This window comes from Colius striatus, chromosome 2 (assembly GCF_028858725.1).
Source record: "Colius striatus isolate bColStr4 chromosome 2, bColStr4.1.hap1, whole genome shotgun sequence".
Lineage (NCBI taxonomy): Eukaryota > Metazoa > Chordata > Aves > Coliiformes > Coliidae > Colius > Colius striatus.
In genome coordinates, this window is record NC_084760.1 from 70,817,729 (window position 1) to 70,961,907 (window position 144,179).

The following is a 144,179-nucleotide window of genomic DNA, read 5'->3' on the forward strand; positions in this document are numbered from 1 at the left end:
ATCTCCAAATCTCACATATTCCTCCTTAGGTACCAAGGATTGCTTTGATTCACCATACAAAAAGTGAAACATGATCTTTTACAGAACTTTCCACTTACATTCCAATTTGGAGAAGAGACAGACTTAATAGTTTGGCACCGTTGTCAGACCAGAACTCACTAATCAGGACAGACTGATGTTGTTTAGCACCATTTTACACAGAGCTTTCAGATCAATCTGATTGAGACTAACAGTGACAACAAATTTTTAGTTTAGACAAATATTGTGCTTGCAGTGTGTTTTCAGCAAAGCTGGATTTGATAGAGTTTGGTAGTCACCTGTATGCAGCATGCTTCTGTGTAAACTTCTGACAGCAACACAGGCCATGCTAATAACAGTTAAATCTCACTCAGGAATCTGAGAAAATCAAACTAAACTGATGATTTGAGACTTTTTTAACCCTCTCTCACATATTCAGTCAGGTGCCTTAACAAACATCACTTTATTGGGCAAAAAAAGGAGAGTACAACCACAGACTATTTTGACACCTCTTATAAATTCTGGGTAAAGGAGATGCTATGTTTGCTCCTTCCTGTAGTTTTCCACCTGCACTTTAAAGTAAAGGCTGGAGTGTTCCCTGCTGGGCCACAGGGCTGCATCCAAACCACCCCAGCCCCAGCAGCATTACAAGCTGCTCTGTTGTTCCTGAGTCACTCCAGCAGTGCTCTGGCTCTGGTAGCTGCTGTAGCTATCTGCTGCCATTTGCCTCTCTGCTCCTACTCTCCAGTTTCTGCCACTTTCCAGTGAAGTGCTACAAAGTACATGGTTACATGCCATCCTGCATACTCAAAGGAGAATTCTCAAGAAGACACCTTGTCCTTGCTTCCCAGCCTATAACTTGTACCTCTCAGGGCTGCAAGTCATTGCCCAAGGTTAGGGTAACAATATACACAGTTATACTTACCTGGCGCAATGTTTTATACACAGTTCCAATTTTAAAGTTTCTACCAATTAAAGGTGAGCTATTTTAAAAAGAGAATAAATTCACTTCAAATCTAATACACAAACACAATTAAAAACCTTTCATGGATCCCTTTTTATTCAACTCTCCACAATTCAAAACATCAGTTTTCCCTTTATGTAAGAGGCTGCTTTTCCTTTTTAGGCCTATCCAGCACTTTCTGTAACAGTTTACTTGCAATTTCTCCATGTTCAGATATAATTATTCACTTTTCTTCCTAGCCTATTGTACTAAAGCCCGAAGTTATGCTGACTTTAGTCTAGGGGTAGAGTTGTCTGCCCGCTGTGTACAAGACACCTATGGTCTGGTGGAGGCGAAACTGGCTGTACCATATCAAGTCAAAGGGTCACATACCCACGACCATTACCGACCATAGCTATCATGAGTTGCCCGAAGACGCAGAATCAGAACTGAAGCAAATGCACAATAAAAGACTCAGCTTCTGACCACTGGCCACTTAGGACTTTCTGGTTACCACTTTACTGAATAAGCAGACCCCTAGGATTACATCTCAATGCCTTAGAATCATATAATCATAGAATGGTAGGAGATGGAAGGGACCTTTAGAGATCATGTAGTCCAACCTCCCTGCAGAAGCAGGTCAACCTAGATCAGGTCGCATAGCAACATGTCCAGGTGGGTCTTGAAGACCTCCAAGGAAGGAGATTCCACAACCCCTCTGGGCAGCCTGTGGCACTGCTCAGTCACACTAACAGTGAAATAGTTTTTTCTTATATTTAAATGGAACTTTTTGTGTTCCAGCTTCGTCCCATTACCTCTTGTCCTGTTGCTAGACACAATAGAAAAAAAGAGATGTCCCAAACTCCTGACACCCATCATTTAAATGTTTGGAAATATTAATAAGATGCCCCCTCAGTCTTCTCTTTTCTAGACTAAACAGCCCCAGCTCCTGCAGCCTTTCCTCATAAGATGCTCCAGTCCCCTGATCATCTTGGTGGCCCTGTGCTGGACTCTCTCCAAAAGTTCTCTGTCCCTCTTGAGCTGAGGAGCCCAGAACTGAACACAGGACTCCAGATGAGGCCTCAGCAGGGCAGAGTAGAGGAGGAGAAGAACCTCCCTTGACCCTCTGGCCACACTCTTCTTGATGCATCCCAGGATGCCATTGGTCTTCTTGGCCATGAGGGCACATTGCTGGCTCATACTTAGTTTATTATCAACCAGGACTTCCAGGTCTCTCTCTGCAGAGCTGCTCTCCAGTAGGTCAATCCCCAGCCTGTACTGGTGTATGGGGTTGTTCCTCTCCAGGTGCAGGACTCATGAGGTTCTTACCTACACTGAGGTCTTACCTACACTGTCACCTCCATTGCAGTTTGGATCTCCTTGTTGGACCTCTGCAGTTACAAATGGGATCACTTGCTATCAGTGTTGCTGCATTTTCAAGGGAGAAATAAAAAAAGCTGTAATATTACCTCTCACCACGAGATGGTATGTGTTTTCTGATTGTTAGAGGGGAATAGGCTTTTAACAAATTGAGTTGAACTCCTCACCTCGGGAGAAAGTAGAGACAGAAGTACATTAACAAAAACAAAACCCAATAAACTATTTATGAGATTGTAAATTAAATGAAGCTTGAGAAAAACACGGGAAACTCACATAATGTCGGGCACAAACGTCCTCAGCCTAGACTCAGTACTGCTAGTGTAAAGATTTGGGTGCCCTTCTTATTCTTGCTTATTTCTTATTCTGGTTCTTCCAGTTAAGAAACTTTTTTTGTTGGGTAAATACGCTTTATCTCATGAACAAAATGACACTTTGGTTATATTTGGAGACAAAAAGCATTCCCAAACTAAATATTGGGTAATTTTGAAGCAAACTCATAATTAAAAAATGTACCTTCATGTGGATTCATAAAGGTGCATATCTGTCTCATGCTGTACACAGATACACAGAAGACATTTATTATCCGAGTTACTAACAGGCTTGTCTTTGGATTTGGTTTTTTTTTTTTCCAAAAAATGTTGAAAGATGCAGCTGTAAATCACAAGACCAAGATTTTCAGCCAAGGAAGCTATTTCTGTATATACATCAGAGGAAAGAGAAAGCTAACATCATAGACACTACTTCTCAACATTATTTCTGACAGATGTCACTTCTTTCTCATCTCTTCTCCAGTTTTAACCCTCATCTTCATAGCACCATGAAGGCCAGTAAACAAATCCTGAACAAACCCGAAACACCAATACTCTTTCCTGTTGGAATTCAAAAAGGCCAAAACCAACCTTGCTGCTTTCATCCTAACAAGACTGTGCTGCTCCATCTTTTTCACCTTTAATACTCTCATGTGACTCCCATCACAACTGAAACAAATATACATTTACCCCAATGACCTGACCTTGAGACTGAGAATCACCATTTTACCAAGTCAAACAGAGAGATCAAACCAACTAGTAATTCTGCCTGGCTGTTTAACTGGTCCCCATCCCCCAGTAGGAGGTACAGGCAAGCCTTTTCCAAGTTTTACAATACCATTTGGCCATCATTAGATGAAGTTAGTGCCAGTACTTGGACAAGGTATAGGCAAAGAAATACTAGATAAATTCTTAGTGCTGCACATATTCAGCCTGTCTGACCAATAGATCCGTACCTTCCCTACCTAGCTAAGGCCAAAAACTGACCATAGCCATACAGTCGGGTCTATCTGAGCCCAGGAGGTAGGAAAAGAACTTTTCTGTCAAAACAGGCAACAAGCTCAAGTCCCCATTTAACAGTGCTCTGCCCTGTTGTCCAAAACTGACTAGAACCCTGGTAAGACTTGAACAGTATATAGAAATTAGTTACAAGTAACTAATTGCTTTGCCTTCATGGACAGAAGGATATGCTGCAAAAATTACAGAAGTAGGCTGTTCTTTAAATTATTATAAATGCCATGCATTTTCTTTGACCTTGTTTAAACAATTCTGATCCCTGACAAATACTTTCCAACTATGTCTGGCCACAAGTGTTACGCTACCTTAAACCACCATAAGGCACAATTTACATTTTTTTCCACTTGCTAACAGCTTGAGCTGGAACTGTAGAAGGCAGTCAATTTTAGAGTGAAAAATATGGAGTCTCTTGCACACAGTGCAGCCCAGACTCAGCTGCAGCTCTCCATTACTCAGCAGTGATTCAGGAAGTATGATTTAGTTCCTGTACAGCTTCCAAGGAAATAGCTGGGGCCATGCTGACCACCCTATCCTTTATGGCAGGCTTCTGAAGGACAGTCCCAAACCTATCTTGCATTCCTCTCCACATATCAAAGGGAAGTGTATGCAGCGAGGAAGGCATGGGATACTGTCACTGTTTCGTTGAGGATGCCCCAGCAGTGACCTCACAGCAAAAGCGAGGGCTCCTGGAGCATAAGACTGTACTTTTGCTGTTGAAAAACAGTTACGAGGCTCAGCATGTCTTAGATTAAGCGGCAGGAATGAAAGAACATAGTGGTTTGGACAATTTCATAGAAGCTGAAGTGGGTGGAAAGGGCCAGCGATTATAGTGCAGGTACAGAAGTGGCTGCCATCCCCAAAGGGAGAGTGAGTCTTGCATGGGAATAGGAAAAAGACAGAATGAAACAAAACTGAGCCTAGTAGAGCCTTTTCAGTGTCCATATGATTTTCTAACCTTCACTATCAGATTGGTAATTAATTCAGGAAGAGTTCACCCAGTGTAGCTTTCTTTCATACCTCTCTATAGTTAGCATCTCCACTACAAGTTTCTACATATACATTTTTTTCCTCCATCAAAACTAGCTTATTTTTCAAATGGAAAAGACTAAAAAAGTGCACCTTCCTTTCTCAAACAGTAGTATCTGTTGCAAAACACAGGTGCTTTAACATGCCATGAATCTTGTATGTGTTTTTTTCACACAGCAAAACTAGTTCCAAGGTGACTGGTGGGAAAGAAAACAGCTCTTTGCCTAGCTGTAATAAAAACAAATACAATAAAGTAAAACATTAAGAATCTATATTTCTTCTAAAAATAGTATACATTATGACAGAAGATATAAGAATAAACAGAACACTCAGATCCATTATCTTGTAAACAGATATAAAACTAAAAAAAAGTGTGTACAACTCAATTTATGCTATACAAAGAGGAAAAAATATTTCAAGTACACTAATGAGTAATCCAGTGTATGATAAAGCTTAAGGCTAACATTTTCAACCATCAGTGCTGAATTTATACAGAAGTTATGTATGAACTCTCAGAAGCAGCTTTATTTCCCTCAGACATGTATCCCTGCAGCTGAAACTAATTTTTCAAGAGCTTTAAGTGATCGGAAATAATTTCCACAAGACAAATTTTAACCAGAAAACAGGAAAAAGTGTAGCTTGCAGTTGAACATCTTGATTCAGAAATGCTGCTGCATCATTTAATATTCCCATTTTGAGTCTTAGGTGAGATTGGATCTATGAAAGCAGAGTATTCTATAATAGCGCGCACATACAACTGCAGTATGTTATAGGAGAGAAAAGCTGTTGGCATCACAAGCCAGCATTCGTCACTCAGAAGTATCAACACATGGTTCTAAATTATGAATATCGCAGGCCCAGGGCATGAGGATTATGTTGGACAAGCTGCACTATGAGCTCTTTGCATGTATGCAGTGGATGCCTCTGTAGAAACTAAAAATAGCAGACAGACCAGCCACAGCAGTAGTCCTCAAAGCTGATTCTAGAGCTCCTAATTAAAGACAGAAGATTATTTACAAAAGGTAGAGCTGACAGACATCTATCAGGAAACCTCTGTTCCTAGAAAAGGAACATAAAATAGTTCAACTGCAGCCCCTACAAGACACAGCAGTACAATTTCTTCTTTAAAATATGTCTAGAAAACTTACTGTTCTAAAGACTAGCAGCTTTTATGAGAAATGGTTAAAAATAGTCATTAAAAATTCCAGTCTTCCAAACGCTTTTAAACAACAAAAAAAAATTCAAGCTGCAAATTTAGGTCAGTCTTTTCACCTTGAAACTAGATCTTCAGCTTCCTGAAGTCACTAAAATAAAGTCCATTTATGTTACTCCACAACAAGTGCCTGACATTGAAAATGTTAAGTCTTTACTTCTTCCTCCTCTGTAACTCAGTATCTATAGAATACTAAAGGTGTCTTTTCATTCTCTTACAGTAAGAAACTCTGAATACAGCTTTAGACTTCCCTTGCCTTTGCTACTCATTCTTAGTCCTTTCTACTTGAGAAAAGGAAACAATGATTCAACCTGCACCCTATTCTAATTTTGCACCACATCTTGACATACTGCTCACCAGTGATTTGGTATATATATATATATATATGTATGTACATATTAGAATTATCTCAGATGCTTTTAATAACGGTAACAACTAGAAATACTTTTAAGATGAACATTTTTGGGTGTGGTATTATAGCTGCAAGTACTTTTTACATTGTAATGTATAACTGATTTTTCACGAGTTTTTTTAAGCACTAGAATACAGAGGAATATTAGGAAAAACATTAATTTTTAAGATATTTTCACTGTAAACACTGTAATTCAGAGTATCAAAATTCTTTGAGAAACATTAGCCTAAACCACCATAAGTGCTTTAATAATCATCCACCTGGATTGTAGATAATGAATTCACCTGTTAATTTCCCATTAGGGTGGCTTTAATCAATATAGAAACTTGAGCCAGTTTCTCTACTTTGATGGGGGACAGAAAGTAGGTCAACCCACAGGACTGTGAAGAAAAAAACAGCTTGTGAAATGGGAAGTTATACTCAATACTAAGGATATACTGTGGGAGAGGCATTCACTGTCACTTCAAGCTGCAAAGTAAGAGTCATTTGAGACAAGTGGGTTAGTGCACTCAGAATGTATATTGTCTTCAAAACTTTGGAAAGTAATTTTAAGTATAAAGCCTTTTAATTGGGGTTTTTTTGGTCCATAGCAATTGGAAAGGTGCTTTGAATTGCATGAATTCTTCTATATCAAATACATGTCCTATGATGTAGTAGTATGAAAATTTTAACATCTGTTGTTTATATGAGATTTAAAGCTTAACTTGCCTGAATGTGATGTTGAAACATTTAATTAAGCGTAACACGTAAATCCAAACTGCTGCTTGGAACACTGAGGTGTTTCTGTGCCAAAAACAGTGTCATAACTTTTTTTTTTTGTAAAAAAAGGAGGAGAAAGAATGACCCCTCATTTTTCACTAGGTAGAATATACAAAATTGTGGAAAGGTTGCCAGGAAGGCCAAGAGCTTTGCCTTCTAATTGTGCCTTTCCCAATAGGAACAACACAGCTGACAAGGTTCACTATGGCTGCACTAAAACTATTGATCTGACGTTTTCATTCGTCTTCTGCCTAGGAAGCCTATGAACAGCAGCAAAGAAACTGAAGGCATTTGTAGACTCAAGAACACAACCTGTGTGATTCTGTCCACTTTTGGAAGGTTACCTTTGCAACTGTGAGGGCACAGAACATGCGTATACAGTACATAAAGTTTACACAGTACACAAACCATCAGTATAGGGTTTGCTCTCTCTTGCACGGGAAACTTCCCATGTACTAGTGGCAGCTAGTCTCAGCTTTTAATACGTACGGACTACCAACTGTCTTTGACCTAGAAGTCATTCTGGTAACTTCTGCTCCCTCTCTTGGGCCACTCCTCCTCCACCCATTTCAGCAGCACTTTCACAACATCAATTCTCTTATAAAATTTACAGAGATCAATCAGCTGCTCCACAGTTCGATCACTATTCCGTAACAAGAACTCCAAAGTGGGACTTTGGGGCTTCTGTTCAAGGAAACACAATTCATCATAAGTCATCCCCCACTTGCTTGCTAAATTTCTCCAGTTCTTCACTGTTGGGTGGCAGGGATCCAGCTTTAGCCTCACTGTGTACAACAAGTCCTCATCATTGAGCATGTCACTGATGGTTGGTGCGCGGAATAAGCACAAGGAGCAGGTGCCATTTTCCTTGCAGGTTTTCTTGAGATCTGCAGTGAAAACCAGCACATGGGGAGAAGTTAGGATCTATTGTTGTATCACCAGGAACAACAACAAGTTGAAAGGACAAAGGGTTGAAAAGCATTATGTTCTTGCAAGTTTTTTTCTGAAAAGTCAGAAGAGTGACGTGTAATGCCTTTCCTAATGAAGTACTCATGAAATTCACTTTCTAAGATTTCTCTCTTCACTGTGCTCAGTGGCTCTAATCAAAGGTAAGTAATTTTGAAAGTATCATATTTCTACTTTTACAGAAATGCCGTGCAATTCAATCCAACGTGTGAGTTGGGACAGTCCTTTTTGTTTTGTGGGGAACCATGTCACTTCCTTAAATCTTTCCCAACCCCTGCTTACATCACCAACAGGATTATGTACACATTGCGTGAATCTTGTATACTTGTGCTGTAGAATGAAGGAAAAGGTTTTGCTCTTCCGAGCTGCTGTGTCATAGCATGAAATATTTGCACCAGGACAATCTCTGCTGACAATTGCAAACACAAATAACATCTAGTACTTCAACACAATGAAAAACTGAAAATGTTCGTTTGTTTTTTAACAGTTCTTACAATAAAAACCGTCTCTGTTCTACCAAGCTTATTTTAAAAGTACATTACAGAAAATAATAAAGTACCTACTCCTCTATATGTGAGTAAAAGAAAAATATCAAGTTGCTGGACATAGGTGGTGATATGTTCTAAAATCTGCATCAAATGCTGAAAATTGCCATTTAGAGTCCCACATTCATTAGTTAATAGCACCACATTGTTCATGATGCTGGGAAGGTATCAGGTTATATTAATAACCTGTAAAAGCATGTAGAAACCATCTCTGGTCATACTCCTACTTAAACACTAATACCAAAATGTTTAACACTGCAGAGGTGTAGGGTGTTATTTGAGCATTTTGGCTGCAGATAAAACCTTGACTGTCCTTGATCTTTTTTGAAGGCAGGGAGCATTTGGTATCTCCAAAGAGTAACAGATAATGGACACAGTCTAGAAGCACTTTCTATTGCTTCTGCCCTCCAGCCTCAATGTACAGCTTGAAATAGGGAAGTCCTACTTGGGATTAAACTCTTTGAAAAAGGAACACTGCAATAAGAAAACTGATATTAATCAAAAGATTGATTAAAAACTGCCAGTCTCAGAGATGTGAACTGTATCTCTGGCAGAGGGCAAATCTGGTACTTAGTGCAGTCTATTCATACAGACAATAGCATTTAAGGTTGGGTTTTTTTTGTTTCAGTTGTTTTGGGTTTTGAGGTTTTTTTGTTTACAGCAATTATTATCAGATGGTGTGAAAATTCCAGAAAGACTGTCAAATTGTGAGCTGAATGTAGATTCTGCATGCACTTTGTTTTTTGTTTTTAAGGGACAAAAGGCTATTGTTATTTTTGTAACACTGCTCATCAGCTTGCTTTTTTAGCAGGCCAAAGACAACTTCTGAAGTTTTTAACAAGTTAGGACGTGCAGCAACAACACTGCTGCAAACACAACACTTTGTACAAATGCTTAGACTCCCTGTTAAGGGAAAGTATGTTCTAGTGACATCTTTGCTCACAGGTATTCCACAGGCCTTGCAGCTATTCTCTACAGAAATATGTATATTAACTAGTCTGTTCTCCTTATGCACACTAAACTCTTGCTTAAGTGAAACAAAATATCTTTGCTTCACTCATACAAAGATTTAGTTACACAAACAAAGCAAAACGAATATAATCCAATCAAAGTTCTGGCTGAGCTCAAAGGGCAGGAGAGCACTTTATCTGAATTTCATCTTATTTTGCTTTGAAAGGATGCCAGAGTAAGTTTTATCCTCCAATAGAAGCAGGGAAGGGGTAAAGAAAACACAGGGCGCAGTTACAGGTAAACAAAACTAAACCAACCTGCTTCTTGTGCTATACTGTGTGCAAACTATCAAAAGCATTAAAAAGAAACCTGCCTTTTCTAAGATTCCCTGTGTTAGATAATGACAAACAAATGATGACCTACCCACCTAATTACATGATACTAATGGTACGTGACAGGACAAGCTTTCTTACTAACAGGAAATTCTCAGTTGTTCACTGTTAATCTAACAGCTCTGTACATTATCCACACATTCCCCATCCCCAGTAGAGCTTGTACAAGTATGGGATAACCCCCACAGCTTCTGCTCTCTCCCAATAGCTGTTAAGAGATTTCTTCCAAAGGTGGATACACTACATATATTTTGAAAGCCCAACTTATGCATTTGGTAGGGTCTACATTATTGATCACCACTCCCCTAGAACAAAAGGGACGCTGTAAATGACACTGGTAATAGTTCCACCAACACTGATTAACCAGGCAGTTCTTCGTTACAACAAATAGCACTCTTTAGATTTTCTTTGAAAGTACTTTACTAGAAATAAAATATGTAGAACAGTAAAGCTGACATATTACCTGAAAATGATTCACCAGTATGGTTATGTGTGTCTTTGTCTTCTGGCTACAAAGCAGAAAACAAATACAAATCAAAACAAAACAATGTATTTGAACACCAGAATAACTATTTGGCTAAATTACAAAAAGCATAAGATTACAAGAACCTCAGATATCTGAGGTACAGACAGAGAATTTCTGAGGTACAGATTCAGATAGAGAATATATCTCATTTTGAGGAATTATTGACAACTTGCAGTCTTTTCAGGCAGCATTCTCATGCTTTGGCTCATGAAATTGCCCTGTTGGTTATATCCACTGAGCACTGTCATCTTTATTAATGATATGCTATGTATGGGGGACATAAGCCTGTTGGGACATCACCCTGTTGGACCTGGAGTGGAAGCACCAGGCCTTTTGAGAGATGGCTGTCAGGCAGTTCTGCTTGGTGAAGAAGATGGCGGGGAGGAGTTCCACAGTGCTACCCAGAAGCAGCTTGAAGTGGAAATGGACAGGATCTATGCAAACTCTGTGAAGCACAATGATGGCAAAAACATCTTCTATGCTGCTTGTGCCCCTATTTGCAGTCATGTTTGACATGTACATAATTTCAGGGCTGACTGGGTTCTTAGGTATCAACTCCATAGCTACTCTGTGTAATCTGGTGCTGTGGATGGCCCTTATCTCATTTTGTACTTGGGCATACATTAAGTACTCTGGGGAATTCAGAGAAGTTGGAACAGCCATCAATCAGATCGCTGAAGCTATATGGGAACAGGCTGGTATCTGGTTTTTAATGCAACGTCTTCCTGTCTTGAGCAGATCTGTCAAATGGTTTCTATTTGGTGCCATGGGTGAAAAGCCAGGCTAAACCTAATGGAGAATGCTGCTGCTGCCACAGGGAAAACTGGCTCAGAGGTGTGGCTGCCCTCGTCAGTAGGAGATGCCATAAACAAAGACGTTGAACAAGCTTAGGGTACTGTCAAAAAAGTGTTACTTAAAGGCTGTACTAGGTGCTTGGACAGTAAAGAGTGGAAAGACTCATTAAAAATCACGTTCCTTTTTCAGAGCAAGGAATTCTGCCTTTAAAGGTATGTTTAAAGTGATAAACTTGCCCTGTGGATGTGGCGGATAAAATGGCTCAGGTGGTGCAAAAAAATGGGGAAGGTAAGACACTGCTGCCCTCCTTTACCTACCCTGAGTGACAGTGGAGAGGTAGTTAGGCCCTGGAGAAAACTGTCTGCTACATGAGGGTGTACAGCAGGCTTCTTCCTTCAGGAAGACTTATGCTCTTGGTGCAACTGCTGTTGCAAGAAATATTCAACAGAGCAATTCCTGGAGGAAAAGATGATGAGTGTAAGAGTATCAAAGCTGGAACACAGCTTTCTGTACAAAGGCTTGTGCTGCCTGAATCCAGGAACACAACTGTGCCAGTAAAGCCAATGGAGGGCATTCCCTTATGATGAAAAGCTGAAGGATGATGAAAAGCTGAGGGAGCTGGGGCTCTTTAGCTTGGAGGAGACTGAGGGGTGATCTCATTCACATTTATAACTACACAAAGGGCAGGTGACAGGAGGAGGGAGTCAGGCTCTTCTCAGTGATGTCCAATGACAGGACAAGGGGCAACAGGTACAATAAGAGGTTCCAAAGAAATACAAGGAAAAACTTCTTCACTGTGAGGGTGACAGAGTACTGGAATAGGTTGCCCAGATTGGTTGTGGAATCTTCTTCCCTGGTGACATTTAAAACCCACTTGGATGAGTTGCTGTGTGACCCACTCTAGGTGGCCCTGCTCTGGCAGAGGAATTGGACTAGATGATCTTTCAAGGTCCCTTCCAGCTCTTAAGATTCTGTGGTTGTGTGATCTTTTGAATATTTTTTTCTTAAACCCTCAACAGCTGTTCAACAATTCATATGGTTTGATTAAAAAAATTTTTTTTCAACACTTTGTAATGAAAAAAACCAAGAATTTTGCCTCTAACGTGCAGCAGCAAGGGATTGTTTCACTGATCTAGGAGAACTGCAGAAGCTTTTTTTACAAACTTCTTTACATCCCTAGGAAGGTTTTTTAGACCACAGGTGGACTTGAACATTTCTGCTGGCTCATGTCAAACCCTCTCGTTTCAAATAAATACTCTTCAGTGGCTTTTTGCCTGCTAAGTAAAGATAATGAAATTACTTAGCAGCTGCAGACTGCAACACATGTTCTAACATTTCAATTTTACTATTTAGAGAGCAATATTTAAAAACTAGAAGGACAGCACCTTGATCCTAGGACTGCAGGAAACTGCAGCTGCCCTTCCTTCAACTATGCGGGTGTGGAGCCAGATGAACTAGCTTTCTTCTGCTGAGGATTTAAAGATGAAAGTAGAAGGGGATTTTCCCCTTAGATAGCTGCAATAAAGTATTGATGATTTTTTTGTACTGTGTCACTCTTCCAAAACTATCACAGAAGGCTTCTGAACATTTTGCAGGCTATGCATGCAAACACAAGTCAACTGGGTAACGACATAGTGTAATAAGATACTCTGTTCCTACCTGCTACACCTTCTAAGAAATCCACTAAAAATAGAACATAGGCAGTTTCAGTTGATGTGGTGAACACGCATACATTCACAGTGCAATTATAAAGAAGGTAAACTATCTCCAAAACATTCAAAGACTTTGTTAGGAATGGAAAAATTTGCATGCTGTTTCCGGCACTTTTTTATTCCCTGAAAACTGCAAGATCACACGTGCAACATCAATTCACCCCACAAAATGTCTATTCTCTGCTCAAGAGAGACCTAGCACTGCCCATGCCACTTGCAACAGAATAATCCTTGCCATTATCTTCTAGTAGTTTACTTTTCCACAAGCACCGCATAAGCTTTATCTGGACAGAGTTTTTTTTTAAACATGAACTTGGCCTTCTTAACAACATGTGATCACTCAAAGTTTAAGAAAAATTAAATCTGGAAATTCTGAATATAGCCATTGTCTCCATTCCCACAAATTCATTAAAAAGATGGAACAGCTTTTAAAGATGAAAGACAGAACTGAGGCCTGAGGAGCAAATCCCCAGCAGAGTGACTTATTGGGAGAAAGAGGGGCTGCTCATCACAGCTCAGCCTCCCCAGAGATCTGTTTCAAAAGAAACAAACAAGCAAATAACAACAAAAGGGAAAAAGAAAAAACAAAAACAACAAAAAAACCCCAAACCAAAACTGGATACTGTTCACTTAGATTGCAATAGCTAAGTTGCTGTCCTGACCTTCGGTATCATTTCCCAGACTTCACGAATTCAAGTTAGTTAAAACTGCATTGTGAATGCTAATACTCTAAATGCCTTTAGAAGATGTCATTCTACTCACATCTTCTGGTAAAAATTAACAAGAATAGCTAGTACTGCAAAAAGTACAATGAAAACCAGGGATACTTACCTGTGACATACATCTCTTTTCAAAATGTGTACTTTTACTGATATCCACTTTTGTGAAGTCAGATGCACTCGGGTTTACTCAAGATCTTTTTTTTGCAATGTCGTTGCAATAAGACAATGCAGTATTACTGCCCATGAAATGAAGGCATTATGCAAGAATATTTTTTTCCACAACTAAAATCCTATCAACCTCTCCAGGTCTAATCAAAGCCATAAACCTATGCAGTCTGAAGACAAGCAGAAAGTTTTCCAGCTCCATAGAACCATTAATACCCTATTACACTGAAAGATCTTTATAGTGATTCTAAGCTGGCAATAAATGCTTTCCTCTTCTAGATGATGGGAATGAGACCATTACCTCCATCATCTGTGAAACGCATACCAATCCCATGTTTGTTTCTGATGAAATTCAGCTGGGACTCTGGCATAAGGAACTCCTTTTAATTCTTCGTCTCGCTGGAAAATGCTCATTCATTTCTCTTCTTCAAGTTTTCTGCTCAACCCAAAGAGATTCAATTTGAAATTCAGCAAATAACATTCACTTGAAAGATGGCAACCATGGAGCATGGGGGTCCCTCAACATTGTCCATCCTAGGGCAATGCAAGATCTCACAAACAGCGGGGAGTGCTTCCACTACAGTAAGTGCAGGGTCATGGCAGAACAGTCAAATGCCTCTCTAAAAGTAAAACACAAGGAATCCAAAACCTAGGATTCTTTACTTCTTCACTTATTCTCTGTCTTTGCTCTATCTTCATCAGGAAAGAGCGACAGCATGCATGACAAAGCCTTAATTCTTTGAGGGCTCTTCTTCAGAGCATGTACACACTAAGCAAAACCTATTTAAACTACAATGTACATGTTAATGATCAAATAATTTTTCTTTTGTTCTTCTCCACAAAAGACCATTTCACTGAACTCTTGAAAAAAGAGCCTATTTCTGGTCTGTTTTACTGAGAAATTCCATGTTCTCCAGATACAGTCTGAAAATATACTTGTTAACATATTTAATCATTTGTTAACTGTTAATCAACAGCAATAACTTAGTTGATATTCAGGTATCATTTTTCTTACCTGTTGGATTAGGCCAGAATCTGATGTAAGGGTCTTGATGTTCACAGATGCAATTTCCAGTGTAACTTGATCTGTTAGGTACTCCTCATCTAAGACAAAGACTGTGAAACACTAGTCTTCCACTCAAATACAAATTTAATTTAAACAATAAGACTATAATAAATATAAATTATAGGTGTCTAGAATAAAAAATGTAACTCCATGGCATGATCAGTCACTGGGAAATGCTGGATTAAAACCTCAAATATTAAATTGTCAGAGACTGCAACCATCATGCACAGCATGACTGTGTGAAGAAAAATTATCCCTGCAGAGATATTAGTGTAGCAGTTGTTTATTAAATAAACACCACACTATTTTTGAAGCAAAAGTCATATTCTTCTTTCAGAAATCTGACTAGAGAATATTAACTGAACCAATACATCAATACTCTTGCAAGTCACTAAAATTTTTGTGTTGCTTTTCTCATCACATTTACAATGATAATTGTTGAAACATGTACTACACAAATAATTACCTTTTATTCTGCCCCTCTCTGAATTATGCTCATCCTACCTATCTCTGCTACACAGGAGTTTTCTCAAGCACTGAAATAATCCATTTCAAAGGGTGTTTGTCAACCGCTGTGGGACTCCACTGAAAATTGCAACATTCTCCAATACAGAACAAACTCTATTTGTCTTTTAAGCTTGACTTCAACCCTCAAATCAGGGTACAAGGGATATATAAGCCCTTTGTGAACCCTGGGCAAACAGATAAATTTTACTCTGCATGATTAATAAGGTCCTCATCCTCAAATCACTTGCATAATTCTCCATGGTCAGGTGCTGCCCAACAATTAACAAAAATCATCAAAATTCCCCTTCATTTGTGTGGAAACATGATGTGTGGAATTTTTCCTACATTTGAGTTGAAGTAGAATTATAATCAAAACATTAGGTGAACAAACATTAAGCCTAGTCCTGCAAGATGAAACCTTCCCTCAATTTACCTTTAACTCATAATCAGTAGAGGGTGTTAAGAACTTTCATAAGGTATGGCCTCAAAATGGTCCATTAATTATTTGACTGACAGAGCAGCACCCTCATCATGTACTGTCTATTCAAATATTAAATCTGAAGCAACGCAATTTTGTGTTACACAGAATGAGACCCGCACATCTCTAACAGTTTTTATGTCACAGATTGAATTTTCATAATTATTTCTATAAAAACACAGTCATAGAAATATTATTCTCAGAAAAAATCATGAAAATGAAGAGAATATTAAGAGATATTTGTATCACTGAACTCTGAAGAACAGATGTCAAGCTATATTAGTAATTGCATCTTTTTACATTAAGAAAGAGGAAGCAGAAATTAAAATTTAAAAGAAATAGATTTTCTACAGTTGTTTCTATGGAAAGTTCTTGAGTTCCTATATCTTCTGAGGTTTCCTTTTTAAATTAATAACACGCAATCTCAGATTTCAAACAACTTCGACAAATTTGAAATTTAAGAATTTATTGACTTAATTTTGATGTGGACCTAATGTCACAGATGAAATAAAAAACAGGACATGGAAAAGAATTTTACAAATTTTGCTTTGGTTTAATTAACATTTTTAAATGAACTAACCACCTGTCTGCAAATAAATGGAAAATAGCTCATGATTTCAAATAGTTTTCATCCTTCATTCTCCTTCTCTACTGAGCTGCACTTCTGAGAAGATGCTCATTTCCTCTGGCTGGCTCCCTCAAGCCCCAAAATAGTATCTAACCTTTCTTTAACCCCAGTGGCATATTGTTCATGCTTCTCTGCAAAAGTTTTCATTGCCACTAGGTTCTGTATAGTTTCCTGTGTCTACCCCTGCTGCACATCTGCTGTTCAACAGTCGATGAAGAATCTGCAGAGAGCTCCTCAACTGAGTCCCTGCCAGAGCATTCACCAGACAAAAGCCAACAATGAAGCCTGGGATGACAAAAAAGCTGCACCTCAAATGTCAAGCAAACCATAAACCAAACAATTCCCACTATGTAATCCAAGAGTTTTACTTCTGTGAAATACAGAATTTGCATTCCCTCAGGCCATTTTTCAGCGAGGAGAGGCAGAAACTTATGCAGAGTGCACTTCTATCAGGTTCCCAAGTAGATGAAAGTAAAAGATGGCATGAAGAGTTAATTGGTTATAGAGTTGAGAAAACAATCAGAAGCAAGAGATCTGGAAGGTATTTCTGGATTATAATTCTGATAACCTGAAGGCACTAGTACTTTCTTCAAAGCTACCTTCTAACATTACATGTCTAGTATCTGTTCTATGAACACTGTTTTTTGATGACACCACTGTGTTTTCCTTCTAGACTGAGAACCAGGCTCTTCCGATTAGAGTTTTAGACTGACTTTTAGATCAAAACTAGACTTTGGAAAGATATATCAAAAGCTATATATACACACCAAACTGACATTAAAAAAACATGCAGAAGATTACATTACATTTAAAACATAAAATTATAGGAAAAAGTAAGAGTATTTCAATCTGATGGATAACATCAATGGTGCTATTGCATGTAACAACACAGATCTGACACCTGAATAGACAGAATACACAAAACTTACCTTTAGGTACTCCTGTATCTTGGACAGGATACTTTTCTGTCTGTCATAAGAAGACAAGACACACAGATGTTTGTTATTTTGAGTATAATTGTGAAAATTAGAGAAAAGAGTACATAAAACTGCTTAACTATAGTTTAATCTCTCAAATTGCTACTAGTTGATCTGGCTACAATCAGATATATTAACAGTCTTCTATGTGGGAATTGAGATGCTACTAACACTACTGATGTGTTTTTTCAGCACATAGAGATTGGTGCAGTACTTTTAAAGATACTACTTTTTAATGAAAAAACAAGAGATTAGGAAAGAAATTTGGATTTAAGTAGCAAAATAATTCAGGAAAGGTAATGTATGCCAGGAGGAATAGAGATGACTTCAAAAGCAGATACAAGCTTCAGCTAAAATGCTACTGTACTGAAAAAAAAAATTATTTTCTCTTTTGCTCTAAAATTAAAAAGCAGATTATGATGCAATAGAAAATTACCATTATGACTGAGTTTAAGGAGACAGCTGCTGATTTCCAGGTGCTGATACCTGAAAACTACCTCCTTCCCTATGAGCCCCTCCCTTGTGTAAAAGTAGATATAGCTTTTATAGAAGCTTGTAACCAAGACAACAAAGACATCTTAATTTAAGAGAGTAGGTGGGAATAAACAAACTTCCATTTGTCTCAGACACAGCAATTTTACCAGATCTTTTAAAAAAAACTCCCTCTAGTAAAACAAAGTATCTAATTCAGTCAGTCCACAAAGTCTACCTCTTTTATTAAAACCTGCTAACACAAGTGCATGTACACAAACAGCAATAACGGATCCCAGTGAAGGATCAGCATTCAAAGTACCAGTGATACTTTCAGTTTCCAGGTGACCTCCTATTATAAAACTTCAAAATGGGAAGCAAACACCAAGGTAAAGCAATAGCTTGCTCTCCTGCCATCCATAAATTAAATCAATGCATTTTAATCTGTTTATCTAACCACATTAGACCACAGCCTTCTATGGGCTACATGGCACTGTAACTTTTCCCTGGAGTAAACAATCCATAGCAACATTAAAAAGTATTAAAAGACTTAGCAAAATTTCATTTTACTTTTACCCGATATACCCCTGTCTGACCAAAAGACTGGAATGTTTAACACCGTAAGACCCAAAAACTTGTCATAAACAGTGTTACTCTGTTTAACAGCACTAGAGTGTGCTGTGTGGTCTCTCTCTGGGTTCACCCATGCCTGCTGTCAGGCACTGATGTTTGCTCCTACCTCTCCAGTCACTTTAACACAACAGAAAAAATAGGTACAGCAAGGAATAACAAGTTGGTACAATTGAAATGTTACGCCTTAGGTGTGTTTTCTTATCCCTCCTACCCATACAGACAGAAGTATGTCACCATCAATTTTTTTAGTTGTTTTATTGGGTTTTTTAAATGAAAAAATATGGTACTACCGTAGCCTCTGAAGGATATCCCGTGGGCAGCTGTGCTGATAACATCCAATCCAGCTTAAGTACTTTGGTATTTTTATTTACATTTTAATTGCACAGGGTTAGTAAATTAAAATTTATTTATACAATCATATGGATAAGCAAACCTCAACACGTATGCATGGTTTGAATTAACATTCTTGACCATTTTACCTCACTTCTGTGATACATAACTGTAGACATCCATAATGATTTTAACAGTGTTAGACCAGAAACACATACCATTGTCAAGGAAAGAGTGCTTGGATCTGTATCCTCCACCGGCTCTTTTCCTGCATGATCTGCTGCAGATAAGAAAGTTTTATTACAGCATAATCCTCAAAATATTTCTGTATGGCAATTCATATTGTGCTTCTTTGTCTGAACAAGATAAAGCATAACTATGCAGCCAATACATGTATTATGTCAAAATACATTTCCACAAGAAAACATGACAAACTAGAAAATGTCAGAGCTACTTGCACATAGATGAGAAACTACATGCAACAAGGAAACTAAGCTAACAAAAGATAGACTTAAATGAAAAGTCTAAATTATTTTTAGTTAAAAAAATAAATCAGAAAGCAATTCTGCAATAAAGAATAATACCCAGTAAATCTGCTAAAAGATAAGTTTTGTTCTCCTCAAAGCAATAATTCAAACAGTAAACATACCCACTACAACAAAAATTAATACTATCATAAACAGCAGATTGTAGTACAAAACCTAATAAAGAAACATATTTAAGGTAAATATTCCTTGTATACAAAAGAATAACAAACTTCAATTATATTAACATCAAAAGAATACAAAAATAAAACTTTGAAGTACTTGAAGGTGAATCATTAAGTGTCAATCTCCCTGCATCAATGGTTAAACTGACAAATAATAGTGGGGTACTGACTCAAAGTGCACAGAGAATATGAAACAAATCAGGATTCACAAAACCACTCCTGCAATTTAACACTGTCCCGCCATTTCCTTGAGGAATCTCTTTTGCTATTAAATATTATGTTTTCAAAAACTGAAAGGCATTTTAAATGATGGACTAAGATTTTTCACTCCACTTCACTTTCATTGTCCAAGTCTTTATACTTACTGTACACATTAAATGTTTTCAGCCATGACCAATAAGTAGTGACTGGAATTAGTATTTGGGTATTACAGCCTCCTAAATATAGAAGTCTGTGCATTTAGAACACAGTTCCAGAAATTAACTACAAAATGCACAGTATAAACATTGAGTCCCAAAATAGCACAGAAGTTACAGTGATACTATTTTAATCAACTCAAATTTAGCATAATTGTTTATTTTGGGATCCACTCCTACAGATCTACTCAATACAATGCAACAAGCTAACAGGTCATCACATTTAGTCAGCACGGCTTTATGAAAGGCAGGTCTTGCTTAATTAATCCGATCTACTTCTATGACAAGGTGACTTTCCTAGTGAATAAGAGAAAGGCTGTGGACGTCGTCTACCTGAACTTCGATAATGCTTTTGACACCATTTCCTACAGCATTCTCCTAGAGAAAGTGGCTGCTTGTGGCTTGGATGGGTTTACTCTTTGCTGAGTAGAAAAACCTGTCTGTATGGCCTGTCCCAGCGAGTGATGGTGAATAGAGTTAGATCCTGTTGGCAGCTGGTCACTAGTGGTGTTCCCCAGGGCTGAGTGTTGGGGACTACTCTGTTTAACATCTTTATCAGTGATCTGGATGCAGAGATCAAGTGCACTCTCAATAAGTTTGCAGATGAACTAGAGTTGGGTGGGACTGTTCATCTGCTTGAGGACAGGAATGTTCTTCAGAGGGACCTGGACAGACAGGACAGATGGGCCGAGGCTCAACAAGGCCAAGTGCCGGGTCCGGCACTTGGGCCACAACTGAATGCAGTGCTACAGGGTGGCTGGAAAAGGACCTGAGTGTTAATTGACAGTTGTCTGAACGTGAGCCAGCTGTGTGCCCAGATGGCCAAGAACATCTTGGCTTGTATCAGAAATAGTGTGGCCATTGGGACCAGGGAAGTGATTGTCCCCATGTCCTCAGCACTGGTAAGACCACACCACGAATACTGTGTTCAGTTCTGGGCCCCTCACTAAAAGAGGAACACTGAGGTGCTGTATGGACAGTGTCCAGAGACAGGCAAGGAAGCTGGTGAGGGGTCTGAAGCACAAGTCTTGGGAGGAGTGGCTGAGTGAGCTGGGAGTGTTTAGCCTGGAGATGAGGAGGCTGAGAGGATACCTCATTGCTCTTTACAACTACTTGAAAGGTTGTAGCGGGGTGGGTGTTGGTTTCTCCTACAACGTAAGAAATGACAAGAGGAAACAGCCTGAAGTTGTGCCAGGGGAAGTTTAGATTTGAAAAATTTCTTCACCAAAAGGGTTTTCAGGCATTGGAAGAGGCTGCCCAGGGAAGTGGTTGAGTTGTCACCCCTGGAGGAATTCAAAAGACATGTAGATGTGGCACTTAGACACATGGTTTAGTGGTGGATGTGACAGTGCAGGGTTAATGGTTGGACTGTGCTCTTAAAAGTCTTTTCCAATTCCATGTTCTACATTCTAAAGCAAAAGACAACACAAGCCAGTATAATAAACAGGACTGAAAACAAAACAGGTGGCAGCAGGGACAGATGCAGCCCCAGGGCTTTGAGACAAAGTTGTTCTCCCTCCTGCTTCTGTGTGGCAGCCCCATAAGCAGCAATTTCTGGGTGTGACCCTGATAATTTTACTTTCCATAATCCAAAGGGAAGCACTGAAAAACCAGGAGAAGCTCCAAGAATTTGAAATAAGGACTTGACAGACCCTGAGGTGATTCTGCACGAGGTGATGGGGTTCAGGGTGGTACCTTTAACTGACTCCTGATTTCTCAGTCTCACACAGAAACATGAATATGTATTGCTATATGTTGCTTTATAGCCAACCTGAAGAATATTTTAAAACTTCTCTTCCCATATCTCAGTTTCTTCCCTTCTGTTTTTCTAGTTCTTTATGAAGAACAGGAATTTCCATGGTTTTTAGGTTGTATAACACTAACAAGTCCCAACATTTTTTGTGCCACGTATGTATATGAATATTTCTAACCAAGAATAAAGGCTCCACATATTGGCTGTAGATGATTCACTGTGGTCTTGTTGACCACTGGTAGCAGGCTGATAATTTGGAAACCACAGACTTAATATTTAATTACGAACAAGGCAATTATAATGTCAAGTCCCTTCTCTCTTTCCCACACCTATCTCCCACAGCATTCTACAGGTCATGCCATGCAGCTGGACACAGGTGCACAGAACAGCAGGGAGGAAAGCTCTTCATTTACCTCAAATGTAAAATATCCACAGTTTTGCATGCTGAAAGGCCGACAGGAAATACAGATATCATCTGACTATCTGTTGGGTACAGACAGTATGATTTTGTACTTACTTCAACAGACAGCTTGATAACAACATTAGCTGGGATCCCTCAAAAAATCACTGTCACCATACTCCCCACTGACAGCATACAGCCACCAGCCTACATTTATTTGCACACACCTCTGCCAGGAACTACACAAGTTAACTCAGAAGAATATAGTCTACATAAGTCCACATTAGTCTACATAAGAGGAGACTGTGGAAGGATCTCACTAATATTTACAAATATCTAAATGGTGGATGTCAGGAGGTTGGGGCATCCCTTTTTTCTGTTGTATCCAGTGACAGGACAAGGGGTACTGGGAAGAAGCTGGAACACAAAATGTTCCACTTAAACATAAGAAAAATCTATTTTACTGTGAAGGTGATGGAGTCCTGGCACAGGCTGCACAGGGAGCGTGTGGAGACTCCTGCTCCTGAGGTCTTCAAAACCTGCCTGGATGCATTCCTGTGTGACCTGATCTAGGTGGACCTGCTATGGCAGGAAGGCTGGACTAGATGATCTCTAAAGGTCCCTTCCAACCCCTACCATTCTGTGATTCTATGATAAATCAGCATGTGCAAATTGACTCAAACATATTTAAGTCTGGTTTGATGGTTGCTCCCAAGGTTCCTTTCTGACACCCAGCACCTGCACACCACCCAGCAGCTGCCATGGCTCTTCTGCCTGAGCCTGTCCAGTAGAACCAGTCTGCATCAGGAAGAGCAGAATTGTACCCACCATCATTTCTCTCTGTTCAATACCACAACTCTACCAGGAATGCATTGCTATACACTTACCAGTGTGAACAGTTTGTCATTTTTATATATAGGCAGGTGTATGTAAGTGTATAAACACACACATTCAAACTTCTAATCCTCAATCTGCTCTTTGTCCTTTCATTGGAAGGAAGGCTGAAGGTGAGTTTTGGAGACCTCTGTATTTTGACCTTTAAGCAGGAGAGGGTTCACAAAGTAGAGACAGTATTCTCTTCTCTTACAATTTTTTCCCTACAACACAGTGTGGACAGACATCACCAGTAGGGAGTGAAGCATCTGCAGTCTACCATAGTTCTGCAGTTCAATCATACATAGAGTAAGACCTCTTTCACACCATGGTACACATCAACAGCACACCTTAGTAAAATTCAAAGGGATCAGTCATCCTAATACTAATGTTTTTCAGAGATGAACACTTTGATTAAACTGAAATCAACAATGGTGCTTTGACCAGCGACATCTCAATTTCAGATTTTAGTAACGGCATGAAATACAGCGAATTTTATTATGTTATACTCAGAAGATCTTTGAAAAGTTTAAGTCCATGAGCACTTGTGCATTTTTGCTTACTATTAACGACACAAAACTCTGTCCGCCTGAGAAGACAGGTAAGGAAAAACTGTGACCCTGACATGAGACACTCTAAAGTCCATGTAACATAAAGAGTGCAGACTTCCTAACCACCCGCAGTCCTTGATTTTATGAAAACGGCCTGTTAATGTGCTGTCAGCGAGTACAAACTAATTTACACGCTAAATACTGGAGCCGGCTTGACAAGACAAGTTGCACTAAATCACATCAGCAAAGCACTTGATTAACGTCCATTACTATTAGCGTGTATAGAGGGGGAAGGGACCACCTAACGAATCCTGTAATCTCGGCCGGGGATAGGCTCCTCACCTGGCTCCCCGGAACCACGGCCGCGGGTCACCCCGGCCCGGGGTGAGAACGACTCTGCCTCGCGGGGGAGGCTGGGAACAGCCGCTGCTGCCCTTCCCGCCCACCCGGCTCCCCGCGGCGGCAGCGGCGTCCTCACCTGAGGGCAATGGGTCCTGCGGAGCGGCCATAGGGCGGTCGACAGCAGCGGCGTCCCACTGCGAAGAACGAGCAGCGCCCGCCGACGTGCCCGGAACCGCCGCCCCGCCGCGCCGCCCCCTTCCTGCCGCAGCCCCGCCGCAGGTAGGGCCGGGCGCTGGGCCTCGCCTCGGCCTCCGCGGCAGCAAGGGAAAACCGATCTCCGGCGCGACTCCCATCAGGGGCCTTCATTTCCCGGCGGGAAGTATTGCTCTCGCACGGAGACATGGCATTAACTCCGCCGGGCAGGAGGTGCGCCGCGCCATGAAAACTCCCGTGTTTCACTAACAGACATAGGGAGACTATTATGGGTCATCAAGTAACACTAGTTTGGTCGTGAAGTTACTTCAGCAATGTAAAATCAAGTGCTCGGTCTCCTGCTCTTGAAAGTACATAGGCGCTTCTGTAACTGCACAAAGAGAAAGAGGTGGTCTCAGTTGGGATTTAAGGTGCACCTGCAGATGGCTGACACTACAGGGATGGAATTTAAGAACATAAGTATTGCAGAGCAACAATCATAAACTGCACTGTTCTTTTCCACAAATGTTTAAAATTCATTCTCTTATGCTACAGATGCTTTCAATTATGTCAGATCTTTGTATTTAGTTGCTTTGTGTCTCCATTGTCATCTCTGGCAAATTCTCTCACTTAAGGTTTCAATATACTTCAAGTAATAACAAATTTCATAAATGAGTTCTGTGCATGAAATCGCTTTCTAAATAGGAAATACCATGTATTGTTACTTATCTTGCAATGCATACCAAAGAAACCATCATGACTGAATTTGCCATTGTAAAGGCAACATTTGTGTGTTAGCCACCTTACTCGTTTATTAACATAACTACCTGTTAGGCAAGCTTAACACTTATAAATCTACGGGACCTTGTGGGATGCACCCATGAATGCTGAGCGAGCCTGCTGATGTTATTGCTAAGCTACTATCCATCCTTTTTTCAACAACTGTGGAGGACAGGTGAGGTGCCTGAGGACAGAGTGTACACCTTTGGTGTCATCTGCAAACCTCAGCAGGTTTGCAGATGACACCAAACTGGGAGGACTGTCTGATTCCCCAGAAGGCTGTGCTGCCATTCAGCAGGATCTCAACTAGCTTGAGAGTTGGGCAGAGAGGAACCTCAAGAGGTTCAACAAGGACAAGTGCAGAGTCCTGCATCTGGGAAGGAACAACCCCATGCACCAGTACAGGCTGGGGATTGACCTGCTGGAGAGCAGCTCTGCAGAGAGAGACCTGGGAGTCCTGGCTGACAGCAAACTAAATATGAACCAGCAATGTGCCCTCGTGGCCAAGAAGGCCAATGGCATTCTGGGATGCATCAAGAAGAGTGTGGCCAGCAGGTCGAGGGAGGTTCTTCTCCCCCTCTACTCTGCCCTGGTAAAGCCTCATCTGTATTAAGTCCTGTGTCCAGTTCTGGGCTCCCCAGCTCAAAAGGGACAGGGAACTTCTGGAGAGGGTCCAGCAGACGGCTACCTACGGTTATGAGGGGACTGGAGCATGAGGAAAGGCTGCGAGACCTGGGGCTTTTCAACCTAGAAAAGACTGAGGGGAGATCCCATTAACACAAGTATTTAAAAGGTATATGTCAAGAGGGTGAGGCGGCACTTTTTTCTATAGTCTCCAGTGACAGGACAAGGGGTAATGGACAAAAGCTGGACCACAAAAAGTTCCACTTAAATATAAGGAAAAATTTCTTTATTGTGAGGGTGATGGAGAACCAGAATACGCTGCTCAGGGAGGTTATGGAATGTCCAGAGGAAGTCAGGTTAAAGGAGGGTTTTTGTTTGGTTGATGAGGACTGGATTAAGGGTCATTTGAACAATCTGGATGTACATAAATCCATGGGCCCCGATGAGGTGCACCCTCAGATGCTGAGGGAGCTGGTGGAAATCATTGCTAGACCAGTTGCCATCATCTTCAGTAAGTCATGGAGAGCAGCAGAGGTGCCTGAGGACTAGAGGAAAGCAAATGTCACTCCAGTCTTCAAAAAGGGCAAGAAGGAGGAGCTGAGAAACTGCAGACCAGTCAGCCTCACCTCCACCCTGGAAAGGTGATAGAACAATGTATCCTCGGTGGTGTCTCCAAGCATTTAAAGGACAAAGGGTCATTGGGAGCAGTCAACATGGTTTTACCAAAGGGAAGTCATATTTGACCAACCTGATAGCCTTTTATGAGGATGTAACCAGGTGGACAGATCGTGGTAGTGCAGTTGATGTGGTTTTTCTTGATTTCAGTACAGCATTTGACACTGTCTCCAACAGCATCCTCACAGCAAAACTGAGAAAGTGTGGGCTGGATGATCAGGAAAGAAGGCAGAGAACTGTGTCAATGGAGTAGGGTCTAGTTGGACGCCTGCGTCTAATGGAGCCTCTCAGAGGTCGATGCTGGGACCAGCACTGTTCAGTATATTAATGATCTTGATGAGGTAACAGAGGGCACTGTCAGCAAGTGTGCTGATGATACTAAACTAGGTGGAGTGGCTGACACACCAGAAGGCTGTGCTGCCATTGAACAAGACCTGGACAGGCTGGAGAGTTGGGCAGGGAGAAACCTAATGAAATTAAACAGGGGCAAATATAGAGTCTTAGATCTGGGAAAGAATAACCCCACATAGCAATACAGGTTGGGGAATGACCTGCTAGAGAGATGTATAGGGGAAAGAGACCTGGAGGTCCTGGTGGACAGCAGGATGGCCATGAGCCAGCAATGTGCCCGCGTGGCAAAGAAGGCCAATAGCATCCTGGGCTGTATTAGAAGGGCTGTGTTTGGTAGGTCGAGAGAGGTTCCCCTCCCCCTCTAATCTGCCCTTGTGAGACCACATCTGGAATATTGTGTCCAGTTCTGGGCCCCTCAGTTCAAGAAGGACAGGGAGCTGCTGGAGAGAGTTCAGCACAGGGCCACCAAGATGATGGAGTGGAGCATCTCCCTTATGATGAAAGGCAGAGGGAGCTGGGGCTCTTTAGCTTGGAGGAGACTGAGGGGTGACCTCATTAATGTTTACAAATATGTAAAGGGCAGGTGTCAGGAGGATGGAGCCAGGCTCTTCTCAGTGATAGGACAAGGGGCAATGGGTCAAGCTACAACATAAGAGGTTCCAAAGAAACATAAGGAAAAACTTCTTCCCCGTGAGGGTGATGGAGCACTAGAACAGGCTGCCCAGGTGAGTTGTTGAGACTCCTTCTCTGGAGATATTCAGAACCCACCTGGACTAGTTCCTGTGTGATCCAGTGTAGGTGGTCCTGCACTGGCAGGGGGGGTGGACTAGATGATTTTCAAGGTACCTTCCAACCCTTAAGATTCTGTGAATCTGTGATTCGGACCATGCTGTCATACACTGAAAAATCAAGTTTTAACATTCAACCATAACACATGCACACAAAACACAGGAATGAGAATATGGGTGCCTAGCTAAGATTTGTAGTTAATTTCTCACCACCTAAAAAGCTTTTAAAGAAAAGTACTCCCCCTTGTACTTTACTGCTCTCTCTTTTCTGCATTTTTTCTTTTTCTCCTATTTTCCCCTCATATTCATTGTGAAGATATTGCTGTTGTCAATTTTCCTATTAGAAGTTTTCCTTTCATAGAATCATAGAATGATAGGGGTTGGAAGGGACCTTTAGAGACCATCTAGTCCAACCCCCCTGCAGAAGCAGGGTCACCTAGATCAGGTCGCATAGGAACATGTCCAGGCGGGTCTTGAAGACCTCCAAGGAAGGAGACTCCACAACCCCTGGGCAGCCTGTTCCACTGCTCCCTCACCCTCACAGTGAAATAGTTTTTTCTTATAATAAGTGGAACTTTTAGTGTTCCAGCTTCATCTCATTTCCCTTTGTCCTGTTGCCTGAACTCCACTGGCCACACGCCTCCAACTCAATTCTGTGCCCTCTGGGATCTGTCATTCAGCCAGCTCTCGATCCACCTCACTGTCCACTTATCCAAGCCACACTGCCTGAGTTTTCTGATGAGGATGTTATAGGAGACAGTGTCAAAAGCCTTGCTGAATTCAAGGCAGATGACATCCGCTGCTCTCCCCTCATCTAGCCAGCGGTCATGCACTCAAAGAAGGCTATCAGGCTGGTCAAACAGGATTTTGCTTTTGTGAATCCATGTTGACTCCCCCAATAACCATCTTCTTCATTTGTTTAGTGACAAAATTCAGGATAAGTTGTTCCATCACCTTTCCAGGGATGGAGGTGAGGCTGATCGGCCTGTAGTTTCCTGGGTCATCCTTCCTGCCCTTTTTGAAGACTGGAGTGACATTGGTCTTTCTCTGGTCCTCGGGCACGTTGCCTGTCCTCCATGAATGCTCAAAAGTGATGGAGAGAGGCTTAGCAATCACATCAGCCAGCTCCCTCAGCACTCTAGGATGCATCTCATCGGGACCCATTGACTTATGAGCCTTAAGCTTGGCCAAAGAACCTTTGATTTAGAAAACTGTATTAAGCTAAGTTCAGCTCTGGTATATCAGATAATACTTATACAAGGATTTTTTTCCCCTCTTAAAATTATTCATTATATATTTCTACAGCCAATTCCTTGTGCTTATTATGTGGCAGTCAAAAAACTAAACTGCTCCTGACTTTTTATGCAAGCAGGATAAGACTCTCTCAGAGGTGAAATAAAGTCCTTTCTGTAACTAACAAAATATTCTGAACTGACAACGGAGCAAATACTATGACTTAGAAAATGTGATAGTTTACATCTAATTTGCATGGTGCTTTTATGAAGTGCAAATATGTGACACCGCAAGTGCTTTATTCTTTCAAGGTTTGTGAGCTTTTGTAAAAAACAGTCATGATAGAAACTTTCATCCAGAATCAAAGCTACAAAAGAAAGGAAGAATTACATCATCTCTCTGGGGCCAAACTATAAAATTACTACCTACTCCATTTCATGGTCACTGTACTTCATAGCTATAAATCCTTTATCTTTTCAAACCGTTTTCAGTAATGCAAAAATCGGTGACAAAAAATCTGGCACTTGAGGACAAATATAAACTATATAAAACATATATATATATAAAACTATAGAAACAAATATAAACCTTAACTGAGTGATGAAGCAGACATACAGAAAGACAGTTCAGCTTGCTGCTCTGGCAGAAAATTATCCCTAGAGGAAAATAAAACCTAAACAACATTGGTTAAGTAGCTGAATTGATTTAACATGCAGCTTCAGGACTGCTGCCTCAGGTACATAGGATGAAGAGCCTTGAGATGGAGAGAGGAGAGAGAAATCAGCCCTTTAAGATGTCCTTTCCCCCACCCCTTTTCTCTTCCCAGGCTCAGAGCCCTGAGCCCGGTGTTATTACCTTTTCCTCCCTATAAGTGGCGTGAGGGGCAGGAATTGGAGGGTGCAGTCAGTCCTTTCCTGATGTCTCTTGCTGCTTATTGCACTCCTGAAGAGAAGTGCTCCTCGCCAGCCCTCTCTTGCTCCAGCTCAGGGTCTTCCACACACCAGGCAGCCCTGCACAGGCTGCTCTGACAGGGCGCTGCAGCTCCAGTTCATTTCCTCTGGGTTTGGGTCCAAACAGCTCTCCCCCTCTGACCGGGAGTCCCTAACTCACACCCCCTGTCACGGGGTCGCTATCTCTCACAGCTGGAAGGATGTCTCTGGTCAGGGATCATTTTTCCAGACTGCAGAGTCCCGTTCCCACTTTCATCTCCTTCCACCTCCTTCTATGCATTTCAAATTCCCGTCCTTAAATAGTGATGGCAGAGGTACCAGATTGGCCCAGCCAGGCTGGAGGTTGGTCTGAACCCCAGAGCCAGGGGAAAGTTCGAGAACTCTTTACAGCACTGTTATCAACCCTGTTATCAACCAAAAAAGGCCCCTCACAAACCCCTGACAACCTCCCCTGGCACAACTTGAGGCCACTTCTTGTACTTTCACTTGTTACTTGGGAGAAAAGATGAACTCCCACCTCACTACAACCTCCTTTCAGATAGTTTTAGAGAGTGATGATGTCTGCCCTCAGCCTCCTCCAGGCTAAACATCCCCAGCTCCCTCAGCAGCTTTTCATCAGACTTGTTTGCTAGACCCTTCACCAGCAGGAGCCTGGAACATCTCTTATACGAGGAAAAGCTGCAGGAACTGGGGCTGTTTAGTCTAGAAAAGAGGAGACAGAGGGAAAATCTTAACATTTACAAATATCTAATTGGTGGGTGTCAGGAGGTTGGGACATCCCTTTTTTCTATAGCAGCTAGCAACAGGACAAGGAGTAATGGGATGAAGCTGGAAACACTAAAAAGTTCCATTTAAATATAAGAAAAAACTACTTCACTGTTCAGGTGATGGAGCCCTGGCACAGGCTGCCCAGAGGGGTTGTGGAGGCTCCTTCCTTGGAGGTCTTCAAGACCCACCTGGACATGTTCCTATGCGACCTGATCTAGGTGACCCTGCTTCTGCAGGGGGGTTGGACTAGATGATCTCTAAAGGTCCCTTCCAACCCCTACAATTCTATGATTCTATGATCTCTGGACACCTTGCAACACCTCTATGTCCTTCTTGTAGTGAGGGACCCAACACTAATCACAGTATTCGAGGTGCAGCCTCAAAAGTACAGAACAGGGGGACAATCACTTCCTTGGTTCTGCTGGTCACACTACTTCTGATATAGCTAGGATGCCATTGGCCTTCTTGGCCACCAGAGCACACTGCTGGATCACGTTCAGCCAGCTGCCGATTAACACTCCCAGGTCCTTTTCTGCTGAACAGCTTTCCAGCCACCTGCCCCAAGCCCGTAGCATTGCCTGGGGTTGTTGTGGCCCAAGTGCAGGAGCCAGCACGGGCCCTTGTTAAAGTTCATATAATTGGCCTCAGCTTACCAAAAGGGCAGTTTAACGTGAAAGAAAAGAAGCCACTTCTGAACGCCCAATACCACTTACACCTAGCGCCGCGCAGCGCAGCCGCTGCCCTCCTCACGGCTCCCCTCACGTGGCTCATGCCTCCCCTGACGCCTCGGCGCGCGAGTGTAACCCCTCCCTCCGCGCGCACGCGCCCAGCAGCTCCACCCCCAACTTGTTTTGGAGGCGCGCGTGGTCTTCTCCGATTGGGCGTCGCGTCTTGCCCCGTTTGAGCCCTGCCGCGGCGTGGAGTGCGCTCGCGCCGCGACTACAGTTCCCAGGATGCCGTTCAGCCCCAGGAGAAGCAGGCCGCTGGGCAGGCAGCAGCAGCTGTGGCTGCGTGAGGGGATCGTGTGCGCGCGCGTCGGTGCTGTGGCGGTGGCAGCAGCGGCGGCAGCAGCGCGCGGGCAAGTTGAGGGCGGCGCGGTGCCCTCGTCCGACGGCTCCCGCCGCAGGTAGGAGCGGCCGCATCGATAGAAGACGCTGCCACCTCCGTCGACTCTTGTTTCGTCTGTGTGCTTCCTGTGGCGGCGGCGGCGGCGGCTGCTGCGCGGTGAGGCGAGGGCCGCCCTCCCCCGTCAGCCGCGGCGGGCGGAGCGGCGGCAGCAGCAGTATGAGCGGCGGCGGTGCCGTCCGGGGAACAGCGGCGACCGCACGGTTGGCAGTGCGGCTGCTGGCAGTCCTTAGCTGCGTCCTGACAGCAGAGGCCCAGGTAGGAACCAGCGACAGGGTTCCTTTATGGCGAGGCTGAGGGGGAGGCATGAGGTGGGAAGGAGGAAGGAGAGCGTGGCCCGTCTGGGCTCACCCACTGGCTTTCGACTAGGTTACAGATCCCTGCCTGAAGGCAAGGAGAGCAGGGGTCCTCCCTGTGGACTAGAGAGGCGGTGAGGGCGCTTCAGAGGGGCGTGAGAGAGGGCAGTTTCGGGCCATGGTTTATGCAGCTTTTCTGGCAGCGAAATCGGGATCGTCTGTAGCCCACGTCCTTCCTTTTCGATACCCTGGTGCTTGCAGAGATTCCGGACCGGGCAGTCGGGAGCCTTCGGTCTGTGAGGCCCCGCTGTTGCCGTGAAGGGAGAGGTGGTTGACCAGGGAATCACTGTTAGTACCCTTATATAACGGTCCAGATACACTGAGTTGTTTAATCCAGCTAACTGGTTGTTGTCCGTGTGGTGTTTTGAGGAGCTCCGAGTTGGATAACTCACTTGGCTTTAGGCAGAAACTTCGGTGAGAAGCCATATGTTTGAAAGGTGATGTCGGTGCCCGGGCTTGGCTTGTGTTTTGGCCGTGTGTGTTTACCCACGTTGCAGAGAAGGGTGAGAACACTCCTTCTTTCTGTAAACTGCCTTCACAACTTCAGAAGAAGTGTCTCATCAGCAGTATAACTGTTAGTGTCAAGTAGGGAAGGATTTCAGCTGGCCAAAGACATTAGAGTGAATTTATGTGGAAATACAGTGTCCATGTGGAGGAAAATCTGTCTTCTGGATCTGATGATTATTTTTTTCTTATATTTTCTAAGTTTCTGCTGTCTATAACATGCTATAAGTGATCCTCCAAGACAGTAACTATAGTAGTATAGCAGCTCTTATTACTTTTTTTTTTTTCTGCTGTACACTGGAGGTTTTCTCAGGTTTAAAAATCCATTATTTCAGCATAACTAAATGCAAATTAATTTGGGACTGTTAAAGAAGCCATTAACAAACTGGCATAATTTTTTTATAATGCTTGGCAGAGAGATTGGACATTGCAATTTCATAGAATTGTTAACACTTTAATCAGTGTTTAAATATCTCAAGTTTGGCTACAGGAGGGAAAAGATAAGCTAGCCATTAGTTCTTGGAGACTTTTTACCTCTAGTTTTTCTCTCATTCTGCAGCTATGGCAAAGTAGAATGTTAAAGAACAAAACAAGGCATCCCCTATGGTCTTCTAATTGTTGAAGCAATTAAAGTACAACAACCTGATAACACTAACAAGGTTGTTTGTATGAATAGACTGCTTGTTACTATATGCATTTATTCAGATTTTTCTTAATGTTGAAGTGCTGAATACATTTCCGAGATGTTATAAGTAGAAATGATTCCAGGTTGGACGTTGACCTTTTCTTCTGAAAGGCTGATTTATCTTGGAGAAGATAAGTTTATAATCTCCAGTTCAGCTCTGATATCTGTAAAAGAACTAAGCTAGGCTTTACAATACGTGGAAATACTTTGATAGGCGTATTTGAATAGCTACTGTTTATATTTCCATGTTGGATGACTTCTTGAACACAAATTATAGTATACTAATGCTCTTAGAGTTTTTCATGATGTTCAAAGTAATTAACAGATGGAGAGAAAGCTTGGATACTTTGCAACTGTAATAAAAGTTGTGATAACTTACAGTACAGTTTGGCTCTATATTTGTGGACTAAGTTAACTACCCAAAAAAAGAAGCAGCAAAATATCAATATGTGAGTGGCAAAGTAGATTTTGCAATATGTAATCTTAACTGTGTAATTCATAGGAATACAGGTGTCAACATAAATAATTTTCTCCATGCTTTTTTCTGTTGCAGCTAGCAACAGGACATTCTATGATTCTTAGGTCGTTCCACCATTACACAAGTGAGAGCATTGAAGACTACATCTGTACTAATGAAAAAAACACTATCTGGAGTACTTGAAGCCTGTGTTGCTATTATATTAGTGTACTGTGAATTGGTTCCACTGATTTGCAGCATTGGTATTTCATATATGTGCTGTCAAACCATTTTATAAATGGTGGTTTAGTACGGATATAGCATAGTTTAATTTTAGAGCATGCTTTCCAAAGAAATGTTGTTTTTCTGTTTTATATATACAAAACTGTTTCAGTTTTGAAAAATTTGAGAGATAGAAGTGGAGAATTTAATTTACTTTTTATTGTTACAGAATCACAGATTAGTTTACTCTAAATTAATTTTTCTCTTAATAATTCCTTACACCAGTTCTAGTATTTGGGGAAAGTTTATTTCTGAACTTCGTAATGTTCTGAGTAAACTGTACTGCTTTTTGAAAAAGGTGAGTAGAACTGAGATTTTGAGAGACATGGCAAACGTGACCTATTAGTTTGCCGTCTTAGTTGAATAAAAAGACGACAACTGGAGATTTGAACTGCACCTACTGCATGTTTGTTTGGAACCTTTTCCCTGGAAAAAGCATTTTCAGTTTAAGTTTATGGTAAAAATATTTTTGTAAGCAGTGGATAGCTTCACGAGGTGATCATCAAAATACTTTCCTACTCTTCGGAGTCCAAATAAAATTTCTCAGTCATTTTCAGATTAATAGATTACTGCTTTTCACTTCATCATTTTTCTTGTTTATACAGTTTGATAATATTTGAGCTAAATGTTCACCTAAATGTTATCTTTCTGCCTTATTATATTACAATGAAATGTACTGTTGTTTGTTTTGTGGTAAGGTGCTACCTGTAAAGACTCCAAAATTAATTTCTACCTCTTTGTGACCAGTAAGAAAGTTTGAGATTTTTTATGAAATCATTATAGATCAAAATGAAGGAGGGGTTTATTTCTGTGTCAGTAATAAGTTTTGTCTTCTGGCATTGAAGTTGTCAGTCGTGTGGGCTGTGAGCTTTCTTGGCTTTGTGAACAAACTGTAATTGTACATAGGCTCTTTTGTAGCCATTTGCTGAGGTTGAAGTTGGATAACATTAACGAGGCAATCATAAGAGCATGGAAGGCTTTGGGTAAAGTAACTTCCCTTAAATGAGTTTTACTTTGTTGCTGTATCAGCTCTGCAGAATTGTGACAGCCTATTTAATGCCCCAGGAAAAGCAGGATTTACATAAGGTTAATTTTCTACTTAAATCGTTTATTGTCTTACCCTCACCTCTTTATTCGCCCAGGAGGTTGGGGGAAATCCAATTTCCAGGCCTCCTTTATGCTTCATAAAAGAGCAGAAGCCTACAGTTTGGTTTCTAGTGACTCTTTTACGTCAAACTTGGTTATGTAAGGGTATCTGTTCTGTAAAAGTAGTGATTTCTCATGCATAAAACAGATTAGATGATTTCATAATCTCATCTATGTGAAATTTGTGGAGAACAAAAAACCACAAAATATTTTTTATCTCCTTTTACACATAACCTTTTAATAGTTAGATGTTCTTCTAAGCCCATGCAAAATATAAGATGTATGGGATTTTGTATTTTATATTCTTTCTAGACCATTATGTATGTCAAAGAATTTTGTGTCTGACTGAGGAATAATACTGATTAACAGCATTGTTTGGTTCCATTCCCTTAGATATTATCTAAAGCCTTCAAACTTATGTTTGAAAGGCCTTTCGAACATGTTTGTATTTAAGAAGCTATGCTTAGGAGCAGTTAGTTTAGATTTAATGACATCATACAAATGTTCACACTTTAAATATTTTCCACCTTTCACCAAGACACTGTCAGGGTCTCAGCAGAAGTGTTGCCATAGCTTAGTCACTACATGTTATTAGCTAGTTGCACATTTCTGCCTTCCTCTTCTGTTCTGGAGGTAGCAGTTCTGCACTTGTGTGCACACCTTGCTGTAGAGATGGACTTAGTCTAGTGCAGTAGCTTGAACAATTGGCTGTCTTGGCACAAGAAGAGGGATGGGACCTGGAAAGTTCAGACTTTGTTTCACAACAGATTTACAGCCTAAACCTATACCTGGTTTTCCTATAATTTATTTCTAGAAATTAAGTGTGAAGTTACCAACTTCTTGGGCACAAAAGTAGCTATTCCCTTTTCTCCCATGCCTGTAAAGAAACTAGTTTGAGAGTTCTTATACTTGGAGATAAATCATAAAAATAAGATGACAATGCATGACTGTAGGGGTGTTTTTAGGCAAATCAACTAAAGAATGTTTGGTAGAAGAGTACAACTCTGATGTACCGACATACTATGGGTTCATAGTTTGGAAAAATCTTGCTGCTGATTCTGCAGAAAGTTCTATATGCTGAATCTGTCAACAAATTTCAGGACTCAAAGTGTTAATTTGATTAGCATGGCATTTAGAGGGGGACTTAAGCTTAAAAATAGTGCTAAGGTCTGTTATTTTCTAATTCTGACTAAGGTATATTGTATTTTAATGATGACATTATTTGCTATGGAACTGCTTTTAACTAGTATTTCTTTTGACTGCCATCTTTTTGTCTCTAGATGACTTTTCTGTAATTAATATTACCTATCTTGATTAAAAATATTTTTAATGTATTCTTTTAATAGCTCACAGGAGTCCTAGATGATTGTTTATGTGACATAGAAAGCATCGATGACTTCAATACTTTCAAGATCTTCCCCAAAATACAGAAACTACAAGAACGGGATTACTTCAGGTATTACAAGGTATAGTTAGAACAGTATTTTCCTGAATAATTTAAAAAAATTCCCGCAACTGTAGTGAGGATTACCTATCAAACCAACTTGTCTATATTAAGTTGTCTCTTGGAAGCCCACAGTTCTTTAATTTGGTTGTAAACAGTTTTCACCCCCGACACAGTTAATTGGTATATGTCATGTTTGCTGTGTTAATCCTGGAGTTGGTGACAGTAAATCATGACTGATTTCATTCAGTTGGTAAGCGGTATTTTTAAAGGTAATACCATTGCACTGCTGCATTGAGAAAAGAATTGTGCATTATCAATTTTCTGACAATGTGCGGTACTTATCTTCTCAGAAATGTGCATAATCTGAAGTGGAAATACTGCAATGGTTTCTTTCTCTTACAAGTTGTTTTAGCAAGTGCCAAAATCAGAACTATCTAGAGAACCATTTTTCTTTTGAAAAATAACTTAAAATATTCAGTTTTTGAGTAGGATGTAATATCACTTTTTGACTTCAAATATTTATTTTCTCTGTATTAGAATCTGATGGGCAAAATAAGACTTTGAAGCCTGATACTTCTGTCTTCAGATATGCTTATCTTGAAAATGAGGTTGCATTTTGACTGAATTAATCAAATAGTTGCCTGTCCCTGGTAACAGGAGGTTATGTTCTTTTAGAGCTGACTGTCCTGTTTCTTCCCTGCTTGTAGCTCTTAGGCTTGTGTGACTGTTCATTAGGCTAATGCATCTCTTTAACCTGATAGACTTTTAGTTTGAATGTTTGGATTTAGTGATTGGTTTGGTTTGTAACAAGTTTTGTCAGGAATCAGACAAGTATTAAACTCATGCAAGATAGGGTTATGAATGTGAGAAAGGAGTAAAGTACGAGAATCTTTTCTTTTTAGTCTGAGCAAGCAGTGATGTGTAATTTCATCTCAAATCTCTTCCTGCTACATGTTTCAGTTCTAACTTCCCTTTTCAGGAGAAACAAGGTATGTGCAGCTTCAGTGGCCATACCTCACACGCTAGTTATAATTAAATTCTTCAGAAGCAATAGAAAGATACAAATGAGAGTATTTGAAGAAGAGGAGCAACAGACATATGGAGTTTCATACAGTCATAATTTCATCTTGCAAATGTAGAGCTAATCTTCATTTCAACAGCAGTTCTGCGGATCATACCCTAATGGCATGTTGCAGTCCTACCCCATCTTTCATACTGGTCTTTCTAAGAGATGGGCAGTTACAAGGGCCAGGGTGCAGTCCACTCGTCACGACATGTTATTTAGTACTTCCAGTTGTGACCTGGAATGAGTAAGTAACGTAATTACTTAAAAAGTATAAGTATAAAAATAAGTAATAAAGAATATTTTTCACCCTTTCCCCTCTGAATAAGCAAGTGATGTGTTTTGATATTCCTGCAAAGAATCATGGAGGTTCATAGATGGATGTGGAGATTGTGAGGGTAGGCAATGAGGTCAACTACGGCTAAATACTGAATAAACATTGAGCGAGTATACGTGTTCTGGGAGTGAAAACACTCCTCCTGGAGTAATGTAATTTGTAGTAGGAACTTGAATCATGCACTTTTGTAGCTACAGCCACAGTATTCCTATTGTGTTACTAGTTCAACAGCAATATCTCAAACTTCAGTATATGATACTGAATGGACTAGCTAGTTTTCATTAAAAGCTGAAAGAAGATTTTCTTTTTAAAGTCTTGCTGAAATTGCACTAAGTTGTTTCTAGATAGTTGATGGAACATTTCTCAATGAAAGAAATAAAGGGATAATAGTGAAAATGCCTCTATATGGTTTCATACCTCCTTCAGAGATAGCTGGACTCTATCTAGAAGTTCCCTAAGGGCTACCAACATGATTATGGCCCTTACAAGGAAAGGCTGAGGGAGCTGGAGCTGTTTAGCCTGGAGAAGAGAAGACTGAGAGGGGACTTTATCAATACTTAGGGTTGATGTCAAGAAGATGGTGTGAGTCTTTTTTTCTATACTGCCTAGTGACAAGACAAGGGGTGGTGGAAACAAGCTCAAACACAGGAAGTTTCTCTTGAACATGGGGAAATCTTCTTTCTTGTGAGAGTGAGGGAGTCCTGGTACAGGCTGCCCAGGCAGGGTGTGGAGTCTCCTTCTCTGGAGGTTTTCAAACCCACCTGGACATGTAACTGTGCAACTTGATCAAGATGAAACTGCTTTAGCAGGGAGTTGGACTAGATGATCTTTAGAGGTCCTTTCCAACCCCTACCATTCTGTGATACATCGAAACACAGAAACTATGGAAGACTCATGATAATCTAACTTTTAACATGTGACAAGTATTGAGTAATACGGTAAGCAATAATAATGAATTCTAATACTTTAGACCTTGAAGAAAGTAGGAGGATGTTCTGTGTCATTCATGACTGATATTGTTTGAAGTATAAATGCTTATACAATCTCAGTTTATCTTAGAAGTGTGCATGTGCTTGCTTGGTTTTAGTGCTCTTGAATCATTCTGGGATAGTATATGTTGATTTGCAAGTGTTCTTTCTGAATTAGTCTACACTTTGGACAGCAACATTCTTCTGTTTGCAGTGTTTCTCTGTCTAAGAACAATGACTGCCTAGTTATTTCTATCATTTTAAGTGTGTTAGCATTTTTTTTATTGTTAAGTTTACTTTGAAGAAGTTTGTAGTCTGTTGGGTGATTTTTTCTTTTGGGTAGAAAGTGGTGGGAGAGGCGTGTTTTAATAGGTCCTATTGTGAATGTGATATAGGATGTACCACTTTTTAGTTCTTTATTTAAAAACAACATGAGTGAATAAATACAATAAACTTATAAAAAATTGGGGTTTTTTTCCTAGGGATGGTATTTGTGGATTGAATAGAGGAAATGGGGAGGGCAACCTAAAATCTCTGCTTTTAATGTGTCTGTGCTAGTATGGTTTTAATAACTAACTAACATATAGTTGTCAACACTCCTAAGAAGTCATACCATCTGCTTAATGTTGTTAGATGTTTTCTTGACTGAGGAATATCTTTAACATTTTAAAGCTGAATTTTTAGTTCCCAGTCATACTGTATAAGTACATCTAAATGGAAACCTGGAAAACAGTCTTTCCTTTAGATGTTATATAGCAGTTAACTTCAAAAATGTGTTTTGAAAATACAGAAAGAAACTACTTGCTGAAAGATTTGGTAGAGGAATGTAGTGTAATAAAGGGAAATTTAGCAAGTGAAATACTAAGTTTTGCTCTTAGAGGATATTTTGTGGTGTTGACAGAACATTTGAAGAGGGAACTCTTAGTGTTTCAGTTTAATTTGGGTATGTAGTGCCACAGAACAATTTAGCCTTCAAGCATTAAAGGTTGCTCCTTTATTTCTACTGCATAGTATTGCTTTTTCTTAGCTCTCAAAATTAAGAGAATAGTCTGGAGAGAGAGCCAATTCTGTCTATGATTCATCTCAGATTCTTCATATCGTACCTGATTTGTATCAGAGAGATATTAATCTAGTTTTCCTTATTGTTAATGTATTGTGTGTAATGCTGGCGGGGGGAAAAAACAATCTGATTTTTTTTTTTTTTTTTCATTACTGTGGCTGTGGTTTGACAATTCAGTCGACATAGCCACTGGCCTTCTATTACTGCATTCCCCCTCCCAAAACAGGCCTCTTAAAACAAATCACTGATCCAGTATAAGTATACTCTGCCAGTTAAATGTGTTCAAAGCCTAAAGGTTTGTTTGTTTGGGTTTTTTTTTAGCAGAATAAGTTCAAGACAGCTCAGTGGTTTTAGTCTTTCTCCAAATTAAAAGTAGGAGAACTGTGTTTCTTTTATCATAGCAGGAATCCCTCAGGTACCACAGCAGACTCCCAAGTTCATCAGAGTCTGGGATTTAAGACTTCAGTTGCTAATTTCTTGCCTGAGGGACTGCTGTGTCACTACTGTGCTAGATATTTTAGCATTGTTTCTTGTCTGTTTTCTTAGGTAAAGTGAAAACATAGGATAGAAATTAAATTAATTAGAAATATGTTCCTACACATAAGGGAAAAGGTTTTTCTGAAGGCTAAATTGATGAAGTATTTATTCGCAATCTTTTAACCTACTAGGTACGACAAGAATAGTGTTCTTTACAGTGTGTAACTGTACAGCTTGTATGTGTATATTTCCATTAATTAGCATAAGAATTAGTTTTCTGTGTTAAGATTTATAGAGTAAATAATTTTTAAAGCACATTTATAGTTCTTAAATGTTTGTGTTGAAACTGCTCTAGGTCCTTATGCCATCCTTGGGGTATTAGGCTTAATTTTACAGTACGTTTTATAGAATTCTTGCTGCATGTGACTACAGAATTAAATTCAATATTTTCAACAGTTTCCAATAAGAAGTGATACATTAAATAATTAAAAATGTAGTTTATAGGATATAATAGTGACTTCAGACTTGTATTTTAATAAATAGCAGTTTTCTTTGGTTCATAAATACTACAGGCTGTGTTAAAGGAAAACAAAGTAAAAGAAGTAATTTATGGTCTGTATGTTTTGGGTTTTTTTTATTCAAAAGTTTTAAATTTGACTTTTTATGTAGAAAATAGCGGTTGCTACTGAGTAAAAATGCTTTTGTATTGTATTTCAAAGATGTTATACTTCTACAGTGTTTCTGGTTCATTACGCAGGAAAACTTTTAGTCTAACCTTCACTTTAGGAGTGTAGTAAAGCATTTTAATTTCCTGCCATGTAGAATATAGTAATATATGTGATAGTCCCTGCCTTTACTGTACCATTTGACAACAAAATGGAGTACTAATCATCACAGGGTTTGCTGATAATGTTTTTGAAGTAGTTTCTGTTTGTTATTTCTATTGTAGCATATCAGCTCTCTAATTTGAGGTCATAAGGATACTCCTTCTTCTTTGACTAGCTATGATGTGTAGTAATGATTGCTGAGTTCTGTTTCTTGAGATCTGAAATCATCCAAGCACTTATTTGAATCAGTAGACTTGTGCACTAGCCTGTCCTCCATCAAATATATTTTCTTAATCAGTATAGTACAACACTGCAAGTACAGCAGTTTTAGAGCTGCAGGTGTCTGATTCACCTTCATTTAAGTAGTTTATTTACAGCTTTGAATTTATATTAGTGGTGAGAGATTGAATTTTTCTTTAATATACTATGTGTTTGTGTCCACTGAAGACCATTATCACTAGCAACCCTACTGCAGCAAGCTTCAGTTCATTTACTCAGAAGAGTTGCAGCTAAAAGAAACTGACCAACCAACCAAACCATACCAAATTTACCCGTTTTTCCTTGTATCCTCTCCTTTAATTTGAGTGTGGATTTACTGATATTGAGAGCTCTTTCTTTTAAAGTTGCTTTATGTAAGTATTAATTGTAAACTTTTGTTTTTGTACGTTCAGGTCAACCTGAAGAGACCATGCCCATTTTGGGCTGATGATGGCCATTGTTCTATCAAAGATTGTCATGTAGAGCCTTGTCCTGAGGTATGGATCAAATAATATGAAGTAGAAAAAGGTTATTTGGTTAAAATGTTTGCTAATTTGCAGTGGCTAATACTGTACTATCAATATTTACTAATGAGGACTTAAATAAAAGAGTAACAATAAAGTTATTTTCCATTTCAAAAGCAGAAATACAACCAAAGTATTTTAAGGTCTTAGTCATCTTACCAATAAACCAGATAACTCTCTTCTGAGTTCTAGCACTGTTTTAGATATAAAATGTTGATGAGGTAAAGCAGCAAGTTAATTGTTTAAAAATTTTTTTGATCTCTACAAGAATGATATTTAATTTGGAGATTTTAATCCAGCATAATCACTTCTATTAAAAAAAATTAAACCTAAGATTCTTTTTTTTGTTTTAGAGCAAAATACCTGTTGGAATTAAAGCTGGGAGCTCTAATAAAGTAAGTAGTCGTTTATTTTCCAGATTCTTTTTCTGATTAAAAAAATTAAAATCTTAACATTACAGTAGCTGTATGATTCTTTAATACAAACTGTCATTCTTGGCACAGTGTGATTAAATTAACTCATCAATTCCTGTATGTGGCTTTACATTTTTACTTTTCTATATAATTGTGTTTCCAGGATAACTGTCATCTCATTCTGAGTCTGTCACAGCTTGAGAGCTGGTGCAGACTGAATCAATGAATGATCAGGGACAGCAATACATGGCCACAGAATGCCTGATGCAAAATTTTTTGTTTATTTCTGAATACAGACTGCTTTCTGTAAAGCTGTAGGCTGAAATACACATGTGCAGTAGCAGTGCAGTCTTCTGTAAAAATTGTATACAACAGCAACCTCAGATATCAAAAGAACCTGAACTTGTAGTTTTGGCATGTCTAATTTTGAGCAGGTCATTAGCCTAAGAAGATGGTTTGGTCATTGGTCTACAGCCAATTTAGGGTAAAGTGGTCAATCCAAGCTTAATTAGTCAGTCTGTGCAGTTGACTTTTCCTTGCTTTTTTCATCCTTCCTAGATCAAGTGCTTTTAGCAAAGCCAAAAAAGTAAAGGGGATATATACACCTAGAAAAGAGCTCACAGCAGAAAGACCAACAACCTGCCCCCAAACTCCAAAAGAATAAGAGCTTTAGCAGTTGATGAAATAATGCTGCCCAAATGAACAGTCTTCCTGTTAAGTGCCTTGAATGTAAGACACTCACATTTACTCTTGCTTAACTATCATATCTCCATCTTCCTCAGTACTTTTCGCCACACTGAGTGGCCGTAGTTGCCACTTGCCTCATCTGAATCACCATATCATAAATGACCATTTGCATTAGGTTTATGCCAAGAAAGAATGCTTAAAGTAGAGGAACACTTTATTGTGAATTGATGGCTTCTGTGTCCTGCTATCATGAACAGTGCAGGCAAATCTGTCCAAGCTTTAGCTCGAGATATTCTCAAATCTTATTAATACATACATCATTAAGCTCACTCTGAAGTAAAGTGTGCCTCTTCATTTAAAGGTTTCTGGTGATCAAACATCTTCCTCAGTGATGTGACCTAAATGGCAGTCATTCACTGTTTCAGCACAAGCAGCAGTAGTTGATATAGGAAAACTCTGTTACTATCTCTGGGCAGAAACTTGAGTTTTAGCTGGATAATCTGTTGCCAGTTCATTTTCTTATTGTCTCTGTTCTCTTCCAAACTTAATTGTAGAAAAAGTGACTCCTGGAATATTGGAATGCCTCCTAAGGAGTCATTTTAAGATGTTAAAGACTGTTTTAGGAAGAATTCTTCTAGTAGGCATTTGAATGTCTTGATTGATTACTCTTGAGAGCCATAAATCAGATGTTAATTAGTAGCCAAAGATCTTAAAATAGTTTACATGAGCATAATGCATTTGACTTTGGAAGTGAAAAATCAGCCTTACATTTTGCTTTCAGCACAATAAAGTAATGGAAGTAGCTTCTTTAGGAAGCTGTCATTTGCTGGTATATTTGCTACAGTTGTTTCTTTTTAATTGTCTTGTAGGTTGTTGCAAACCAGCTACAGTACTAAAAGTTGGGCAATTGTTCAACTTCAATCTGTAGTAGAGCAAAGACACTAGTATTTATGACTTCTGTATCTGGGAACAAAATATTTCTCCAGGAAGACTGGCATCAGGACTGACATAAATGTTACCTGTTTTTGTTCTTGCGGTTCAGTTAAAGACCTTTTCTGGAGCCAGCTAGAAATTGTCAATCTCACTTAGTACCACTTCTAAGGAAACATCAAACTCATCTTTATATGAATGTTTTGTTTCAAGGAGTAAGCAAATACTATGCTATTAGCCAGTGCTTGGTCCATTTGGAAAAGCTTTGCACCAGATTATCCTTAAAGTATTATGGCTTTATTTAAAAAAAAAAAAAAGTTTATCCTTTTAGGACATACATGTCCAGTTTGTCTTTTCATCTTGATAATATCTACCTTGCAAAGGTGAAAACAACAAAAGGCAATGCGAACTGTAAGATTTTGAGTACATACACTCACAGTAGTATCCTGTAGAGAAAATTTTTATGGTCTAAGTGCTTGGCTTCTGTGCAGTTTCCTGTTGCTCTTCTCTCCTAATGTAAATCAGCTTGTAAACTTCTAGCTTTATTTAGGCTTTTGTGAGGGATTTTTTTTGTTTGTTTGCTGAACCATAGAACAGTTCTCTTGAAACCTCATCTAGTCACAAAGACCAATGTTACACTTGCACAATCTCCCCACAGAAGTGCAGACAGCAATAGAGGAAGTTTTTAGTTCCTGGCACCAAAATAAGTTTTTTGAAGTTATGCAGAAGAGGCACGAAATAGTTTCGCTTTCTATAGTCCCGTTTCATTTGAGCGGTGAACAAATTTTTGGGGGCTAAACATTAAAGGGCTGTCGTGATAGCTGCTGTATTCATCTTTGATGCAAGGGACAGGATGCAGTAACTCACACTGACAACATTTAACTTAGTATTTTACTTCCTGCCCACCTCGTCTCTGTTTTCTTCCAGGAAATGCTCTTATGAGATACTGCTTTGGCAAAAACAGATACTTTGATCTAGTCAGTGGACTAATATGATAGCTGTTGCAGTTAAACGCTGGAGACTACTGAAGCAGTTGGCAGTATTTTTTTTCATTTCAGAGTAGGGGTTGGTTTGCAACTCTAGATCAGCAGTGTTTACTCCAGTTGTCTCAGTATGTTATTTCATCTGCAGTATCTTGTTTCATTCAAGATCAGATCCATTCCTTGTTCAGATTTTTCCCTTTAACATCTGTGTGAGGCTAAAGAATGAGCCCTCAGACCTGGCTTATCCAAGAAAATTTGTGAGAAATTTTTTCTAGAGTAAATATTTGGTATGGATGAGACCCTGTGAAGGCTTAAATTATTTGGGTTTTTTTTTTTAGTTTCTGTCACTTCTTCGTTCTCTGGTAGGTTCTGCTATTTTTCCTTGTATTCTTTCTGCCAAACGCATTTTAAAAACAAGTTGTTACTTGTTGCTTATTCATCTGAACAGTTTTAATTACATCTTTTCTTTTTTGAGAAGTCTTGTGTTATGTGTTGTGGTACTTTGCCTTTGGCATCTTGACCATAGTTCTATCCTCAGAAATGAACTATGATTGTTATGATTGTTACCTGCTGTTTTTGAGGGATTGACCAAAGCCTTCAGCTAACTTTTTTTTATATTCAGCTTGTTTCAGATAGTAACCCTTTGTATCAATATGTATGTGCCCTGAAGTGAAGGGAAACCATCAGTTTAGCTTTATATAAGATATCAGTCACTTACCACTGAGTCATATTTAAGGACTGTGATAAGGTAAACCCAAAACTTAATCTGCAAAATAAAACACATACATGCACAAAACTCAGCCCCAAGACCTCTGAAAAGAGGATATTCAGGTGGTTTATCTTGCAAGAGGGCACTGATACTGTCATGTTCCAAAACTATTCGGAGGACTTTTTTTTTTTTTTAATGAGCTTTAAGCTGATTTTCTTAAGTTCCCAGCTGACATAACCATATAATTGTAGAACAGTGGAATTTAATGCTTCAAATGTTTTCCTGAGAAGTATTCTAATAGTAGGTGTGTTCTAGTGGATCACTGTAAACTTGGAGTTAGCTTAAATGTTTCACTTCTGGCTTTAAAATAATCAAAACTTGAGTTCAGTTTGAAACGCCTCTCCTTGAGACCTGTGCACATCCAAAGCATTCGAAAGAATAAGATTAAATGAAACATGAGGGAGAAACAGCCAAAACCAATACATTTTCGTACTGAAATGACCAAATGAAACTTAGCATTTTGCAAGAATAATCATACTCTAGGTGTGTTATAGGCGTGACACTGCTTATCTTTGAAATTCCTTTTACAAGACTGTAAATAAATATATGAAACGCTTTAGAAGTCCATTTAATTTAAACAACAACAAGCAAGAAAAAGCAAAACAATTTTTTTACATATTTAGCTGAATATTCTGTGGTAGATAAATACACAGAGTGAAATTGGCCTGTTAAAATTAAATGAAGAAAAACAGAAGTAAGAAATGGTCCAGAATTACTTACTGCTTTTAGAATCTGTGGATTTTCCCTGATACTACCCACTTCACTCCTAAAACAAGAAATACCCTTCAAAGCACTTATTCCCAGAGACTCTTAGGTAATTAATTTGTATATTAAATGTGAACTTTCTTACAGTATTCAAAAGCAGCTAATAATTCCAAAGAATTGGAAGACTGTGAGCAAGCTAACAAACTGGGAGCAGTTAACAGTACCTTAAGGTATGCTGTGATTTACGATGATATTACAAAAATATTAACAAAGGAGCATTTAATTTTATCTGTCTTGTTTTTGCAATGTGCTGGTTTTTGTTCTTCATTTGTTCCATAGCCTGTTAGAAAGTAAATGGGAAATGATTCAAGAACATCTGGAGGTAAGGGTGTTCAGTGATAAGAAGACTTTTTTTTCTTTTTTAAAAGTACACTTTAGTATTATGTGAAAGAGGTATCTTTGAGCATCAAGAGTTGGGAGGAAACTTGCAAATAAACACCTTTTTTTTTCTGCATTTTATCAGTTTTTTTCTTGATGGTTGTGCTGGATTACGGGATTCTGTTGCTCTGTTGTACTGATGGCTCTGTTTGAAATCATTCAGTGAAACAAATCGGAGAGCTTGTGAGTTACTGTTGTTGTTGGCAAAGTTATTTTTTAGCTTGGATCAATTCCCTGTTCTTGCTTATTGTGTGGTGCAGTCAAGGTTGAGTGAGAGGGATTCTGCAAGATGTTGTTGCCACTGAGTCAGAAAGTATGTGAACAGTACTTAGAAAAAATGCATCTGGAATATCATGCTCAGTTCTGGGCCTCCAGTTCAAGAAGGGCAGGGAGCTGCTGGAGAGAGTTCAGCGCAGGGCCACCAAGATGATGGAGGGGAGCATCTCCGTTATGAAAGGCTGAGGGAGCTGGGGCTCTTCAGCTTGGAGAAGGCTGAGAGGTGACCTCATTCACATTTACAAATACATAAAGGGCGGATATCAGGAGGATGGAACCAGGCTGTTCTCAACGATGCCCAATGATAGGACAAGGGGCAATGGGTACAAATTGGAACATTCCAAAGAAATATAAGTAAGAATTTCTTCACTATGAGGGTGATAAAGCACTGGAACAGGCTGCCCAGATGGGTTGTGGAGTCTCCTGCTCTGGGACATTCAAAATTCACCTGGAAGAGTTCCTGTGTGACCTACTCTAGGTGGTCCTACTCTGGCAGGGGAGTTGGACTAGATCATTCTAGGTCCATTCCTACACTTAAGATTCTGTGATTTTTGTGATTCTGCTAGGTTCTCTACCGTTGAAAAGTAGAAATAGAGAAATCAGTTTTTCACTGTTGATGGAGAGATGTGGTGTCTTTGTGCACAGGTTTCAGCAGTTCTGCCCAACAGAGCTGTTGAAAGTCAATTCGTGTCATGTAACAAAATGGGACTCTAATAAAAAAAAATTACTACCTCTGCCTGACATACACTATTTAAACCAAACTGGGCAGAGCCTTTGTCTAAGCTTTTTGTAGACAAAATAAGAAACTATTAACTCTCTTCCACTCCTGTAGGGCAAAAGAATGAGATTGAGTACATATATAGAGTACTAAAGAAAATGCATTTTGTGAGAGTAGGGTAGATGTTTAAAGGTGGGAGAGGTCAGATAATGAATCCTGCAAACACATGATGAATTTCTGCTCTGCACACAGATCTCCATGTTCTCTTCATCATAGTGCCTCAACCTCATGGTTTAGAATTATTTATCAACTGAATTTCTTGTGATAGTCAAATCTTTCCTGCTGGTGTTTATTGCTGGTGTTTATCCCTGCCTAATGCCAAGTATAAATTGTCTTGCTGTGAATTGATAGAAGGTTAGAAATGTATCTTATTATTGAATTGCCTTTGTTTGTAGAATTGAGTTACTGCTAATTTGATCAAATGGAGTAGGTGGCCTTCATTGTTTCAAGGTGATTCACTGCACCATGGAGAAGAGTTCCTAATCTTTACTTATGTTTTTCTGTCAGCAATGTGGCATCAGTAGGTCCATGCTGCACATATGCAGAGAACAAAGCATTTGGCTTTTGGCACTGTTTCACTGTGAGGGAACTTCAGAGTACTTGTCTTTCTGGTACAGTGCACCTCTGAAAATGACAATGAGTGGAATACCGTTATTATTTCAAATGTTTGAGACAATTCATGTTTGTAGAAAAATTCAGCTTGAAAGAGGTGTTTAGACATCCAGTCTCCTGCTAAAAAGCAAAGCTAACTATTACAGATTCCATTGAAAGCAGAGGTTGCAAAAACATGATGATTCCTCCCTTACCTCCCCCTCCCAAAGTGCCGGCTGCTAAAGCAATGCTTTTTGCTAAGTATTAAATATATATGCTATGAAAGTACTTTACCATGCTCTTACTGGAGGAAGAGAAGTCACCGCTGCTGCACAGTTTCTTCAAATAATGATTGTGATACCTTTCTTGTTCACTTTTTGAAGTATTGTTGTCTGCTTGAATCTTTGCAGCTAATAAGCGGTAACTCCATATATTCTTGAGTTTCAGATGCAGTAATTCAGAATTCAGTTCCAAGTTAACTACTATATCTGCATTGTGTTACTTTCAGTAGTTCTTTTTGATGTTGTTTAAAAGTTTAAAATCAAATGTGTTTTTTTTCCTCCCTCAGTAACCAAAGTAAGGAGGCTTTCATTGACTGGGCAAGATACGATGATTCACAGGATCATTTTTGTGAACTTGATGGTAAAATGATTAAGCTTTTTTGGAGTGTTTGTTTTATTTGCTGTCTGTCAAAAATCACAAACGATTGTTTTCTCTGCAAATAAGCATTTTTTTAAAGTTCATTTTGTGCTAAATGGAGATGTGACAGTTCATATCATTTCACATGCAAAAATTGCCGTTTTCTACAAGGAGTATTTGGTAGTCCACAGTGCATGTTCACTGTTACTTCTTGTTAGTATGCTGAACAGGAGTCCTATGGAAAAAAAAAGGGTAAATGGGAGGGAGTTAGCATATCTTTTTTTTTTGTTTAAAAAAGAAAAAAAGCTGCTTCTCACAAATGAGTTGCATCTAGCACAAATATAGGACAAATTACTTGTAGTTGGTTCAGTTTCTTACTATATTATTTTTGTCACTATTTTATTGTCTATGCATGGACTGTGATCCTCTTCCAGCCTTCTTGTGTTTCCAAATGATCTCTGCACTAAATTCACCCTTACTTTTAAGGACTTTCTTACTGTTACAGCATTACAATAGTAGATTGTGTCTTCCTTCTGCATTATGTCAGTGAGTCTATTTCCTTGTGACATTTAAAGCTCAAAGGAATATTTTTCAGATAAACATGAGAACTTCAGGAGTGACTGCTAATGGCTTTTTAAATAAATACCTTAGAAAGCTTTACATGCTAGGAAGCCTTGAGGCATAATGAAAAATGTTTTAATCTGCCTGTAGTCTAATGTTTAGTGTCGTCTAAGAAAGTAGCAGCTGTAGTGGACTTAGCAACTACAGTTCTCTTTCAGCACTTCTGCAGTGTCTTGTCTGTGAAAGTTTTCTATGTAAGCTGCTTCTGTAAGAAATAGTCAATGAGCATAGCACTGTTACATGCAATAAGCTGCTTGTTGCCTCTATTATCTTCAAGCTGTCTACTTATACCTTTCCCAATTGAGTTCACTTAAAAGTCTAATTTAGGAGCATTTCTTGTGGAAGCAATACTAACTTAGGTAGTTCCTGATTCTGCCTCCATCTCTCCGTACATTATATCCTGCTGAGGGAGGAGATACTGCCCCTAGCTGTGTTCTTTCAGTACTTTTTTTGTACTGGCTCAAGTATGTGCCTTTCTGCACAGTAAGCTGACTCAGCTTGCTAGAGTAGTGAGAAAGTAAGTTGACATCTTCCTTCTGTCTCCCAGGCTGTTGGGATGAACTGGCTTATCAGGTGAGCTTGTGAGCTGGAGCAGGGGTGGGGGAGAGAGAATAACTACTGGAGGTAACTGGGAGGAAGTAGGAACTCTTGTGCTCTTCTCTCTTCACGTTAGAGTGCTCTTAATTCACTCAACTGTAGCACAAAATTGTATAATCATCGGGCACTCACTGTGGTGTTGTGCGTCTTGTGTCAGTCTTTATTTTTGCTGCTACTGCTGAAGTGATGCTTAACTGCTCATGCGGAATCATCTCTTCTTTCTAGAACAGTCTTCATACTCTGTTTCTGTTGCTTTTTTTTGACATCTGCTGTGCTTATTCCTATGAATAAGTCTCTGGACTATTGGCTTGTATTGTATGTGAGGTTTCTTAAGCATGAGTTGCTCTTAACCTAGAATTTCAAGGAGGGAATTCTTCCTGCTTCTTACTGATCATAACATCTTTCATAGTCTTCTTTGGATATGTTGCATGAACTTGGAATCAGCTTTAGAGATGCAGTGCAACCTGTTGAAGTGTTGCTTAAATAACACATTACTTGCCATAAGCAACAGAGCATTCTGCAGTACATTGAAAGTTTGTTCAATTACGCAATACAATCTAAACTTTCTGCCAGGATACAAGGGTATCTGGGAAAAAATGGATTTAGCTAATAAATGTACAATATGTACCAACTAAAAGATGCACTTATTTGACCTTCACTTTATTAAGTCCCCCACAGCAGTATACCTATTTCAATAAAGCAACCCCCAAGCAAATACTGCCACAAACTCTGAATTTGGAGCCCATTTAAAACAAAACAGCATAGGTGAGAGAATATATTGCATGGCAAATGTTTATGGTAGAGTCAGAGAATCCATGTATAAGGTATTTAGACATTGTAGAAATTATGGCCACACAGGAGGCTTTGGAATAAATTATATTCTTCTGAGCTTTCTATTTAGTGTGCCTTTTGCTGTACTTTCATATACAAGACATTTATAAACCAACTGGAAGAGAGTAGTATTGTATGAGACCTCTTATTTATGTTTAATTCTGTGTGACTATGCTTTGAAATTAAATCTTCTTTAACTGATCAGTTAGAATATGTAACCTGAGGTTTCCTATTTAGATGAGAGATCTCCAGATGCCCAATATGTGGATTTGCTGCTGAATCCAGAACGTTACACTGGATACAAGGGGCCTTCTGCTTGGAGAGTGTGGAACAGCATCTATGAAGAAAACTGCTTCAAGTAATTGGGAGAGAGAGACAGCCCATTTCTTGTTATTATTCAGTTTGGCTTTAATCTGACTTGTGTGTTTTCTGACTTATTTTCTAGGCCTCGATCTGTCTATCGTCCTTTAAATCCACTGGCACCTAGCAGAGGTGAGTCTTCCCTCTTTGATTTTCTAATCCAGCTCTTTTAACATAGCAACTATTGCAGTACAAGTAATACAAACAGTCTGTAAGTCTGCTCTTATTTCCTGTGTAGAAGTAGCTGTCCATTTTCAGTATTTAAGCTAAGATTTATAATGCTTGATTGCATACATGCTTAATCTTATGCACGTGAATAGGCTTATTAACATCAGGGGAGCTAACTTGGAAACTAAAGTGAGTCTCAAACTGTTTATTAAGTGTCACAGTAATTTTCCAGTGTGTATGGGAAGGAGTTAAAGCTCAACCAGAATGTGTGCCAGTGACTTGGGGTTTATGTTTTCAAATTTAAATTGAAAACTGTAACTTGATGTTCCAAGGGAATTGGCGTTCCCCTGTCAGTATCTCATTTCCCTTAAAAGTGATTTCTTAGCTAATAGGTTTGAGTCAGAAAATACCACCACACATTAGAAAATCAAGATTGCTTTTAGTAATTGGAAATATATTGCTAGTACACACAAAAAGAATTGTAAGATCATTTTAAGATTTCAGAATGGAGTGCTGATCAGATTGTTGAATAATGTGAACTGAACAAGACTACTTTTTGTCTTTCTGAAGCTAAAATTTAGCTTTCAGGAACAGGTAAATCAACTGCTACTGAGATTTCAAATTCTTATTGATGTTTATTATTATGTGTTTGGTTTCAGTTAGTCTAGAGAAGGAGAATCTAAAGTAGCCTGGGGTTTTTTTTTCAGATTAAATTAAGTTTCTTGCACTTTTTCAGTGTTTGAGCTAAAGCCTGTGTTTCATTACTGCTTTACTGTGGAAATTATCTGTTTAATGGTTACGGATTTTTTTTTCTTCCCCCTAAGGAGGAGATGATGGTAAGTCATCTTATTTTGCTTGACTTGCAGAAATGAAATAAGCATTGAAGAGTTTTGATCATCTGATTTATTCACTTTATTGCTGTTACATTAGAGGGGAGGGGAGTTACGTTTTTACGTAGATGATTGATCAGAAAATGTTTTATTGAGATAATCCTGTCATTTGGAGTAGGGAGGAGTGGATAAGTGCAAATTAGAGTTCTGCTGTTGGCTCTTACGCTTGTAATATGCGTTGTGATAATATTATTAGTGAGATAACTGGAGATGCATAAATTACAGGATTCTTGTGTCTCCTCCAGAGCCCCATTGATACTGTTACCATATCCCTTAAAAGAAGAGGGATGGGGTTTTGTGTACTTTCTTGAATGTCCTTGATTTTGGGAAGGTAGGGAGAAAAAGCGTTTAGTCTGTTTCTAGTGAGACAGACTTCTGAGACTTTTTCAGTCAACTGAGTGGTCTTAGGCAAAAGATCTAGGCCCACAGGAAACCTTCAGGCAGTATCAGTCAAGATAAAGGCTGTCAGATACATATCTTTCACCACTAGTGCATATAATGAACTGGTGATTCCATATACTTCTGAATGCCTTGACCAGGAGCTTAGTCATGCTTATTTTTGTATTTCTCCTATTCTGACTCCAATAGATACAAACTAACTTAACAATTAAGCCACCCCAGTGCCTGTTCTCAATAGCTAGGATGGCAGCTACTGTTAGCATATGTAGATACTGTAAAGTTGAAAATGAATACTCTTCATTTAACTATACACTTTATTTTTTACAGGAGAATCTTTCTACACATGGCTAGAAGGTAAAGACTCTTGAATGGGTTTATATACAAAGTTTAATTCACTAGAAGACGCACTGTAGTTTTTTTTTTCATCTCAAATATTTTTCATAGTATAGGCTTTTTAGTATATTGGGCAAGACTTCTGAGTGTTATTCAAATAATACATTTTTCTTGAGGGTCTCCTCATTCAGTTAGATTAGTAATCAGTGTTTCATCTTTTATAAAAGGAGAATTTACTTCAGTATCAGCTACTTCGAATTTTCTGCTCATTTTTGGTGTTTAAGCAGGGTCATTATTATTGGGAACATCAGTAAGCGTTTTTATTTGAAAGCAGTTTTTAAAAATATTAAAGTTTTTGATGGTTCCATTCCCAGTATATAAACTAGGCGTAATGTGTGTTCAGAAGGCAGGCAAATTGGTTTTTATTCATATTTAAATGTAAATTCTTATTGCAGTGGTAGCAGTCAAAATTGTGTTTTGGAGCTGTGCAGAAGAGTAAAGTTAAATGTGCTTAATTTTGAACTTTGTTCATTCTGCCTTTCATAAGCCTTTATTTGTCTAGCTGGAAATCGGTAACTGGCACTATTGCAGGAAAGCATACAAATTTACATGCTTTTTAATGTGGAATGTCTGTAAATGAGGCCGTCTCCCAGCCTCACAGATGAACTTCACTGTCAGCTCTTCTTGCATCTATCTGTGGTGGTTGGAGTAGCAGGGAGGTCACCTGATAGTGATAGTTTATCTGCACTCATTGACCAGGTACTTATTTGACTGTATTTATTAGAACGATAAAATACCAAGTAAGAAATGTCAAACCTCGTTCTTAGTACTTTTTATATAAAAAAATAAGAATTAGATGTCAGGTTATACTCATTTTAAAACGTTATTTCCAGTAATTTGTTTGGGGTCTGTTTGTCTTTTTTCCTGGACAGGTCTTTGCCTGGAGAAAAGAGTGTTTTATAAACTCATTTCTGGACTTCATGCAAGCATCAACTTGCATTTGTGTGCAAATTATCTTCTTGAAGGTAACTGAAGTCTAGGTATAATTGCTGAATGGACGTCTGTAATATCTGTCATATGTATTTAGGGTTTTTTCTGATTTTTTTTTTTTTTTAATTGATACTTACTTTCTTTTTCTCAATATAAATATTTTACTCCCTCTGCCCTTTGTTTTTTTTCCTGTGTGTAGAAACCTGGGGAAAGCCTCGCTGGGGACCGAATGTGAAGGAGTTCACTCGTCGCTTTGACCCTATTGAAACAAAAGGAGAAGGACCAAGGAGACTCAAAAATTTATATTTCTTGTATTTGATAGAGCTACGTGCTTTGTCAAAGGTTGCACCGTACTTTGAGCGTTCAGTTGTTGACCTTTACACTGGAAATGGCCATGAGGATGCTGAATCTAAAGCTCTTTTACTAGATATCTTCAGGGATACAAAGTAAGGCATAGGATGTGGGGGGGGTTTATCAAAAATTGAAACCTCTTATTTATATTTGCAAGTGAGAATAGATAACTCCTTGATAGGCTAGGACAAGGAGGAGAGAGGAATGAAGAAATGCAGTTAAGTAATAGGAGAGAACAGGAGGAATTTGTACATTTGATTGAAAGAATATTTTTGTGGTGGGAGTATACGAGTCTTTAAAAACAAACAAACGAAATCTCACAAATGCACACACTCCACCCCAAAAAAACCCACCACCACACAACACCATGGGCTACTCCCTATTTGTTGCTTTTTTTCTGACTCTTTACTGTAGTGTACACGACTTACGTACTATTTTCCTTTTCAAAATGTCTTTTAGCCTTCCAGTGAGTAATTCAGCTTTTATCATAGTCTTAACCTATGGGGTTTTAGCCATCCCTTCTTCCCTCTGTCACTCTGTAAAGTTCTTTAGTCCAGTTCTTTTGCTCACCTTCTTGCTAATTTTTGTGACTAGTAATGTGCTGTGAGATATAGTCAGACAATGATCAACTAAAAGTTAAACATTGAGACAATTTCAGTGTATTTTAGAAATCTTCATTAGTGGAAATGGAGTGAAGAAAATGATCATCAGAACTGTAAACAACAGGTTTCAGGTTACAGTGACTGAATAGTAAAACCGATACCATTCGGTACATTTCTCTAAGTACTGCAAAGACTTGGAACTCTGAGAACTATTTTACACAGATGGCATCAGCTGGTCATCAAGCTTGATGGAACACTGTAGTTTACATCAGCATTTGGGATTTTTGCATTTTATCTTTCTTAGGTCCTTCCGTATGCACTTTGATGAAAAGTCCATGTTTGCTGGAGATAAAAAAGGAGCTAAGTCATTAAAGGTAAAGCTAGTTTTCTGAATGACATCCAAAATACCCATTTTGAAATTCAGATGTATTGTTTTAGAAAACTTCTCTACTTACCAGAAACATGCTGCTGAGAATAGAAAAGGAAGTTGTACTTGAGACATCTTAATCTACTGTATAGTAAATGATCACATGGTGTTGTCTTAAGTTAGGCAGGCTGGTATCTCTGGTTTAGTGCCTTGGGTCTGCCATCAGGGCTGTGGTGACACAAATTAGTTGAAGTGGTATTACCAGTAGTTGCAGTGGTGATATTTTTTCTTTTTTGTTTTAGAGCATCTGTTTCACATAAGTATCTGAAAGAAACCCAAACAGGGACCTTTGCTTAAGCAGGTGCTTTATATAGTATAATATAACATAGTATAATAGAATGTAAAAGTGTTACGCTTAACATTAGAATACCATAGTTCCTAGACGTGGGAACCTAGTGCTGTTACTACCTACCAACTTCCAGTGTTGAGGTGCTGGAGTTCAGATTGATTTGTGCTGCAGTTGCAGAGTTGGAGTGTGGTTCAATAATGAAGGTCTGGTTTAATACTTACTAACACTTTTAGTATTTGTTTCAGTAGTAGTATGGAATTTCATCAGCATTAGAAGGAATACCAGCAGAAAAGCGAGAGCAGTTGATCAGCCTAGCTGCTGTATTTCTGGCCTTAAATATTTAATTGAGATCATCTTAATTCTATGCTGTGGCTGCTTTCACTCTGTGAAACTGCAAAGCAACAGTCACCCCATAGCTTTGGACAGGAAATGTCTTTTGTGAATTGCAACTTATTTGCTTGTTTGTTAAAAAGGTAGATTGCTTCCAAAGGGATTTGAATAATGGAAGGAAAATTGGACAGGGACACAGATACAGTACTTACAGCTCAGAAAAATGTTGAGAAAGTTGGTAGAACCTCAGTGTATAGAATGCAAGTGTTACCCTGCATGTCCTGCATTTTGGGGGTTTGGGTTGTATGAGTAATTAGCTGTTACTTGGAGACAAGAATCTGGGTTTATGTGGACATTTGTTATGGCCTGACCATATAAAGTATTGGTTTTGTTCAGTTTTAGTAATAGGGAATTGATATTCTAGTAGTACTAGATTAGTTAATCTTTGGATTTTGTAATGCTAAAGAGATACTTTAATTAACCTTTTTATTTTGATTTTGACTGTTAGGAAGAATTCAGATTGCATTTCAAGAACATATCTCGCATAATGGATTGTGTTGGATGTGACAAATGTAGACTGTGGGGCAAACTACAGGTACAGTTTATTTTCTATACCTGGGTGTGATGGAAAGTTGGTTTAGAAGATAGCATCTATTTTACTTTGACAGGATGCTTCTTCAGATTTTCTGCATATGATCAGTCTTTGAATTCTTACCTGTATATAATAAAAATAAGCTTTTGTTTAGTTTACTATTAAGGAGTTTTAAAGAAATATTTATTTTTTAAAAGTTTCTTTATTCAACTACTCTTTTAGTTGACTAAAAGATACAGTTAGTACTGTTTGGAAAAATGGTATGTAAAGCAGATGCTTCATGGCAGAGTCTTGCTGGCAGTGCTTGTCTTATCTGTATTCAGTGACAAGATCAGCCTTAGCAAATGCCCTGGGCGAAATCTTACTGGAAGTACAGCACTTGTGGAGCTAAATCTCATACTGGATTTTCTAACAAGTTGAGGCATAAGTAAAAATGATTTACATTTTTGCTGTTTATGTGGAAGGCAACAAATGAATGCAAAGGTGCACAGTAAAGTGAAAAGTGGAAAACTGATTTCAGGTTCTTTATACTTATTGTTTTTATTGTATTGAGAACAAGGTTTTAAATCTCAAGACTAAAGTCCACACTAGGAATAGTTTGGGTTGTCTGCTTCACAATACTGAAGCTTAGCAAAGCTCAGTTTTCAGAGACTGATAACATCAAAAAGTTGGTGACCTTTGCTGTATTTCCGGGGTTCTGCTTACCCTGTCCTAGTTAATGCTTCTGATCTATTACTGTTTTTTCCTTCTCACATCATGAAATAGGGCCAGATTTCCTGACTTAAAAAATTCTCTTGCAGCCACCCTCAATCACTTTTAGTCAAAATCCAATGTTTGTTTCCATAGCCCAATTAAAAGGGGAAATAGGAATAGCTTTTTCTGTTCTATTTCTGTATAGAACATAGAGATTGAAACTGAAGCTGCACTGGGATTGGAGGTGAAAAAAACAGAAGTGTTGTGGTGCCTCATAATGAAACCTAGTTTGACTTCAGACAGGGAGGGGAGAGGAAAAAGGAACATCTTGTCCAACAGTTCCTGCAGTGGGGCATCTGTAAGGTGAGGGAGCTGGAAATGTTTTAACAGGCATGTTTTCATGTACATCTCCTGTGGCTGGGAAGAAGAGAGATTAAAACCATGAGGATGAAGAGCATGTGTACCTGAGGAAGCAAGTGTTCTTAAACAAGTGACTGAACCTGCTACAGATTCGATGGCATGTACTGCATTAGTGTCCTGGTCTGTGAGCAGTTATTTGGGCTGAGGGAGTGTCAGTAGCTAAGACCTGGTGCTACTTTTGGCCTGGATTAGTAATTTCTAACTTTTTAATGGTTTTCTGAGTGTTCACAGGAATGATGTTACTGACATTAAAACATTGCACTTTATTTGTAGACTCAAGGCTTAGGAACTGCTCTGAAGATCCTGTTTTCTGAGAAAGAAATACAGAGCCTTCCTGAGAACAGCCCATCAAAAGGTTTTCAACTCACACGACAGGAAATAGTTGCTCTTGTAAATGCCTTTGGAAGGTAAGTTTTTATCATTTGTATAGTATAAAATACTTCAGTGTCAGCATTCATGGCCTATGGAAGGATGGTGTTGTACATGTAGTTGTAGCTTTTCAAAGGCTAAATCGCTGTCAGTGACATTGATAATGCCATTGAACTGAGTATATAGAGTGATGATTATTAGTGTTGGCCATCATTCTGTGTTTGGATTCAGTTATCAGTCCATCTTGTGAAAGTTGGAGTTAAGTCTAAATAGTTGTAAGCATTAGACTTTGAGTATGTCTTCTCCTTGAGCTCTGATTACAGCTGTTCTATATCCTGTATTTGTGTTCTATTGTTTGTATGCAAAAAGTACTGAAAAGGAAAACAAAATACTTACTGATTTTTAACACTGTCATTTTGCCCTCGGGATTTGGGATTTTTGCATTTGATGTAATTATTTTTGTTAAAACTTTAGTTTTTATTGATTTTTTTTTTTTTTTTAAATTTACCCATCCAAGAAATGAAATAAAGCATTTTAACAGCTTTAAAACATGTGTAGAACTTGCTTTGTTCATTGTGCTAGTTCTTCAGATATTGAATATATTGAATCTGTTCCTGTTTAAAAGAATGCAGTAAACATTATTACCTCAGGTTAGAGGTTTTTGCATGTTTATTGAAGTTGGGACAAGGAAACATAGAATCGTAGAATGGTAGGGGTTGGAAGGGACCTTTAGAGATCATCTAGTCCAATGCCCCTGCAGAAGCAGGTTGACCTAGATCAGGTCACATAGGAACGTGTCCAGGTGGGTCTTGAAGATCTCCAAGGAAGGAGACTCCACAACTCCTCTGGGCAGCCTGTGCCAGGGCTCCATCACCTGAACAGTGAAATATTTTTTTTTCTTATATTTAAATGGAACATTTTATGTTCCAGCTTCATCCCATTACCCGTTACATATAGATTACCCCTTACATATAGATAAAATATAGATATATTACATATAGATAAAATTGAATGCCTGTAACGTGCTAACATAATGCAGAGTTAGATAGTAGATCTTTCAAGGGAAAGTAGTATCTTCAGTGTGGTGATCTCAGGAACAGAACTATGTCCAAAAAAAACCCAACCAAAAAAAACCAAACCAACCAACCAACCCCAGACAAAAAGCCCCTGTGGAAGATGATGACTTGCACTTTCTTTTCATAGTTGACTTACTAACAGTTAAGGGTTTCTTGTTTTACAGGCTTTCTACAAGTATAAGAGAGTTGCAGAATTTTAAAGTTTTATTACAACAAACCAGGTAATGAAGGCCTTTGCACAACCTGTTAGTGAAGACCATTTACATGACTGCATTGAGCAGCAGGAACTGATCCTTACAGGACTCACATGAACTGATAAAAAGTAAAATCAAATACCAACTTGAATATTTATGTTTAAACTAGGAATGGTTATTAATTAGAAAGGATATTTATGAATGAAATTTATAGTTTTTAAGTATGTAAATTATGCTGATCTGTTTATTTTTTAAGTTCTCTGCTCGTTGTTCTGTTGTACTGAAACTTCATAAACTTTCCGTACTTCCTTGTTTTTCTGGGACAGTTGTTTTTTATGAAAACATATGTACCTCCATCCTGACTTGGCCTGTCGTGAGAGAGGTGGTTTGTGCCTTGCCTCTCTTTGGTACTGAAAATCAGTGTATTCTGAGGACTGGGAGTGCTGAACCTAGCTGTCCAAAAATAAACAAAGAATGTCGTCCTGTGTCCGTCCTCCCCCCCCCCCCCCCCCCCCCCCCCCGCCTTGTGACAAACAAACAAACCCAGAACAAAACAACAACAAAAAAGGAGATAAGGCTGTTGTTGAGTTCTGACTCTTACTGTAATAATGAAACTCACTTAAAATTCTCTGCTCAGTAAGTTTCCTATTTTGACTTCCTACTGAGCTGTTTTGCATCATGCTGATACCAACAGTTTTTTCCCCATGTGCTGCTTTTCAGAATATTTGTTTTTTTTCTTTTAAATAACTACCTTGTCTCTGACAAAGTACAGTTGGAAGTAACTTTTCTACAGCCCTTGGGCTACCTGCATGTGCCTGGGGGTAGGGATCAGGACAAGGGGAGATGGTTAATGGATTGCTGCTAGCTGAAAAGCCCCAGTCAATCAAATTCACATCTACTCTATTTTATTTTCTAGATGGTAACCACAAGTTCAATTTCCAGAAATTGTCTTTTTAATATCTAAAATGTTACAATGGCACACTTCAATCTCTGAGCTGTAGAAACAGATTTGCTTTTTATGGGTTATGTTTTAGTACAAAGTCAGTGCAAAGAGGAAGAACTTGTTTTTGTAGTCACTTTTTAAAAAAAGATGATTTAAAAAATTCATAATCACACTGACATTTAATACTGCATACTCTATCTATGCAATCCCTAACCATATCATCTTTAAAAGGATATTCAGTGTGAAAAAAAAACCAAACGGGTATGTTGTTAACATAACTGTCATACAGTAAGAAGTTAACTCATGTGTCAGTGTCCACAAATGTCCATGATAACTTACTGTGTTCCAAAACTATTCAGAAATTTCACTACTGATTAGTATCAACCAATTATGGGTTTAAATTTAAAATGAAATAATAACTTTTGTTTTTAACCGGCATGTTTGAAAGTGAAGTTAGAAGTTATGAATGTGGGAAGTGCTGGTACATTAGAAATGCATCTCTTGGTTTTAATAGCATCTTCACAAAATAAAGTGCTCTTAAATATTTTCCACGTTGTTAGATATTTAATGACATGTTTATATAATCGATTGTAACTGTATTGGCTTCCATAATGTGGTCCTTTACAGCTGAGACTTTCTGAAAGCTGGAATACAGCCTGTCCCTTTTTTCCAGACTAGCCTCAAATTTCTGCCTGACTGGAAAAGAGCCTGTCCTGCTGACGCCCGCTATAATAAAAAGTGCTGTCTCTCAAGAAAGTAAACCCTCTTGAGTCAACTGGGATCAGATAAATAAAAGGGGGGAAAAAAAACCCCAAAAACCTGAAACCATCACTCCCACAAAGTTTTGGTGATAGTCTCACAAATTGTCAATGAACTGGTCTTCAGTCATCAGTTCCTGTTTAAGCCAGCAGATAACTTAACCTGGTGTTGCAGAAAGCCAATACCAGCCTGGGAATGTTGTGTTCTTACCTAGCAGCCTCCCTTTCCTGTGGGCACCTGTGTCTGAGCAAGCCACTGCAGGCTTCGTTCTTCCACTTAATGGAGAAGAGCAGTTGGATTCTAGGTAGATTTGTCTGGCCTAGTCTGAGCTCTGTGTGTGCACCCTTGAGTAGTTTTTTTCTCCATGGAATTGAAGTGGGAATCTAGGTAACTAGCTCAGGTGCGAACCAACCATGTTTAGTAAAGGAGTTACACCCCAAGTATCTTAACTCTTCTGAGTAATTGCATATATTGAAAGAGTGTTATGCTGTATAGCTGGGATTTATCTGTGTTGTTACATACTACAGTGCCTAAAGCTTCAGGCAGAATTTTCTGGTTGACAATAAATTGTGTCTTCTGTGCTACCCCAGGAAGGACCTGGACCTTAGAATTGTTTTTTCCCTTTTTCCTCTCACTTTGTGGGGAAGGTGAATTGCTTCCAACCTTCTGGGGATGCAATATGCTATTTTTCTTTTTTTTTCTACCTGTGCCTGACTAAAACCTATAGACACAGAAGCAGCGTTACATCCTATTGACATCATGTGCTTGCTCATGGGACAGCTTCAGGCACACACATCCTGGACACCTACTCCCTGCAGCCCTCACTGGCACAGTGCATGCAAGGCTACTACCATTGGGTAAGGATGTAGAGGGACGATAGGAAGCTTTTCTTCTTTTCGTTTCTGTCATGAAAACAAACACAGGAATGCAACTGAACAGCATATTCTATGTATGGGGAAGTTCTGTTGTGTTTGAAGGTACATCTCACTTGGCTGTCAAATACAGAAAGTGTTTGACTTCATTATCATTGTGCAAATAGGACATAGGATTTTTCCTGCTGCAAACCTAGTTGAAACAATTCTCCTGCCACCATCTTTTTTACTGTATTTGATGTATGTTCTGTGACTACCCTGCCTATGAAGTTTTGCCATGTGAGTTCTTTATATGTTAAATTAAATTTTAGAAATTTACAGATCTGTTTTTATACTAAAGAATAAGGTTAGTTACACTATCCATGACCTGTAAACTATTTTAAATTCCAGATTCCTGCTGAAGATCAGCTTCTCAACATTGTCTGTCATTCATTTCAGAGTAAAAGTACACTTTCTTGTACAAGTGACACAATGATTGTAATCCCAGAGGTAGTGAGAAGGCAAAGAATGAAGACTTGTGTGAGATGGTAATAAAGGCTTTGTGCAAAGCACATAGGTGAAATGTATGGTGCTGTAGCTGAACAACTGTCTCTTCAGTGCCTGAGGAGGAAGGTGAGAGTATAGTTTTGAACAGAAGAATACAGAGACTTAGGTGAGCTGAAATCACAAAAGTGTTTTCCTGCTCCAGCTGATGATATATACTCTGTGTTCCTGTATGTGCATGAAACACACAGTGCCACGCTTCCTGGAGTCATGTTTCGATGTCTGGGTTGCCTTTACCTGGCCTTGCGGTGTACTGATCTGGGAAATGACCTATCATATGTTGTAAATAATCTAGATGCTTATGTTTATAAAGCAGCAATCAGCCACTCATCACTTTACAATTCCTCCATATAGCTAGCCTATTAAATGGAGTATTTATTAAAATCAAAGCCATTGTTGGAACTGCTTACTGAGATCTAAAGACTTCTGAATCTTTGCTATGTTTGAATCTATAAAATGCAAATTAAAGTATTTTCATTTTCTGCTACAACTTCTCTTTGTGAATGTAATCTTTGGGGTTTCGTTTGAATTTTGGGTTACTTTTTATTTCATTTATCCTTCAGCTTACATGTCAGTCATTTAAGCTTAAGATGATGATGATGATGATTCTTCCCTTAATTAATTCCAAAGCTGAATGTCCCATGTGTACCTGTTGCTGTTGGTAGTGTGTGGCAATCTGTCAGCCCATCACAAATTCATGTGGCAGGACCATGCTGTTTCTGGGGGAATATACCTACGTGCAGCCACTCAGCCCAATTATGTTAAGGGCAAAAAAGCTTAATTTGAAATGAAGCTTGGTCCCTGCTGTCCCTTTTTCAGAATAGCTTATAAAATCAATTTTGTAAATATTTTCTTTCTGGTTGTTTCACCCAGTGGGGCTCTTTGTGTGGACTTCCACAGCTTCCTGTCTCATTCCATATTTGCGTTTTTAAGAGTTTCTCTTAGTAAAAGTGTGATTATCAGTATGCATGTATTTAATCCCCAGTTTGGGTGGGTATCTGTTACAGAAGTACCTGTTACAAGGGTGATGAGAAGTATAGTGATCTAATTTAAGAGCTTACCCTCCATCTTTTGTTTTAAACCTGCATTCAAGAGTGTTAAATTCATTACTGAATGGTTATAGTTAGTTTTTGCATGTGTATTGTGGTACAGGGATTAAGCTCATTTTAAGTGTAGATTTCTCTTAATTTTTTTTGCTATGCAGCTATATCTACTGTGAAGAAAACAGTTCATGCAGCCTCTTCTTGCACTAGGTCTTAAGGCAGTTTTGTACAAAATATGATTGTAGAAGGGTATAATAAAATTTCTGTTCTCCCCACCCTGGGCATCTTTTAAAGCTCTGATAGCTTAATTGGCACTTTTGTCTTCAGTAAACGTTTGGGCAGAAGTCCAGACACTAGTGGAAGTTTCGGAGGAGCTCCTGCCAGAGGCAAGGTTCCTGCTTTAATTTTTGCCACAAAGACCCTCAAAATCACAGACCTTGTGGAAGATGTGGCATATGGGTGAGAATGGCACTCCTCTGCTTTTGGCTTCTGAGTAGACCTGATAAGATCCACATCCCATCTCTCCAGTTTTTCCTGTATATCCTCTGTGAAATGTATATGAGAGTTCTCTACTTCCTGTACTTGCTGAAGTTTAGGAAAACATCAAAGGTCTCTGCTGTTTGAGGATGCCATAGTGCACTTCACAACTAACTACTTGTTACAGAAGTAAAGATTTCTGTAAGAAGTATATCTTTCTCCTAGGGAAATGTGGGTTGAATTAATTAGTGTTTGTTTCACAGGGGGAAGGAGAGAGATGCTGGGGGTTCAGAGCTCTTCACGGTACTATTGGGCACAAGAAAATGACCTGAGGTAGAGTTCCTGCTTGCCTCAGGTCAGTATTAATTATTTTTAGGCTTACTGTGTGCAAATGTCGCCTATTAGAATGGTGTTGATGCACCATTTCAACCACAAAACTTATCCCTGAATGGACGAGGCTGAAGCAAGACTGCTGATCTTCTAAGTCAGGCAGAATTTGTCCTCTAGGCCCCTTGAAGGTTTTTTCGCTTTTACATAATTCCTGGCTCTTGTTCTGTTCCCAGTGAATGTGGAAGTACTGCCTCTGTACTCAAATACCTGACTAGGTATTTGATTTACTCTTCCACATAACATACCTACAACTGGTTGGCAGAGATGATTGCATAACTTTAATTTTTCAAGCTTGGAAACTTCCGTCCCGGTTTGCTGTTGCCAGTGCTGCAGTTTGTTGCTCCCAGTGCAGATGCCCATCTCTGCCCTTCTGAGACTCCCTGTAGCTGTGCAGGTCTGATTTTGTTCCTTAACAGAATGTGGTGGTTTTTTAAGATCATTGTTGGAATATAGATTACTTTTTTAACCTCCAGCCATCTTGCCACTTTGAGTAAGAAGTGGTGATGCAAAGAGTAAATTGTGCTCTGAGACTAGGAGTAACCTGAAAAGACAGTATTTAATTGGGTTGCTGTTTTTTCTCTTACAGGCTTTTATGTAAGAATCTCTGCTGTCATGCATTTGAATAACCTGGTCTTGTGTTTACAGTATATTCATCACAATCATGTTTTTCTAACCTAATACATAGTGTAAAAATAAAACCACTTAGAAAATAATTATGCTATTTCACTTCATGAAATTCGCTCCTTTAAAATGAGCATAAGATTATTAAATTATACCCTCTAACAACTATACAAAAGCCCAAAATGCCATGGCTTTAGAACAAGGTATTAATTGGAACAGTCTTCAATGTTTAAGTTGTTAGCTTATACTTCTCCTTGAACTACAAAAAGCTCATGGCAAAGATAAGTTCTTCATTTATCCTGTGCATAGGAACACTTCTAAAAACCAAAAGGTGAAGAAAAATTGCTAAGCTTTGTTTTTGGGAACACTTGTTTTAATATTGGAATGTCCTAGAACGCTGTAGTTGATTGAAGTTATTATATAGGACTCGGCCGGTCCGTGTCCAGTGCTGGATCGTGTTGGAGGGATCCTATGTAAGCCATAAAGCTGTTCTGATGGCCCCAGTCGTAGTAGTCTGGAGAGAAACTTAGAAAGAAAATGGAAGAATTAGTGACTGGCAGGTTGGATCGGTAGACACCTGGTTAGTGAATGGGTGCAAAATGCAGTCACATAGAAGTAGTGCTCAAGCTCACGTGCATGGCTGAAATTAAATGCCAGCCAGGGCTTCAGGCAGCTGTTTATTTTTCTAATCTGTCAGTTATTTTGGCCCAAGTGCTCTCAACTTTTTCCTGATTCTTTTAGTTTACATAGGACCTCCCCATTTCTCCTTGGCTCTTCCAGAAAGTCTTTGAAGCCCCTGGAAGTGGTGCTGCTTTCCACTGCCAAGCCGTTAATCAGGGCAAGGGCCTCTCCCTGCGCATGAGGGTTGGTGGTTGGCTTGCAGGCCTCGCGGGACGCCTTGTCTCCTGTGAGCAGGATGAGAGGGCACGTAGTTGCTTTGGGCAGTGCCACCCAGTGTGGCTGCTCCCTTGTCCTTCTGCGCCTCCAGCTCTTGGCTGGGCATGGGCCTGGCACATGCCACCTCCAGCAGCCTCACTGCCTTCAGTTCCTACATGCAAAGCAAACGCAGGGGCAGGATGATGAAGAGCTCTTAAGTGGTTAACAGACAACTTCTGACTTGTGGTTTGGGCTCGGAGACTGTGACCAACAGCATCTTGGCTTAAATGAGTGACAAGACCTATAGCTGGGTGTTTGCTACAGCATGCAAGATCACCTTCATTTTAAGATGACTGATCTACTGCTTGTACAGTGTCACTTCAGGAAGAGTGAGTAACATGACTGAGGCTCCCTGCAGAGCAGGGTGGTGTCCCTGCTGTGCCTTTCCTCTGCTCAAGTGGGTGCTATCCCTTTTGCTGTGAACTGGACAGGATTTAGGGAGGGGAGTCCTTAGCTTCAGCCCACAACTACCCAGAGAAAAGGGGCTTTTTGTGCCATCTCTGGGCTGTGTGGGATTTCAGCAGTTAAGAGGGATTCATTTAAGCCTTCAGCAAGTGGAAAAGTAAATGCCCTTGTTGGGTCAGGTAAGCCCCAAGCACATAGCTATGTTTCAGGGCAACTGAAGTCAAGAGGCTCCTTGCTCCCCCCCTCACAAGCTGTTGCCTGCGCTGTCAAGCTTCTCCCTGTTCTCCCTGAAGGCTGCTTTTCTAGCCTGCCTCTCGTACACACTTCAACTAGTAAATGGCACTTCTCCAGGCCACTCTTGGAGGACACAAGGGGTGAAACACAACCAAAAGAGTTGGCCTGAGTTTTTGAAAGAGTACCATACTGTAACAATTATGTAACCCTTTTCATTCCTGTGTCCTTGGAGCTTCTGTGGGGACCTGGGGTCCCTGCTGTCACCTTGTGCTGCCTTTCCAGCTTCCCTCCACCCCCTGGAATTTATGCAACAGTCGGAGGCAGACAATATACATGAGTATGCAGAAGGGTGTCAGAGTTCTTTCCCAGTTTTGTACAGGAAGCAAGCGGTTCCCTCTGGCATCTCACCTGCCCTGTGCCCCCTGTGGTGCAATATTCCACGCTAGGTCATCATCACTGTCGTATCTGCGAGGGTTGTCAAAGAAATAGGATCTGTGACTGAAGCCGTGGCTTGGGACCATTCCTGCATTAGCCTGAGGGAAGGGAAACCTCTGTCAGTACTTGAAACAGATGAATAAACTGCTTGGTGACTGACTTCTGAAAAAAGTCACAGCCGACTTACCTCCTAATCCAGGCAATTTTACATTTGCTGTAGACAATAAATATCCTTTTGCATTTACTGTTTTTCCCTGCTAGCATAGTGATGGTTTACTGCCCTTAATGGCTTTTCCTTCTTGCTAGCTAACAGATACAATCCATTTCTGCAACCACCCTCCAGTATACATTTAACTTGTCTGCTGGATTCCTGTCTATCCTGGACACTGCTTTTAAGCCAAATGATGTGAAGTTGGCAGTAGCAAAGCAGAAGGATGTGAAATGCCTAGAGATCTGGTTTTACCTCCAACATTTGTAACCCTCCTTCCCTCCTGCTTCATTTCTTCCCCTGCCTTGGGAACTGATCCTGCTGAACCCTGGCACCCTGCCTAAAGAAATCACAGCTGAAAAGCTGAGCAATTTCAGTATCAACCCTACAGTGCTGTGAGGGTCAAATCCCAAAGAAATTTCCTTTATTAAAACAGGGAAAGGGCTGTACATATAACTCCTCCATTTACAAGCATTTTGCTTTTATTTCCCTAGGAATCAAAACACAAAACACATAAAATTGAAAAGGTTGATTCTGGAAAGGAGTCAGAGGGACAGTGAGGACTCATTTGAGTCTCTTCCAATAAACTACTGCTTCCATCCCCAGGGAACAGGATTCCCTGCACCTGTGGATCAGACAGGATGGCATTTCTTTGGCATTAAGCAGGAAAGCAGTTTAGTCTCCCTCTATTTTTTAGATGCTAAAACATTTGACAAAGCTGAAGTAAAAATAGGTCCATCTCTGTCCTTTCGCGTTTCCAACATCTGGCTTGGCTGAAGCAAGGCATGGCAGGGGACCATGCACTGCAGTTGCCCAGTGCCAGCCCCAGAGCAGACACCTGGCTTGCCCTGGGCTGTAGCTGGCTGTAGAGAGGAACTTCACATTTGACAGGGTCAGTGAAGGCTGCCTCTAGTCAAACTTTCTGAAGTTCTGAACGTCAAAGAACACCTGTTTCTTGGGCTTTTTTTCCTTATTAAAAATAAAGACCAATTGGGATCTTCACAACAAGTCTATCAGAGTTGTTACAAAGGTACTTTTTAAATAAAAGAGGTTTTGTTTTAACTCGCACACCATGCTTCCTGGGCAAATGTTTTCAACCACTGGACCATTTGATAGAATAACGCTGCTGTAAGGTCCCTACTGAACCCCCTAGACTCAAGTCCTGTGGTCCTTGGTCTCCCTCTTGTGGTGTATTTGCACTGAAGTTCAGTTTTGCCTTGCTACAAGTAATCTCTTCGATTTTTGTTCCTTTCTGACGTTGTTTCCAGTTTTCCTCTTCACATGATATTGTTTGGCATAAGTATTTGTCTTGTGTAGGACCTATCCACTGCGACAAATAATGTCTACCTTCAAAAAGGTGCCCATAAAAAAAGATAGTATCACTGATTGACTCTGCTGAACTCTATGAAGTTGGAGATTTAAGGCTTTTTGCAAATCACAATGCACAAATATTAGTGCTACTGCAGGGCTCTTTGCCTTGTGAGAGAACACAGCCTGTTTGACTCCATCTGAGCTCTTCTTTGAGCAGGATTCCAAGCCTTTATGCAATCAGCTTTTTGAAAGGAGAGATTAGACCACATCCCTTATTTTCATTCGCTTGTGAATCTCACCCACATTATCCAAACTTGACCACCAGCTCTAGCCCAACTAAACTCACTTTAAATAAAATGAGATCTTTTTGTTCACTTTTTAGAAGAGCAGCACTAGCAGGCTGTACCATAAGCATTTCTTTTCTTTATGGTTGTCCTGACTAACACCTAAGTCAGAGTGAGGCTGAGATATTTTCTGTGATGGACACTGGGGTCCATGGGATTTCTTAGTGGGCTGCTAGGTGTTACCTCCTTGTTCAGTTTGGCTTCATCATTGTCGCTGAAATCTGTGTGTGAGAATAAAAACCATTGCCTTCTCTATCAAGTTATTCTGTTAATTGCTTCTCTAGTTGTGACTATACCATTCACCTCCTTCTTGGGGAATAGTGGCTTTGGTTTGGCCTACAGAAACAGGGACATTACCTTGGTAATCCTAGTGCAGAGTTGATATCGCCTATGTGCCTGTCAACCAGCATATCCCACCCCAACCTGGAAACGTTGCCTTCAGCTATAAAAAGATGCTTTTCCATCTATTAATTACCTAGGTACTAAGGACACCTATATGGACTCGTCTTTACAACACACATCTTAATCTCTGCTCTGCTGAAATAGTGAAAAAAATGTCCAAAAGTGCTCATTACAGCTATTGGTCTTCGATGTGGAAACAATTCCCAGGAAAGAATTCCATCTACTATTTAACCCATGCCATTGAACAGTTACCACACAACCATTTCCACTGCTATCTGATGAAAGATAACAACTTTAGATAACAAACTCTTCTTCCACTGGCTCCAGTAAAGTGTTGTATTAACTCAAAGGGAAGAGGGCCTTAAATTTAAGAAAGTTCCCGATTTTTAAGGTAAACTGACTGCAAAACACCTTGTCTTCCTTCTGGGAAAATACAATGAGTTTCTTTCGTGAGTTAGTATAAAGAAATGGAGAGTTTGTGTTGCTTTTATTCTGCAAAGGACACACTGAAGAACTCAAAATGTTAAGAAGCAAGAGCTCTTTCAGAAGCTGAGCCCTTCAGGCCTGCCTGGACATTACGCTAACAAACACACTGACAAATTCCACTTACTAGATCTTTCGTAGGGTTTCGGACACGGAAAAAATACACAACCAAGGATGTAGGCAAGAGCTCCCAGATGAAAAGGATCACTCCAAACACTATATAACCTGCATCTCCCAGCTGACATTTCAGATCTGCCTGTTGGAAAGTCAAAAAGAGAAGCATTTAAAAATAAAGATGGCACCTCATTTAAGGGTGCAGGAAGCAACGTGTCTTCTTACGCAGATCTAGATTTAAGTCGCTGAAACGGTTGACAAAATGGCCAGAAATTCCATTCAGTGAAGGCAGATTAACCTGGCTAACAATTAAAGGCATACTCAGAAAATCAATATGCTGTCTTGGTGGGTACATGTCTGTCTGTCTTCCTTTCCTCCTCCCTTCTCCTCTTCCTGCCATCTTTCCTTTAGCAAAATCAAAGCCTAATGCAGGAGTCTTCCCAGTCTTAAAAGCCTGGCAAGCAACCATTTGATCAAGTGATCTTATGCAGGTAATGAGAAACTAGTTTTCCAGTCCTATAACATATAAAGGATAATACATAAAGGATCAATCATAAAGATACAATAAATAAATAAATACAGACAGTTACTATATAAAGAATAACACATAAAGGAACAACCAATGCCCAGGTCATCAAGGGCATTGCTGGCAATCTGGCTTTTAAAAACTGAGGCTTGGATCTCTTAAAATTGATGTACATCATTAGCTTGAATAACCATATTGTCACTCCAGCATTAGCTTTGATCTTCTCTCCAGATTTCCATTCTACTATTCAGATAGATTCAGAGGACAGACCCTGTCCTTTTACGTGCTTTGTACAGAAGAGAGAGGGTTATGTTTCTGACAGGAGACTCAAGGCAGTACCACAGTATAAACATTGGGCTCTACTTTTAAAAGTGACTTTTTATTCTGATACCAAATTGAGTACCTGCTCCTGAGTTCCAGGTCCTTTATATATGGATCCAATCTTTTACCCCTAAATCCAGCCAACTCTAATGTCACAAGTCAAATGAGATGTTAAAAAATCAGTAGTAGTGAGCTAAGGCTTAAAGCATTTATTTCATTGAGTTCCATATTAACAGCCTCTGCAGGGAAAACGGGACCAAATATTCTGGCCATAAAGTTCCAGCCCATGGTACTCCAGACTGCAGCACAGGAAATATCCCCTGCAAGGGGTCAGCAGGAGCAGCAGCAATGCTCCAAACCCCAACAAGAAGAGAAAAAACGTTTAATTTGGGAGATGAGTCACAACTGAGTGCCCTTCTGCCTAAACCTTTGTGTTCTGATCACAGAGTGGCAGGACCCAGCTGCACTCTTCTTCCCCACACTGTGGCAGGGCTGACTCATGGGCCTGTGGCAGGCCCTGCTCAGCCAGCTCATAATGAGGTCCTCTAGGCAATCCCACCCTACTGTTTACCGACTTCTTATTTACAGTTTTGTCTACTGCTCAACAGGAAATTGTTCATGGCTCCAGGTTTGCTTGCCCACCCTGGCAATACAAGGCCCTTGTGTGGCTGGAAATACATTTTTGGCCTGCAGGTGCTTGCCAAGAGGGTGGGAAGAAGTTAAGTGTTTGGGATATTGAGGCCAAATGAAATATGCTTATTGTCCAAACCCAGGCCTGCCATTTTGCCTAGCCTTGAGAGGTGGAAAGCTGCTGGGACCCAATACACCCTTCAAAGCAGAGAAAAGATCTGGATAGCCAAATGTCATAACAGTCAATGAAGAATCCTCTGATTCTTCATTGAGAGATAGATGTAAAAACATCTAAAAACAGTGTTTTTATCACTATTAGTTTTTAATCTGAACTCTCACTTGCAATGAAATGTTGGGAGGAATCTTAGTCTTATCCTTAGAGTACAGAAGTTATCAGGCTAATGACAGGATTAAGGTAAATAACTCCACAGCCCTGGGAGAGTAATGAGAGATTTGACGATGACTTCAGAACTGAGCATTTCAGTGCAATCAAGTACTGTTTTTCTGCTTCTCCAAGTACAGCACATTCCCTAGAGTGAACTAGACCTGTCTTTCTTAATAAAAGGCAGGGGGTTTTATCAATAATATTGGGTAAATAAAAGATTGATTTTAAAAAAGAAATATCTGGCTATAGTGTTTACATATTTCTTTTGCCACTGAGGGTTTAGTTTGTTTTTTTCTTTTTCCACTTATGCTAAAATTAACACAAATTTGTTTTCCTGGAGCAAAACAATCTCAGTGCATTGAATAAAAGAAAAGAAAAGGGATTTTAATATATTAATTCCTCTTGTCATAGCATTTAGGAAACCTGCCATCACATACAGAATGAGTTTTTCTCATTAGCAAATATTTTCATGCTTACCTGATCTGATACGTTGTACCAGTCGTAATCAAAAGAATTTACTTTCTTAGTCTGGGAAAATGATAAGATGAACAAGTTGTAACAGGCTCGTGAGGTATAAAGTAGTATAACAGTCACTCCTATACTTGTCACCTGACAGACAGATGAGCCCTGGAAGAGATTTAAGCACAGGTTATTATTATTCATAAGGGAAGCCAAGAAGATCATTGCTTTGCATGGACTTTGAGGGTTGTCATGCTACTCTGTCTAATGTGGCTGATTTTTCCTCCTTCCTTCTTTGACCAGTATATGCTATGCTATGTGTATTCCTGTATTGGATCAGTACAGTGCTTTCCAGGCAATGGTACCAGTTCCAGCTCTTTCCAAGATGAGCTGTGACTAATTCCTACAACTTGTTGGACGAGTGCTATTTTCAGAGCAATGAAAAACTGTGAGAACTACACTTCAGCCCTCAGCTGTGCATTAGCTACAGAGCATTTTGTTAGCTAGCAGGATGCAACCTTGCAGCTTTTTATGACTGCTTGCTGTGCCTCGATTTCCTAAGTACAGAGCAGATCACAGCAGTCAGCAGCTACACACAACACAGGGGGGAACAGAACATCCTGCTGTACCTAATGTCAACACAGAGGAGACAAGGTGGAAGCACAGCCTACTGGCAGAGTGACCACGGCACGGCAGTCTGGTCCTGTGAACTTGGGCACAGGGGGAGGAATGAGACTACAGAGTCTGCAATCACAACAGTTCCTAAGCCCTAGAGACAAAAATGGAGAGGGCAAGGGAAGAGCTTAATCCTATGTGAGGAATGAGGCACCTGGCCACTGTCTCAGGGGAGAGCTGCTGTGAGAGCCGAGACACTAGTTCAGGAGTTGTAGCAACAAGAAAGAAAGAAAGGAATCCAGGAGTCATGGCTACAGGGATCAGCATGAGTCTGACCACAGAGAGAGGCAGATGTACAAAAAAGGGGCTAGCTTTGAAGGAAGCTCAAAGTAAATTCTGGCTCTGGAGTAGTGCTTCACACAGCCAAAGAGGGAACAACAGCTTAAAGCTCTGTGTGCTTTCAAAGGAGCAAGATACCCTGCAGTCATTTCCTTCACTAGCCCTGCCCTCTCCCCCTTCTGGCAAGAGACCCACAGCAGGGAGAAAGGCTACTTTCATCCATATTAGAGAGGAGGAGGCCAAGAGAGAAGTTGCTCCTCCCCTCACAGGACCTTTTATACCAGTGCAGGAGACAGGAAGGTCTGCATCTGATTCATGCCACTCACACTTCTAGGTGCTTCTAGGTTTGCAGCCAAGGACCAGAGGCCAAAAACGCTGTGGCAGGTAGAGAACAGACAGAATGGCTAATAAAGTATCAGGGAAAGTTGCTGAGTCATCATGTCCTGAATTCCCGGCCTTGAGGAGACTAGTGTGTCCTTTTACAGTTTACCCATACTGGTGGCTGTCACTAGTTCCTCAGTCTGCACTCCCTGGTGAGTGTCAGCAAAGAGGAGCTCAGGGAGTAGAATCAAGGAATCCTAGAATCATTTCTGCTGGAAGAGACCTTTAAGACCATCAAATCCAGCCTTTGTCCCAGCCCTATCAACCACTAGACCTAGGTGCACCCATCCACCCATCTCTTAAACCCCTCCAGGGTGACTCCACTACCTCCTTGGGCAGGCCTTTCCAGTGCCTGACAACCCTTTCAGTAAAGAAACTCCTCTTAATATCTAGCCTGAACCTCCTGTGGTGCAACTTGAGGCTGTTTCCTCTTGTTCTATTGCTTGTCACTTTCAGGTAGTTGTAGAGAGTGATCAGGTCTCCCCTGAGCCTTCTTTTCTCCAGACTAAACAGTCCCAGATCCCTCAGCACATATGAGACATGTTCCAAATCCTTTTCTAGCTTGATAGCCCACCTCTCTATCCTCTCCAGCAACAAAATGTCCTTCTTGAAGAGAGGAGCCCAAAATTGGACACGGGATTCGAGGTGTGGCCTCACCAAAGCCGAGTACAGGGGAATGATCACCTCCCTCCTCCTGGTGACAACACTATTCTTGAGCAGTCAGAAGAGCTTGCAGAAAACAAATGTGCCTGTTTTCCCAGCAAAATAATATAGATTCAGGGAACTGTCAGGCTCGGGAATATTACAAAATCCCCACCACAGTCAAGCTGTCTGACTGAATTCCTGCTTAAAATATACTCGAACCACCACAGAACTACCATCGTTCACTGGGCCACAACCTGCAGCCATGTCAAGGGTGAGCCACAAGCCTAGTTCTCCACAGGAACTGAAGCCAGACACAAAGTTGGCCGTGGTGAAAGCTGTGGCAACACCAGCAAGCAGGAGATGCTACAAAGATGAAATGTTTGCTAGGCACTTCACTATTCTCCTGTACTATCAAGTCAGCCATGCTGTCATGGAAACCAAGGGTGAGAAAGCAGACAGAAGCTGCTGACTGGCACGTACCATATCGCAGCCAGGTGGCATTTACAGAGTGAGGACAGCAGAAGTGGAGAGCAGAATGGGGCCAGTATTTCTCTGTGTAGATTTCCCTACATAGCTGTCATTCTTTAATAGTTAATAGTTAAATAAATCTGCTGCCAATTGAACAAACCTCAATCTCACCAAATCAAAAAAGGGGACAAAAGTGTCCTGGTTTTGCTGCCAGTCAACTATACTTAATGGATTAAGGGAGAGTGCAGAAGTAAAGAGAAAGCCAGAGGAATCCTTTTTGAGTCACAGGCCTCTACAGAAAGGAGAGGGGGGAGCCCTGGGTTGGTAGCAGGTCCCACTAGGTGGTGCTTCTGGCCAGCACATGACTGGCTCAAGTCAGTACTGGAGGGCAGGGCCACACGGCTCGGCGGCGCCTCGTGGCTGTGAACAGGGCCAGGCTGAGCCCGGTGCCAGCTCATGGAGGGAAATGTGTTTCCATGTGTAGTCAGAAGACACACGTCAGCAGAAGGGAGATGCAAATACAAGGCTCCCAGCACCAAAGCCTACCAAGATGCACTGGCAGAGCAGGCATCATCTCCCACACAACTTCTATCATGTCTCTGTAGAGAATGGATTTTTCTTCTTTAGCTAACTTTTCCAGCACAACAGTAGCAGATTAAACCAGGATGTTTTTTCACTGTTAGCTCCAGCCATCTGCATCCCTAAATATGTGCAGTCAAATCATACTGCAGGTCCCCAGAGGAAATCCCATTTCAGGTCAGCAGAAAGGAGCAAAGCACTCTTTAATTCTCATTTCCACATTCAAGCTTTCATCAGCTGAGTGTCCTGGCTTTTCCTGTATTCAGTAACCTAAGACTTTGTTAGGGGTTTTTTTTTTTTTTGTGAAATAGCTTGACAAAAGGAAGATCGGGTTTCCTGCACAAGGAGGAAACTGAATGAAGTAATCTACCAAAGCCTCCCTTAGGTTATCACCACTTTGTTACAGAGATTTACAGTTCTGTGATTTGCAGCAGCAGAAAAACTTTTCTTACTAGCAAAAATAATGCATTGCTCATGCCCTTTGGTCAGCAAGTGACAGGCTTGAAAGAAACAAAACAAACTAAGCTCTGTTTTTAAATCTTCTGTTCAGTCCTGAACTTTCAGTTGTTGTGCAGTAACGGCCAGATTTGATTAAACAGGAAAACCTTTCATCTGGTTAAGTCCTGCTCTGGCAGGGGGATGGACTGGATGATCATTCAAGGTCCCTTCCGGCCCTTGGGATTCTGTGATTCTGTGATTTTATTATAAGATTTTCTAAATAGGAACTGAAACATAAATTTTTAGAAAGGTTTGTTGTAGTAAAAGCAATGTGGTATTGGTTAAACTGATAATTTACTGTAAGATTTAACTATCAAGCAACCACAAATGCCAAGACCTTTGAAAGCCTTGTTTCATTATTTATAAATACAAACCACCTTTTCTGATTCAATAATAAACACTATAGGCTTATTGCAATGCCACCCAGCACCTTGACCACTGAAGGTGTCCAAAGCTGTAAATCTGACAATATTTCTTTAAAGATGATTTTGTAGGGTAATATGAAAGACTTTTTTTTCCCCTTATTCCCACTTGGCTGACTCTATAATGCATTAAGTCTTTTAAAACGTATTCTTGTTATCTATAGGACAGTATTCAAATGTATTCAGGAAGATTCATATTCATCTGTCAGGCTTATCTTCAGCATGCTGTTACCTTAAAAAAATAAGCAGTCAATTATTTGTCAACCTGAAGTATCCCAAAGTATAGACCACTTTTATGTAGCTGCACTGAAATGAAGTGATCTTCAGATGAGGATCTGGACTAAGCAGTATCCACTTGAAAAACAACTGTGAGAAACTCCAGCCAAAACCATATATTTTGGGGTCACTGGTGTTAGCCAAGAGCACCCTTGTTAGCACTTAGTATTTAATTCATATACGGAGCAGCTTGGCCAGCTGAGTGCAAGCTGTGATGTTTAAGGCCTCTTGCTCTCAGGGGATCTAAAGAATTGTGTGGCTTTGCCTCACACTGCCCTTATGTCTTAGAAGGTACTTGAAAAGAACTGAAAATGTACCTTACCTTGGACTCCAAGTAAATGTTGGCTAAAGACATCTTGGAAATCTTATACAGGCAGATGGAGAGTGAAACAGCGCACAGCACAAACAACGTGTCATTAATTGCCACCCGGACAGAGACAATGACTTTTCTCTCTGAATTCTGTGTCCTCACCAATACTGCACATGTTAAATTCACCAAGAGGAAGAGGAGACTTATGAAAAGAGAAGCCAGGTAGAGAGGCAACCTGGGAGAGTGAGGAGAAAACAGTTTTAGAGACATTTTTCAGCAAGTGTCAGTCATGAGATGGAGGTTGTACTTTGAGCAATGAAAGCTGCATGTGTTGGGCTGCCACAGCTGACAGTGACCAGCCACCCAAGCCCAAATCAAAGTGCTCCAGATTGATAGAGAGATTAAGTTAGTTCATTTAAAACCTCTTTTTCCAGTTACACAAGCTGTAAATAAATAAACTGATGTCAAGCAGCAAATAATGGAAGACTGTTTGCAGCAGAAATACAACAGTACGTTTCTTAAAAACCATTTAAAATACACATGTATTTTCTTAGAGTGTGCACTTCATACACAGCACAAACCCTCTGACTACTCATTGAGAGGAGAAGCCTTGCCAAAGGCTGAGTTTCCTGGAATGGACTAGTTTTGATCCTGGCTTTACTACAGCACCACTGCAACGAGAAGCATCACTCGTGGCTGATGTTTGCCATCAGATTTCATAGGGAAGTATCTAACAGCAAGGAAAATCTCTCAGTTCTTGGTTTCCCAGCATCTTTCGTGGTCATTTTTCCTAAATAACTTGGTCATGGGCAACCTCTTGAAAGAAACATAAGGAAATTTAAATCTGAATATTGATTCTGCGTTGGCATTTCACAATCTCTGCCAGGCAAAAGGTTCATTTGTGCAACCACAGGAGCAGAGCTAGACTATGACAGACAGATGCCCAGGAGCTGGACTAGTTCTTTCCACGTTTTTCCCACCTACCCAGCATTGATACCTGCTGTATAAGTATGCTGCATACTCAAGGAAAGCTGCTTCTAATTCCTCTTTATTCCCATACACAGCTGTGGAACTTTTCACTTAAAAAGAGAAAAGAAAAAAGACATATTTCCACTGCAGGTATTTGCTTACTTCATTATCATTGCTGACCAAGGCAATTACTGATAAAGGTCATGGTCTTCACCCACTGAACTACAGGTTTTGGCCACAGCTTTTCATGCCTGCTGTTAACTTTGAATTTGGCTGACAACAAACATCCAGACTATCCCCGATGAATCCAATTCTGATTGTTTAAAACTACTTTACCCAAAGGTCATGTTCTTCTTTCACACATTTGTATTGTATCAATGCAACTACAAAGCTGAAACACTGCTGGCTTTATTTTCAGAGGGCAAGAGAGGAAAGGGTATGCTTTTGAGACCTTTTAGATGTGTAACAAAGTCCAAAAGTCCCTGCTTGTGAGTCAATGCCCTTCTTTCCAGCTATATCTGGCAGCGAGCAAGGATGTTGTCTTTTCCTTGCCAGTCATGGAAATTCCCTCTCAGGAGGAAGAAAGTGCTCATTCTTAACCTTCCAGGGCAAGGCTCTGTTTTTAGGGTCAGCAGTTAGAGGTAGTCCTTAATACCTTGCACTCTAATGCTGGAAGCACTGCAGTCCTGCAGTTCACTGAATCTCCACTCTCAGATGGCTTCCTCTGGTGAGCAGTTCCCAGGTGAAGTGGTGGTACATTTACAGCTTATTCATAACTCAAAGGTCTTCGAGTGGCAGTCATGTATCTTTCTTTCCTTCCCCTCCCTAAGTCCACTCAATAGTCTCATCTCTGCTCCCCTATTTTAGTGCAGGTAAAATATCCTTGTGGGGTTCAGGCTTCCGTGGAAAGACATGACATTACATGCTGCCTGCTTGTGGGACAGTAAGTAGATGCTCTCTTCTTGCTTATCTTGGTCAAAAGGACCTCTGCTTCAGCGCAGCCCACATGCCCTTATGCTACAACCAGTGAAGCTTAGAGGCTTCCAGGTCAGGCTCCTCCTTGATGGAGTTCAGAAAAAAAGAGAAAAGAAAAAGGCAGTGTCATGCTTTCATGGCCACCCGCTCCCGTACATGCCAGGATGAGCTGTCATGGCCAGTCAATTGTGCAGCTCTTCACATAATGATCTTCCATCTCCTTTATTAACATGGTGTGTCTGGGGAAACGGCTGCCTGTTTGGACAACAGAAGCATTGTTGCTGAACTTCTGAATAAGCAGGGATGGAGATGCAGGCTGTGTCTCACGGGGCAGTTTTAGGGTCTCTGTAGCCACAGAAAGCATTCCTAACTCACTCAAAGGCAGAATGGATCCTTACACCTCAACTATAAGGGCACGTATAAGGCATGAATAAGCATATGTGGTTTTTCAGAAAATAGAAAAGCAGGGCAGTAGAGGTGCCTCCAGATTGTACCTGGGACTGTCCAAAAGCCTGTTGTGCCTAATCCCCACTTTGGGGCTAGTATCTTAAAAGGAGCTCTGTGTAATCTGTTTTGCCAGGGAAGGCACGTGCCAGGATGTTCTGTTCTTTCTGCATCAGCTTGGGTGCACTCCTAAGTTTTTCTTTCAGTCAAACTTCAGATAAATGCAGCGAGTTTTGCCTCGTTGAACAGGAAGATCTGTTTGAAACTTCTGCTTCTTGTATGTGGTTTCCTCAGAAATCGTACAGTGTCTGAGGCTTGTTTGTAACAAGGCATGCACACACAGCACAGCAAGCCTCATCCAAACCCAGTGACTGTAAGAAATCCCCAAGCCCAGGGAGATGTGCAAGACTGTTTAAACAAAACAGGAAGTTGAGCTGGCACAGGCTTCGCTTTGATCTCTTTTGCCATGGTGACTGACTTTGTGAAGGCTGTGCTGAGTAAAGTTTGCTTAAGATTCTGGACCTCTGATGAGATTTTTTTGGTTTTTTTCGTATCTGAAATGATTCTGAGACCTGTGCCAATACACAGACTGCATTCCTACCTCTCCGTTGCCAAGTTTATGCCATTATCTATTGCAGAAATGCCAATTCCGGGAACAAAGGTCTGACTCTTATTAAATAAAATGGGGGAAGGGAATAAAAAAGGCAACGTGCAGCAATGAGGAAAAATCAGATTCACTAAATGCAGACTCCAGTCTCTGTCTGTAGGTCACTCATTTTCCTATCATCCATCTCTCCATTAGGATTTGAGCAACCCGATCTAATAAAAGATGTCCCTGCCCATGGGATGGGGCTTGTACTAGATGATTTTTAATGGTCCCTTCCAACGCAAACCATTCCATGATTCTATGCTTGTTCATTGGTGTGTTACAATCAAGAATCAGAACCACAGCTGTGGGTGTGCATGTATTACATCACTTTAGTTGCCCTGTGTGAGGTAGGAAACAAGGTCAGCTTTATTTAAATGGCTCTTTTACACTGGCTAACCACTTTGATGCTAAGAGATCTACATATGAAACTAAAATGCTGCTCAAGTCCTTTTCCAACAGAACTCGAATAAGAGAAAAAAGGCTAGACCAGACCCAAGAGTGATCTGTGTCACAAATGCAATAGGCTAGAGTCAGAGTGGACGTGCAGCTGTTGTGGGCAGGGTAGTCTGTCCATGAGTAATTCCAGTCACAACATATAAGTGTTTAGGAACAGAAACACTCCAAGAGCTACATGCAGTGACTACATACTAGTGTAGTCACTTCATAGGCACTGACTAAATATCATAAGCTCCCTTTGCTTAAGAAAGATATTTTCAAGCGGTTTTCGGGTATAAAGCCTTGCCACATCAGTAACAGGCAAGGTTGAAAGCTTCTACCTCTCACCTGTAAAGCTAGCCAGGAACATGTTCACAGACCTGCCCTATACCACCCTACCAAGCCTTGTGCAAAGCTGTTTTCTTCCTCTTGCCTATGTGTACCATGGGGGGCAGGCAGGCTTCCCTCAGGGGTGGGCTGAGGCCTGCTGGGGTGTGCTCTGCTTCCCTGCACTCCTGCATTTCCTTTGCACAGCAGTCAGAGTGCAAAGGGGGTGAATGTATTTGTATGCCACAGTGTTTACCAGGGAGCATCCAGCCCTTGCTTGGTTTGGGATGTGCCAAGGTATGCATGCAGACCCACTAACTTGAAAGCATTTCCGAGGCCATCAAAATAGATGCAGTCTCTCTGTCCTCATCCTGATGATTTCTGTATCAGCTGCGGTTCAGCATGGAGTTCACATTCCCTGCTCAGCCAGCACACCGTGCCTGTCCCATACCCTCACCAGCCCAAGCACAGCCCATCCCAAGCCAGCTCCCGCTCTACCACCATTCTACCAAATGTGGGTTCTGAAGCACTTGCTCCACGTGATTGCCTCTCTGGCTGTATCAAAGCGCAATTAACAAACTTTGTTAATATTTGACCTGTTCACACAGTACTATGTTCTCCTAACAATCAGCAAATAACAGGTTAGATTTCAGTTTCAAATTGCTTTGTTTTACTATCACAAATTCAGATTGTAAAATATTTATTTAGAATGGAGACAGCCTCATTCTCTCTTCCACTGCCTAATGCATATGGCCCGACTGAGGCTTTTAGGCATTGCAACAATAAACATTAATTTATTGGGCACTTTCTCAGTGTTCTGCACATAACTGCCCTTTGGGGAGCTTTCAAATAGTTACTGAAAACATCTCTTCTCAACAAGATCCCAAACAGATCTCTCCACCTAGATGCAAAGCTACTGTAACCTCAACTCTATGGAGTCATGGGAAGTAATCTGTGACCCCCAAATGCATAATCAAGTTGAATCTGTTCTGTCTAGCTCTTTGCCCTCACAACTATTCTGTCATCTTCCCAAAACTTTTGAGGCTTTTATTACCACTGACTTCATGGATTAATACATTCTCATTCATTCCTATAAAAATAAATACATCACTCTGCTACCTTTACAAAAGCACTGGATCTGATTTCACCTAGCAATCTAAAGGTTAACCTATACACAAATCACCAGGGTGAATGTTTTCTGCTTGTGTTTAAACTATTTCCCTTTGAAATATGTCAAGGTCTAAAAACAGTGCTTGTGTTGGGAAATGACAGAAATTTCTTAATGTCATAGGAAGAAGCTGGTCTCAGAACCACCATTGCAAAACATTGGTATATGAACATGAATAGCTGAGATATGAGTGCTACATTATCAAAGATGCAGTGTTTCCCAGAGTATGGCTGCTCTTCTTTACCACATTAAACGTTTGCAGAGCTCTTACCTGTATTTCAGTAGCTCTGGGGAATATTTTGACTTAGCTTTGAAAATCACCTGCAAAACAGAAAAATACTGCATTAGACACAGGATGCACGTAAGTAAAGACAGATGCTGTGATCCACAGGAATCCTGTGTCACAGGTCACAAGAAATGTAATGACAGGTTTCAGTACATAACTGATTTGCACTGATTGCATATCCATGGCAGGCAAGCTCTAAGCAAAGTATTAAACCAACCCAGCGGGCAATTGTCATGTACTTGTAGACAAATTGTATATGCCATGATTTGCACTTACTCTGTCTTGGGAACAAGGTCCTTTATAACAGTATTCACAAGAGGACCAATGCCAGTATAATCCTAGAGGCAAGTAATTAATTGAGCTTTTACATAACCTAACAGTACACGTCTGTCGCGTAGATCAGCTTATACCGGCATATTGGGTCAGGTGCTCTGTTCCTATGAAGAGCCCCTCACAGTACCGTGGTCTGATATTGGATATATACGTTGGTTACATTGCCAAAAGGATGTCACTGAGAACCAAACTCATTGGTTTATTCTGTGCTATATTTGGCTTCTGCTGACTGACTGTTCACTGGAAAAACAATATGTATTTTTACAGAGAGAGCGCTTAGGCTCAGTAGTTACCTTGCTGTAACAGAAAAGACAAAATACTGACACTCTTTCTGCAGTATAGCTAGGTATTATCAGTCACAGGTGTCTAACCAGCACCAGAAAGTATACAAAAATACATTATAATATTTTACATCTGATTTATTAAAAAAGTAAGTGTCACTGCTTTTTCATAAGCTAGCATGGCTTCCAAACACACACAGTTTACAAATGTTGATTTAAACCAACATCAGGGAACACTGATTGCTAGTATCACCAAAAAAACCCCATGTTGTGTGACTTATTCTGGGTTGTTTCCTCATTGTTTTCTCCTCGAGTTATCCTGCCTTATCCATTTCAGTTGGTTTTGTACGCCCTTTAGTATAGCTTGCATAACATTTGCTATGATTATTGTACCTTCCCAAGGAAACAGGACTTACATGATCACTATGTATGTGTAGGCCTGTGTCTGCCCATCAACCTGTTTATCTGTCCCCTCACTAGTCTTAAAATATTTCTGTCAGAGAACTGATGGAAAAATACTTGAAGCACCAAAGACATGATCCTTTATCACCCTCCTAAAAATCAGTGACCCAAGACAAGTAAGGAATGCTATAAATGCATCTGATATATGACGTCTGTGAGAAGAACCTTGCTTGTGATCCTACACATGTCCCAGTTTGAGAGAGTCTGCATGGCAAAGTATCTTAAGAAATGCTTCAGTTATGGAAACAACTCCAAGTCATGCATGAGATGTAGATCTGGAGAAAAGCAGACTTCAATTGTTCCAGCACTCCTGGAGCAACTTGTCATTTAATTCCTGTTCACCATAAACAGCTACCTTGACAGGGAAATTATTTTTTGATGCATCAGCCCGCTTAGCACTAGCTAAACCAGGAGAGAACACTGAGGCCTTGGAAAAAAATAATAGCTGAGAATAAAATTGAGAAGTTGGGTTAAAAAAAAAAACCCAAACCCTCTAAAAATATTCTGCAACTGTCAACTCTGTTTTCAAATAGTTAACATCTCTGGCAGTATCACTTTAAAAAGATTTTTGTGAGTCCTCCAAATTCCTGGCTCGTGAATTCTCACAGAAGTTCAGGAGGAAGTTTTATGTTGTTTTACTTACTTGCTAGTGAAAAGACAGATACAAGGGGCTTGTGAATGTTCTGTGTTCCTGTGTTGCACAAAGATGGGCTGTCAGTTTTTAGAGAAAAATATGGGGTTCAAAATATTTCCTGTATGCTTTTTGTACTAGACCTTCTTGGCTACTCTGCTTATTCTGGAAGACACTGTGGGAAAGTGGGAAGGAATAGATTCCTGAAACGAAAGAAGTAAAACTTTTGTCTAGGGCCATTCCACAATCCTCACTTGTTCTGAGTAGCACTTTCTCAAACACGTACCATTAAGTTTTACAGCTTTCAGGAGTTGCACTGGATAGAATCGTTCAGAGCCTGTGCAAGGAACTACAAAAGACAAGCCATTTGCAGTGGGCAATGAGTTGTACTGAATCCACAAAACCTAGAAAATCCACAGTCCTGAATACCTTCTCCTGTGATTCCCCAAAAGGAATCCACTCACCTCTATAAGATCACAGAGCTCCCCTGTAACATAAACTCATTCAAGGCTGCCCTACCTAGCAAAGGCTCAGTGGATAACTTGGCTAAAGCCAACCATGATGTCACTGCAGCAGATCCTGCAGCATCTCCAGATGCGAGATTGTCAGAACAGCTGTTAGTGTGATTCCATGTTTTTTTCAGAGCAGAATGACCCTTAAAAAAGGAAATGATCACTGCATTTAAAAAAAATAAAAGGATGCTATATGGAATGAAAACTGCACTATAAAGCATGGACACTCTACAGATTCACTGGCAGACAGACATACATGCTTAAACCTTGCTTAAACACTGATAGGGCCTTAGTTCATGAGTGGCCTTGCTGGAAGCAATGTGATTGTCACAGAATAAAAGGCTGTTCAGTGGGAGTAAGGGTGTCAGAAGCTAATCTCAATATACCTTACATGAGTGGGTGCAGCTTTCTGCTTTTAACAGTCATTTAGCTCAAGAGACTGGTTGCTCAATGGCCCCTCCCCACCACAGTGTTGAGAAAGCTTCCAGTCAATATCTGAGTCATCTAAGCAAGTCTTCCAGCAAACCAGGCTATTCCTAAGAATAGATAAACAGCAAGCAGAACGCACTTTATAAAGAGACCTTTCAGAGAGCCCCAAGATGAACAGCAACACAGAAAACTCAGTGAAATGCCTTGCTAATTTTCTAATGTCTAAAGGGTTAATTTTCTTCTTAAAGTAATTCCCCCTTTACTTGCTCTTTAAAGGAGAAAGATCGTGTTTTGACTTCTTGTTTTTACTGAAGAACTGGAAACCTCAAATGAGATTTTCACACTCCCTCCTCCACTGCCTTGAGGTGTATGTCTGGCATATAGAACTGCAGCAGTACAAAGGGACTCCAAAAAGCCCTTCATACAGCCAAGGAAAATCCCTGTTGCAGGAACCGATGTGAACAGCTGACCTTAAAGATATTTTACCAGGTCCCAGCAGAGGAGCAGTGAGCATGGCATGGGAGTCCATAGCTGTTTGGCTGCAGGAAGCTCTGCAGAGTTGCTGGGCAGCAGAGAAGGCAGACACGGCCAGGCTGCTGCAGCTTAAGGGAGTTCCAGCTACAGTTTTGAAAGTTAAATCAGGAGCCACTCTGGCCCTGTAAGTATCAATGAAACAGTTTTCAGAGCTAAGTCACACGTTCCCAGAGCAAAAGAAAAAGAAAATCACACTGGAGCAATTTTCAGACCATGTTCTCATTTAGCTGAACTGACATGATGGCTGGCACCAACATCCAGGGTGCTCTAGTGCTAGCTGATCAATCCACTTTTACAGGAGCTTCAGCCCAGCTTTCCAAAAGAGCCTCAGGTATGTGCTCAGTGTTTGCATATGTCTCAAGCTGGCTCTCTGCATAGTTCAGCTTTATTTACCAGCTCTCATTTCAAAATCTCTATAAGGAGCAGAGCGTGTACTTTTCCTTCCCAGTTCTTTTTCACCACAGACTGTCTCTTTCTGTCATACTCCACACAAACCTCTCTTTGGACCCTGAAAATATGCCATAACCCCATGCAGGCCCAGAGTCCTTCATCCACAGGCCTACCTGCCTTTTTCTCTTTTCCTCCTATGTTCTTTCTTTCATTTGTATCAGATTCCCCAAAACATGCAACTTTACTCTCTAAACTCAACATGGTTTGAAAGACCTACAGACACAGGCCACATGACTCACTACCATATTCAGCCTTGTGTAAAATGATAAAAATAGTCTGGAAAGGACAGGGACCATTTCAGGCCTGACAGACACAATAAACTTGTGTGTGTATCTTTCCTATCAAATTAAGTTCTAAGTCAAGTGACCTCATTCTTTGAGTCAGATGCTGAGAGACAGCCAGTCTGTAGTTGCCATTTGTCTCCTATAGATCCAATACTGAGGGCAGTGTTTTATGCCAAACATATTTGCTGATGGTTTTCCATTTGTAGTTAGACTCCTATGTACATCTGAAGTGTGCTTTAAATTAATAATAACCTTTATAACATATGCTATATTCAGTTCTACTAAAAAATAAAAATCTATTTCTTCTAAATAAAAAGCCATCTCTCTTCTCTCACTGGTGGTATTTCTGTTGAAATGCTATACCCAGTAATTGTAGGAGGAGATGTTCTCTTAGTTTTGCCCCCAGAGCTAACACATACCTCAGTTCCACTGAGATACATGTAGCCTTTCCAAAAGCCTTGTGCTGGTTTTACCCCGCCCTACCAGGCACTTCCAGTGTGGCCAGCTCCTTTCTAAGCTGTCTTACTCTGTACAATTTCTCTGCATTTGAAATTCACTGATTTTATCAGCCCTGCCTGGGAGGCAGGGTAAGCTTCTGAAATCTGGATGTCAGAGAAAAGGGAAGATTGTTAGGGAGGAGGAAGGAGAGGTAAATCTGCCTAGCAGCCCTTCTCCACCCATATAGCCTCCCAGTTCTTTAGCTCAGCACCATTTTACATAGGTCTTGGAAAAACTCCCAATCTGATTATGAAACCTACAGCCCACCAAATAGTTTGCTGTGTCTGGCCACAGGGGAGGCCTGGGATTTCCAGCATCTCCCATGGTTGACGACCTTTGGACCTGACCTTGTTTTTTAAGCTCGTGACCCTCCGTCCTAGCCTCCCTCCTGCTTGTGTATCCTGTTCCCCAGGGAAATGCAAAGTCTCAGCAAACGGGACAAACTGAAGCAAGCCCTTCTCTGTCCATCCCTCACACACACCAAAAAAGGCAACTTCTCTTTTTATTTCCCAGAGCCTCTTTACTTTTGCTCACGGCACTGACTGAAGACTCAGCTCAGTCTCCCTTGTCATGGTCAGGGAAGATTTGGCTAGGCAGGGCATAAACAAAAAGAGTGTCTGAGTTCTAGGGTCCTCACTGCCTGGAGTCACTTAAAGTGGAGAAGGTATTAGTTTGTTATTTGCAGCCTTTGCTTAATCAAGCAGCAAAATAAACTTGTGGGAGTTGCTGGTGTGAGGCAAACCTATCTGTAGGCTTTTCAGTCTCTGTAGGTGGAAGTGCACACTTCAGCTGATGGGTCTGATGGGTATGGGGGCTGCTCTGGCTTAGTACAATGCAGTTATTTGCTGGCATTATGGTATGGTTCTATGAAAGTGCCACTGGATCTCAACTTCACTTGAGATTTATTGTAATGATTTCTAAGTAGGCAGAGGTTTATCCTGAGAGGGCAGATCACAGTTGTTTTCTTTTTCTTTAGAAGAGAATGAATGCAGATATGGGATTAAGAAATTCTAATAAATTTAGCTGTCTCATTAGAAATCACATGTATTCTCTCCAGTATGCGATTTCTGAGAGGAGCTAATATATAAGCCTTATGTGTAGCACCCTTTCTGTTCTGCCCTGAGTAGGGCATCAAGACAGTAGCAAAGGATCCTGAACTTTGCTCTTAATCCAAAGTTTCCCTGTTCTGAGTAAAAACTATTTTGATTGCAATTCTCCTTTCATCCAGAGGTCCTCTGCTTTAGCAACTTGCTACAACACATTACAGCTAAAGTCTGGGAATAGCTCCTGCTGTGCCAAAGCCATCATGGCTTATTTGTTTTGCTACACATAAAAAACAGTTCAAATTTGCAACCCCATTGCTTTGAGATACCTATTAAAAAAGCACAGTTGTGGCTAACTTTCTGTTGAGTTAAACGGTGCTTATTATTCTGAAAAATGTCTTCAGGCACTTGCTAAATGAGATTTTTCATTTGTCCAGGAGGATTGTCAATATTTTTCGAATCACATTTTCTTCTTGCATCTATGTCTAAGTTTTCTAGCAGTGCCACATTCAGAAATGGTGGGTGCTGTACAGCAGATAATGAACACCTGCAAATTCCACAGACCCATAATATCTTTCCCAGTTCTCTGTCCCTATACTATATGTGGATCACTTATTTCCTTCTAGCCAAGCACCAGTTAAATAGCGTAGTTTTCATGCAGTGAGACACAGATGTAGACCCTTCTTGCCTGTCTGACAAAGAAAACAGAATAAAAGTTGTTTCTGAACAGGTCTGTTAAGTTATAAGGCATAACTGAAAACAAAATTCTCTCTCCCCACCCCTTTCACACTAGTTCTTGCTTGCCTGCTGTGGAAAGCTAGATGCACATTAAATATACAGTCTCAAGAAGATGCTGAATTTCAAGCCAAACCACCTTCTAATGGTTAGAAGTAAAGAATTAATAAGAATGAATTAAAAATATGTGCACTTATTCTGTGTCTTACATTATATTAGTACAGGAGCTGTGCTTGTATTTCTTAAGGCTTTGTTTTGGCTGGGGAGATATTTGAGATGAGATTTCACTGGGAGCAACCAGCTCTAAAGCAAACACGGTACTAATAATGTGCCTGTCTACAAGGGCACAAGATCTTTAAAGATTATGATGCATGCCACAAACTCTGAGTCCCTTGCAAATACTGTTTCAAAAGCCTCGCCACAGCTCTTAAAGACAGGTAAGTATGACACTCTTTTCAGCGGGGTGCAGTGGAAGATTGTGAGGACTCATGGTGACAAAGCAGAAATTGTCTCAAAGGCGGAACCAATCGCCTGAGCATTTTTTTGTGTTTCCAACCACTGACTTGTACTTCCTGAATATTATCAGATAGAAATGCCAAAAATAAGTTAAAAGAACATTCTGTATCCTCTTTTTTTAGATCTTCCTTAGAGGAATTGGTTACCTGGAACACTAAGCCCCCAAGGGCCAGCACTCTAATGCCCAGAGTGCTGGCTGCTGTGCCCTCTCTGCACTCATGCCAGCCTTGGCTTCTCTTGATGAAGAGCCAGGATGCTGCATTCTGCCTCCAGACTTCCACAGCAGCCCTATGTGCATGTCTGAGGGAAGAATCCGACCCAGGGCTATGATCTAGCTGCAGCCACTGTGATGGGGATGGACTGTGTGGTGATGGATGCTTGCCCCCAGGGAACTGCACCATTATCAAATGACTCCTATTAGCGATAGGATAAAGCATTGGTCACCAGATGCCTCAGCTGGATTTGAGTAGCATGTGGATGAAAGGTTCCTGTAATCCCTTACCATATCTCAGGTGCTAGGGAATGGAGTGGGGTGAGTTAGCAAGTGTTTCAGACACCCAATCCAGAAAATTAAACCTAAGCACTAAACTGTGTACATGGTTCTAAGTATTTAATAACCTCTACAACTCAAGTGATCCTCTTACAGCTGTCATGCTTACCATTGCTGCTTTTTCAGCTCTGGGATAACAACCCTCACAAGCACCCTGATCTTTCCAGCCAGGCTATTCAGGATTTACTGGCCTGTAATCACTACAGAGCACTGCTGAAAGCACTACAGAAGCACCCAGACCCAGGCACTGAGCAGGTTCCAAGTGGGACACACAGCAATACCCAAAGCATCTTGAGTGCTGCTGGGGATGCTTCAGGGCTGGCTGGGCTTCTCCTGGCCAACCGCTCCTGCACTGAGAAAGAAGACTTTGACAAGGGTCATTTGAGTGCAGGCTTAGCTTCCTGCTCCAGGCTGACTATGGTGGGATCGAGGAGATGGAGAATCTGTTCCCTGCCCTCCTGTGTATGTCCCATGAGATCTCAGGCAAGCCCAGCAACCTTTCTTTGCCTCAGCATGCCAATATCCCATCCTCCAGCCCAGCGCCAAGATATCCAAGCTCTCCATAAATACTCCCAAGCAAATCTAACTGCAGCAACTTGGAGTGCTGTGCAGCTGAATTCATCTGGTTTCTTAGCTGGCCATAAGCACAGCTACATTCTCAAGATCTCTTTCTGAAAGGGAGATACTATTTCCTTTACCTCACTATACAGCTAATTACCTTCATTTCACTGCATCCACGAAATAGAGGGTGTACGGTACTTAACACTTAGTGGGGTCTGGAGTTAACTGTTGTTTGTAATACAGGTCATTATAGGAATTTGGGTCCATAGTAGGATTCCTTCAACAGTTTTGACACTGATACACAGCATAGAAATGTCACTCAGAAACATGTTAGTCAACTTTGAAAAATGGTGGGGGACGGGGGGGGGGGGGGGCGATTTGCCAGCAAAATTATAAATTGCAGTTGTAAGCATACACAGAGATCAGATCTGCTAAACCAGGAGGTTTATGAAGTCCCGTAAGAACAACAACAATAATAAAGAAGGATAAAAGAACGACATTTTGGATGTCCAGCTTTCAAGCTCTCCTATACGTTTTTTCTCCCAAAACTTTACATTAAATGACACTAATGCAGTAGACCACAGATCTATTTATTTGCCATTTCTGAAAGGATCACTTCAGGCTTCAGTTTCACTGTATCACTGATCACTTGCATATAGATCAAAAGTTAAAAATCCCAGTTAAATAACTTAAATTTGCTTTTTGCATTGTCAAGGTACACTAGAAATTAATTATTTTCTCCCTATTCTTACAAAATAATGCTTTCCCATTCTGTCAGATTTAATCAACCAAATATCTGTTGCTTACCTGTGTGAAGTAAAGATTCATCAGGGTCAGGGTGAAAAACTGGAGGCAGACTGGGAAGCAATAGAGAAGCCAGAAAATGAAGGGGCTGAAAGAATTTGCTGTGACAAAGTCTTTGAAGTAAAATGAAAAGAGCACAGTCCTAAGAGAGGCCCAAAACAAGCACAGAAACAGAAAGACGGTTTGGTAACTGAACCTCTTATGCCTGTAGTGAAGGACCAGCCAGAGCTGGACGTAGATAAACACAAAAAGCACTGAATAAAAAACAGTATATACAATGGTCAGGCCCAACTTCACATACGGAGGGACAGCTGGCGTCAGGGTCGGTGGAAGAGTGTCATTTTTCAGTGGGTCCCACTCAGGGGCTTCCATTTGATATCAGGAATCGTCAGAATTATTTATTAAGTTTGGCTGCTGCTGTTGCCTCCTCCTCCTCGTTCTCCTTTCATCTTCCTACAGCATAGGAATCAAGAAAATGAAAGAAAACAAGCTGCACTTCCTCTCTGGCAGCTCACTGTGGGCTGTAGCACATGATCACAATTCAGAATGATTCATTAGGGCTGCCTTTGTCAGCAATTGGCAGGGAACAGCTCAGAAAGCTGCCCTTTGCTGACGTTTGTGCACGAATCTTTACTATCCTTAAGAAACAAAGAAATTCACCAGCCCTTGAACAGTTTACTGCTGGTTGGGTTTTTTTTCCCCCTAAGGAAAATTATCTGGATTTTAAATTAGTTTAGAGACGTTCTGTTTTCTACAGAAAAATGTCAGGTACCTGACATTTTCCCTGTGGCAGCCACATAGTATCTTTATAGTATTCTTTGGTCTCGTTTCCCATTTAGTGTGTATTTCATTTAGCTACCTTTCATTAGGAATAATTTTAAGCACCTTAAAGTACTCATGAAATTTAAGCCACTGTAATCAACTGTAACAGTTCAGCTCTGCATTGCAGAAACCTATGTGTTTCTAAGGAAATACAAAATTTGCACAGCAAATCTAACACATCTAGTATCCTCTTCTAACATAAGCCATTTCATTAGAATGGGAGAAAAGGCACAGCAAGGCTTCCGAACATGATGTATGCAGGAACAAATAAAACCCCCTAAATACCCAAATTCACCAAAGCATACATGCAGCTACAGGTTCTTTTCTTCTTGGTTGCTGTCTATTTGTGCCATCACTGTGGCAACAGCTGAGCAGACATGCCTTCTCACAAGTGTGCAGATGTGCCCTTGGGATTAAATCTATAAATTAATAGGTGAAATGGTAGACTGCTGGGTTTGACTTACGGAGGTGAGAAGTGAGAACTGAAACTGAGTGTTTAGACATTTGTAGAGTGGTGGACATATACTTCCTATATGTCTAGGTCACGTTTAGTGTCATATACCATCAATATCAAGGATTTTAAAAGATATATGGGTTATGGCTGGAGCACTGCCATGCTTTGTTCTATCATTTATAGTAAGATGATTATGAGAAGTGCTTGTTACCTGGAATAACCCCCAGGGAGGACCCCACCTGTCTGGTGAGCAGTGAAAAAAGATTCCTTTAGTGAAAACTCCATGCAGTAAACTAACACAGTGCTTGGGTTATGCATCCACTGATACTGACTCTGAGCCCTAACTAATGATTTCCATTACTAATGCTGACCCAAGAAGAGTTTAGAAATACCATTTAAAAAAACCCCCACAATTATTATAATTGTGCATATTAATATAAATACAGCAAATATGTTTGGATAGTTCTTTAAAAAGATCTCTAAGTGAAGGACATCCTGCCCTAAAAATACTCACACAGAACACTTAAAGCTGTGTTCCAAAATCCATGTTTAGGTATTGAAATATAAGCAGTTTGATTTTAAAGGTGCTAAGTAAACTCAGCTACTGGGAAGGGATCTGTGGGTTCTCAGTGCTTCTGCAAATCAGGTCACTCCTATTAAGGCACCTAGATATGACTTGAAGACCCTTACCAGGAGCAGTCAGCTTTGGAAATCCTGGATAAATGTCTCACACTGCTGAGTGGCTGTGCTGATTTGACTGCATATAGAAATACATAGAACACACAGTGAATGATGGGAAAGAGGAGAGAAGATAAGAAATGTCTAAGCACTAAAAATCATGTACATGTATATAATGTTATAGATTGCACAGAATGAGAATTTTCTGGCTTTGACATAAATAAGCTTGGACTTAGTTTTAAATTAGTACCTGCTCCTAGACCCTATGTATTTCCTAGCAAAAAAAGTAAAATTGACTCAATATGAGAGTAGAACAAGGAAAACTGAGCAGTTACTGAAGCAAGTTTGTCAGAGAAGTTGTCTGTATTCAGACAAATCACATTCATTAAGCAAAGATGGGGAAGAGAAAGAGCCTAGATAGGACTTCAGACAATATGAATAACAAATAGAACAGATACAACAAAACGTATTTCAATATATACTACAGAAGGCTTCATCTCCCAGATCAAGAAAACATCTCCCCTATGTTGATACATACTTCCTTCTAGGAGACAAGAACCTCTCCCTAGTTTCTCCCACTTCCACTAACAGTCCTGCCTTATATACCCCTCGGTCTCCACAACTCCAGTGCACACAAGCACTATTTGGAGGCTTCACACCACCTCTCTGCTCTCAGCACAATCTTTCTGATTATGCCAGTGGCTAACATTAACCCATGATGGCCAGAAACACACATATTGCTTTTTATCAATTACATATAACAACTCTTCACAGCTTGTGGTATAAGACTTTAAACTGCTAAATGAAGGTAAAGGCTTCCATGACATGCCATCAGCAAAACCACCAGGATTTTAAGACTGCCACATGCCTGAAGTATAGTATAAAATGTACAGAGAGCAGGAATCCATTTCCACTCAGCAAGCTGCTAGTTCCTCTTAGGGCCCCTGCAGATGTGATTGCTAACTCACACTTTCTGGCCAGCATGTTGTAAACAAACAGCCAAAGCTGCTGCTCTCTTATCAAGTGCTGCCAAGGGACAGCACAGAACAGTAGTCACACAGACTGAATGACAGATGTGTGTCCTTGCCAGTAGGTGAGCATAGGTTGGTTGGGAAAGTCCACATTGCAGCATTACAAGAAACTTCTTAATAGATCAGACTTCACATGCAGCTCTCTAATGCCTAAATTCAGCCACTGCTTGGTCTTCAGCACACTCTTGCTGCTGTCTAGGGATGTTGGGCAATTCCAGGTGATCTCTTTGTGTTGCTGTTTTCTTTCCAAGGGTCATTGTCCAAAGGAATAAACTTGAGCAGCGTTCGAGGGTTCAAAAAGTTGCTTAGCTAGGATGTACAACTGCTGTTTGTCTTGAAATGAACAAAAGCAGTTAACATAAAGTATCTAGATTCTGCAGGTTGAACTGCTGCCCTGCTCGTGAGCAGGGGTCTAGAGTTCTTGTCTTCGATGTCACTTGCAGTTAGTTAATGAATTTTCAGGCAAGACTGTGGATGAATGATTATGTGCTAAAGCACTTTGCATCTCACTAGTGTGTAGTTCAAAGTCTTTCAGAAAAGGTTTTGCATAAAATAACTCACCCAGGACATGAAGTAAAGAAATTCAAGATTTTATTAGATACTGGACCATCTTCATCTTTGATTTTATACTGTGGTAGTCCAGAGAGTTTATCCTCAGTCACTCTGGCAAGCTTTTCATTCTTCTGAGGTTCCACACTTTTTGGGTTGTGTTTCTTACAAATACCCGTCCCTCATGGTTTATACCTAAAGTACTGAGTAGAGTATCATAGCTGGACCTTAAAATCTGTCCTTTTTCAAAAGTTGCTTTTGCCTAAAGTTATCTGTGAAATTGTGACACATCAGTCCATCCAGTTCAACCTCAACTGAGACATATCAGGAGAGATTGCCAGATAGGCAGGCCTTTTGCCAAACCAAGGGAAAAAATATGGTGTTCTGGTTCAACATTTTATTTTGCTCCACACTCCATGAGGCCTATGATTACAAAACAATATTTTGAAGGAAATAATTCTTACTATTTCTACTAAAAAACAAGTGGGACAGAAATCTGCTGTTGAACAAAATCCATCAACTAGATGGTAGAGAATGGGAGTGTTAAGACTCTTCAAAATAGACAAAAGGTAGAGATACTGTGGAATTCATCATGTTTGTTACAACATTTACACCTTCTCTTTCTGTACTTTGCATCTTGTAAAAATACCAGTTCACATCCTTGTAGTCCATTCATTTCCATTTAATTTTTTTGAGAGGCAAAATGCTATGAAGCCTTTAGCGGCTATTAGAATATAGAAATCTAACTCTGTGGTGTAAGCACACACCTGCATCTCATACTTAGGCTGTTGCAATCTGGTGCATTACAATACAAGATGTCATGATTCCTCATGAGAGATGGTGGCTAGGATGCCAAAAAGAACAAATATTGCCTTTAAATAGGTTCAGGAATCTGATTTAGCTACTGGGAAGGCACCTAAACTAGTGTCTGCTCAACATGATGGAGGAACGAACCAGTAAATCCTGTAACTGTAATTTCTTATTTGTCTTTGGATTCTGAAAACCTTATATTTGAAGCTTTTCCAATGCTACCGTATTGCAGAGCATGAGTATTTAACTTTGGAAAACACTGCTGAGGGGATACTTCCGTCCTTCACTCAGTGTGAGCTCATCTCCAAGTCATGGACTACGTCACTATCTTTGGGATCCAATGTCTCTGTGCCATTCAAAGTTTAGCAACTCCGGCAAAAGCCAAACAGAGGGCTGGGAACCAGTTTTCTCAAGGGAAAAAATGTCTTTTCATTGTTAGGCTTTCTCTGTGCCTGGGCATGTCAGCTTTCACTATTAATCCTGACACAGACCTCATACTCAAAACATGTCTAAATAAAGCCTTCATAATAAATCAGGATTTATTATTCTAATCTCATTTGGGTCATATAGGGGCATACAACTGTACAAATGTAGGACCTTAACCCACAAGCTTAAGGCAGTAAAAGCTTCCATTGGCTTCAAATAAAGTAATGTCTATCCATCAAACACACATCACCCACACAAATTAACCAGAGTAATGCAAGTAGCTTTAAAGCAAGAAAACTCTTCTTTCATAATTTCAGCCAATACCTGACCAGAAGAAAAATTTCTAGAAGAATTAAATATGTTCCTCAACGAACAGGAGATGGAAAGAGACAGATTCTGTGAAATGGAAGCATCAGAATATCAGTGCCTTTGTTTCATTTTGAAGTTTTGTCTGTTATGGTTCTTGTACATAGATTTCAGGCTGTCCTGCAGACTTTCCCATCGCACAACACACAATAGGAGTAGACTTAAGCTTGGAGACACAGTCTGCAGTCCAGACTGGTAAGAAAGTCATGAACACACTCAAATTTCTGTCCATGCTGGACAGAAACCCCCGTACCTGGGGGTTTAAAACAAGTCAGCAATTTGTAGATCTAAGATTCAAAAGCACTGGAAGGGATTTGTTGCTTTTCACTGTTTAAATAATTCTTTCCAGCCTTTATCTTCCCAGATACCTCCATAACCCAAAAGTATACTTTAAATCCATGTTAGCTCAAGTAGAATATATTCTCTCCTTTGCTAGCCATCTCTGCCTTCTTTGTCTTAGGGTTTATCCCTGTCTTTGTATACCTTCCCATTCTCCCCTGGAAAAACCCATACAAGAGGAACTAAAGCTGTTAGGTGTTTCCCTTCAGAGGGGATTCCCTTAGACATATCAGTCAGCTGGGTATGAGCTGACTGGAAAAAGCAGGTGGGTGGACTGACAGCAGAGGGAGGTGGATTTGAGTGCTAAAGATCACTTGGCCCAGTGTTTGGGGTTTCATATCATCTATGACACATCTTGGCAGCAAACCTGTCTTCTCTTTGCAAGAGCCTTGATGAGTAAAGAATAAAAGCCCATTTAAATATGGATGATTTTATCCACATCAACTAAAGGGAGTTAATTTTCTTCCCTTGGCTTCAGGTACTTAAGACAAGACCAAGCATCTGGCTCACAGCTAATAAAACTCCACATGTTAGAAATTACCTGCTTCAGCCCTGATTTGCTCATTCAAACAGACGAGAATTCAGCTGTGGAAGCAAAAAGTCCCAAATCTTGCAGAATGCTTCTCAGGTTAATGCCTGGAGACAGTTTTTAACTCCAGTATCCTGAATCTGCTTGAGTTAGTGCTGACATCCATACTAGCTCAGAGGACTGTTAGGAAGTGGGTCTGCAGATGCTTTGAGCAGCTCAGAGCACCCTCACTTTCCTAAACTGTGTTTGTTGAGGCTGCTCGCTGAATGGTTTCTGCAGAAAACTTTTCAGTTGTAAGGCCATCCTTGGAGTAGTGATGAAGACATTTTTGTTGGTGGGGGGCCCATAGAATTCCAGTCTGGTCTTTCTGGGATATAAGAACAGGGTAGGAAGGGGAAGCCAGTGTGGCTGGAAGCAAAGAATCATGCTTGAGACTGCAAGTTGATATAGCTGAGCAGAGGAACAGTGAATTCCTCAGCTACATGTCAAACCAGGGTTTCTGGGATGAATTTCCACAGGATGATGTTTCTACTTAAGACATCTGCAAAGACTTGAGGGACAAATGTAATTCCTGGACTAAACCCAACCAGTGAACAAACCTTTGCAGCAAATTTGTGCTCAACATTTGGCACATGAGATACTGCCAATGTCACCCTTCCTCACACTCTATTTGGACCATTTGTATGCTGCATCCTAGATTTGTATGTGTGTGTTTGTGCTGTTACTTTCTTGCTGCCATGGGACTTGTACAAGCCAACACTTGATGGACAAGGACTCTGGTAGCCCCTCCAGGCTGAAGCAGAGGAGCAGGAGAGAGCAAGCACCATACCTAGTAGGGTAGCAGGGATTCACTCACAGTCCCCAAACTGAGCTGTGTTCTCACTCTCTCTGAGGTGCTTCCCTATCACCAGAAAGAAAGCAAAGACAGTCTAGGATGTCTCGTCTTACAGTCACCTGCCCTCCGTCTAAGCCTGCCAACACCACAGGTCTAGCACCAAAGGATCACCACGGCCTCCCCCAGCCACCCGCTCCAGCAGTTGCCAAGGCCCCACAACCCTCTCGCCTCGAAGCACAGGGCCCCAAAGGATAAAGCACGATTGCACGAAGGCAATCCCGGCCCTGAAGAGTGCGAGGAGGGATGAGAAGGAGCGGTGAGGCAGCGGGAGGCAGGCTCTGCGCGGCCCTTCCCCTCAAGCCCCGCGGGGAGCAGGTGGCCGCCCCGGCCCGGCCGCTCGCTGGCCCCGCCGCGCCCTCTAGTGGCGTGGTGCCGAATCTGCAGCGTGACTGGACCCTGCGGCGGGTGGGCTGCGGCGGTCTCGGCTGCCGGCGCACCGCGCTGCAAATGTGGCCGGTTCGCGTGCTGCGGGCTGGGCACGGCTCCGAGAGAAGAGTATGAGAAATGGGAAAGGTTTTGCCAGCTGCTTGGCGATGAATTTAGATTCAAAGTTGGAGTGTGTTTTGTTTTTTTCCCCCCAAAGTAGGAGTACTTTTAGAGCTCACAGGGCCGGCGCAACAGCAGCTGCTTCCAAGCTTTAGGGCAGAAGTGGAGCCGGGCTGGGTACTGGAGGCAGTGCAGCACTGGGGCTGCCATGCCTGGTGGGTCCCTCTGCACGAGGGTCCCCCCACCAGGGCCAGTCCCTCATGGTTACCTTACCAGGTGCAGTGTCTCCAGCCCTGGAGGGTAGATTCTAACCCATGTTATTTTATTTGCTGAATCTGCCACTCGTGTACATCTGTCATGGTTACATAGAAACCGGGGGACTAGGCAGGCACTTGCCTTCTTTCTGCTGATCACCTCAGGACACCCACAGAAGAAACTACAACAGCTCTTTTTTTCCCTTCCATCTCTGTGTGTCTTGAGGACATCTGTTTTTCTGTAATGCCTGCCTCTGAAGACAGCTGTTTTCATCATAAAACTCCCCTGGCAGACAAACAGAAGTTGCTAGATAGGTTTATGTAATTCAACCAGCTTCAAGTCTTAACCAGCAGCTTTTCTGGAGATACTCCTGTTGCAAAGCAGTAACCAGCATTGTCTTGCCCTTTGTTTTGGTTGCTTCTGCAGGATTTTGTTTGCGAGCTGTGGCTTAGTGGTAGAAATCAATTCAGCTTTATCTCCTAAGCATCATTAAAATACATTTAGGTGGAAAATAATAGCAGCTGGCTTAACAAAACATGGTTTTATTGGGGAAAAGTGACAAGAATAGATAGGTTTGTAAATGAAACTACTTTTGCTCACCTAGCCCCTGTTGTTGAATGGGTCTTCCAACTAGTCTGCCAGATTGTTTTGCAAATTTCTAACATTTCCCAGTATTGTATGGCGCTGCAACGCCCAAACGAAGCCTGCTGATCCACCTCCTTGCAAAGCTCAGCTGAGGCCTACTAAGCCACATTACTACACCTGTGAAGCTCAGCTGAGGCCTGCTAAGCCATTCTCTGCAAACCTCACGAGGCCGTTGCTACCTCTTTATTTGTAAAGATACCCTTATCTATTTTCCTGTCAATAATCATGGCAACTATTTATGTTTGTTTATACTATGACAGAATATTTAATGCTTTGGAGTTCAAATGGCCCAGATGAATAAATAAATAGCCCTAGTGGGTGGAGCAGAGCATTGTAAAAGTGTGAAAAAATAAAATAGTGAGGAAAGGAGAAAGTTCGAAGAAACAGAGCTGCAGATATTATTACAGCACCTACATTAAAGAGAAAGTAAGCACTATGCAGGTCTCTTAACTTTTGAAGGACTTGTGTAAAATTCTTGCAAGTTGTTTGATAGTATCATGTAGGCAGCAAAAACTTGGTCTTTCTCACTTCTTTTCATAAACCTGTGTCTATGTAAGTTTATTATATGACATAAGCATCTTGGCTACAATTATAATTCCTCAATAATCATAATTGATAATACATGTATAACAAATCAAAATTATAAACCAGAATATAACATATAAAGTAGTTGAATTAATATTATAAAAAGATACCACATTATTAAATATAAACATATTTTAAAATTAGATCATATGTTTTAACAATACATTTAATTGTAAATATGTTATATAATAGAAAAATATGTTATTATTAACTAATAATAATATTTTAAAGATTAGTTAATGGTGGGATTAAGATTGTTGGTAGAATTTTTGTTTTGCTAGTTCTTTTTGGTGTTACCTTTAGTGATTGTTTCCCCCCCCAGCATCCTTGCTTCATTCAGAGGACAGAGTGGTAGTTCAACAAGTGTTTCAAGAGTAACCAGAGTCGTTAGGAAGTGATATGATTGTTTGTGGAGTGTAAGATACATGCAAATTGGAGTTTGGTAAAATAAGGGTGTATAAGGTCTTTTTAACTACAGGATGAAGAGAGCTGAGGGGCTTTGCAGACAGGAGAGAGTAGAAACCGCAGTGCTACATGCTGTTGTAAAAGGAGAAGGAATAGAATGATTTGACAGCTAATGGATGGAAGGCAGAGGTAGTAGGTTTTTGTGTTGGATATCACCTCCAGCTGTGTTGGCTGTGGTTTATTTTGGGCTAAAATCCAGTATGATGGCAGATTTTCAACCCTCTTATAGAACAGATGTTACAGTAAATGGACTTCATTTTTTCTATTAAAACGTTTTGAGAGGTGTGTCTCTGTGTACAGCTGTATTTACTTTGTCTTATCAATGCCATTGCAGAGAATGTCTCACGAGAAACTGAATTCTTTTGGTTGATGTTTCACATTTTGTTGGCACATTTTCTTAAAAGTAATGAACATGTCTTAGCTAGGCCAAGACGGTACAATTGATTAATTAATAGAAAAAATATAGAAAATTTCAAACTACCTTAATGAAAGAAACTGAGCAACTGAATTTGAGTCTGATTAATCATTATGAACCTTTTTTTAAAATACTTGTAACCTAATTTGTTTAAATGTGAAATACTCAGTCAATGGATATCGATGACAAAGCTAAAATCAAAAGTGATTTCCGCTGAAGATGCTTGTTGGGATTGTCATATGCTGGTATTGCTCATCTCAGTTGTTTCTCAGGTTGGTGCCATCAGTTGTCCATTACATGCATTATCCTAAGTGTTGGGTTTTTTTGAGAACTACAAGTATAAACCTGAAGCCTTGGGAGGCCTAGAGCACTAGGCCACTTATTGCACCTTGCTAAATGTGTGTCCTGTGTTCAAAGAAATGTTGATGTTTTTGCAGTTTAGAGCTGATCAGAACTAAGGCAAAAGAACCTCAGTGAGAATTGGTTTCTAAGTAACTACCAGACAGTTTTGAAATCTTATTATAAGAAGGGACAAATGGACAAAAGGGGGATGGGAGATTAAGACAAGAATTGTAAATAGGAGCAAGGCATCCCCAGGGGAAGGGGGTGCATTCTAGGCCCTTGGATGAGTTGTAAACCTTGGAATGCCTAATCAATGGGGAAACGATGAACCTTTCTGACAGGATAAGGAATAAAAGGCTGAATGTTGTACTCATCAGGTGTGCCTGCTAGCTAGGAAACCCCCTCTTGCAAGAATGCTAAATAAAAGTGCTTCACTGCAGAGTCTGACCTGAATGTTTCATGAGAAAATTTGTTTCTTACACTGTCATACCAGCTGTTTGAGTGCCTGAGTTCTCTTTCTATTTTAAAATATCTCTGTGGAGCTGCACAACAGAGGTTTGCCTCCTCTAGCATGAGCTTTGTCTGCACAGGTATATCCTTTGTGGCTAGGCAGCAGTCTACCTCTTGTTTCTTTGCCTGCAGGATTAGATAGCCCAAGTTCTCTTCTGGTTGCTGTTACTATGTGATCCATCTCCTTGAAGTGAATGGGACAATTCACATGCACAAATGCTACTAATGTCAGAGCTTATATTTGTATCTTCTGACTTAAAAGACTCAGGTTCTTTCCCACCATCTATCTCTCATCTGACTTCTTTTTGAAATCCAGTTTTTCTCCTCCCTGGTTAGTCCTCCTCAATTGAAAAAAGGCATCCTCAAAGAATGGAATGCTTTAGTGTTGCTGCAGGGAATAAGCTGCAGAAAATAATTACATTTTGGATGAGGCATAGTCCTGTTCTGGGTACTCAAATAACTGAATTGTATTTACTAATATGGAAGAAGCAGAGGGCAGTAGACTTTCCTCAGCAAAAAAAAGCAATGCTCTCGTTTGTGCAAACAGTATGTCTCATTCTTCAGAAGTTAGATTCACTCCTCAGATGTTAAAAATGTAAATATCAGTACATCTGCAAAAATCAATAATTTTGTTAAAACTTAGCTCATATTTAATACACTGTTTTCCACCATTGTTTGTTTTAAAAAATTGCTTCTCCAAGTATTTTCTGAATACATGAGCTGTGCACATATGGTGAATAGGGGTCTCTAAATGTAAATTTCGTAGGGTATCTAATGGTTCTAAAGATGTGTAGGGGTGCTGGATTGGATTACTGTTTCAAGGGACAAGTGCATTAAATATATAACATGACAATATGTAAGTATTTAGATGAATTTATTTTGGATAACACTTTTTCTTTCTTAAGTAATTTCCTTAATTTTAGTGGCCTTACTTGTAAATAAAAATAACCCATGCTGGAAGAACTATGCTTTAGAAGATCTGTGTTGCTGGAAAACATTCAAATTGTTTTGCATGCAGGAAGTTTGAGCGGATCGTAAAAGATTTGCAATTAAAGGAAAAAAAACCCACGAGATTCTTTCAGAAAGAGCTCAAGGAACTGGTCAATGAGCCATAAAGTAGGTCAGCCCTAAGATCCCAAAAGGTTAATAAAAAGACTCTTCTGGAAAAAGACAAGGATGAACATAACCAGCACAGAGTTAAGGGCCCTGCAAAAGTAGAACTTTGCTGGCTGACAGGCTACCTGAGGACCTCTCAAAATGGATAGGAAACCTGGGGCTGGGTTGTTTTGTGTGACCCTTTTGCAAGTCTTAAGAAACTTTAACGATATGAAGGTCTTTTGAAACATTAGGAATCTTAAGAAATTATATATAAAAATTCAGTAGTATCAGTCTTAAGAAAGTAAATGGAAATATTTAAATAATTGAATGTCTCCTTTTCAAGCCCTTCAGCTGTTGAAGTTCTACCTTCCTAGCCATTTCATGTGGGAGTAAAATTGTTTGTAGTAAGTCTTCTCAGACGAGACTGATAAAGCCAGGGTGCAGCTGATTCAAAGCTGGAGCTTCCAAATCCCCTTGTTTTCTAACTCTCCTCACTAAGAATGAGAGGTTAGGTACAGCTGGGTAAGGTTTCCAAAATAAGGGCTCAATAACAACAGTTATTATCAAGAAGGTATGTTATTGTAGTGCTGGATGCATGAGGGATATCTCCACCAAACGTGCATAACTAAGGGAAGTAACAACTCCATATTTATTACCAAAAAATAGCACAATTTAAAAAACAATTATCATATTCGCTTCCCAACATTCACAAGACGTCATAATTTCAGCAATTGTAGTTGCTGCAGGTCGTCACTTTCACAGTGCTCTACTGCCATCTCCTGTCCATTTAACGTCTTTGATTTTTCACTTAGGTCGTTTACTACATCTAGTGATCTTCATCTTCCTCGGGGTGTTCATCAAGTGACTTTTCATGGTCTAGTTCCTTAGTTTTCGATCTCTAACCATAAGTTTTAATTTGTACCGACTTAGTGTCTGATGTTCCTCTTCTCGTGGTTAGTCAACCTTTAGCAAAGCATGTGATGTTTGTCAAGCTATGGAACGGGTGATTAAGACACCCGTTGTTACTTTTGTTTTTTCTATAACTATAGATTTATGTTTTATATAATCACAGTATACAGTTATTTAGCTATGTTTTTTCACAGCTGAGAGAGACTGAATCAATGGTGGACACTGCCAGATGCAGAAGAGTACCCAGCCCCAGTTTCCCACCCATTTTGAGACGTTCTTGGGTACCTGTCTGCTAGCAAAGTTCTATCTTCCCGACCTTTTTGCTGTGGGAGCTATCTTGAACCTCTCAAATTGGGTAGGTAGCCTGGGGCTGAGTGCTTTCCTGTGTCTGGCAGTGTCCACCATCACTGAATATCTCTGGACTATGCCCTTGCTTTTTCAGTCTTGGCTGAGCAGACTAACTGTGTACGGTTCGAGATTGCTCCCACATGCAACAACTAGGAATGTAGAACTTTTCTGGCTGACAGGCTATGCAAAGTCATCTAAAAATGGGTAGGAAATGTGGAACTGTTTTTTTTTCTCTGTCCGTCAGTGTCCGCCATTCACTGAATCTCTCTCCATGGTGCCCTGGCTTTTTCACTTTTGGACGAGCGGAATGACTGCATAGAGTTTGAGATTACTCCAACAATGAAAGGGCTAGGAAGGTAACTCATTACTGCTGACAGTCTAACCAAGGACTTCTCAAAATAGGTAGGAAACCTTGCATTCCTTGAATTTTTAGCTTGGGAGAAATCTTTAGGCTTTTGCAATTTGCTGGGACTTCCATGGCTGGAAAATCAGAGGATTCATACCACAGATAGACAGAGCAAAATGGAAGCCCATGGGGGCAAGAAAGCTCAGAGCCCTGAAACTGCGCATTATTTCAGTGTCGCATGGAAAGGTTTCAGCCAGCAAAAGCAAAGACTTGCCTTCCTAGGCTGTTTAGTTTGGGGGAAATCTTAAGACATTCTGTCTTTGCTGGGGGAGATCAGGCTGAAAAATCAGAGGGTCCAGCCGACAAAGAGAGCACAATGGATACTCATGGAGGTAAGAAAGCTCAGAGCCCCAGAAGTCCTGGTTATTTTAGAGAGTCCCCAGGCAAGCTTTCAGGAAGCAAAGGCTTGTCTTACTAGGCTCTTTATTTGGGGTGAAATCTTCAGACACTTGCACTTTGGAGCAGAGCAAATGCTGAAAGATCAGAGGGCTTAGGAACTGTTCACAGAATCACAGAATCTTAAGGACTGGAAAGGACCTCAAAAGATCATCTAGTCTAACTCCCCCGCCAGAGCAGGCCACCTGGAGTAGGTCACACAGGGACTCATCCAGGTGGGTTTTGAATGTCCCCAGAGAAGGAGACTTCACAACCTATCTGGGCAGCCTGTTCCAATGCTCTGTCACCCTCACAGGGAAGAAATTCTTCCTTGTATTTCTTTGGAACCTCTTATGTTCCAGCTTGTACCTGTTGCCCCTTGCCCTCTCATTGGATATCATTAAGAAGAGCCTGGCTCCATCCTCCTTACACCTGCCCTTTACATATTTTTAAATATGAATGGAATCACACCTCAGTTTCCACCAAATTAAAGGGCCTCAGCTCCCTCAGCCTTTCATCATAAGGGAGATGCTCCACTCCCTTCATCATCTTTGTTGCACTGTGCTGAACTCTCTCCAGCAGCTCCCTGTCCTTCTTGAACCGAACATAATATTCCACATATGGTCCCATGAGGGCAGAGTAGAGGGGGAGGAGAACCTCTCTTGACCTACTGACCACAGTCCTTCTAATACAGCTCAGGATGCCATTGGCCTTCTTGGCCATGAGAGCACATTGCTGACTCATGGCCATCCTGCTGTCCACCAGGACCCCCAAGTTCCCCTACACTACTCTCTAACAGTTCACTCCCCAGCCTGTACTGCTACTTGGGTTTATGCTTTCCCAGATGCAAGACTCTACACTTGCTCTTGTTGAATTTCATTACATTCCAGTGTAAAAAACAATTAAATTTAGACAGAAATGCAGACAGTTGGTAAAAAGCCAGTAGCATAAGAAAGTTGAAGTTCCCACCTATATGATATAAAAAGGATTCAGGGAACACAAGGGCACAAAGCCTTGCTTTGAGCAGCCATAGAAATAAATCAGGTTTTGTTTTCATCTACAGAAACAGACTAATCTTTTTACAAACTCCAAGAGTATTCATCTCTTTCTCTGACTATGACTTTACAGACAGTTAAAAAGTTTTAAACATCTAGTGAGGAAGACTAGTTAATGATGCGTAATTTAAGTGACCAGTCACATATCATAGAAAAAGACAAAGTAGCTGGCTGAAGCTGGATTTTCAAAGCCATTTCTAGATTCCAGTTTTCAAGCCAGGAGGCAAGTATCTCTGTGGGGAAAAAAAAAAAAAGACTTGAATTCAGATCAATCTATGCATGAAAAGTTTGGGAGTGGCAAAATGTGTTGAAAACTTGAGAGATGTATCTGGAATTAAAAGAATAATAATGGTCCCCTGGCAAGTTAAGATGAAAACGTGTACATCTGAGAGTACATGCCCAACACTGTACTGAGCACTATAAAATAGTTTGGCTGCAGCAGCCATTGGTGCCGTTGGCTATGCAGTTATGAATTAATGAAAGCTTTTGCTGTTACTTTTGCTGACTAAAGGAAAAGATCAGCAAATCATACTGATTCTTCCCAACATCTTTCAACGGGAATTTGGGGAATCTATGTTCTTGCATTGGAGTAATTTCATTCCAAACATTCACTTGTCTCTGCAAAAGGTGAATTACATATACTCTGAAGGGACAGAGCTCAACTCAGGACAAACTATAAAATTTAATGTCCTATGATATGCAGTACCTTGTCTCAAGTTATGACATGGCCCACTGAGAAGCTCTTAATCTCTTTGTCCATATTTGCTATCTCAAGAAATGAGGATAATGAAAGTAATACTTTGAGGGCTTAAGCAATAGGACTTCTGTGATTGGGACTTAGTGCTGGCAGGGTGATTCTCTCACTGTGTCATTATGCAGTGCACAGTGGCTCCTCTGTTTTGTTTTGGACATGGAAGCAGTCAGTTGTCACAAGTTATCATTTGTTAAGATGTTCTGTGTCTGTTTTACTATGGCAACACTTTCACTCAATATAAAATAACACATTGAAAGTGTTATTTTATACTACTATTGTACTAACTAGTTACTAACCATAGTTAATGCAAGTTACTCATTAATAGGAGTTTGTGACAGAATACCATATTAGATCAGTTGTTCTGTGATACCGCTGGCAAAACAAATTGGTACAATTGCCTAAATCACAGCCAATAAATTAAAATGCTGCTATGAACTGAATGACATTTAATCATCACACAATGGATATATTAAAATCATAGAATCATAGAATGGTAGGGTTGGAAGGGCCCTTAAGAGATCATCTAGTACAACATCCCTGCAGAAGCAGGTCAACCTAGATCAGGTTGCATAGGAACATGTCCAGGTGGGTCTTGAAGACCTCCAAGGAAGGAGACTGCACAACCCCTCTGGGCAGCCTGTGCCAGGGCTCCCTCACCCTCACAGTGAAATTCTTATGCGACCTGATCTAGGTGACCCTGCTTCTGCAGGGGGGTTGAACTAGATGATCTCTTAAAGGTCCCTTCCAACACTACCATTCTATGATTCTATGATTTATATAAAAATATTTCAAGGTGGTTAATGAAGGGTTTGTTTTTCTCAGGCTAGGCTACACGTGATGAGTGCCACCGGCCTGGGTCAAAAATCAAGCAAGGGAGATGGGAGACCTGTATGGTTCAACAGGGAACTGTTGGCCGAACTCAAGTGGAAGAAGAGAGTCTATAGATCATTAAAGGAAGGGATGGCCAATTGGGATGAATATAAGACTGTTGCCAGAGAATGTAGGGAGGCAACTAGGAAAGCTAAAGCCTTGTTGTTGTTTCTTGCAAGAAAGGCCAAGGACAAGAAGATGGGCTTCTTCAAATAGATTGAAGACAAAACTAATGCTGAAGGCAATGTAGGCCCACTGTTGAATGAGGCAGGTGCCCTGGTGACAGAGGATACAGAGAAGGCAGAGTTACTGTCTATACTGCTGGAGCCTGTCTTCAGGAACCCGAGACTCCAGAGGAAGTCAGGTTAAGGAAGGATTTTTGTTTAGTTGATGAGGACTGGGTTAAGGATCAGATGAGCAGTGTGGATATACATACATTCATGGGCCCCAATAGGATGCACCCGTGGGTGCTGAGGGAACTGACAGAAGTAATTGTGTAAGTCGAGGAGAGCAGCAGAGGTGCCTGAGGACTGGAGGAAAGCAAATGTCAATGCAATCTTCAAAAAGGGCAAGAAGGAGGAGCAGGGTAACTATATACCACTCAGCCTCACCTCCATCCCTGGAAAGGTGGTGGAACAACTTATCCTGGGTGCTGTATCCAGGCATAGAGAGGACAAAAGGGTCATTAGGAGCAGTCAACATGGCTTTACCAAAGGGAAGTCATCTTTAACCAACCTGATAGCCTTTTATGAAGCTGTAACGAGGTGGAGAGGTCATGGCAGTGCAGTGGATGTGGATTATCTTGTTTTCAGTAAAGCATTTGACACTGTGTCCCACAGCATCCTCACAGCAAAACTGAAAAGATGTGATCATCCAGACTAGGGAGTAAGGTGGATTGTTAAGTGGTTGAAGGGAAGAGGGCAGAGAATTACGATGAATGGGGCAGGGTCTAGTTGGAGGCCTGTGTCTAGTGGAGTCTCTCAGGGATTGGTGCTGGGACCGCTAATGTTCAATATATTCATTAATGACCTTGATGAGGGAATGGAGGGCACTGTCAGCAAGTTTGCTGATGATACTGAACTGGGGGAGTGGTTGAGACATCAGAAGGCTGTGCTGTCATTCAATGAGACTGGGACAGGCTGGAGGGTTTAGCGGGGAGAAATGTAATGAAATTCAACAAGGGCAAGTGTAGAGTCTTGCATCTGGGAAAGAATAACCCCATGTAGCAGTACAGGTTGGGGAGTGAACTGTCAGAGAGTAGTGTAGGGGAAAGGGACTTGGGAGTCCTGGTGGACAGCAGGGTGTACAGCAGGATGTCCATGAGCCAGCAATGTGCTCTCATGGCCAACGCCAATGGCATCCTGAGCTGCATTAGAAGGATTGTGGTCAGTAGGTCAAGAGAGGTTCTCCTCCCCCTCTACTCTGCCCTTGTGAGACCACATATGGAGTATTGTGTCCAGTTCTAGGCCCCTCAGTTCAAGAAGGACAGGGAGCTGCTGGAGAGAGTTCAGCACAGTGCGACAAAGATGATGAAGGGAGTGGAGCATCTCCCTTATGATGAAAGGCTGAGGGAGCTGAGGCGCTTTAATTTGGTGGAAACTGAGGTGTGATTCCATTCATATTTAAAAATATGTAAAGGGCAGGTGTAAGAAGGATGGAGCCAGGCTCTTCTTAATGATATCCAATGATGGGACAAGGGGCAATGGGTATAAGTTGGAACATAAGAGGTTCCAAAGAAATACAAGGAATAATTTCTTCCCTGTGAGGGTGACAGAGCACTGGAACAGGCTGCCCAGATAGGTTGTGAAGTCTCCTTCTCTGGGGACATTCAAAACCCACTTGGATGAGTTCCTGTGTGACCTACTCTAGGTGGTCCTGCTCTGGCAGGGGAGTTAGACTAGATGATATTTTAAGGTCCCTTCCAACCCGTAAGGTTCTTTAATACTTCTAGAAAAATATTTCATAAAATCTATTTTCTCCTCTGAACTATTCATATCCATCTCTCACATATAAACCTGCCTTTAGTAGATAGATCCAAGTACTCATTTTAGACTGCAGTTAAGACTATCTTTTGTCTTTCAAGACCATAGCCTCTAAAGCTATAAAAATGACTGAAAGCCAGAAACAAATTATTTCCCCATGCCAGTTCTTATTGAACATGCTTGCCCTTATGGAGAGCCACTGTCAGGTCAGGAACAAAGATGTACTTGTGAGGAATCACAATGAAATTGAAAGGTAGGGGTCATCTGTATATTTTACACTTCAAGACCAGTTCTAGTTGATGAAAAAGGAAAGTCCCATACATGTCAAATGCAGGAAGTATTGAGTGTAAGGATGTGCTCACTGATACGAATCAGCACTCCCAATTCAATGGTGTGCTCAGACAAAGCAGGATCTTAAGCAGAGTGGCTTACAGATTATGAATATCAGATGATGAATTATCAAGGCCTGCTACCTCTGTACAATTTATGAGATTTAACAAGTCCCGTTAAGTCTTTTTCTTTGCTTCCAGTATACTCAAACCTACACTCAGTAGCTTTCACATTGATGTTTCATAACAGCTTCCATGTGGTAGACGGTGGGATTTCCTCAAAGAAGTGTTAAAGGAATCTAAATACATGCTGATGCTGTTCCTGCTCAAAGGTGGATTACAGAGCAGGTGTGTGAACTGACTTTACTGCAGGACTCAGAGTGGTAACAAAACAATGTTGCAGTCATTGCTATGGTTTCACAGAAGCTCTTGTCTCTTTAGACACAGAATTTCTCTTTCACCTGAGTCTACAAAGAAGATCTCAAGGAGTTGGTCTTCCTAGCTGTCCTATTACTGCTAAAACACTCCTTTGGGTTTTTCAGGGATGCCAAACTGTGGATGTAGCATAGAGCCAGAGATGATGCTGACTTCAGGAGTGCTGCACCCTGACTCTGCAGCACTCCACAGATTTCTCCCTCTTTTGGTTTTTAATAGCCTGCAGAAGAAATGAATTTGGCATGGTAAGGCGATCAGTGCCAGTGGCTCTGGGGGTAGTTGTGCTTGAACAAGTGACACAAGTTGAAAATGTAATGGTACATATCACTAAAGACAAACGGAAGAAAACTGGGCAACAAAATGGTAGAAATTCAGTTCCTTTTGTAGGACAGAGATGGAAATCTTTCACCTTTAGTGCAAAATCCTCACACAGAAATTGAAGAGATTTTTGCATAATACAAATAGTAAGCCCTTTCCATCATTGTGAGGTAGACTCAGATTAGATCAAATAAAGTCATGAAGTTGCAATGGAATAATTTGCTTTTTGCAGGTTTTGAACCGTGTTTGAATACTAGACAGAGATTTTTGTCTTTCAACTGTGTCATTAAAGACTTTTCTTCTGATGATAACAGCTCCTTCTATAAAATAGTTTTTTGTACTTTTCTTCAAGCTTTATGTTTTTCACAGTGTTCTCTTGCTACAGGAAGAGATTTCATCTTTACAGATGAAGGTTAAGCAACAGGAACATAGAAACTGAGAAACAAAGATAATACTGCTATACAGCTGACTATTGCATTACAAATAAAGAACAGAAATAGCAGAATAAAAATAGGCAGTTGCCTGAATTAACATTTATTTCACATATTCTATATGATGTCAACAGATGTTTCAAGCAATAGGAAAATGATTAATATGCCTTCATTTACTGAAAAGTATATGAAATATGTTTCAGTTTTTTTAGCTCCAAAGATATGTGGAATATTTCAGTCTATTCATGCTTACTGTTAAAATTGTCAAGGAAATTTGCATTGAAAGGATTTTAGCCATGCTTGTTTCATAAGATAGTAGTGAAAAAGATTATTTTACAGTCTTTTCTAGAGTTTAATAGAGTGAAACAATAGCACAAGCTTTAACACATAAGCAGAAATATAGATACTCTTATTAAACTCTCCTAAATATATGGCTCAGAAGACATAACTTTCTGTGTCTCAGTATAATACCTATTTAATCCACAGGATGCCTGTTAAGGTAAGGATTTGAAATATGCTGCATTAAGATGAAGAATGCTAACAAAATCCTATGTGGAAGGCTATTCACTTTTCCTCATAACATGGATTTTAAGTGACCAGACATAAAAGTTAACCAAGAACCCGGTCCCTCTGAATGCAGTTGTGCCTCTCTATGAGAGAAAACCTGGATCCGAGCATCTCAAATGCACCAACTTCCTTTTTTCCATTTTTTAAAACAGAAAAATTTCACATTTGAAGTAATTTAGGTCAAACACTTGTGGAGTCAAATAATTCAGCCCACTTACCTTCTTACTGAACTCAATCTTTTGTGTTCAAATTAAAAATTCTTTTCCTTTAGCAGCATATTTCAGTCTTTAGTAATTTTTCCTGTTAAGAAAATGCTCTTACCTTTATTTTTAACTGTTGAAAATTTCCAACCAGTGGTTGTTTCTAAGCCTTTACCTGCTAGAATGAGTTTACCCACAGTCCCATCTATTCTTCCCCATGAAGGAAACAATTCAAATTGCTTGTAATCCATATGTATTGAATATAATTTTTTCTACACATGAAAAACTTATATTATTTAGCTATTTGTTAGAATGTCAATGTTTTCCACAAAATGATCAGATAACTCCCATGTATTATAGCAACATGTGTACTTTTATACTTAAAATTTAGTCTGTCAGGACCACTCCTTACATCAGACAGCTGCTAATTTAAGTAACACTCATTCACTGAACACAGACACTTTCTTGTTACAGTGTCTTGGACAGAATGTTTGGAGAGTGCATTTTGAGTTTAAAAAAAACCCAAAAAAATCTTAGAAATGACGTTTATAAAATCTGAAAGGGACCAATGTAACATGTTTGCACAAGTATTTCTACAGTCTGAAATAAGTTTTCATGTACATAGCACATACTGCAGCAAAACTCTCTGAAGAGAGGAATCTGAGACTGTGTTCTGGTTTTGGGTGGGACAGAGTTCACTTTCTTCGTAGTAGCTGATAAGGGACTGCATTTCAGATTTGTGCGGAAAACAATGTTGATAATATGGAGATATTTTAATTCTTGCTGGGCAGTGCTTACGCAGTGTCAAGGTCTTTTCTGCCTCTCACGCAGCAACACCAGTGAGTGGGCTGTGGGTGCACTAGAAATTTGTAGGGAACACAGTTGGGAGAGCTGACGCCAACCGACCAAACAGACTATCCATACCTTATGATGTCATGCTCAACATATAAAACGGGGAAGAAGAGGGAAGGGAGAATGTGATGGCATTTGTCTTCCCAAGTAAACTATTACAGCTGAGGGAGCCCTGCTGTCCTGGAGATAAACACCTCCTCCACTCATGATAAACAGTGAATTAATTCCTCATTTTGTTTTGTTTGCATGTGTGGCTTTTTCTTTACCTATTAAACTGTCTTTATCTGAACTCGTGAATTTTGTTACCTTATGCTTTTGATTCTTTCCCCCATCCCAAAGCAAGGGAAGTGAGTGGTGCTTAGTTGCTGACTGAGGTGAAAGCCCAGCAAATCGTCAACTTGTTCATTTGGCTCTAGAAAATGAAAGGATTAACTGAGAATATGAAGGATAAAGAGAAATTATCTTGGGACTATTTCAAGTGTAAACTGGAATCATCACAAAGATGGGAGCTAACTTCTCATTTCTTAAGGTTATATAAGTGTTGCAAATGTGCTTTCATTTTGCCTTATTATAAGAAGAGGCTAACCTAACTTATCCTTTTGGGACCAAGACATTCAATGTCCTTCTTTTTGATTAAGTTTTTACACAGCCGAAAGAAAGAGTAAAGAAATGAGTTTTGATAGTAGAGAATATCTTTGGGGATTCTTTTCAAGCCACATTGGTAGGCTGCTAATACGATGCTAATTGCTTAAATTCATACCTGAAGACTTCATAAATTCTACAATTTGCTTTGACTGTTATCAGGCAGCAATAATTTGATCCATCCCACCCCTGCAGTCAAAAAAAAAAAAAAAAAAGAAAATATGCAGCTTACTACCTCTGGGAGAAGAAGTAATAGGCTGTAAATCAAAATGTGAAGAGAGAGTTTGTAGTGGGTCTGGGATGGTAGCGATTTTCCACAGCGGCTCCTGCAGTGCTGTGCTTACTGTTGATATCAATATTATGACTACCGCTTGCACAGCATCAGGGCTGTCCCTCCAGCATTCCTTCCCCCACCTTCACCAATAGCTGTGGGTGGGCATGATCTTGGGAGGGACTATAGCCAGGACAGCTGACCCAGGCTGACCAAGGAGATATTCCATACCATATGACGTCAGCTCAGTAATATAAACTGGGGGAGAGGAGCAGGAAGGGGAGGCGAGATTCATTTCTGGCCTTCCCAAAGCAACTGCTACGCGTACTGAAGCCCTGCTTCTCGGGAGGTGGCCGGACATCGCTGCTGATGGGAAGTAGAGAGTAACAGCTTATCTGCTTCTGCTTTGCTTCCCGTGCGCGCGGCTTTGCTGCTTATTTATTAAACTGCTTTTATCTCAACCCACGAGACTCCCATCTTATTTTCTCCCCTTCCCTGGCTTGCTGAGGAGGTGGGGGATAAAGCGGTGTGGTGGGCACCTGGCATCCAGCCAGGCTCGAACCACCACAGCCCTTTTGGCGCCCAACGTGGGGCGAGATAATAGCAGTTTTACATTAACTGCATTGCAATTACAATAAGTCAATGAGTGCAAAGTTCCTGTGCTGGTCACGGAGCCTTGCTGTTATGCAGCTTATCTTACACTTTCTAATGTTTGGGAACACGATGCTACTAACATTGACTATCTGCTGTGCTTTAACCTTAATAGCTTTGCTAAGCTGGCTATATAATTTTGTGAAAAGGATGAAAGGGCCTGGGAACATGATGGCCCAAATAATAATAGCAAGTCTCATTCTGTTACTGTTGAATTTAGTGTGCTGTGGGAGCTATCTTGTGGAGGCCATGGGGCAAAGCACCTCTTTCTCCTCAGCTTGGACTGATCTAGACAATTTTGTTATACAGACTTCCCAGGTCCTTAGTCACCCTTATACGAGAGTTTTAATATTACTAATTAACATGGTTGGTATATTATATATCTTGTGGAATCTGAACTCATCTGGGTATCAGAGAGGACAAATTTGCGATGGTAACATGTTAAAATGCCCCCTGAAGCGGCCAGTCCCTGGGTGGCAGGGTGCGTGGATGAATTTAGGCAAATTCCTAGGACAGTTATCACCCCCTGTAACCTGGGATTTTACACCTGAACAGATAAAAAACCCTGCTTTACTGACACGCTACCTGATAGAAGGGTGTCTTACCTACCCTAATGAGGCCCATCAGGTTCAGGCACTATACTGGGGCCTAGCCTCTGCCTACCGAGCTGCATTCCAGTCCTCTCAGAGAACTATAATTGAAGTGGAAACTCAAACGGTACCTGAGACCACCATAGTTGAGTCAGTTGCAGTCCAGTCCTCTCAGAGAACTATGGCCGAGGTGGAAATTCAAACTATACCTGAGACTACCATGGTTGAGTCAGGGAATCAAACAACAACCACAGTAGTGAAAAAGAAGCAGTGGATAAGGAGGTCAAGTCCATATCATCGATTACTAAGGGCAGAAGAGGAGGAAGAGGAAAGGCTAGAAGAAGAAACTGGTCCTTCGATAAGGAGATTAGGAGAAGGAGTGAAAGAAATTGAAAAGGAAATGGAAACTACTCGGTCCCTCACCTCAACAGAACTTAGAGATATGCGAAAAGATTACAGTCGCCAGCCAGGTGAGCGGATTGGTGCCTGGCTGCTCCGATGTTGGGATAACGGGGCTGACAGTCAGCAATTGGAAGGCAGAGAAGCCCAACAGCTAGGATCTCTTGCTAGGGACCGGGGAATTGATAGAGGCATTGGAAAGAAGACCTCAATTTGTAGTCTCTGGAAACGGCTCCTCTCAAGTGTACGGGCAAGATACCCATTCAAGGAAGACCTTGTAAATGCCCGAGGAAAGTGGACTAGAGCTGATGAAGGGATCCAATATCTAAGGGAATTAGCTGTGTTGGAAGTCATCTATGGTGATCTAGATAATGCCGAGGCCTCCACAGATCCAGACGATGTCCAGTGTACACGGGCCATGTTGAGAAAAGTGATTCAGAGTGCCCCAGCTACATATTCTAATATCCTGGCAATGGTGTATCATCCAGACATGGATATACCAACAGTGGAGAGGGTATCTTCTTGGTTACAGAACTATGAAGAGAGCCTCTGCACCTCCTCATCAGTGTGGGATGATGGCCTGACTGTCAGATCTGCCTCAGGAATTCAGTCATCCACTGTCCTGACTAGGGAAAAAGGAAGTCCCAGACGCAGGAGTACACCGCGAAATGAACTCTGGCTCTTTTTGCGTGGCCAAGGAAAGGATATGAGGAAGTGGGATGGTGAACCCACTTTTAAGCTGGAAGCTCGTGTACGTGAACTAAGGGGGAAGACAGCTGTTAGAAAAGGACCACCCAAGAGGGCTGTCAGCATAGTGGCTGCCAAAACAAAAGAGGACAATCAACAATCTCCAAGACATAGAAGAACTGCAACTACTTCCTTCGATACTAATGAGGAGACTTCAGGTCTAAAATTGCAAGGATCAGATAGTGAATACTCTGATGAAGAACAGAAATAGAGGGTCCCTGCCTCCAGCCAGGAGGAGGAAAGGGATGACCGAATCTACTGGACTGTGTGGGTTCGATGGCCTGGCACATCAAACCCACAAAAGTATAAAGCCTTAGTAGACACAGGGGCACAGTGTACATTGATGCCATCAAGGTATAGAGGCACAGATTCTGTCTGGATCTCTGGAGTGACCGGGAGATGTGAAGAATTATCTGTATTAGAGGCTGAAGTGAGCTTAACAGGGGACAAATGGAAAAAACACCCCATTGTGACTGGTCCAGAGGCCCCTTGTATTCTTGGCATAGATTACCTCAGGAGAGGGCACTTCAAAGACCCCAAGGGGTATTGATGGGCTTTTGGTATAGCCACTGTAGATACAGAGAAAATCAAACAACTCTCTAATTTACCTGGCCTCTCAGAAGACCCTTTTGTTGTGGGATTGCTGCAAGTTCAAGAGCAACAGGTACCAATTGCTACCAGGACAGTGCACCAGAGGCAATATCGCACGAACCGAGATTCCCTGGCTCCCATCCGTGAGTTGATTCATCAACTGGAGGCTCAAGGAGTAATTAGCAAAACTCATTCCCCATTTAATAGTCCCATATGGCCTGTGAAAAAATCTGATGGAGGGTGGAGGTTAACAGTAGACTATCGTGGCCTGAACGAAGTGACACCACCACTGAGTGCTGCTGTACCAGACATGTTAGAGCTCCAGTATGAACTGGAGTCAAAAGCAGCCAAGTGGTATGCTACGATTGACATCGCTAATGCATTCTTCTCAATTCCATTGGCAGCAGAGTGCAGGCCACAATTTGCCTTCACATGGAGAGGTGTCCAATATACTTGGAATCGATTGCCCCAGGGGTGGAAACATAGTCCTACTATTTGTCATGGTCTAATCCAAACTGTGCTGGAAATGGGTGATGCCCCTGAACATTTACAGTACATTGATGACATAATTGTATGGGGCAACAAGGCAGGAGAAGTGTTTGAGAAAGGGAAAAGAATAATACAGATTCTCCTAAAAGCTGTTTTTTCTATAAAAAGAAACAAAGTAAAGGGACCTGCACAAGAGATACAGTTTTTGGGCATAAAATGGCAAGATGGGCGTCGGCATGTGCCTATGGATGTTGTGAATAAAATAGCTACTATGTCTCAACCGACTAATAAGAAAGAAACACAAGCTTTCCTGGGCCTTGTGGGATTCTGGAGGATGCATATCCCAGGTTATAGTCAGCTTGTGAGCCCTCTCTTTAGAGTAACCAGAAAGAAGAACTGTTTTGAGTGGGGCCTTGAGCAACAACAAGCTTTTCAACAAATTAAACAGGAAATAGCTCGTGCAGTCGCCCTTGGGCCCATCCGTACAGGATCAGATGTGCAGAATATCCTCTACACTGCCGCTGGAGAGCATGGTCTCACCTGGAGCCTCTGGCAGAAAACATCTGGAGAAACCCGAGGTCGACCATTAGGGTTTTGGAGCCGAGGATGTTGAGGATCGGAAGCCCACTACACCCCAACTGAAAAAGAAATACTAGCAGCATATGAGGGACTTCGAGCTGCTTCAGAAGTCATTGGCACAGAAGCTCATCTCCTCTTGGTGCCATGTCTGCCTGTGTTACACTGGATGTTCAACGGGAAAACCCCTTCTATACATCATGCAACCAGCGCTACATGGAGTAAGTGGATGGCGTTGATTACACAACGATCTCGGCTGGGGAAATCTAATCGCTCAGGAATCCTGGAAGAAATCATGGACTGGCCAGAAGGCAGAGATTTTGGAGCATTGCCTGAGGAAGTAGCTCGCGCCCAAGAGGCACCACCATATAATGAACTATCAGAAGATGAGAGGCATTATGCTTTGTTTACTGATGGATCCTGCCGCGTGTTAGGAAATCATTGTAAGTGGAAAGCTGCTGTGTGGAGTCCCACACGACAAGTTGTTGAGGCCACTGAAGGAGAAGGTGAGTCAAGTCAGTTTGCTGAAGTGAAGGCTATCCAACTAGCTCTAAAGATTGCAGAATGAGAGAAGTGGCCAGTACTCTATCTTTATACTGACTCCTGGATGGTGGCTAATGCTCTATGGGATGGCTACAGCAATGGAAGAAGACCAACTGGCAGCGCAAGGGTAAACCCATCTGGGCTGCTGCATTATGGCAAGACATTGCTGCTCGGGTGGAAAATATGACTCTGAAAGTACGTCATGTAGATGCTCACGTGCCAAAAAGCCGTGCCAATGAAGAACAATGGAACAACCAACAGGTAGATAAAGCTGCTAAAATTGAACTAGCTCAGGTAGATCTAGACTGGGAGCGTAAAGGTGAGCTATTTATAGCTCGATGGGCCCATGAAACATCAGGACATCTGGGAAGAGATGCAACATATAGATGGGCTCGTGATCGAGGGGTGGACTTGACCATGGAAGCCATTACACAGGTCACCCATGAATGTGAAACGTGTGCTGCAATCAAGCGAGCCACACGAATCAAGTCTCCCTGGAACAGAGGCTGATGGCTGGGTTTTCAGTATGGTGAGGCCTGGCAAATTGACTATGTTGGACCACTACCACGAACACATCAAGGCAAGCGGTATATACTCACCATGGTGGAAGCAACTACTGGTTGGTTGGAAACATACTCTGTAAACCACGCCACTACCCGAAATACTGTCTTGGGTCTTGAAAGGCAAGTTTTGTGGCGACACGGCACTCCAGAAAGAATTGAATCAGATAATGGAACTCATTTTCGAAATAATCTCATAAACTCCTGGGCAAAGAAACATGGCATTGAGTGGATATACCACATCCCCTATCACCCACAAGCCTCTGGAAAGATTGAGAGATATAATGGGTTACTAAAGACCATGTTGAGAGCACTGGGCAATGGGGCATGGAAGCAGTGGGATAAAAATTTAGCAGAAGCCACTTGGCTGGTCAATAGCAGAGGTTCAACTAACCGTCCTGGTCCTGCCCAAACAAAACCACTACATACTGTGGGAGGAGATAAGGTCCCTGTAGTGCACCCAGGGAAATGGCTGGGGAAGGCAGTATGGGTTGCACCTCCCATGGGAAAGGGCAAACCCATTCGTGGGATTGTCTTTGCTCAAGGGCCTGGGTGTACTTGGTGGGTGATGAGAAAGGATGGGGAAACTCGATGTGTACCTCAAGGAGACTTAACCTTGGGGGAAAAATAACCTGTTATGTGAGTTATCTGTTGTAGATGAACTTTGCAAGAAAAACCGGACAAGTGGACAAACCAAGCCGGTGCTGGTGCCCAACACTGAACATACTGTTTCCCCTGGCCTGGATATCGATCTTGATGGATGAGACAGAAGTTATGACCTGCTCCAGTGAACATCTACAGAGGATGAAAGATATAAGAATGTTGTTTGTTTGTTTGATGCAAGATGCAAGAGGGAATACAAGAATGATGTTTGTCTGTTGAAGAGTGGGGGTACTGGTTAATGAGAGTATATAAGAATGTATATGGGTTGTTAAGATGGTTTGTCTGAGCATGACATAAATGGCATGGAATAAGGGGTGGAGACTGTAGTGGGTCTGGGATGGTAGCGATTTTCCACAGCAGCTCCTGCAGTGCTGTGCTTACTGTTGATATCAATATTATGACTACCGCTTGCACAGCATCAGGGCTGTCCCTCCAGCATTCCTTCCCCCACCTTCACCAATAGCTGTGGGTGGGCATGATCTTGGGAGGGACTATGGCCAGGACAGCTGACCCAGGCTGACCAAGGAGATATTCCATACCATATGACGTCAGCTCAGTAATATAAACTGGGGGAGAGGAGCAGGAAGGGGAGGCGAGATTCATTTCTGGCCTTCCCAAAGCAACCGCTACGCGTACTGAAGCCCTGCTTCTCGGGAGGTGGCCGGACATCGCTGCTGATGGGAAGTAGAGAGTAACAGCTTATCTGCTTCTGCTTTGCTTCCCGCGCGCGCGGCTTTGCTGCTTATTTATTAAACTGCTTTTATCTCAACCCACGAGACTCCCATCTTATTTTCTCCCCTTCCCTGGCTTGCTGAGGAGGTGGGGGATAAAGCGGTGTGGTGGGCACCTGGCATCCAGCCAGGCTCGAACTACCACAGAGTTACCAGGATTTGATCTGGATTCCTTAGTCTCCATTGTGTGCTTACATTGCAGTTCCCATTAAGTTATCAGATCAAAGTGTAAATATCCATGATAGCAATTGTAAATTTTGGATTATGATCTAATAAGTGATTGAAACACTGTTTCTGCAAGCATTCCTGCCATTTCTCATTTCCCAATATACTCCTAAGGCACAATCAGAAATAAGAAGAGAATACTTGTTTTGTGGACTTATTTTGATATTTTAGCATCTGTGGAATCTGACTATAGTGCTCTACTGTTTGCTAATAGAGTTTTCTTATCAAGCCAAACTGATTGAATTATTAGAAACAGTCACAATGGAGCCCGAGGATCAAGAAATTGATGTCAGCTAGTATCAGCAATGCTATCTGTGGGGAAAGTTTCCTTGAAAATTTAATAAGAAAGAAAAAGAGTGCAAAACCAAGAAGATAATCTAAAACTAAGAACTATTAAAAAATGTTACGATAAAGCTAAGAACAATAAGCAAATACCTGTGAAAAGGTACGCTTAAAATCGTATCAGTTTGAGAAGATTTTTATATGCACGTCAGGTCAAGGTGGGAAAATGTTATTTTAAATATGTATAAAACCCATGCTGTATCACAACACTTTCTCTTTCCTGTATTGTGCTATGAGTTGTAATCATGTGGGTTAGGTAGCCCAGGTGAAAAAAATGACAAAGAATCATCAGTTTTGTGGCTATTATTAATGTATACTGAAATTGTTAAGAAACACTGCCACATTTTTATGGTCCCTGAGGAGTATTATATATCTGGAAAGTATCACTTCGGTAAGGATTCCATACAGGGTAACATGATAAGAGAAATCATACTTTTAGATCCATTATTATTATTAATTAATTATTATAATTATTTTCTAAGCCAAGCAGCAGATCATCATTACACAAGTGAAGACACCCGGGGAAAAAAAAATCCAAACAAAGCCAAGCAGGTTTCAGCCTGCTGTGTAAAGAACAAAGCAAGGCACATGCAGCCAAAGAATAGAATGTAGCATTCCCCAGAATTAGGAGGGTGTCATAAATAAAAGAGCTGACAGAGTGACACCTAGTTTTATTGCTGTAGAGATCAAAATAAGTGAAGAAATTAAGACCATCTACAGTGCTTACCCATGAGATATAAGGTTATACCTGTGGTGTTACAAAAGGGCAACGCTTACCATTTATCTGCACTGTTTAAACAACACATCCAAATATCAGCTTTAAATTTGGAGTGTAATGTCTGCTTTCTCTCTCTATTTGACAGTTAAAGAAAATAATTTTATATAACAAACACTTTCATTCTCCTTCACTTGTTATTTTATACCTATTTCCTTTCAGGAAATTCCTGCCACTTTATCTTTGAATGATGAATGGTAATTGGATGGCAATGCTAAAAACTCCTTTAAATACTGCAAGGAAATCTATAGCCAGAAGCCCATCACTGTATAGTTTGTGTGATTTACTGATACATCTATGCTGTTGAAGACAAAAGAGCAAGCAAAAGCATTTATGTTTCATAGTAATTAGGTCCCTGACTATGTCTTGGCCTGCACCACCTAGCTGTTTCCATTGTAGTCTGTCATCATGAGGAGTAGCCTGAAGCAACATGATTGCAGGCTGGGCCATATATCTAGCTTTGGCCTTACGTCCCTCAGTGACATGGGCATAGCCTAGGAAGCTCTAGATGCTGTCTGGAAAAGGAGCTGAGACAGCATAGCCAGGCTGCTTGGGAAAGTTTGGTATGTGTGATTACATCCTATGTCCTTTAGCTAAGAGAAGGAGGTACAGCTGAGTTAGTACAAGTTCAGCTGTCCAGAAGTGGGGATGTCTTTACTGTGTAGGAGTCACTGGGAAGCTCTGTTTAATGGGACTTCACACTTCCAAAGCTGCTGGTAATAAAAGTTAAACTTAGGTATGTTCCACAGTACATTAAAAAAATGTGTCAGCTCTGCTCTTGATTTCATAGAACTCTGTGATGTTCTCAGGGGAAATCTCATGTACAAAATATGTTATCCATTTTGATAATGAATATCCATTTTGGTAATGCAGATTGGTATTAATATGGTTACAGAAAGAAGTTCAAAAGCTATTAAAAAGGACTTCAGGGCACTGGGGAGAATGCTAGACAGATCGGGAGCACAAGTAGTTAGTGTTCTTGTCCATCCCTCTCATGGCAGGGGGAATACCGAACAAATAAGGAAAGCATAACTGATTAACAGGTGCCTCAAAGACTGGTGCCACCAACACAGCTTTGTTTTTTTTGACTATGGTGGAATTTTCGTAATGCCAGGTCTGGTGACAGGTGGAATTCATCTGTCTGAAAGGAGAAGGATCCTTGTGAATGAGTCAGTGGGGCTCATAGAAAGTACTTTAAACTAACTTTGAGGGGGGAAGGGGATAAGTCCAGGCCCACTAGAGTTGAGCCTCAGGGTGGCAAGCCAGTGTCAGGGGTGTACTCAACACAATCATCTTCCTTCTTGAAATGCTTGTACAGCAATGCACATAGCATGGGGAATAAACAGGAGGAGCTGAAAGTCTGTATGGACAAGGGTTTATGATCTGATGGCTATTGCAGAGAGATGATGGGACAGCTCACACGACTGGACTGTGCTCATGGCTATGTCCTTTTAGGAAAGACAGGCCAACAAGGCAAGATGGTGGAGTTGCTCTTTATTTGAGAGAGCAACTGAATGTACTGAATTCTGTCCAGTTGAGGATGAGGGACAAGTCGAGAGTTTGTGGGTGAGAATTAAGGGGCAGGCTAGCATGTCTGACACTGTTGTGGGTGTTTATTACAGGCCACCTGGTCAGGCTGGGAAAGCTGATGAGACTTTCTACAGGCAGCTGGGAGCAGCTTCAAAATCACAGGCCCTGGTTCTCATGGGGGATTTCAACTACCCAGACATCTGCTGGAAGGCCTATACAGGTAGTCAGTCCAGGAGGTTCCTTCAGTGCATTGATGATAACTTCTTGATGCAGATGGTGGATGTGCCAACTAGGAGAGGAGCACTACTGGATCTTGTGCTCACGAACAAGCAGGGTCTGATTGAAGCAGTGGAGGTTGAAGGCAGCCTTGACTGCAGTGAGCAAGAGATGATGGAGTTCAGGATCTTATGTGGTAGGAACAGAATATAAAGCAGGATCATAACCCTGGACTTTAGCAGGGCCAACTTTGGCAATTACTAGGGGATAGCTCATGGGACAGGGTACTAGAAGCTAAAGGGGTCCAATATAGTTGGTCTCTAGTCAAAGATCACTTATTCCAGGCTCAGGATCAGAGCATCCCATTGGGTAGAGAAATCAAGCAAGGGAGATGGGAGACCTGTATGGTTCAACAGGGAACTGTTGGCCGAACTCAAGTGGAAGAAGAGAGTCTATAGATCATTAAAGGAAGGGATGGCCAATTGGGATGAATATAAGACTGTTGCCAGAGAATGTAGGGAGGCAACTAGGAAAGCTAAAGCCTTGTTGTTCCTTGTAAGAAAGGCCAAGGATAACAAGAAGGGCTTCTTCAAATAGATTGAAGACAAAACTAATGCTGGAGGCAATGTAGGCCCACTGTTGGATGAGGCGGGTGCCCTGGTGACAGAGGATACATAGAAGGTAGAGTTACTGAATGCCTTCTTTGCCTCTGTCTATACTGCTGGAGACTGTCCCCAGGAGCCCCAGACTCCAGAGGAAGTCAGGTTAAGGAAGGATTTTTGTTTAGTTGATGAGGACTGGGTTAAGGATCAGATGAGCAGTGTGGATGTACATACATTCATAGGCCCTGATGGGATGCACCTGTGGGTGCTGAGGGAGCTGGCAGAAGTCACTGCTAAATCACTCTCCATCATCTTCAGTAAGTCGAGGAGAACAGCAGAGGTGCCTGAGAACTAGAGGAAAGTAAATGTCAGTGCAGTCTTCAAAAAGGACAAGAAGGAGCTGGATAACTATATACCACTCAGCCTCACCTCCATCCCTGGAAAGGTGACTGCTCCAGGCATAGAGAGGACAAAAGAGTCATTAGGAGCAGTCAATATGGCTTTACGAAGGGGAAATCATGTTTAACCAACCTGATAGCCTTTATGAAGCTGTAACCAGGTGGACAGATGGTCATAGTGCAGTGGATGTGGCTTATTTGACACCGTCTCCCACAGCATCCTCATGGCAAAACTCAGAAAGTGTGAGCTGGATGATCAGGGAGTAAGGTAGACTGTTAACTAGGTGAAGGAAAAAAGGAAGATTTATGATGAATGGGGCAGGGTCTAGTTGGAGGCCTGTGTCTAGTGGAATCTCTCAGGGGTTGGTCCTGGGACCGATAATGTTTAATATATGCATTACTGACCTTGGTGAGGGAACAGAGGGCACTGTCAGCAAGTTTGCTGATGATACTGAACTGGGGGAGTGGCTGACACAGCAGAGGGCTGTGCTGCCATTCAATGAGACCTGGAAAGGCTGGAGGGTTTAGTGGGGAGAAACGTAATGAAACTCAACAAGGGCAAGTGTATAGTCTTGTCACTGTGAAAGAATAACCCCATGTAGCAGTACAGGTTGGGGAATGACTTGCTAGAAAGTAGTATAGAGAAAAGGGATGTGGGGGTCATGGCCATGAGCCAGCAATATGCCCTTGTGGCCAAGAAGACCAATGTCATCCTGGGATGTATTATAAGAGATGACCTTAGCAGGTCAAGAGAAGTTCTCATCCCCCCTCTACTCTGCCCTTGTGAGACCGCATATGGAGTATTGTGTCCAGTTCTGGGCCCCTCAGTTCAAGAGGGACAGGGAGCTGCTGGAAGAGTTCAGCACAGTGCCACCAAGATGATGAAGGGAGCGGAGCATCTCCCTTATGATGAAAGGCTGAGGGAGTTGGGGCTCTTTAGCTTGGAGGAGACTGAGGGATGACCTCATTAATATTTACAAATACATAAAGAGTGGGTGACAGGAGGATGGAGCCAGGCTCTTCTCAATGTTGTCCAATGATAGGACAAGAGGTAATGGGTCAAGCTATAACGTAAGAGGTTCCAAAGAAACATAAGGAAATCTTCACTGTGAGGGTGATGGAGCACTAGAACAGGCTTCCCAGATGGGTTGTTAAGTCTCTTTCTCTGGAGACATTCAAAACCCACCTGGTCGAATGTCTGTGTGACTTGCTGTAGGTCGTCCTGCTCTGTCAGGGGTTTGGCTAGATTATCTTTCAAGGTCCCTCCGAATCTTTAAGATTCTGTGATTCTGTGATTGTATCACCTTGATTGCTCAAAATTTATGATCATATTCATTTTCTACTATGAATATTTAAAAGTTGAACAAAAGACCAACAATAAAAATAAGGAGTATCATCAATTTTCAGAAGTCTTGTGATGTTTGGTATGTGAATAGATTTGATGTTTTATAGTTCTTCAAATGCTGTGCCAGAAATATTTGTGAGATGGACAACAGCATTTTAAAAATATACTTTGTGCTTTCACTTTAAAGTCCTCTCCAGAAGGAATATATATACTCTAAATTCCTTTATGTCACAAGAGAGTGAAGAATTTCCATAAGGCTGCATTTTCTTTGCTTTGTTCTTTTTCTCTTGGCTTTTATTAACATACTTGATTTAACTGCATTTATTCTCACACTGTAGGCACTGTCAAAATGTTAATTAATAGTTATATTTTTATACTGTTATTACGTGCTTGACATACACTTTTAAACTTACAAATGCTGTGACTTGCACAGTATCCAAATCTAAACATGAACAAAGACAGTTTGGTATGTCAGTTTTCCACTCAATTGGATTAAACTTGTGACTGAAGTGATATGTGGCAGTGCTTGAATTTCAAGGCAAAACCTCAAACATTGTCCTGAATAATGAAAATGGGCACAAAAATTACTCTTTCTCACCAAATTAACAGCCAGGATCTTCCAGTTTTGGAGTTATTCAGCATTTTTATAGTAACAATGAGACCCAGCATGGATTTTTGTGTCAGTTCAGCAGGCTTTTTGTCTACTAATAGGAAGACAGCCTACCTGTTTCCTTTCAAAAGCTGCATATGAGAAATTGCATGGACATGACCAAATACTTTCTCATATGCAAAGGATATGCTTCCACACTAGTATCTTCCCATGTGGTGTCTGAAGGAATGAGATTGTAACTGAGTCTGACAAAGCAGCATGCTCCTCTGCTGGGGGTTCAGTGTTTCCAGAGGATGCTAAGCCAAAGAGGCAATACATTATCATTTGCTAATTTCTGTATGGCAGCATTTTTGCACAACTCATGGCACAGAAGCAAATTTTCTGGGAAAGAAAATAATCATTCCAGTTTCCTGGGGCAAAATGATAATTCCATTTTCCTAAAAAGAAAGGTAAATTGAAAAAAATTAATAGAAAAAAAGAGTGAATGAATGAATTTACATTCACATTGGCCTGGCCAATTAGTGATTGAAGTAATGCCTCTGTGATTAATGTATTTGAGAAGAGGAAGAAGTTGTTGCGCAGTTGCTAAATTGCAGTAGCAACAGAGAGTGACAATGTGAAAACACCTCCGCAGACACCAAGGTCAGTGGAGGAGGAGGAGTAGGAGGGTGCTTAGACCCTGGAAGAAAGATTCCCCTGTGACTTGTGCTGCAGCCCATGGTGAGACAGGCTGTCCCCCTGCAGTCCATGGAGGCCACCAGGAAGCAGAGATCCACTCACAGCTTGTGGAGAACCCCACACCGGAACGGGTGGATGCCTGAGGGAGTCTGTGACTCCATGGGAAGCCCATGTTGGAGCCTGTTCCTGGCAGGACCTAGGAGCCCATGGGAAGAGATGAGCCCATGCCAGAGCGGGTTTTCTGTCAGGACTGGTGATCCTGTGAGGGACTCAGGCTGGAGCAGTCAGTACCTGAAGGACTGTTGTCCCTGTGGGTGACCCATGTTGGGGCAGGGTGTGAGGAGCTGCCCCCGTGGGAGTCCCCATGCCAGAGCAGTCCAGGAGGAGCTGCAGCTTGTGGGAAGGACCAGCATTGCAGAAGTTCATGGAGGACTATTTCCCATGGAAGGACCCCACAGTGTAGCAGTGGGAAGTGTGAGGAGGCCTCCCCCTGAGAAGAAGCAGTTGCAAAGTCCATCTGTAATGAACTGACAGCAACTGCCATTCCCCATCCCCTGCACCGCTGGTGGGGAAGGAAGGAGAGTCTTAAGAAGAAGGAGAGGTGCGTGGAATTGTTTTAAAATCTGGTTATATTTCTCATCTCTCTGTTTTGTTTTGATTGTTCCTTAATAAATCAAATATTTCTCCCTAAGTTGAGTCTGTTTTGCCCGTGATGCTAATTGCTGAGTGATCTCCCTGTCCTTATCTTCACTCACAAACCTCTCATTATATTTCTCTCTCCTCTGTCCAGTTTAGGAGAGGGAGTGATAGAATGACCTGATGGGCATCTGGCACTCAGCCAGGGCTGAACCACCACAGGTGTAGAACAGCATGAGAAATAATTTTCACCTATTTTTCCCCCAAAATACCAGGTACTATTCTTATCTTTAACAGTTCTTTGCCTTCCTCTGACCCAGTACAAGGATGTATCACTACTCAGTAGTAACAGAACATATATTCACTAGAAAGAGTGCTCCACATACATCATGGTATATGGTAACATAGTCCTAATTATTTTAATAGTGTTGTAAATATTTTGTTCATTATAATAATTCTTCCCCACTGCAGAAGAAAGAGGATAAAGCATCATATTTGTCAACAAATTAGCTGGAATATAAACATTTGGTAATACCTTCCTGAAGTTGAACTTCAATGACTTTACCTCTTCCTACTGCAAATATTTCTTATTTTCCACTTTTGCCAAGTGATGTCTTTCATGATCTTGTTTTGAGTGTACTCCCATTACATTTTTCTTGCCACGTGCAAACCTAGGCAAACAACACATTTCCATCTTCTGAAGTGAGTGCAGACTTACACAGGGTGAAATTGAGTGTGCCTGGAAGAGGTGATTTCCCAGCTATTTGAGCTGACACCTTTCCGAGAGCTGTTCACCAGCACATGACAGGAAAAGTTTCTGTGGAGTTTCAAGGCTCAAGAAAGAAGATCTTAAATAAGATGGGTCAGATCCAGACTTTTCTCTTTCTCAGTGTTGCACTAAGTGAAATTCTGATGTCTTTTGCTTCTGAGCCAGCAGTAAGAGGCAATTACTTAATTGTCTAATTATGGAAACTACCTGCAGGCACCATAATATTGATTGCCTTAAAAGCATACTTCCCCCAAGCCTCAATAAAACTGCACAACTATATATTCACTTGTCTCATCACCTTCTATGAAGTATTTGCATTCAATTAATCTCTGGCTTTTCCTGCGTGTCATTTATAGGTAGGGCACTGACCTGTTCCCAGTTTACTTCTGTAGGGCTGGTGGCAGGCAAAACACAGATGTTGTACTTCAGCATCAGCTCAGAAATTTGAGAAGTTTGAAATCAAACAAATGAAAGGCAAAATACCCATAGATACCAATTCTGTCATTGAAGTCAGAGTATTAAGGGAACTTAGACAACTCATGTCTGAAGAAACTTTGGAGAACTTGATTTTTGGCAGGTAAGACTCACTAACTGTGATTACAGAATGTGCCTTTTAAATCCCAGAACATATGAGTCACTCCTTCTGTCTGGCTCATGGCGAAAGGCTAGGAAGGAGTAGTATATAAACTATCAAAAACAAAGAGAGAAAATAGCTTATGGTTAGTGCATGGACTGCATGGACTGAAGGCAGAAGCATGGAGAGTATTATTCTGGTAAAATACAGCATCATTAAACTGCCCTAAGGGGCTTCGACTATGTAATTATTTTTTTCAGCAGTTTGGGCAGGAGGCAGAAAAAAAGGCTTTACATAAGCTTCTTGTATTCACCACTGATTTACTTCATTAGATGAAGTACTATTCCATCTTGGCAGTGTGTGGCAGTAGTGTTGCAGTTTCTCAGAAGAGAAGCTGAAGTGTTAAATCCTATTTCTTTTTTCCCTAACTTTAAAGCAGGTTAGTTCCATTTTTATTTTTGTTTTGATTTTTGTGGTTTTTTTTTTTGTGATAGTGGTTTGCTTTTTTTTTTTCCTGTTTCTTGTTAGTTATTTCAAGCACAGATACGAACCTTAAAAAGATGTTTTCAACAATTCATGTGTTACACCTATATTTTTTCTGAAGAGATGTGATTCCTACAAACTTAATCATCAGGAGAGATCCTATTGAGCATCTTTAGGTGGTTAGTGTTAAAGTGTGTGCTTTGTGTTAGATCTTACGGAACAGAATGAAGTGGGGAAGAGAGACACTGGACTTATAAGCAGGAGAAATGTTTTATTGTTTCCTTCTGCATTCTTAAAATAACTTTTAAATCTGTTTTTAAGGTTTGACAGAGCCATATATGGATTTTAGTCTTGGAATTGTTTGCTGTGGTAGAGTTAGTGCTTGACCTTGATTCTTGAGGTGACCAAGGCTGTTTTGGTACCTAGCTACAGCATTCTTTTTCCCAGTCAGAAAATACTTGTTTAACATGTAGATAGAAATGCACCTGCCATATGGAAGTTTCAGTGGCTGAGTTTAATTTGAAAGTTTTCTTTCCCTTTTGTTTTTACACGTTTTTTTTTTTTTCTACCTTCAATACAGTAAGTCAATTTTCTCCACTTTCTGAGAGTTTCACTTTTACTGAGCCTGAGATTTATTCCACTGTATTTCTGTCATGAGTGCTTGATTAATTTCTTAGCCTCCTTCATTAAAAATGCAGAAGGAAAATTTTGAATCTTATGAAGAAGAAGCATGGAGGAGTCAGCACACATGCTGAATCATACCCTCATACTAAAGATTCTTTTATTTTTAGAGAAGTCCTTTCATGCATCTGTAGACATACATGTAGCATGTGGTTGATGCTGGCCTGTCTCAGAAGGAAGCAAGTTTGTTTTGTTAAATCCTGTTATTCTGATCTTCTAGGTTTGAAGAGCAAACATTCATAGCACTTGCAGTGTGAGCTGAAGAGAAATAAGGAGAGTTAATGTATGGAAAGAATAAGAGTAGGAAAGGCAGAGAGACAAAACAGGACAGGACTACAGAAGTGTCTTCCAGTGGCTGCAGAGGGGCCATACAGCAAAACAGCTACTGCAGCCTGTGTCTTGGCAGCAACATCTATGGAAACAGAATTCATAGTTGCCATTCAGGGAGGAACCAGATACCTGCTCATATGTTAGGGTGGAAAAAAGAAAGAGAGAAGCCATATCTCTCCCTGAAGTTTAATGAAGTATAGATGCCCATGAGAAAGGTTCTTGAGAATGTGAATTTTCACAGGTGTTTGAGAGTTTACACTGGAATTTACAGGCACTGGCTGTGTTGGACCAAAGGGACCTGAATTCAGAGTATCATTCACTGTTGCACTCTGGTGATCCTATCGTCTGACAGATACAGTGGAAAAAGAAGTGAACACTGTAGAGGTTATCTAAAGAGAATCCCAGCTAAATTGCAGGGGAGTTCCTTATTTCTTTCTGCATAAGATTATCTTCTTTTTCCATATAAGCTAGAGTAATATATAGTCCACCTTCCTATAATGCTTATTTCATTCCTTACAGATATTGAGCCTGCTCTTTGTCTCATTTTTTCTTTAAGAAGTCAGGACATTTTCAAGGAAATGTCCAAACTCTGTATTTCTTGAAAATAATGTAAATGCAAAGAATATGACAGACATTACCTAGCAAATGGAATGGTTTTTGCCTGTTTATTCCCTTGAACTTTCTAAGCCAAAGCAAGTCACATTTACTAGAATCATGGGCAAATCTGTATTTAGACAAAAAGAAGTGAAACATATCACTTGGTATCAACTGCTTACTCAAAGAAAGCTTTGCAGAACTGCCAAGGCATTCAGAAAACTGCTATGCTCTGTCTCTTGTCCTGACTCCTGACCATAGGCTCTCTGATTCTGATCATATTATACATCACTGGTGTAAGGCACACAGAAATGTTACAGTTTTCTGTTTTTGAAGATCTAACCAAAAAGATCATCAAAGTTTATAGTAAAACACTACATAAAAAAACCCCATTGGATCATCTGGGAATTTTTCACATGTGAAAAGCATTGTTTTGGCTTTCAAAATTTGCCCTGGCTTGAACCAAATGATTGTGCTCAGTTTGTTAGTTGATGTTGAGAACTATAAGGTAAAACTGGTAGCTTCCACTAGAAGGTCAATGGCCTCTAGGAATGCCTATGCTTTGAAGAAAGACTGTTCTGTCTTGCACTAAGTTCAATGCTTAGTGATACTGCAATGATTTCTTTTTAATTTTATTTTCAGGACTGACAGTCCCATCAGCCATAATAAATCCATCTAGGCCTTCTGAGTAGTCACTTGCAAGACAGCTTGCCTGAGATCTAACTGCTGTCACTGCCCTTGTACACATTTGTGTTTTTTTCCACCTCTGTGATCTTTGCTTTGATATATTTAACTGGGTTTAGTGCTACACTAAAATCAGAATAGTTGTGTAATGTAAAACTTCTTACTACTTGCTTACATTTCTGGCTGTTAAAAAGCATACAGCAAGAAGTGTAGGTATAAAAATTAACAAAAATCTGATTTGAATCTGGTTCTTGGGAAGAGCTTGTGACGTTGGAAAATATAATACAAATTATATATATAATATAATATAAATATAATTCAATTTCACACAAAAGAGAATCAAATTAATATACGTTTTTATTAATCTCTGTTTGAAGTGCTACATTTGATAACTTTAGAAAAGAACAAGTTCTTATGGCATCACAGGAAAAAAAGAGTTTGTAACAACTGTCTTTGGTTGCACCTATGCTAGTTGAATAACCTCCATGGATATCATGCAGGGTCTGGGATGCAATCAGTACCAGTTTGGGTTTGCCTGCTCTACCACACTTACCTGAAGCTGCTGGTTTTGCTTGATTATAACCAGTGGGGACCTCTGAGCAGACACTAGGTCACTGCGAGTAGCTGACTTAATGAATGGTGAGAGATTGACTCAAGAGAGACGGTAGCAGGTAGAAATGTTGCTCCTTACGGGGTTCAAAATCTTAACAAATCCCCCAGGCTTCAAACACCAAAAAGCAGTGTGTTTGTCTTGCTCATTGTCTCAGTAAAGCAACAGAGAAGCAGAATACTGCATGGAGTCTTTCACCAAAGGTCAATACGTGTAGGTCCCTGCTGTGGGCTGCTCTTGTTTGATGTGGGTACCACTGGTGTGTCCTCCCACTGTGCTGCAAGTGTGACACAGTGGTATATGGCAGTGTCACAGTTCATAACAGTGACCTACAGAGAAAATGACTTGCAGCGATATAAGTGTGTTTGGAAAGCAGCTAATTATGATTTTTTTTTTCATGTTTATCTCTTTAAATATCTATCTGCTAGAAAGAATTTAAGAAATGCAAAGACCTCCTAATTAATTATCATTATTAATATCACTTGAGAATCACTATTTCTTGCATAAATGAAGATGACCGTCTCTATTAGGTAGCATAAGAATAGGCAAGGGAAGAATGTAATCTTGTTCAAGAGAAACATAAAGTATTCAGGAGAGATCTGAGAGACTAAGGAGTTTTTTAGTTAATGTGACAGTTAAATTAGGAGCCTAGGTAGATGTTTTTAGGAACACTGTGCTTCATTTCCCTTCTCTGAGTCACCTTCCTTCACTGCAAAATGTGTCTGGAGTTCTATAGTAGCTGAACATCATAAGTTATTATTGAATTGAATAACAATTTATATGTATTCAGAAAGTATTGAAATGGGCTGCTAACTACTCAAACCCACATGTTAGTAACCTGATTTTAGGAAGACAATTTTGGAAATGTTGGTTTAAAAGTTTCTGTGCATCAAGTAGTCTTTTTGTAAAACTGGGACAATGCTGTTTTAGAGAACTATTATGGAGATTATTCAACTAACATTAAAGGAGTTTAAACTTTAAAGACAAATGATAAGCTAAAAAGCATTACAGAAATGGAAACAATTGGTAATGTAGTTACCCAGTATTTTAAAGGTTTCTTCTAAATAAAGTTGTATTTTTGAGTAAGCTTAATTGTGACAAGTAGTTAGTAGTCTTAATAAAAGTCTTGAAATTTCTCATATTTTGCACGATTCTATGTGTTTTATGTAGTGTAATGCTCAAGTTAGTTTATTGCAGATGAACAGTTGTTACTATTTATTGGAAAAGAAACATACAGTGTAGGTAGTTCTGGCTCAGTGATTTTGATATTTGCCAATGCAGACTTCAGGACAAATAATTTCAGTGTCAGTTATGCAGGGTGTATTCTGAAACTACAGTTTGTAAATAGAAGAGAAAATTAACAGACCCCCCCCCCCCAAAAAAAAAAGCCCAACAAATCCAAACCCCATTATTTTAGCTGACTGCAGACTGAGAATAGAAAATGGGAAAAATTTAATTATTGTCATTGTCCCTGAGGCTCTTCCCTAGGGTGTCAGATGGAAGGTCTGCATGATTTCCAGGTGCCATTCAGTCATGTGGCAGTCATTGCTTTGACAGTTCTCTACCCTGTTGGATATTAGTCTTAGGGGATATTTCCTTGTTCCTTTCCAGCCTTAGCTGAAATTGACAATCAGATGCTGAAATAAATAGATCCATCTCAATTACTTTTGCCAGATGTTACTCTGGGATTCTCTGAGATAGATGATAGTCTGAGGTCATGTTTTAATCTAGGTAAACTGCTCTTGTTTTTATGTTTTTAACAGGGTTTTCAGGATGTAGTGGTCTTTTCCTTGTATGTTTTTTTTAAGCTCAGTATTCTGACATATTTGGTTTTTAACTAAGTATTTATTTGGAAAAATACTTGACTCAGGAGTTAAGTTTTATTATATTTCCCTTTCCACTTCTTCACAATATAAGAATTATGGTGGCAGGTAGAGGACTTCAGTTTGGAACAGAGTGTTTGGCTCCTGAGGCATACTAGCAGGCATGAGCTGAACTTCACAGGAAAAAAAAGCAACTGAGTACTGACCTCACACTCCCTAAAAGAGAGCTCCAGACAAGAGGCTATCACAGAAAGAGAGATGTTACCCCCATCACCTCCTCCAGACAACCTTCTGAAAATGATAATGGAAACAACAATCTGTGATACATTTAACCTTACACTTTTTTACTGGATTAAGTTCCCAAAAAGATTTTTGGCAGTGGTATGTCTTATTGTCCATATCCTACTTAGATACTGGGATTCGGGATACTCTTAGTTAAGAGAGAGCTTGATTTGATGCTGTTTTAGGCTATAGCTCCAGAAAACAGCAAGGCACTGAAGAATCCTAGTTACTATCAGTTGAAAGCAGTGCTTTTCAAAGTAACAGAATTGTATTTGGATGTCTAAATTCCACTCCACTCCCACTTCAAGTGATTTGTTATCTGAATAAGCAACAAGAAATCTTGCAGATATTTCAACCAACTGCAGCACCACGAGCAAGCTTGTATCATTTTCTTTGCACCTTTCTGGGTCCTACATCCATGTAAGTGACACAGCTTCTCTAACAGAGCTGCACACTACTGGCTGTCTCCCATTATGTTTCTACAGGAATCTGGGCAAGAGCTTTCTCAATAACAAAAACAAAAGCTGTAACCATCATCTTTGCAATGATTGTAATGATTGCCTTGACTTGCAAGGGCAATTCTTACTGCAGGCATTTCACATCATTCTCAGAGGACACTACACATAGCCTTTATATTCTCTGCCATTCGTCATCTTCAAGTTCTGGTGGGATGACGCTTGATGCCCTAGAAACAAATACATTTTTTGACTTTTCCTTGGTGTTCATTAGTAAACAACAATTTATTTTTTTAAGCCATAAGTAAGATTGAAGAAGTAGAAGCTGAAAGAAGAACAGAAGCTGGCTTAAGAACAGAAATAATGTAGGAAAATTTTCCTTGAGCAAAAAATGCTCAGAAAGGACCAGGTGCTTGGTACTTAGAACTATGAAGAACACTGGAATAAGAATACATCTACAGGAGACTAGGTTGATGTCCTGGTTTTGCGTGAGACAAAGTTATTTTTCTTCCTAGTAGCCAGTACAGGACTGTGTTTTGGGTTTGTGCTGAAAACACAGGAGTGCTTTGGTTATTGACAAGCAGTACTTGCACAGCATTAAGGCCTTTTCTGTGTCTCCCATTGCCCTGCCAATGAGTGGGCTGGGGCTTGACAAGAAGCTGGGAGGAAGCATGGCCAGGATCCAAACTAGCCCAAGGGATATCCCATACCATAGAATGTCATATAGACAGTACAGAATCTGGGGGGAACTGGCAAGGAGGGGAAGATTTTTGCCTGGGCATCAGTCAGGAGGTGGTGAGCAATTGCAATATGAATTACTTGAGGTGGTTTTTTTTGTTTGTTTGTTTTGTTTTTTCTCTTGGGTTTTATTCCTCTCCCACTTTCATATTTATTTTCATTACTATTATTGTTTTTGTTATTATTATTTGTAGTGGTTTTGCCTGGGCCAGGTTTTTTGGTAGCAGGTGAGCTACAGGGATGGCTTTTTAAAACAAAAAGCGTAGCCAGAAGCTTCCCCTGTAGCTGACAGAGTTAGGGCCAGTCAGTTTTAAGCTGGGCCCTGCACCTGACCCAGGCCTGGCCAATTAGTGGCAGAGGTAACGCCTCTGCGAATAACATATTGGAGAAGGAGAAGTTGATGCGCAGTTGCAAAACTGCAGCAGCAACAGGGAGGGAGAATGTGAAAACATCACTGCAGACACCAAGGTCAGTGGAGAAGGAGGAGGGTGCTTAGGCACTGAAAAGGCTCCCCTGTGATATGTGGTGAGGACCATGGTGAAGCAGGCTGTCCCCCTGCAGTCCATGGAGGACCATCGGGAAGCAGAGACCCACTTGCAGTCTGTGGAGGACCCCACACCGGAGCAGGTTGATGCCTGAAGGAGGCTGTGACTTGGTTCATCGTGGAGCAAGTTCCTGGTAGGACCTGGGAGTCCATGGGGGAGGTGTCCACGTCAGAACAGGTTTGCTAGCAGGATTTGTGATCCTATGAGGGACCCAGACTGGAGCAGTTGGTACCTGAAGGACTATTCTCCAGGTGGGTGACCCATGTTAGGTCTGGGTATGAGGAGCTGCCCCTGTGGGAGACCCCATGCTGGAGAAGTTCATGAGGAGCTGCAGCCCATGGGAAGGACCCATGCTGGAGAAGTTCATGAGGGACTGTCTCCCACGGGGAGGGACCCCACAGTGTAGCAGTGGGAAGTGTGAGGAGGCCTCCCTCTGAAAAGAAGCAGCGGCAAAGTCCATCTGTGATGAATGAACCACAACCCCCATCCTCCATCCCCTGCACTGCTGGAGAGGAAGGAAAGGGAAGAAGGAGGGGTGTGGGGAGGTGGTTTTAAGATGGTTTTATTTATCATCTACCTGCTCTTATTGTTTCTTTAATAAACAAAACCTTTTTCTCCCTAAGTTGAGTCTGTTTTGCCCGTGACACTAATTGCCGAGTGATCTCTCCATCCTTAACTCACAAGCTGTTTGTTATATTTCTCTCTCTCTCCTGTCCAGTTTAGGAGGGGGAATGATTTTATGACTCGGTGGACATCAGGCTAAACCACCACATTATTATATTTTGATTTTAGTGATTCAACTGTTCTTTTCTCAATTCATGAATTCTCCTGATTCTCCTCCTTATCCCACTGGGGATTCTAGGGGTGAGCAAACAGCTAAGTGTTGCTTAGTTGCTGGCTGAGGTTAAACTACAACAGCTAAAAAGATGAATTTCTTGGCTTCAAAAGTCTGAAAAAACTTCAACTAGTTTCTCAGAAATTAGTAAAAATCCATTTTACACTTGTTGGTGCTGAAAGGCATTGTCCTGGCTCATGTAGGTCATTCAAAGCTGTGAAGAAGAAATCCCACTCAACTCAGCTTGCTCCATCACCCTACTTCTGTGAAAAGTTCTAAGAAGAAATTCAGACTGTTTTAGGAGTTTAAACTAATCTAAGAAAACTAGGTGTAATGAAACATTGAAGAGACTAATGGCTGCAAACAAGTACAGTAAAAAAGTTAATACAGAAGTTAAAGGGACCTTTGGCTGTACAGAAGCCAAACAGAGAAAGCAGAATATTGTCAGCACACTTGGAAATGTTTATGAATTTTAGAAAAATAAAATTATTTGACAGGGTTATGTCCAGGATGCAATGAATTTAGAATAAGCAGAATAAACTAACTGGGTTATGGGATGGACAGATTCATTCAAGAACAATGGAGTCATTCCATATCTCATTTGTCTTTGCAGGAAGGCCAATAGGCAAACATCACCCTCAGGCCTGGATCAGTGACAAAAGCTACTCCTGTGGCATTAATCAAGTAACTCTTATTTCAGCCAAAAATAAAACCTTTATTTATTTTGGTTTTTTTTGTTGCAAGCAAATTCTTCTCATGCAACATACGCTCACTGAAGTCATCAAATGCACAAAAATTTGGCCAAAGTAGACTCAAGATTTTGTACTCAGCTTCTCAGAAGGAATGTCCTCAGTACTGGTGTTACTGTGGGAGATGTGGGATGGATTTCCTGGTCAGCTTTAGTAGAGTGGTGTAACACTGATTGACTTCATCGTGAAAGAATAAGATCCCAATTATATCTTGGTTCTTGGCATTTTGGACATTTTTTAGATGTGTTTTTGGACACCACAGTGATATGCAGGACTTCCTAAGTATTCTCAGTGTACCAATTACAGTAAAACAGTTCGATAATTAATTATATATTGTTTCAACCACTTCAGTTTATTCAGATTTGGAAAAAAAGTGTTGGCAAGTTGAAAGTGCTAATGTGCACAATTTCTAACCTTCACATGTAATAATTGATAAAGGAAGGTGATAAAAATCATCCTGGAATGGTTTGGATATCCAAAATCATTACAGTATCATGAGATTATGTACAGATTATGTACCAGTGGACCAATGTTTTAAAGTGAAAAGTCAGATGACTTTTTGTTGCACAGTCCAATCAATTTGCCAGAGAACAACTTTCTCCAGGACTATTATTTATCTATATGCTATACAAAATCAATGTGGGCAGCAATAAATGATTCCTGATTCCCATTACCTTATTGAAGCTGCTTGAACTCAGTGGAAGGTCTCAGTGCTCAGCAGCATGTGCACAGGAAAATTGTGCAGAAACAGTGAGATCAGCAATATTTAGTCTAAAAAAGCTTTGACTGCAGACAGCCACGGCTAGTCTGTTTTCAAAGGGAAAAAAATGGAGTCAGACACACGAAAAACATTACCTGGACCATTTTGCGGTAAATCATCCATAAGGACATGGTGACAGTTTGAGGGACTGTCTTACTGACCCAAGTACATAAAAATGTAAGGTTCCCTTGGAAAAAAGGTGAAAATCTGTAGATCTCCTTCTTTTGGTCAGGTTGTTGAGGCAACATTTGCTGTGTACAGAGACTGTGCAAGCAGGACATCTGCAACTGCAGACTGCAGTGCACAGCATGATTCCCCATAATTAGACATACGTCTGTCATTGAGCTGCTGACAGTCTAACCACAAGTCTTAGCTCTGCCTGTAGTTTTACCTTTCTTCTGGGCTTGGTTCTCGTCTACATATTTTCTAATAGTTTCCTCAGAAACACAGTGGTTTTCTCAGATGTCTGAATGGACTTCAAGCAGCTGTGCCGTGTCAAAGCTCAGCTGTAGATCAAGGAGAGCTGAAAGTGCAGTAGGAAAGCTAGAAGTCTAGTGGGAATCACACAGGCAGTGTGCTCCCATCACTTACTTGGTATAATGTTATCCCCCTTCAACGTCAAAATAAATAGTACAAGTAAGTCTTTGTTCAATTAATCTTATTTCCTTGATATATTTTGAAACAGCACTCCTGACACCTGACAGATAGAAGGTAGGACTTATTGACTGAAGTCTTGCTTAGGTCACCACCTATTGAGATTATATCTTCTAAGAAAAACAATAACAAAACATCTGCATACTCACACACACCTCTATTTATTTCATCACTAGAGAAGCTTCTAAGACAAAATAGGATGTACAAGCATATACTCAGGTCTATAATTTTCTCTTGATTGGTTTTGAGGGATTGGTAATTTGTATTCTTCTGATTTCAATTCCAGCATGGGACATAAGGACAAGGAAGCACAGAATCTTATATTTTTGTAGTGGCTGACTTTAATATCTCAAACACTGTCTCATCTTGACTAACTCCACTCAGCTGTCAGAGCTGAACTGCCAGGTGAATAGAATACTGCATTTATTGCTAAGACATTAACAGAATAACTAACTGTTCCCCTCACTTAGTTTCTCTTCCTTACAGAAGGGAGCTGGATACCACCTGGATTCTCTTTGCTTTTTACAAAATATATAACAAATACATCATCCACCATTACAGATAATGATAATGCTGCATAGCTACAAAAAATATATACATACCATTATGTCACAGCTGGCAATGCATATGAAATTATCTCCTAATTATTGACCATGCAGTGATATGTATGTGGTTCACAGAAATCACAGGATGGTAGGGGTTGGAAGGGACCTCTAAAGATCATCTAGTCCACCCCCCCCTGCTAAAGCAGGTCCACCTAGATCAGGTCGCACAGGAAGTTCTCTGGCATGTCTTACAGAATGAAGTTCAACTGTATATGTGTCATGGAATAAATCAGGTGGCAAAACACACTTTCCAATGAAATAAATGCTAAGAAATGCTAAGCTGATTTAAGCACGTTACAAAACCTTGCCTCTGAAACTCTATGGTCTCTCAAGAGCTCAATGGCACCAGATTGTTTAGAAATATTGAACAAAAAGCACTGGTTTGTTTTTGGGTTTTTTTTTTAGCATTTTTTTAAATGATGTAAATGTTTTCAAAGCTCTTCTGCTAAAGGATATTTTTATTCTAGAGTTTAATAGCCTGCCTGTTTTCCTCTCTGTCCTGTGGGAGTTGCATGCAGGAATTAAGTGCTGCATAAAATAATAATTTATTTTAAAGAAAATAAACCAAACCCAGAGCCAAACATGCTATGCTTTTTTTTTTTTGTTTTAAATTTGTTAAGGAAGGAAATTGAGCATAGGGAGAACTACTTTCTAATGTAATGTCAGCAAAACTGCTGCTGCCTCCTCCTGATACTCCCACACGTTGGCATCTCTTATTAAGTTAAATAATCTACTGAGAAAAGTATGCAAACTAGCTCTTTTGTGTAACATTAAATGAAAGCTGGCCTGTGTGGGAGTCCTGACATTTACACTAGTTCTGTTTTTTATTTCCATTGGTATCAGCAATTAGATATTTATATTCTATGTATACCTTACATTGGTCTATACTACACTGTGATGCACTGACATGGGCTCTTAATAAGGATAGGCCTATTTTAAAATTATCTTTTCTTTTTTTTTTTTTTAATCTGTCCTTTCAAATGGGTATATGAATCTATTACAATTATTACAGAAAAAATATACTTTAAAAATAAGATTTTTTTTTAATATCTGGAAAGCAGTACAATAAAGTGAACACTCAATGCTAATTATACTCACAACCTTTCTGACTTAGAAAGAACAAGTGAAAAGACACAAACCAGATATCTCAGCATGTGGAAACAGTTTTTTTTTTAATAGTTGAGTAAATGTATGTAAATATATCCTTATATTCCCACCAACATCTGCTGTACACAGGCATTTCTGTTCACCAATTAGACATACTACAATATACACTGAAACAGTTATGGTCTTAATTACCATTTACTTGACATCATTTGTGTACTAGTGTCACCAAGTACAGTGTTCTCAAACATTAACTTTACATTTATAAATGCAGTCTGACCTCACGAGGTATTAAGAAGATATTCATTGCCTTGTACGCAAAAGTTCCACAGCAGTTCAGTATAAGCTTCTCATATTGCTCTGATGAAGATATCATGTCCTCCCAAACATTAGCAATAAACTGTTATACTCTTATATCTGACATGCCGTGCTCACGTTCCCTATCAATGTTCTCTTGTGACTGTCAATGATGTGTACAAAAGCCCTTAATTTGGTATCTCTCAGAAGTTTCTCGGTCCAAGGATATCCACAAATATTTTTAACTTAAGGCCCAAGACAAACAGAGACACTGGTGGTTTTATTAAGAAGCTTTTAAAATTGTGCTTGGTTTTTATGGAATCAAGCAAAGAGTTTTGTCCAGAAATGCTGAGAAACAACCAACTTCCTTCCCCCAGCAAAACAGGTGTTTAACAAAAATGAGACAATAAAACTCTTTTTTTGAAGTTTCAGTGTTTTCCCTTCCATTTTTAGTTTCTATTCACCTTGCCCATATGACATAGAAAAAGAATAAAAAATGAAAGAGGATGGAGGGAAGAAAAAGAAAAAGAAAAGAGAAAGTTAAAAAATAACGTGAAAGTTTCATATTTAAAAACTGGGGATTTTAAGTTATTTTATTGAAAATACTTATCATTTTTTGTCTCACCTGATTTGCTGTCATGAACAATAATTTGGAAATAAATATTACCATTAAATGGTACCGTAGCAAACCTGGTCTCAATTTGCAGGTATATCGAAGCCATTCATGTTTAAACTGATTGAGATTTGAAGGTGTTTGGACCCGTTGGCCTTTGAGTTATATAGTAGAAGGAAAAAAATTTAGCATTTCAAATCCTACTGCAGGTAATGAATAATTCATGAATGAGGATAAAGTGCCTTCAATAAATTAAAAAAAGAGATTAATTTCAAAAGGCTGAGTTAATTTAATCAGTCATATTTTAATGTACATTACTGATAAAATTATCTTCCTTACTTGGAAGGAAAGAGGAAAAGCTATGTATCAATTAAATGTTACTCAAATGGGCCATGGGAATAACAATGAATTGTAAAGATTCATACATTAAAATGCAAAGAAAAGAACAAACTTTGAGATCTAATCTATTCTCTTAAATATAGTTATTCAATATAGAGACATATTTCAAGATATATATAAGTATTTAATAAGAAATTTTAGATATGTTATGTATGTGATGCATATACCAACTGATCAGTAGCACTATTTGCTGTGCTTTGAAATGTGGAATAAAAAGGGATAAAGAAACAGTAGTGGGGAAGATGAAGCACATTTACAAATAAACCAAAAATGCACTTTCTCTGAGAGTAATAATCTGCTAAAATGTCGTCAATATAAAAGAGCTGAAGGGTTTTGTGGAGATTATGCTCTGACTTTTTTTTTGGTGAATGGAATAATACAATTCCTGAGATAAATAGAGCTATGATAAAACTAAGGGAAGAGAGGAAAACTCCAAAGGAAAAGTTAGTTTTAATGAATCTTTACACTCATTGTCAATGCACTCATTGCTCATTGTCAATGGAAAAAGGTTCTATAAGCATAATATGGTTATAGAGAAAAACGGTATAAATATCTCCTTATGGAATGACAATAAATTTAAGAAGGAAGGTAACAGAGGAATGTTCAGGATTTCTTTCTGATATCCTTTAAGCAACTGTAAAGCAAAGGTAAAAAAATGCTCTGCCTCCACTTTACACTAACAGTTTTCTAACTGTGTTAGTGCAAAAGCCACAAAGTTCTGACACAAGATCTACTGACTCCAAATTTTGTGTTCAGCTGACCAGAATAAATAATAGTTTATAGTAGTTGGGGTTCCCTCGTCACTCTTAAGCAAATAATGTTGTGCTTGTACCTTCTTTATCTTTACTATCCTTCAATTTTAAAATATCAAGGTTTATTGTTTTAAACTATATTGAATTCTTTGATTGCCATGTAATGTTTTAAATCATTTAGGTTCTAGCTTTTGGAGAAGCAGGGACTTTATGTGTCCTATACTTCATGGTTTATAAAATAGAAGCAATAATATTTCATTATCCAAAAGGTGTGTTGACATCTTGCTAATATTTCTAAGGTACTTTGCATATTTACAGTTGGAAAATGCAGGTAGACACATTAATGAAGCATATTTTGCTACTTAGCCAACAATTACCATTCTTGTTAATATATAGTAATCAAAATTTGAATTTTGTACTTATAAGTTGGAATGCAAAGGTTAAAAATAGATAAAGGATCCTATCAAGGAACCTATCAAGACATGTATGTAATTATCTTTGGTAAGTTTATAAACTGTGAACTTCATTAAAAGTAATCTGATTAAATTGTGAAATTAATTATACCGAGCAGAAGACATCAAACTAGGATTTTCTATGCATGTTAATGAGTGATACATCCTGTATGCACTAAAGATAAACATGCTACAAATTCTGTACCTTGATATTGCAGCACAGTCTTGGTCTGCTGAACATTTAAGTGATCTGTCAGGCCTTTTAAATTGTATTTATTCATTCTGTAAGATAAAATATCAGTGATACAGCTTTAATGAAAATAAAAATGAAATAGTGAAATATATGTAGATTGGAAAATTAAATGTTTACTTTCACTGTAAAGGACTAATCTGAATTTTTCAATTCACCTTAAGGAACTAATACTCTTGAAATAATTTCTAGTGCTAAAAGAAGGTCACTGAAATAAGAAGTTGCTGGCACAGTCAGGGAATCTGTTCTGGATCTTTTTTTTCTCTTGTGGACAAGAGAACTGTACTATATACTTACTTTAATAGTAGATCCTGAAGCTCTAGCAAAGTAGTAGGTCTTCAATGGTCTCCTATATCAACAGATGTGATGAAGATGCTTTTCCTTATTTAATGCAAAGAGCAGAGGATGGAACATGCTGAGAATTTTTTTTTTCAGGAAAAAAGATTGAGTTATGACTGTCCTCTGATGATTTCATACTATTTGAGGAGTCTTTTGGGAAGTTTTCTAAAGCAGTCTTTTGATTAGTGTAGAAGACAAAGTAAGACAGACTCTCATTTTGTGTTGCTTTCTCATGGCTCTCCCCTCTGTTTCCGGACATCTGGCAGTTAACACCTAAGACAAACTCCTGCAAAGACACTACGACATTTACTTGCTATGAGAATCTTTTCTGTCAATATGAATAGAAATGACATCTAAAATCTCATGAAGAGAATAAAGGGGAGATTGTGTTCTATCTCCATTTCTCTAAGCAAAGTGGGCTCATTTGCCTCTGGCCTTTGAAGCCCTTGGAATAAAATGATTTAGTTTTCACATTCACTGACTTACTGGTCCTACCACACTTGAGACATCTCTCTGTTACTGCTGCTTCTGCATCATACAGCTGCATCACATATACCTTTTATGCTCATTCAACAACTTTCTCTACAGCATAGCAAGATCTGTCTTATT

General features: G+C 40.4%; 3 protein-coding genes across 11 annotated transcripts; 1 reads left to right on the forward strand and 2 right to left on the reverse strand.

Moving 5' to 3' along the window:
- Window positions 1–5,072: 5,072 nt before the first annotated feature.
- EDARADD (EDAR associated via death domain) lies at window positions 5,073–24,211 on the reverse strand. Of its 4 annotated transcripts, none has more exons than XM_061989912.1 (6): window positions 24,121–24,211; window positions 19,159–19,217; window positions 17,459–17,498; window positions 14,866–14,954; window positions 10,394–10,439; window positions 5,073–7,963 (listed from the first exon to the last, which is right to left on the reverse strand). In XM_061989912.1, the coding sequence occupies exons 1-6, from the start codon at window positions 24,149–24,151 to the stop codon at window positions 7,587–7,589; spliced, it is 642 nt and encodes a 213-aa protein (XP_061845896.1). In that variant the 5' UTR covers window positions 24,152–24,211; the 3' UTR covers window positions 5,073–7,586. The 4 variants fall into 4 exon arrangements, with proteins under 4 accessions (XP_061845896.1, XP_061845894.1, XP_061845895.1 ...); XM_061989910.1 differs by having other exon boundaries at window positions 14,866–14,966; XM_061989911.1 differs by having other exon boundaries at window positions 19,159–19,220.
- A 7,089-nt stretch (window positions 24,212–31,300) lies between these two features.
- ERO1B (endoplasmic reticulum oxidoreductase 1 beta) lies at window positions 31,301–63,202 on the forward strand. Of its 6 annotated transcripts, XR_009818265.1 has the most exons (18): window positions 31,301–31,728; window positions 36,247–36,366; window positions 41,751–41,834; window positions 42,215–42,256; window positions 46,496–46,578; window positions 49,000–49,073; window positions 51,357–51,477; window positions 51,565–51,611; window positions 52,472–52,483; window positions 53,264–53,290; window positions 54,202–54,294; window positions 54,459–54,705; window positions 55,517–55,586; window positions 56,767–56,853; window positions 58,237–58,370; window positions 59,573–59,730; window positions 61,219–62,161; window positions 62,567–63,202. XR_009818265.1 is itself a non-coding variant. In XM_061991053.1 (16 exons), exons 1-16 carry the CDS (start codon window positions 31,630–31,632, stop codon window positions 59,631–59,633), a joined length of 1,401 nt encoding a protein of 466 aa, XP_061847037.1. In that variant the 5' UTR covers window positions 31,301–31,629; the 3' UTR covers window positions 59,634–60,097. The 6 variants fall into 6 exon arrangements, 2 of the variants coding, with proteins under 2 accessions (XP_061847037.1, XP_061847038.1); XR_009818263.1 differs by having other exon boundaries at window positions 61,219–63,202; XR_009818264.1 differs by having other exon boundaries at window positions 62,032–63,202.
- Window positions 63,203–65,166: 1,964 nt separating this feature from the next.
- Window positions 65,167–91,349, reverse strand: GPR137B (G protein-coupled receptor 137B). Its single transcript, XM_010207964.2, has 7 exons — window positions 90,856–91,349; window positions 82,215–82,264; window positions 76,989–77,211; window positions 72,462–72,611; window positions 70,136–70,264; window positions 67,234–67,358; window positions 65,167–65,775 (listed from the first exon to the last, which is right to left on the reverse strand). Exons 1-7 carry the CDS (start codon window positions 91,222–91,224, stop codon window positions 65,667–65,669), a joined length of 1,155 nt encoding a protein of 384 aa, XP_010206266.1. The 5' UTR covers window positions 91,225–91,349; the 3' UTR covers window positions 65,167–65,666.
- Window positions 91,350–144,179: the final 52,830 nt, after the last annotated feature.

What these genes read in the sequence shown, in the direction of transcription:
- EDARADD (XM_061989908.1), bottom strand. Translation starts at nt 24,151, where the DNA reads ATGGCCGCTCCGCAGGACCCATTGCCCTCAG. An exon ending in ATTCTGGCCTAATCCAACAG is followed by an intron (nt 10,440 to 14,865) that starts GTAAGAAAAATG and finishes TCTGCTTTGTAG; the next exon opens with CCAGAAGACAAAGACACACA. An exon ending in TACTGGTGAATCATTTTCAG is followed by an intron (nt 7,964 to 10,393) that starts GTAATATGTCAG and finishes TTTTCACTGCAG; the next exon opens with ATCTCAAGAAAACCTGCAAG.
- GPR137B (XM_010207964.2), bottom strand. Translation starts at nt 91,224, where the DNA reads ATGGAAGCCCCTGAGTGGGACCCACTGAAAAATGACACTCTTCCACCG. An exon ending in CCAGAGCTACTGAAATACAG is followed by an intron (nt 77,212 to 82,214) that starts GTAAGAGCTCTG and finishes TCACTCTCCCAG; the next exon opens with GTTGCCTCTCTACCTGGCTT. An exon ending in ACATTTACTTGGAGTCCAAG is followed by an intron (nt 72,612 to 76,988) that starts GTAAGGTACATT and finishes AATCTCTTCCAG; the next exon opens with GGCTCATCTGTCTGTCAGGT.
- ERO1B (XM_061991053.1), top strand. Translation starts at nt 31,630, where the DNA reads ATGAGCGGCGGCGGTGCCGTCCGGGGAACAGCGGCGACCGCACGGTTG. An exon ending in ATGTAGAGCCTTGTCCTGAG is followed by an intron (nt 41,835 to 42,214) that starts GTATGGATCAAA and finishes TTTTTGTTTTAG; the next exon opens with AGCAAAATACCTGTTGGAAT. An exon ending in GATATCTTCAGGGATACAAA is followed by an intron (nt 54,706 to 55,516) that starts GTAAGGCATAGG and finishes TATCTTTCTTAG; the next exon opens with GTCCTTCCGTATGCACTTTG.